This window comes from Cygnus atratus, chromosome Z (genome assembly GCF_013377495.2).
Source record: "Cygnus atratus isolate AKBS03 ecotype Queensland, Australia chromosome Z, CAtr_DNAZoo_HiC_assembly, whole genome shotgun sequence".
Taxonomy (NCBI): Eukaryota; Metazoa; Chordata; class Aves; order Anseriformes; family Anatidae; genus Cygnus; species Cygnus atratus.
The window spans coordinates 192,208-294,320 of NC_066396.1; the positions used below are offsets into that span (position 1 = coordinate 192,208).

The 102,113-nt window shown below is 40.3% G+C and overlaps 2 protein-coding genes across 5 annotated transcripts; one reads left to right on the forward strand and one right to left on the reverse strand.

Annotated features, from left to right (window-relative positions):
* Window positions 1–2,049: 2,049 nt before the first annotated feature.
* On the reverse strand, window positions 2,050–30,442 carry MALT1 (MALT1 paracaspase). Of its 3 annotated transcripts, none has more exons than XM_035560055.2 (17): window positions 30,241–30,442; window positions 28,840–29,006; window positions 25,667–25,788; window positions 24,681–24,831; window positions 23,463–23,641; window positions 22,777–22,873; window positions 22,005–22,037; window positions 20,095–20,121; window positions 18,967–18,999; window positions 16,803–17,006; window positions 10,392–10,569; window positions 8,946–9,020; window positions 7,737–7,864; window positions 6,309–6,458; window positions 5,577–5,734; window positions 4,681–4,806; window positions 2,050–3,198 (listed from the first exon to the last, which is right to left on the reverse strand). In XM_035560055.2, the coding sequence occupies exons 1-17, from the start codon at window positions 30,399–30,401 to the stop codon at window positions 2,737–2,739; spliced, it is 2,451 nt and encodes an 816-aa protein (XP_035415948.1). In that variant the 5' UTR covers window positions 30,402–30,442; the 3' UTR covers window positions 2,050–2,736. The 3 variants fall into 3 exon arrangements, with proteins under 3 accessions (XP_035415948.1, XP_035415947.1, XP_035415949.1); XM_035560054.2 differs by having other exon boundaries at window positions 22,005–22,187; window positions 30,241–30,434; XM_035560056.2 differs by lacking the exon at window positions 22,005–22,037.
* Window positions 30,441–79,468, forward strand: ALPK2 (alpha kinase 2). Of its 2 annotated transcripts, XM_035560051.2 has the most exons (12): window positions 30,441–31,408; window positions 32,469–32,523; window positions 42,218–43,909; window positions 45,668–48,554; window positions 51,129–51,276; window positions 52,737–52,864; window positions 52,950–52,985; window positions 57,627–57,901; window positions 58,025–58,113; window positions 61,651–61,868; window positions 65,549–65,597; window positions 72,681–79,468. In XM_035560051.2, exons 3-12 carry the CDS (start codon window positions 42,488–42,490, stop codon window positions 72,913–72,915), a joined length of 5,487 nt encoding a protein of 1,828 aa, XP_035415944.1. In that variant the 5' UTR covers window positions 30,441–31,408; window positions 32,469–32,523; window positions 42,218–42,487; the 3' UTR covers window positions 72,916–79,468. The 2 variants fall into 2 exon arrangements, with proteins under 2 accessions (XP_035415944.1, XP_035415946.1); XM_035560053.2 differs by lacking the exon at window positions 61,651–61,868 and having other exon boundaries at window positions 30,640–31,408; window positions 72,681–72,821.
* The last annotated feature ends 22,645 nt before the right edge of the window (window positions 79,469–102,113 follow it).

Consider the following 102,113-nt stretch of genomic DNA (forward strand, 5'->3'; position numbering starts at 1 on the left):
ATCTCAATCCTCAATAAATAGGTCACTATTTAATACCCTCCAAAAGAGGCATCAGAAACTCAAGCTCATTTGCAGATTACCTCAAGCATGGTTGTCATTTTGGAAATAACTACATTAATTTCCGCATACATATATCCACTTTTCAGTGCAAATGAATTTGAAGATCAGCAGATCTAGTTAACAACGCTGTCAGTACTCCAAACAGAGACGTGTTAGGAGCAAGCAGAGCCCTCCCTCAGCATCCAGCCAACATGCCAGAGGATCACACCAGAAGGCACTGTTCTCAACTGAGGATTTAAGCTGGTTTGTCCATCACATCAATGAGAACAAAATTTTCAACTTTGTTTTGCTACCTACTTAATTTTTCTAAAGTAAAGTATTACTTCATGATGAGGGTCCTAATTAAAGCAATACTGCCTATCAGTGTTATCAAGGCAGGAGAGACTGCTGCCTGTATCTGAAACCTCTCTTTAACGATAATTACCTCAAACCCTCATATTTTCATGCTTTCAAAGTATGAAGTCTTTTAAAAACCTAAAAAAACCCCATCAAAACCTTTTAAAAAACAACAACAACAAAAAACTTTAAAAAACATCAATTTTCTCACAGTCTTCCCCAAATACACATAGGCAGGTAACATATTTCAAGGTATTCTAAAACAAAACATTAAAAAAAAAAAGTGTTGTTTTGATCAAACTATTCAACCTGAATAAGCAAAACAGTTCAGTAAGCAAATCTGTCCTTTCCTGGACACAGATCAAAAGAATCTGTGTTATCTAAAAAGATAACAGCTAGTCCAGACTAGTTCCATCTGTTCTTTTTGGTCAACGAAGTAATAAAGCACCATATGGAAGTAGCTCATTTGCCTTTTAGTACAGGATCACCTGCCTTCTGAAGGTGCCTATGCCTCTGCATTGCTTAGGAAAATTATGGGCTTTAAAAGCTGAAGGCCCTGGAAGCCTAGCTTGCTTTTGGCGTCTAGTCCATGGAGAGATTAACTCCACCTTTAAGCTCCAAAGCAAATGCACACACATAGAGGCTGCAGGGAAATAGGCAACATCTCGGGCCCTGACTTGAAGCCAGTGGCTCTCACCTTCTGCAGACTGCATTTGAAGTAGCTTTACATGTTTTATGTTTGTGTATGCTGGAGTCGTTAACTTGGATTCTCATAGTTACTGGTTAGACTTTTCCTTTAACCTTTTTATTTGAAAGAATATGAATTCATTTGGCCCAGGAAACATTTGAGTAGTTCTTTGGTTGTTTGTTCTTTTAAAATCACCACAAGAAAAACAACGGCTGATATCCAGAAGCATCATCCCTCTATTTCAGCCTGAAGAACCTCAAAGTTTTCACTCATCTTGCCCATTCACTTTCAGCCTTCAGCACATCTTACTGCAGGACTACCTATACAATACTTTGTTTACGATGAACAGGTACTTTTCTCCCTCACATTTCCATTTAGTGTTCTTCCAGAACAGAAAAAGTCCACCTTTCCAGCGACTAGCTCAGTAAAAATCTTGTGTGTGATATGAGACAAAAATTATCCTGAGAACAATCCACCACAGTAAGAATCTGATTTTGCTCCCTCTGATTATTTGTAAGCTAGTACTCTCTCTCTCAAAGCGATGTTAGTTTATTAGCTCAGTTCCTCTTCCCATCCTCACCTTTTGCTTTCCTTGCACAGCTCAGCATCTGACAGTTTCTGCCAAACACTGGCAGAAACGTACATGCAAAATGCAGTAAATGCTGATTATTAGCTAGATCCAAAGGACAGGAATGTCAATGATTGATTCTAATACATACATGAGGAAAAGAAACTGGAGTCTTCGAGGAGACATTCTTAACACTGCATATTAAATCACCACATCTTCACTTCTGTAAAAGCTCCCCCTTTGTTCAGTTCATTTACTTCAGGTGTCACCTCATATACTCAAAAGCAAGTTGTTACAATGTATTAACACACAAAACTTTATTCTAATGCAGTATGTAAAAAGAAATCCTTGGATACTAGACAACTGAAAGGTGGAAGAGAGAAAAATATTACTTATCATTTGGGGGGGGCTAATGGATTTTCTAAAAATCACATTAAATCATAGAGAACATGGAAATTCATTTTCCTGCTTAAGTCTGTCAACATTTTTCCCACTAACAGCTAGGCATGGGTTGTTTCTTTTTTTTTTTTTTTTTTTCCCGTACAGGATGAGCAGCTTCTCTCTAAAAAACAGAGTATTTATGAAGCATATATTTACAGCAAATCTTATAACTCCAGAAGGTACTGGAGGAGAAGCAGCTGGGAAGTTCCAAGGCTCTACTATCAAGAGAAACTCTGACATGATAACCAGGATTATATGTATTCTGCATCTGAAATAGGAAGTTTCCTGCCAGAGATGCATGGTTGCCTGTGTTCATTAGTTGCCTGACAGCCAGATCATGGAATATGAAACTGAGTTTTTTTTTTTTTTTTTTTTGCATGTATCAAGCTTCTAATAGTAGGACAAAAAACAAAAATCATGCCTTTTCATTCCTAAATCTATCAGTCCAGTTTTGTTTCCTTAGATCTGAGAAGTTTTCCCTGAGAGCAATATGAACCAACACACATCAAATCCTCATTCCCAATACCACCTCTAAACTCCCAGTCCCTTTGGCTCAAAGTCCCCAAAATCCAGAAGATGGATAGGCAGTGTGGAAAGTCCCCTATCCAAAGAAGATACCTGGTCTATTCAGAAGACATCACAGCTACTGTTGCTTAGAGAACCTGAGGCTGTCAGAAAGGAGGAATTCCAGTTCAGCAGTATCATCTGTAGTCTCTACTGGCACATTACTTTTTTGTGCAGGGGATGAGTAATTCTGTACTTCATGTCTTGAAGCTAATATTCTTGAAGTCCCATTGCAAGAACATGCCTCCGGTTGTCTAATGCTGTCTGAGCAAGTATGGTTTCCGTGGTAAACGCCTGGGCAGGAATTTGGTTGGCAGTGACTAGGGAAGTAGTATTTAGTTGCCACTGGACTTGATTCTACTTGATTATGAAAAGGATTATTAGTCACACAACAGGTCTGGAGACAGTTATTTTTGAATCCATGATGGAGGCCTAATTTAGCAATAAGGGGCTTTCCAACATTAACTTCCTTTCTTTCATCCATTGTATCTTCTATTCCTGGATATTCATAGTGCAAACAAACCGTGAAGATCAAGTGTTCCTACAAAACAGAACAGAGGGGGGGGGGGAAATTATACTTCTTTAAATATGCCAAATAGGAAACATTTCAAGAAGCATAATCTACTAATGGAGGAGACCAATCTATTTTAGGAGCTAAAGCCACATATTAGTCAAGACTTAACCACATTAGCTACATGCATGCTGCTTGAAAGGTGGAGGTTCTCGACTGATGTGTTAATATTCTTAAGAACTCTATGGGACTGCAAAAAAGGAATCTACTCATCATAAAGCTTTTCCTGCAAACTCTGCTTCCATCCACGGAAACTATCAGATATATTCAGAGGCCTCTTACCCTAATATACTTTTCTTAGTCTTTTTAAGACTATTTTCCCCATTTTCCTCTTTGACCCACATGAAGGACACTAGCTGCTTCTATTACGCACATCATTCTCATAGTTCTTTGGACTAATTGCCATATTATGAAGTAGTCATACTTCATGCTAATTCAAGGTTCAGTTTCCCTCTACTGCTTCAAATTCCACTTAAAATTTAGGTAAACCAGATCAGATGTCCCTGCACATGACATGCAAACAGGATTTCTCAATGATAACCAGGATTATATGTATTCTGCATCTGAAATAGGAAGTTTCCTGCCAGAGATGCATGCTTGCCTGCCCTCATTAGTTGCCTGATGGCAACTAATCTGGATGCCCAAGATATGTTGCAGGCCAGAAAGTTTTATTTTCTGTTGTTGCAGGGAAACATGACAACAAAAAACCTCCCCTGTTGCCCACTCCCCCGAACATTTTAGAGAACGGAGTAAAATTAAACTTTGTCCCATTTACTGGCTAAGGATACCTCAGAACTTTACCGAAGACCTCCTCATCTGGTTAATACTTGCTCACCTGATAGTCCTTATTTCTAGAAGCATTTTTATTACAACACCTGCCAAAAGCATTTAAGAAAAGATCCCTAGCCATGTCCAGATGAGATGTTCATAACACAAAGATATAAAAGATAAACTTAATAGTGCCACAGTATGCTGAAGTGAGAACCTTTCAAAAACCTCATCCAAGAGCACAACTTGGAATGGAAATACATAACGTTTTTATCTCCTTCTAATAACTGTAAGATGCAGCTCTGTTTCAGGTCACACTCTTACTGTACTACAAGGCATAGGAACATTTCCACAACGTGCACAAGATGATGTTCACAGAAATAATCATCTTGTCAAAGCTCAGTAGAAGCCTAGAAAATACAAAGTGCCTTGCACAATGGCATCGGGATTGCATATGCATTGATTCTCTGGCTTTTATTTTACAGCTAAAGAACTAGTCACTAAGTGTTGCTGTTAGTCATTTTCCCTTCTAAGTAACTGGAATTTAAATCTGGTATGTTGCGTATGTCTCCAGAACCTGTTACCTACCATGCAAACAATACACAGCCAACTCAGTAGAACTGCAAAGCAACATGATTAATCTATGCTATCTGAACAAACTTGTGAGGAACAATTTATATTAACCTTTAGTTTTTGCAGTGAACTTAGCCTGGTGTAGAGACAGTGTTTGGGAAGGTCCTTTGATACTAAATAGCTTCCAGTTTCCTCGGGAGTTCCTTTATTGGCCTCTTTAGGATCCACATCCAGGTCCTATTGCAAGAAAGAAATGAGAACTCAGCTGAAGGTACAGAAACTGTAGATCATAAAACAGGAGCATTTATTTTTATAAAGTCAGCATTTGCTTCTTAAAAGGAAAGAAAACACCCATCCTGGATTACTTGCAAAAGCTGCTGAAACCACTATTAGTCACAGGCAGAAGAGGTTATTTGTTTAGGTTACCTTCTTCTGCTGACGATTCCTTTGAAATCTGCTGAAGTACAGTACCATAACAGCAATTTTGTGGGCTACACAGACACGTCTTTATGCACGTTAACTGAAATAATTTCTTCACAAAGCATCAAAAGTGTCCTGTTTATTAAACATCAGAAAAGGTTTCCTGCACCTAAGGAACTTCCAGTTTTACTCTTATCCTTCACCTTACTGCACTGAGCTGAGTAACATCAATGGAACCAGAAAGATCACCCAGGTGTAAAGAAAACACTAAATTCTAAGAAACCTTGTACTGCAAGGTAGACATGCTGTAGGCCCAAAAAGGAGCTATTGACATTTAACTCATTTAATTAAATATGACTACCTAATATTATAATGACAATAAAAAGGCAACTTTGAAAAAGATGACCACATATGAAAATACATAAAAATGTGTCACTGTATATGTACAGAGACAGTCATGTAAGCACCTGGTTTCAATATTTTAGATTCACTTTATTACAAAAGGTGCAGTTTGACATGGACAGACCTGACAGTTTTCAACTTCAGTGGAGGAAGATCACACCGAGACACCTACGGGAAGCACTTACAAGTGCGAAGTCTGTAACGTAGGCTCTGCAAACTACTATTTCAGGTGGCTTCTTTACTATTCGTGTGTAGATTATCATGACATTGGAAAACTCGGCTGCAAACCCCAACTGAATCTGAACACCACATTTGAATTCGAGATACATACTTTCTGGAAGCTCTGCAAGTAAATAACACATCATTACATTCTAAATAAAAATACGTATTTTCTATTATTACTCTTTGGGAATATTACAAACTTTTAGAAGATACAGACCTTTTCCTTGTGTACTCCCTCTACCTATCGCTTACATATCTTCTTTCCAATCTTCCAATTCCAAGGGTTCTTTCAAATCACCATGCAACTAGCAAGGCAACATCTAATGCTACTAATATATAGAATACTGACCCAAGAATATGTTTACGTATCTGTAATTGAATCAGTAAGGTTAATACAGTATCCTATATTCAAGAGACACAGAGATAGCTTTATAATAAACTTTGAATGTGACAGCACAATAAATTTCAGGTTCACAACACAAACATTTCTAACATCTGAACACATTAATGAAAATCAAGATACGAACTTGAATTTCTTCGATTTCTATTCAGAATTATGGCTTATGGACTAGAGATTATAAAGGATGTACATCCTCTTATTTTTGAGGGAACTATTTTAGTTCAAGTGATGTAACATCCTAATATGACATTCCCACCATTCAAGTAGTATCACCTAAAGGTAGATCACACCATACCATGAGCTTTAGCCCACTGTAGGTTCCGTGCCATAGACTCTGCAGAAGATATGGTTTGTTGAATGGGATCAGTTAATGCCCTTTTCTCAGACAAACTGCTGCGGATCTCCAAAGCTTGCTTGCCTTTGGTAAGGTGACACTTGCCCATATCTAAAAACAAGATGCATAGTTTCTCTCAAGATCATTGCTGCTGAAATTCTAAATAAATTGACTATACCACTGCTACATTGCATAGCTGCTATGGTTATGACAGTATGAACACTTTGATACCAACTTGTAGTTTCAGAAGTATTCCTTTCAGTTATTTATTCATAAGATGTTGTGGATTAACCCTGGTAGATGGCTAAGCACCACACAACTGCTTGCTTACTCCCTCACCCACTTGCAATGGGACAAAGGGAGAAGGAAAGGAAGCATAAAAGCAAGAAAGCTTGAGATAAAAATTAAAACATGTTTAATAAGGGAAGGAGAAGTGGAAAGAGGAAAAAAAAAGAAGCGATACAAAGGCACTCAATCACCACCACCACCCCTGCGTAGACCAATGCCCAGCCAGTTCCCAAGCAAAAGATAGCTAACTTTCCTAAACCTCTTCCTCTCTCTTATTGCTGAGCGTGACTGTATACGGTATGGAATATCTCTTTGGTTAGCTCAGGTCATCTGCCTGGTTGTGTCCCCTCCCCACCTCTTGCGCACCCCCAAACCTATTCACTGTGGGGCAGAGTCAGGAACAGAGAAGGCCTTGATGCTGTGCAAGCACTGTTCATCATTTACATACAGCACTTTTAATGTGAACAATCCTCTGTAACATTTCCAAGTATCACCAGTGTACCACTGTACTCACTAACACCCAGTATCTGGTAATGCTCATATCAGTTGTCTCATTGCCTGACATGATTTTTCCTCATGCTACCAAACGCACACACACAAGCTGACTGAAACAACCAGTGCAGACACACTTCTTTTGAACAGCTGGAACTCTCAAGCAGTGGGAGCACTATGTGCTGCGTTTGTATTTTGTTTAGTGCAGTCCTCAGATCTTTTAGAGGCTGCCAGTTCTATGTCTTAACACAGGACTTATCTGCCTTCTATATTATCTCCCTCCTCACTCTCCTGTTTACTTGTTGGGAGAAGGACTTCCACTCCAAATTCCAACAGAAGCTGCCATCATGCTCTCCCCTGTGAAATCAGTCTTTGCACTCTGAGTTCAAGCATGAGATAACGTCACACATCATGATATCTACAGCATGGGACATTAACATGACAGTATAGACTAAGCAGCAAGAGACAACATCTGGAGAAGCACAGGGAAAATGGGTGCAGGCGAAGCTAAAGCAGGGTAACATTCGCCATGAGAAGAATGACAGTTAAGCAAAGAAGTTTTAGTAAGACAGGCTGAGAAGACAGCTAGTGTAGTAAGCTGCAATTCACCTTCTGCAACCTCATCAAGCAGTACAGTAATCTTCTTGTCTTCTAACAGACGCTCCTTCAAGAACTTCATGAAAATTCCATTGGCCAGCCCTGACTGCTGAATCTCAAAAGCTTCTGCTCCCTGACACCTACGAGAGATAACCAGTGACAAGGGGAAAAAAAACAAAAACAAAACAAAAACAAAAAAACCACAACACACTGCAACAGCTGTGTGACTAAGATCAACATGAAGACAAAAGGAGTAACATTTGGGAATGGGAGAAAGAAGCCCTTATACAGCAGGTTTAAGGTCAACCTGCTCTTCATTTGCAAGCAACTAATCTGGGGAAGATTTCACTTACAACCAAGCCATAGACCAGAGGCAATATCAGCTGTTTATGTGAGAGGCTTGAATCACTCATGGAAGACTTCACTAAAGCTCTTGACTATTTCTGTTCAATAGGTATTGCACATGACTTGAAAACTAATAGCGAGAGGTTATACAGATATCTGCAAAGTAATCTCTTCAAGCAATTTCATTTGCAGGTGTAACTACGTATTATACCTAGATGAATCAAAAAAGCAGGGACAGTGTATACGCCACTCTTCCAAAAACTGATTAATTTATCTAATATATACGTATACATTTTTTAATATAAATTTAACTTGCATTTGCAGAGGAGACAAAACTGCAGAGGGTACAGCAGGTAGGTTAAAGTTAATCAGTCCCTCAACAGTACTTGACTTCCTGTACAAGTACACAGAATGGTAAGTACCATTAGGAACACACAAGACATAACTCCCACTTCCCCATCAGCACAAAGATTATGGGTTTGAGGGTAAAATTTGCTTTTTCATTCTGTGTGCTTTTAAAATCTCTAATAAGTAGTATTCAGATAATTGTAGCATTCCTACAAGTAGCCATTAAAAATAATCGGAAACATTGTCCAGCAGTTTCTGATTTGCTGAACGCGGTTCTCTCACTGGCATTCCCTTATACCTGAATGGGAACATTAAATACCAGGAATATATATATGGATATCCGTAATCAGTAGACCACGGAATCATTCAAAGAATGAAGTCAAAAAGCTAGTCTGAGGATACAGATGCCAATACAAGTTATCAGTCCCTTAACACAGTTGGTATTTTCTGTAAAAGATTAGCTACAAAATCCCAGTGATATCTTCTGGCTTCAAAATATCCGTAGCACAGCAGGAGAAGCTTCCTTACGTGGCATATCCAAAAACAATGTTGGCTGTAACCTTCAGAGCATCTAAGATAAGTATAGTATCATCATATTCATTTCTGCAATAAACAAAAGAATTAAAAGAATATTTTGAGAACTAATAATAGTAACCAACTCCATAGTTGTTCAAAATATCAAACCAGCATAGTTTAGAAACATTATTTTCTCCCACAGTTTTAGAGTCAATCCTCCTAGCTCCTAGCTAGTCAATCCTTCTAGACAAAAATCAGCACCATCAACACTCTTCATGAAGACAATTCAAAGAAACAGTCAAATATCACATGTTAACTAGATGAGGGAATGATGTATTAACCAATACATTGTTAGTTTGGCTAAAATCTCTGCAAAAATGTCTTATAACCAGCCACTTTAGGTTATAACAAAAACTATATTAATTCTGTCTTTCAAAACATGATGGTGTCTCCACAGTTAAAATGAAGCTCATGTAGCTAATTGCACAGCAGATTGTGAACCTGAATTGGGTCACTGGCATTTCATTAGCAGTGAAGTTTAAAGACTCCACGAACATTAAAGCACTAGCAATCTTCCATTATGAAAAATTCCATAGAGACCAGTTTTCAGAGATGCTGACTGAAAAGCTAATTTCAAGTGTAAGTTTAATAGGACATAGTATTCTCTGAACATGTAAAGAAAACAGCACTTCATTTAGAAAAATTTGATGAACCAGTTGATTTTTAATTTCTAAATAAAGATACAACATCCCCAGCATAAAAGCAGTCCACCAAATTCATGCCTCTTAAGAGTTCTAAAATAACTACTTCACTTGAGCCCTTCTGTCAAATTAACATGCCTTTGATCATATGGATTCTCCTTCCTTCCTGTAATGATAAAGATGGTTAACGATGCAACGGGAAAAGGGTCATTCTTCTTCTTTAAGATGCCTAATTTCACTTTTATCTAGTAACACTGATGCTTTATAATTTTTAAACAACAACCAAAAAAAGGGAAGAAATAGATGTCATTCAAATCAAGAGGCAAGCATCTGCACATAGAAATGGAAAGTCTAGTCCCCAGCTTCATATATCCATCCAAGGCCAAAGACAAAATAAGCCTATGAATAAATTCTATTGACTTTAAAAAGGCTCAGGTGCAGGCTGTAGATTTTCAGAACCAGGAACGTTCAAGAACAGTGTATACTCAGCCCAGATTAAAGATTTCTCCTAAGCTTAAAGTCCAGCTTTCCCTCAAGATCCTTTGCTATTTTCCCAAAGCAACTGTTCAATTTCATTCATTCATTTTAAAAGTAGGCTGCATTTTAATCTCTTACTGCAGTGAATAAACTGAACTTCACAGCTGGTTCCTGAAACGACTATCATTATACTCTCTCCCCCTCTATCACGAACCAGAAACACCCCTCAAACATTTAACAACACTTCTCACTATTCATGAACTATTAGATTAGATTATACCTTTTCCGACACATATCCAACAGGAATACGTTGAGCCCCGTCTCTTTTTCCTGCATTAATTTGAGGATGTTTTGTACACACAGACAGTTTGCAGATCGGTAGGGATTTGGAGCATCAATAGGAACCATGAAACTGTTTCCATAGTTTTCGTAGCCATGGCCAGCATAGTACAACAAACCTGAGAGATCAAACAGATTTAACTGAAAACACAGCTCAAGAGTACACTGGAACATTCCCATCAATTTTAACATGTTAAAAAACCTCATGCACACTATGCGTCTGCGGGAGATTAAGATCCTTCAAGCTACTCCAAGTAGGTTTTTTGGTATCAATATGCCTTTGTTAAAACAGGAAGGAAGAGGAGGAGGAAAAAAAAAGTAACATCAACTTCACAATGCGCAGAGAAGGGAAAAAAAAACAATTTTCAACTCATGAAACAGAATCAAATATTTATATCAATCACACAAATGAAGACAGCTAAATACTCTTAAAGAGCTTTAAGTAGAGTTATGACCTCTAACAGAAACAATCTGTTATCTACTATATATAACTCACAGATATAAGCAAGGAACCATGCCAACTGTAAAACAGCTTCTCCACATGTGCAACTACAAAGCTTTGTGTAGCTAAGAGTCAGTGCAGATTTTACAGACAGAAAAGATAACCCTGAACAGTTTGGTTGGATTTTTTTTTTCTTTTTTGTAGAAGGAAGAAATTGTCACCTTGAAAACTATTCTCTTTTCTTTTTAAACTTACTATTATCATTGGCAATTCTTAAAATTAGCTTAACAAGAAAAAAAGAAATATCTGTTTTACACTATGGCAGCATTTTTCAATTTTATTTTTTTTAGATTTATAGGGGAAAAAAATATTATTCAGTGGTTATGCTTGATAGGATCCCAGAGCACATTTGTATTACCAAACTACCAACAACTCATTTTTATTTGATGACATCTATACCTCTTTACAGTTGCATGAACCCATAACTCCTGTGCATCTGCTAAACAACGAATTTCTTACCTAGACACAACAAATTATCCTCCAATCATCTTCATGTGTCAATACGTAAGGCTACAGTAGTTTTGAAGATTTAAAATCTTCAAAAAGCACACAACAACTTTATATAAAGAAAATAAATCATGTAATTAAAAAAGCTCTTTGTAATTCTGAAAAGGGAACTACAATCTATAACTTAGATTTAATTCATATATGAATTAAAACATGAAACATTAAGGTCACATCAATTTCCAGTAAAATTAGACTATCTTGGAATTAATGTCTTCTTCTGCCAAAACATGCAGTTGCCAGAAGCTTGTATGATTCAATTACATTTTCCTGTTGTCTGTTCCCAGTGCTGTTTTTGCTTATCAACAAGTTTCATTTTTTAAGAGGAGTTTTTATTTATCTATACAAAGCAGTCCATGGGTCAGATATTCAATTAGTACATAGCACAGAAACTGAATCAAAGTCAGCAGAGACATGACAATTTATGCTAACTGTAGACATGGTCTTGTTATGCCTTTATTCTCACTAAAAGCAGCTGTGAAATTTGTATCACAATAAAACTTGAATATTTACTAAAAACAAGCCTCGCCCTAACATACTAAAAGATCATTATTCAATTCAGCTTGCGTAGGTAGGCATGCTACATGCTCTCCCGTTTCGTTACTGATAGCTACAGCAACTGAAAATACTTCTCTTGCACAGCCCTGCATGTCCTGTAAAGGAATACCAAGATATAACTATATCCCTTCAAACTAAGCCTTGCGTTTTCTTTTACTTGTAAGTTCTCAAGTCATTAGCACCTATGCCAAGACCTTGCTAACTGCTCCATTCAATCAGCAGTGCTCAATTTCTTTTTATGGGAAACTTGCATAGTCAAGATAAGCAGCAAGCAAGTGCATACAAGGTAAACTCCAGGACTTAAGGCTTCACTGCAAGAGCTTAATGGCTATTCTCCTTCCAGAGTCTTGGAAAATGACCTTTTAATTAAATCAAACTGTTATAAATGTCTAAAGGGCACAGAATTTTAAATGTGTGATTAAAACATTAGTTTCAAACAAGTTAAAAATGAAGCGGCACTGTCAATGATCTCGTGTCACCCCTAAGTGAAAGGGACTCCTAAATTTCTTTTCCACAGAGTTTGCATCTGGACCTAAATGGAGGATGTATTTGAGATTATATATCTGAGCATACGTTAGGTAAGTAATTGGACTGACTGAAGGAAACCAGTGTCTTAAATTTAAGAACATACCAGTGAACCTTGCAAAAACTGAAAACAATTATGTTAAATCAAGAAAAAAATTGCAGAAAAAACACAAAGGTAACATCTTTGAAATACTTTGATTTAAGTTTTTCAAGCCCACATTAATCAGTTGGAGCTATGTTAAAACAGAACATTTACTTACGTTCCCATTGCCTTCTCATTGGATTGTTTTGTTTCCTAACAATGAAGTTAACAACTTCCTTTCTTTAATTAAAAAATCAATTAGAAAGGAATAGTGGATATGGACTATTGGAATATATTACACATGAAGCAATAAAATCCTAACAGTACCATTCCCCACAGCTAAAGTTACCTTTTTCCAACATGTCCCACAGATTACACTAAATGAGGGCAAATCAAAGTTCGCTGTCAGATGGCTTCCTAACAGGACATGCCACCACTTTGAATGCAGACAATAAGTAACAATAGACATATGCACCTGTCCATCCGAAACAAGGAAATAATTGCTGAAGGTCTATGGAAACCCAGCACCAGATCTGCCCAACTCAATCAATGGCACATGGACTTGGCTCACCTCACGGAAGCAGTGGCCAAGATGCCTGTACCATACAGCACCAACCCAGTCACTGCTCTAGCTGGTGACCTCCAGCTTTCCTCAGATTTTTCCCTGCTGCCACTGGAGTTTGCACTGCAGCAGTCACGGCTCCATTCTCACGGGGCCCTATGCTAAGAATACCATGTTGTCTTTACAATAACAGAGAGAGAAAAAAATTGATGCCAACTTGAAGTTTTTACTCCATGTGACTACAAGCACCCTGAGGGCTGTTTCCTTCTTGTCAGATTGGTGAGGCTCTTGTAGCACACTCCGAATGGCAGCTGCAAATAAGCACCCGTCAACCTGCAAAAAAGCTCCAGAGCAAAGACAAGCATCCAGAGCTACAAAATACCTGGATAAAGCACCACAGATTCATGCCATTTCCATTCTCAGTTTTGGGACAGCTGTCCTTGACACCATTTGTGCAGGAGGAATTTTTTGTTGTTACAGAGCACTCAGAACACAAAGTCAAGCAAGCAAAAGTGCCTTGATCTTCATCCTACCGTAACATGAACTGAATACACAGAGATGCATGCTGTCTTTTTGCAGTAGAAAAAGTATTGGAAAGGGCAGGAATACGATTTATCAGAGCGTTTTCTCAATGAATAGGAATATTTCAGAAATAACTATGTTTCTTTTTTTTTTTTTTCTTCCATTGAGTAGATAACTGCAGCGTGGTTTTTGTTGATAAGTACCTTCAACAGTTAATCTGTTGAGCTCAAGATCAGAAATAAACCTCTGCATACCCAGAGTAAGCAAACATGTTTGGAGGGCCTCATTAGACACTTCGGCACAACAATTTTAAGTAGGCTCAAGTTTCTCACAGACGTCAGCGTTTAAGTGATATCAGCAGCTTTTTTTTTTTTTTTTTTAAAGAAAAAAGCTGAACTACTATTAGTCTTTAAAACATATGGGTTTATGCTTTTGTCCTTTGTAGGATAGAATACTAATTGCACATTACATTTAATACAACATAAACTAAGACATTAGAGGAGACCATCATCATCATGTTGTGTACTAGTCTTGCTCTTAAGGAACAATATCTGAAATGCCACTTTCCTGGCAGTAAGCAGCAATTACCCAATGTCATATTAGGCATCACGAGTATGTGTAACAAGGACTGAGCACGAGTATCTGCTATGCTTCTGTTTGGAGCTATGCCCACTAAAAATGCAATAAATCATCATCTATTTGTGCCCTGACAGCATCTTTTATATGCTTTAAGACATTAGTAGACACTATCCGGAAAGAACAAAGCGATCACAAAGTAGTTATTGTCAAACACTACTGAAAGAACACTCTGCTTTTCTTTCAGAAATATCAACTTGCTGGGAAAATATAACTGCCAAAACATGGCTTTTAAGAGCTTTCATATGTTGCTGGTGAGAAACTTGTTAATGCCTTTCAGTACTTTATTTTCTAAATTCTTGTCAACAATTACAGAAAAAAAAATGAGAAGGTGCAAGAATCTAAAAGCTCACTCAAATGCATGAGCACATCTATTCCCCAGAGTACAAAATGAGAAAACAGCTACCAGAAAGTCTACTAAACTTTACTGCCATAATTAGTCTCCATATCACACGAGTTTTGGCTCCGATGTAAATGCCCAAATGTCAGATCATCCAGTTCTGCACAGAGCATCGGGTAACACACCATTTAAAAAGTCATACTAAGAAATAACTTGACCTTGTGTTACAAAAAAGAATTGAACAATGTTTTCTTGACTGGATATTACTATAAAAAGTTCTGCAATTTGAACAGTACAATTGGATGAGCTTTCTGATCTCTGTTCTAAAGGATTTCTACAGTCATTTATGCAAACAGCATTTAGAAAAAATGACAAAGGTAGGGGCAGTCAGCAGCAAACTCCTCAGAGCCCACCAAAACATTTTTTTTTTCCAATCCAAGTTGGGTCATTCTAGGCCTTTTCCACCTAAGGCATTAAGGTTTTTTGCTGAGTGGATCAATTCCATCACATCCCAGCCTGCACAGCCACCGGTTCCACCCTTGTGCTTTTTCTCTCAGTCAGGCTTATTCATAAATTCTTTGTCTTGCCTAATCATATAAGAATCAGTGCAGACCAGCAGTAACAACACGTATCAGGCTTGATTGGTTAGTCTTCATCCCAGAAGAAGGCAACTCCTATGCAATATGTAGAGGACAGCTTAAAATTATTATTATGTTACAGGTATCTTATAAATAAATGTGACTCCAATTAACAAGAACACAGGGAAAAAAAAAGAGGTGTTAAACACACACCTTTCAGTATGCTTAATTTGTACTCCTGTAACTTAAACCAATACTGATAAGATGTTGCAGAACAATTATTAAAGTGATGGTGCAATTTAGAGGGCTGTTGCCTGCTTAAGCAGTGTAACTGTGTATTAAGTTTCCCACATAATGTGCACAAAAAGGCTGAGTTTTACACTCTGCATTCAGACTGTCCACAAAGCTGTGAAACAATAGCTGTATCTGAGTTTGGAGTAGAAATTCAGGTTTGCAGAAATTTTTCACTCCCTCTTAAGGACTTTATGAAAAACTCTGTGCTTGCCAGGCCAGTGTCATGACAGCTGAAAGAAACCTGCAATCCAAAAAATAAGGATTTCTACTTAACCTGAAAATTTGGTAGAAAGAGAAGAGAACAAAACATGATTCCACCCCCACCCCCCCGACTCCCAACACATCTGGTATCAGAGTGCAGCTTACTGTCAAGGCAGAGAAAAGCACACCTCTTCCTCTGTTCTTTAAAGATCTGGTGAGCAAGGACTAAGAGAGCATAGCAGCCCCTCCCAAAGAGCTCCAGAAGGATGGAAGTCCAGAAGGAAAGAGCAGTCTGTAGACAGCCAGTAGAAAGACAGAGGATGAACAGAAAGGTCCCAGTCCCACGAGCAAGTTCAGAACATACTGCATGCTGTACTTCTGGCTGTTCCCCACTTCCTCAGCAGAAGTGCAAACTAGGAGTCTGAACACACCAAGGGACTGGTCAACCTTAACCAAAACAGTAACTTGCAGGCACAGGAAAGGGAGAAGGAGGACAGAGAAGGTGTTTAAGACGAAGGTATTTAAAAGGTCTCTTAAGAGCAGCACGGTCTGCTGTTCAAGACTACATGTAGTCTTGCATACTGCAGTTATACATTTTTGACTACTCTGCTACGAGCTCTTAGCTGTAACACAGTAATACAGAAGACACAACAGACCGTTCTTGCTCTTGCTTATAAGATTAGCAGAAACGTGCATTTTCTGCAGAGTACGTTGTCAAATACACTACACAGATGCAGCGGCTGTTGGCAAACAAACACACTGATAGTATTGAACACAGAAGTACACTGCAGTTTTAGGTGTGGTTAAAGAAAAAAGTTCAAAGATTTTATCTGTTCCAATAATAAAGTAACATTAATGCTTTTAAACCAAAGTCAAAGGATATGCTGGTGGCTGTGTTTAACTTTTCCCACTCTACATACATGCTATTTGCAATGAAGTTTGTTTTATTGTCACATACAGGGAACTGGTAGAGGTAGATACAAGATGTTTGTGTGTTTCACATGTCACGATACTGACCTACTTCAGAAGGGATCCCATATGTTCTTACCATATACTCCTCTGTCGAGGAGAAGCAGAAATTCATCCACGGCATTTCGCATCTCAGACTCAGTAAGATCCAGCAAAGAAACAACTTTGAAATCCATCTGTCTTAGCAAGTTGGTCAATTCATAGACATCCACCATCGGAGCCTTGAGTCGGGGGTGATTCCAGTAGTTCATATTTCCAATTAAGAGAGCTACTTTGTCTGTTGCTGCAAAGACAAAGGAAAAACAAAACCGCAGCATATTTGTTGTATTCCCTGGATTCAATACCTTAAATTTAATTTATTCCAAAGCAACAATAGTATCCAACATCACTTCAGGCACAATATTTGCAAGTCATTCTGTATCAACTATACAGCTCAACTCAATTCTCATTCAAAGAACAAAGAAACATTTCAGCATGTTCTGACAGTCAACATATCTGAAACGTGAGGCATCTAAGACTGGATAATTTATCAAGAAGTGAGTCACTAAGGCTATATGTCATTTCTTTAACTTTTCCTGAAAGCACAATTACTGAATTCCTCCATACAGAAGGAAATTTAATAAACATGAAAATTCTTATGGCAAGTTGCTAAAGCTAAGCCGGTTATACTCCACCACTCCCACCCCCCCGCCAGCATTATGACAACTGAAAGGAACCTGCAGATTCAAAAAATCTTGTGCTTCTTAAAAATAAAACAAAACAAAAAAAAAAAAACACCACACACAAAAGACCACTTTCATATCTCCAACTCCTACATTCACATCTTGCTAAAACATGGTATGTTTTAAGTAGAAGCTTTTACTTAACAGAAAACTTTATTTAGGTCAGAAGTGAAAAGTCGTTTTTTTTCTGTTTGTTAAGGTTTCTTTGGTTGCTAAACAAAAGGTCCCTTTTTGTTGGGCCTCTTCTTCTGTTGCTGTAGTTAAAAACTGAGAGAAGAGTAATTTACAAAACTGGGAGGGAAGTCTAATGATGTTCTTATAGCCAGAGACAGATTCATGCTGATTTTAATACAGCCAGAAGTATTTCTGTCCCAAGTAAACAGAGCAGCTATGAAACTAAAGAAAAAAAATTTACATTGACAGAAGTGCTTCAGAGACAGGTAGTCTCATTTTTATCCAAAAATTGTACGCCAAGGTACAGAAAGGCATTTATTCAAAGCAAGGCACTTCTCCTCTGGTTTATTTGTTACTTCTCCTCTCCAAAAGGAATTATTGTCCTACTGCTCCGGTTGCAAATAGGATCATATGACTGCCCCAAATCTGCTTCAGAGTCAGTAACCCCACATACCCAGGAGGCAGCCTCTGTCCATAGCCTCAGCATCTAACATTTCAATTCCTTTAGCAAGATTCCCAACTCACTTTTAACATTCTTGCAGCTGAAAAACCTTCAAAGTCTTGAACAGCGTGGACTATTTTAACGGCAGAGAAAGATGTATAGTGACAGTAGAAGACTGATGTTGAAAAATACTTTTAAAAGTGTGAGTTTGCTATACAATTTAGAAAAGATGAGCCAGAACTGCACTTATACTCCCCCTCATGCTGATGAGCCTGAGAGAGGTAAGATTTTGACATAGTCTGGCAGCCCTTCCACCTGGTTTGGCACTGACAAAGACAACACGCCTGACCACAGTCAAGTCTATGATGCAAAGTTAAGAACGTGATTAAAAAAACCTCACCAACTGTTCTTCAAAACACATATCCCATCCATCTACCTCAGCGAGCTGCAGCTCAGGATCAACACCTCCATGCACTGTGCACAGTTGAAGCTGAGCTTGCGGGCACAACATACTCTCTTAGTAGACAACTGTCTTTAGCAGACAACACCAATCCCTTTTCTCACCTCACCCTAATGCCACGATCTCCAACCGCTGAAGTATTCAAAATAATGGTGTAACACACTTGTTAAGGTCACAGCCAGAGGAATTTGTAACAGTAAACTGAAACAGACAAGAAGTCGCAGACACTCCACCAAGTCACTAAAAATACTGGTGCCCTCACCACAGCTTACTAGTCAAAGGGCAACCAAACATTATAAAGAGCTATAGAAATGCAGGCGTCTCCCTCCCTGCAGTTATTTCACAAGTTATTTCATAAGCAATGGCAGAAAAAGCAAAACTCAGAAGTATTTCTTATCTAGGAGATAATGTTGCAAGTGTTCATTACATCTGCAAAACTACTTACCAAAAGGTCTGTCATTTGATTGTTCTTGTAGGTCTGCATGAAATCAATTCCAAGAACAGATCATCAGTAAGTACAGTCATAGTTGTCAGCATCAGAAAATGAACTGCACGTTCCATACAGCAACAGTCTACTAGTAAGGCTTTAATAACTTAATTTCTTCACTGGTTTTAAGAAAATAAAAGTGCTTTTTTGTTGTTATTTACCTGATTTCTTTGACCTCCTCCCAGCAAACATACCCCAGTAGGATATGAATAGCTAGTCCTATTTATTAAGAAATATTAGAAACTTGTGGTATTATTTTGAATTTTACAAACTGCATGTCAGCATTTTCAGTAATGTCTGAAACAGTTCATATTCTCCAAATGAAATGCAGATATGTAAGATGGAGATAGTACCAGAGATGACAATTGGATATGTGAAAAATCTTTTATTTTGTACTTCACAAAGGGATGGTAAAGTCAATGCCCTGCAAAGCCTAACCCTGGATAACATGTCACGACAACATTACTGAACTATCTTTGAGTGACTAAGCCTTGGCAGAAGTAAACGTATCTTTGATGTCTAACCCAGGAAATTATGACTTCTGTGATTTGATATTTTAGGAACACTATCAGACATAATCCCTGATAGGGTATTATTTAGACTTTTGTTTCTATAATAAATACCATACAGGCTTCAAGTCACATTAGCTCACTCCAACATGAATTTATGAAATATACCAACTCAATCTATCATTGGTGACAGCCAGACATCTTATACTTCATTCACTGTAATCATCTTAAAAAGCAGCAACATAGTAAAACTTAGAGCCCAACAAAGCCACAGACAAGAAAACAAAACACGATTTCTTCTGCATTTACATAACAAACATGTATGCAGTATAAAAGAGCAGCTTTGTGTGATTTTTAAAAGATAATAGCAACTCTGTGGTTCATTGCATATCTTCAAGTTCGTTTATTGGGACCAGAAAGTGGTACTGCCCTTAACATGATACCTGTCACTAATAAATCCCCAGTTATAAACACATCCAAATAATATAAACCAAATATTGTAACCGAGCTAGGCTTCAGTGAATTGTAACATGAAATGAAGATGTGAAATTAAAGCTTTTCAAAACATAGCACTTACCTGTTTTTTGAAGATCACTTAGATCTTCTGTGGAGAAAAGCACCAATAAAATTCATAGTTTAAACAAGATGCTAAAAATACATATTCTATTAATACATATATAATTAATATATCTATGTCATGCCATTATTAATTAAAGTCAAAAACTAGAAAACAAGCTATCTTTCTAAAATATTTTTGGCTTTGTATTTTTGTAAATCTAACTTATGTTTATTGCACATGCACAGAAGAGAAAATCCTGCATCAAAATACTAGAATCATAGAATCATACTAAGGTATACTAGACACAATATTACAATATAGCTGAAAACAGAGGTAGAAACGTACTATGCCTCAGGCCCACAGGCATGCGAGCAGCTTGAATGAATAAGGGACAAGACATCAGAATCTGCCATGCGAAAAATAGATGTTTTAAGGACTGCTTAAAAAGCAACATCCTGAGCAAGAAGTCTTACTTCGTAAGGCCATGTATATTTAGAAGGATATAATTTTCAGATATATTTTTCAAACACTCTAAACTATCAGAGGTTTCACCTATCTATTTTCAGAATACTGGAAATTATGAAAAAGAAAAATCATTTATACGAAGCACCAGAGGTCTCTTGGAACAGGCCTGCTCCACACAGCGGAGCACTAGGCAGATCTTTCAAGCCCCAAAAGCAGACTCAAATATCCACATGGGAAACTCTAGTTAACTAAAGTGAAACTAGCATGTGTTTTAATGCAGCTTAGTAGCAGAACAACCTTAGAATCACACAATGGTTTGGGTTGGAAGGGACCTTAAGGATCATCTAATTCCAATCCCTCTGCCACGGGTAGGGACACCTCCCACTAGATCGGGTTGCACAAAGCTCCATCCAACCTGGCCTTCAAACTTGCATCCAATCAAACTGTAATTTGAGTGCAGACCCCAGCAGTTAATACAGTGGTTATCTTCTTCTTCAAAGGTTTGTTGAATTACAGACAACTAGTAGGCTTCTGCACAGTGCTCCATCATGTAACGTAGACACCTCTTCAAGCCAGAAAGGATGTTAAGGCTCAAAGAGATGTCACAGAAGCTATGCTGTGGAAGTGGCTGACACTGAAATTTGTGTTACTCGTACGTTCTAGTACGCAACACCCTCACAATGTCAAACCTTTAACAAAGGAGCTAAAGGGGAACATCAGCTCCAGTTAAAGATTGAACAAGAAATGTTGCACAGCAGCTTAATTCCAAGAAAAAGAGTAAAGAGATGTTTATAGTGCCTTGCAAAACAAATGCATTTATTTCCTTCACTGCTGGTAGACCAACTTGGGGCAGGGCAGGGGGGCTTCTGTAAGCAGCCTTAAATCTTTATGTATAATACCCTGCCGTGTAAATTTTACAGACTTTAAGAGTCTCAGTAATTAATTGATGGCATCAACATAAAGGTCACAATACAACTTTTCCCATGGTAGCAATGCAAAGGAGAAAAGAAATCAACCTAATAAGGCTGCTGGCAACACCTCTTGCAGACACAGACCTGACAGTGGAACCAGCTCTATTCAGCTCTTTAAGGTCATCCAGGTCCATAAACATACCAAGTTTTTCTTGCAAGGATGTTGCTTCCTGGAGCCCAGCTAAAGAGATCTCAACATCTTTGTGTTTTAATAGAAATTATAAGTGCAGGGCACAAAAATAGTACAAAAATAAAAAAAATAAATATTGCAGAAGAAAGCTTGCTTTTTTTTCCCCCCCCATAAGCTTTAGATCATGCTATCGAGGCAAAGAAGAGAGAAGCACATGCAGAAGGAATGTTACATCACACATCAGTGTTTTAAAGCACACTGAAGCTCTTAACCCACATATACTTTTCAGCAATGCACTTAGTAATACATCATCCCAATCATTAATCTTTAAAAATTGATTGACAACTAAAGAGTTACTTTACCTTCTGTGCACTCCACTGCCATAGATTTCCTTCCTTGTGTTTTAAGCGGGGGGGAAATTGGAAGACAATTGCTCTCAGTTATGAGAGTTAGCACACAAAATGGAAGAAAAAGGTCACTGCCAAGCTCCTCTGTAATCTGGCTCATTTTACAGCAGTATAAATCTTTCAGCACTGACTGTGATACTGTATAGTAATTATTACTAAAATTCAGGAGTATTAGAATGGTCTTAGGATAGGAAAGAACTTTTCATATGAATTATGCAATAGTAGTCCCAGACAAATCTAGAAGCTATATAAACAGATCTCCTCTTTAGTTTACTGCAAATACATGCACACCCCTAAACAGTGTTATATCCATTTATTCCACTTGCTGTGAATAATCTCACCTGCCCTGATTGCTAAAGAGCTCAGTGTAACACAGTTCAAATCACTAACAAGATGTTAATGAAATCGAGGTTTAAACTGTTGTCAAAAACAAGAATATAAAGAAAACAGCTCACCATCTGTTGATAAGCTACGCTCATACTAGCAATGCCAAAAAGTGGTAGCATTTCTATGCTAGCTACCTTAAAAACCCAAAGCACTTTATAACTTACAGAACTTTAAAATTGCCTTTGCTGTCAGCAAGCAACACTATTTTAACAAACGGATAAACTAAAAATATAGAAGATTATGTGCTTGGCTTAATACTAGAAGTCTGAAAAGCAAGTTCTAGTGATAGCGAAGAAATTGATAAATCAGCTGACCTCTATCAAACTGAAAAACTCCTTACCTACAACAACTTCTATCTTCTTGCTGTCTTGGTCTTCCTGGTCATTGAACACGTGACACCAATATGTTCCCCCATGTTCCATGTCCACACAAGTTACCTACGTGAGCACAATCACAGTCATCCTGCCAGGCCCCAGAAGAATATCTTTATCAGTTTCATTTAAGCCCCCACATAAGAAACAGTAAAAATTAAAAGCAAAACCTAAACAAATCCACAATTTTCTGATACCCTCATTCTACAGTAAGCTGAACAGCATGCCTTCTAGAAATGCTTTCAAGAATTGAAGAAAGAGTGCAAATCCACTTTACAGGCCTGAGATGCTTTAAGCATTAAATGTAACAGATCTTACAAATCACAGAGCTTTGCAGTCTGGGATAGAAATACAAGCTTTCACTTTTACTGGTACTTAATCTTTGTTATGTCAATAAAGATCTCTGATCCAAAATACACTGTAGCTGTCCACCCCATGACTACCACCTGAAACATGTTCAGGATTACAATTTTGCACCCTGGAGCCTCAGAGCCATATTGGCATTTGAGTAACAAAACAGGATAGCTACTTAGAAACTGTATTTGCATAAAAGGTTATCAAGGCTATGAAGAAGTTATTTTCTTCAAGGAAGCTTTATGTAATAAGCTAAAGGTGGTTACATATTAATCCCCAAGAGCACTCTGCAGTAACTTACCATGTAGACATTTTTGCTCCCATTTGCCAAGGGAAATCCATTTCTGAACCACTGATATTGAGGAATTGGGTTTCCAACAGCTCTGCATTCTAATACCAAAGCATCTCCCACTGTCAAGTTTTGTGGCTGAGGCTGAATACAAATGCATATCTTCTTTTCAGGCAAACTAATTAAGCTCCCTTCAAAAAAAACAAAGACAACAATGAAAGGAAAGAGTCTTTTCTATTCATCAGTGTGCTTATCTTGTTTGCTTGGAGTGCAGTTAACCCCTCATTCCATTTCCACAGAATCTAGGTTTTCTTATGTGTCCAGGCTTTAAGCATACAAGTATTATGAGCTTCTGTGTAAGGTAAGACTTTTTTCTAGTGGCCAGGAAAGCACTGAAACTCATTAAGTTCTTCTTTACCCAGTATCTTTATTCTCAGACTGGCAGCAAACAGATAGGTGGTGGACAAAAATTCCTGATTATCAGACCAGAACCCATAGGACAAACATGCATAAAAGACTGTGTCTGTGCTCAGGTTAAAAAAAAAAAAAAAAAGTTAAAAAGTACAAGAATCCTTTAGGAATTCAAGGGATTCCAAGACACTGTTTTCCATCTATTCTTATCAGCTATTCATAGAATCATAGAATGGCTTGGGTTGGAAGGGGCCTTAAAGATCACCCAGTTCCAACCCCCCCGCCATAGGCAGGGACGCTACCCACTAGATCAGGTTGGCCAAGGTCCCATCCAGCCTGGCCCTGAACACCTCCGTGGATGGGGCATCCACAGCTCCTCTGGGCAACCTGTTCCAGTGCCTCACTACCCTTACAGTGAGGAATTTCTTCCTAATGTCTAATCTAAAACTATCCTCTATTAGTTTAAGATGATTCCCCTTTATCCTATCATTAGCTACCCAGTAAAGAGTCCTTCTCCATCCTTTTTGTAAGGCTCCTTGAAGTACTGAAAGGCTGTTATTGTGGAACTTTGTTTCTCTTCTGCTTTTGTAGCCAGTACAAGAGCACAATAATTGAGTATCACCCTTTTAATCATCCTTCTCTCATGTCTGCATAAGACAGCGATGGGGACCCGAGTTTCTCTAAGAAGCAGGAAGGCAGACTTTCAGAAGACCATGTTCGTCCAATAAACGCTCACTCAAACTCTAGAGAAAAACAGACTTCAGCTTCAAGGTACAATCCACACAGAGATGTCCCACTATAAAAGCTTCTGCCACTCACCATGAGATGCACCCTGGAGATCGCAAACTTCTAGTCGTGCCCACTGACTGAACACAAATGAAGATTCACTGTTCACTCGACAGATGTAGAAGCCAGCATCGTTTACTTTCACTGGATTCAAAACCAGTTCTGGAGAATTACCATAGGGAACCTGAATCACACATGAACCAAGAAATACTTGGATTTGATTGATTTAAGCTAAACTAGGATCAAACATTAGAATATTTATTCAGCAACTCCTCAATATTAGAATATTTATTAACAGCAGCCTCAATTCCCATACTTGCTTAAAAATTTTGGATGAGAAACTCTTGCTCTACACACTTAGTAGCTTAGAGAGGGACTTTCTTCTAGGCATTGTTCATGTGCATCTATTTAAGAGGCTTCTGAGCTTTTAAGCTGGTTAAATAACTCTTCCTGAAATTATTTATTTTGTAGGAAGATAATCAGGACAAGAAATATGGGCATAAGTGCTGCTGTTCAAACTCCAGAGATACTGGCTCACATACACTCCGGTATTTTACCCAAGTCTGTGACACCACTGAGTTCAGGCCTTCAATTGCTCAGTCTTTGGAACCAGTTTCCATCTGTCTAAAACCAATGGTGACTGACATTTATTCCACTGCAGTGGTTTCTCCTCAGGGTGTGAAATTTCTTGGTAGGCTGAGACACAACTAAACTTACAGTTTTCAAGATTAGTCTCCAAGGATGAAGAAGTGCTCTGAATTCACTGAACCGCCTTACTGTATTAACACATTGATAAGGTCATTATAGCATTTATTCAACTTCTATTTTTATTAGTAGATGAAGCAAACATCTCCCCTTATAATTAAGAGTAACAGCCTTCAAAAAATTTTGGAGAGAAATTCCCATCTAACACCAGGAATATCATAAACTAGTTTATGTAGTCATTAGCTATTCTTTTCACCAAATTTTATATACATACATATGTGTGTATATATATATAATTTTTTTTTCTCTATTACCTCTTTTTCCTGTTTGAACCACTGGTAATGTACAAATGGGTGTCCTGTTGCCCAACAACACAGCTTGACAATCTGGCCAGAGAGCACTGCTTGAGAGTCTGGCTGTACAACAATCTTTATACCTTTAAAAAAGAATTTAGACATAGGAAAGTGATTAAGAAATACAATTCAACCATTTAAATTTGCGCTTAAATTATCTTCCAAGCAAAGAAAGTTTCTGCCATTAATTATACTTAAAAGTAATCTGGTTTTACTGTGTATATACACAGTTTCATTTAGTTAATTCTAAGACATTCAAAATTGTCTTCCATTACACAAAATCCACACTTGAATCAATCAGCACTCTATGGAATTTTATCAAAGATTTACAGGAGATGACTGACGTTTTAATTTCAGGAAACTTCCATTACCTCTTGCTCTCTACTCACTACAGCAAACAGTATGTCCAATGGCATCACGGTTTCCTTCTGGGAGGGGTATTCCCACAATACACCTTATGGAGTTTGCTCACACCAAATGATTTATTTGAGTTGTTGAACTTCAGAAATGAGACAAGGCACAGCCTGAGGGAGTGTTCAAAATAGTAAAACCTAGTTTAACTGCAACATACTGAATTTTTCAGGTATTGCTCATGCAACTTATTAGCCAACGTTAGTTTCCTTAATGGCTTTTGCTCCTGTAGAGCACAGGGCTGGGGCTTTCTTTTTACTAGGCTGCAAGGTAAAATTTTCCACTTCAGACTTTAAGTGCCAGGAAATAGTGTGAGTGAAATTCTGACACCAGTCCGATATGATCCAGTTGTTTTCTTAACCTAGACCATTCCAGAGATCTAATTACAGTACAACCCCCAAAACAGATCCGCTGTTACAACCAAGGTCACGGGAAGAAGAAGAGGGGGGGGGAAAAAAAGTCATCTGCAGAACAGAAAGTTTAACCTTAAGGTGCTGACAAAGAATATATGCACCTCCGGCCAAGGTGTTCAGCAATGTTGAGTTGATAAGGCAAAAAGATCACTAGATTGAAGTATTATTTGCTATGGATGGCAAACGCATGTAACAAACCCAGTGGGACCACAAGCAACAGTACATGCTAACGACTAGATGCTACAACACTGGTTACAGAAAAAGCACAGAAACAGTGAATGGCGCAGAGGCACTTCATTACCTTTTCATTATTCTCTGAAATTAACAATCAGATACAAAATAGGTATTCATATTAAATATTTCATTTTGATTAGAGTCGGTCTATTTCCCTGTATTGGGAGAAAGTAGGTTCCTTATTACTGTTTAAAGGAACACACTTTGCAGAAGCTGAAAGCACAGTTTGGTACAGAAGCAGCATCCCAGACTGGTGGGGGAATAATTTTAGAGAGTAACGTAAACTAAACAGAAGCTGCAAGCAAAAATAGCTGCGAAGAGATGGCAAACAGCCCAGTACAAGGCTCAAGATTTTAATTTGCTCCAAGCCTTCTTACTACACTCTACCAGGAGTTTTCTTTTTGTCTGCTTCCCCTCCCAACTCCCCGCTTGTGTTCAACAGCTTAGTCACGCATGGGGACTTTTTCCTAACAGAGAATGCTTGAGGAAAGAAACTGTAATGATTTGATCAACAGGCTGAAACTTGAGCAGAAACACATGCGGTCAGACCGAAACAGAGATTCTATGACATATGGAAATCACAGGGTCTTTGTCTAGCAGGGAAGCAGGCTATGTTAGCTTCCTCCATATAGAATCTTATTCTAAAATAGTTGAGCACACAGGGGGCTACTCCAAACTAGCTACAGGACTTGAAAACTCCTCATCTATCTTTCTGTAAAACATTTTCCCTCTAGAGCTTAGCTCCAGAGATGGATACTTCAGTTTTTCATTTAATACTTCCTCTGCTGTTTGTCTGAGTTAAAGGGAGCATTTTAAGTAGTTTTGAGCATCACAATCACCTAATATTAAACAAGACAGGTAGGATGTTTATAATGTCAATTTAAAGGGCTTTGCACTTTCCAAAAACTTCCACTTTTTTTTAATCTCTCCTGATTTGCATCACTAACATCTCTTAAGAAAGTAGCTGAGAAAAGCAAGTCATCTGAAAGATCAGTATCTTGTACTCCTTAGAGTTATTACAAACAAGTTCTAAGAAAACTGATTCATAATGTCTTCAGTTTTGGTTATTTTCCTGTCATTCATTCAGCATTATATAGCTACTTCCTGCAAGCATTACAGAATTTAATGGGTTAAAAAACAAAACATCTGGCTTAATTTTCTGAATGATTACAAAGATACACCAACACTTCTTTGTTCATTCAACAAACCATGGTGCTCCTAGTACAGTAAATATCAGCCACCTTAACTGAATGAAACGGCTGCAAAGCATTGTTATTACTAGTTAACCCGAAAAATTCCACTGTTGTCTTGATAGTAGTTCTAAGTCCATGGCTTCTGTTCTCATGCTGTCCAAAGAAAAGAAGGACAGCTATCCGTATGGCAAAGAGCTTGCTAGCCTCATTCCCACTCCCCACTTTCATGAGGGGCTTTTGTAACTTCCTAGTAGACCGAATTTTACCACATCCTGAAGGACTATACTTGTACTCTACAAGAAGCACTTGGTCTACATGGTCTTACCCATGCATGCCCTTGCATTGTCCACCCTTCTAGAATTTTTGAAAAGAAGCAAGCTGAATGTGTTAGCAGAAAATAATCTAGTTCCCTGCTAGGTTAGCCTTTCTGCCAAATTAGCTAGTTGGAATGGATCCAATATGCAACAGAACTGGTGCTAATTGAACAGTTCCCTTTCAATCAGGGTAAGCTATGAACTGAAGTTCACAAAACCTGTAGCCTGAACAGATGGCTGGCAACGCTACTTGCCTTTCTAACTCAACCACTGCAGTTCTATAAGCATCTCCCAAAGGCCCAGTTTAATACAGTTAATACAGTTTAATACAAGTTAGCAGAGCAAATGACAGCACCTGTCACATCGATGCAGCCAAGTCCAAGCTTACAACAAGACTGCATTAAGCCTGCTTACCTACTTAGCCTACTTTCAGTCTCAGAATCATATAAATGATACCAGTTACTAGAATTCAAACACTAACAATGTTTTTATTTACTGTAGAAAATGAATACTTCAGTGTTTCCAGTGGAAAACGCCTAGTTTCACTGAAAGCACAAACCAGAACTGACCTGAATAGCTGAGACACTGGAGAGCCTCTGTATGCTCCAGGGCCTGCAGGAACTCCACCAGTTCCACCACTGTGCAACCCCTATCACCCAGCAGCTTCAGGAGACTCCAGCTTGGACTTCCTTCCGGCTCCAGGACTTTGAGGGAACATTGTTCTAAATCGAGAGGGCTACAAAATAATAAGACAAAGGCATGGCTTAGACCTTCTTAATACTCTTTCTCAAAAAGGAGCTAGATTAAGAAAAATCAGTTTGAGACCAAAAAGAAAAAAAAAAAGATGGGAAAATCGTAGCTGATTTGGGCTTTTTTGCAGTATTTCCTTCAGGTTTTAGGAGTCCAGAGGTTATATGGCGGCACTTCCACAGACAGAAGTTAGTGAGCTGTATGCTGTAAAACAAGAGATGTTTGTACCTAACAATTCTGACCAAACATATTGAGAAACCTTCTAATTTTTGATTTTCAAAGTCTCAGCAGAAAAACAAGTACAGCACCTTTCATTTTCATGTGCCTAATTCAGAAGCAGTAAAAACTGAGTCAGACTCTAACTTGAAAGTCCAGGAAGACTTAGATCTGCAGAGTAGCTGTTAAAACAAGCGACCGCTGCAGCTTCACTGCTGCACACACGGCTACGGCTACAGCTGACAGCTCCAATAAATCTATCTCCAGCTATAAACTTTCATGCTTTTAAACTTCAGTTTTACGACTTCATGTGCTTTCATTCACAGCAGATTGAAACAACACAGATGATAAGGGAATTAGTAATTATGGAAAGGGAATGCAAGTTTATGTATTACCGCTAAAAAGATTCATCAACATTTCCTTCATTCAATCACAGTGCCACGCAAACCTGGAGGCAGGACACTTTCCCTCATCAAGAAGAACCTCACTGTATTTCGCTGGGTAACACAGGCAAAGAAACGCAGCACCAGGCCTCTCGAGGGAGTCGTGCTGTTGGTCTCGGGTTGTTCCCCTGTATTAACAAATAATCGCCCCAGGGAAAGGATACGACTTCACAGCGCACGTTCAGCGCTGCGCTTGAAACGCCTTTCTTTTATTTTCCCTTTGAGATACTACCCTCTAAACGAAACCTGGAAAGGCACTGAAAGCGAAACGACCAGGAAGCGATGCGGCGAACGTGACCCAGGCAGGAAGCGCCGCCGCTGAATGCCCCCAGCCAAAGGAGCCGCGCTGCAGGCAGCAGCCGCCGCACACCTGCGGCGGGGGCGCAGGGCGGGAGGCCCCCGGCGCCTGCCTGCTGCCGGGGCTTGCGTCGCGCTGCCGCCCTGCCCCGCGAGGCTCGCCCAGGCGCCGGGCAGCAGGGCGAGCCCCGCCCGCTTCGCCTCCTCGCCAGCGGCCCCGGCCCCCGCCCGCGCTCGGCCCCCCGCAGCGGGCAGCGCCCTCACCTCAGGCGGACCCTGCCGCGGCTCCCCGCTCGCTGCGCCAGGTCCCGCCAGCCCTTGCCGGGCGCCGCCCGGTCCAGCAGCTCGCTGAGCCGCCGCAGCACTGGCTCGGCCAGGCGGCTGAGGGGAAGGGACCCCGGCGGGCTCCGCGGCGGCTCCGACATCGCCCCGCTGCTGCCTCTGCCGGGGCGGTGCTCCCGCCCGGAAGGACGCGCCCAGCGCAGCCGCACGGCCCCGGCCGGCCCGCGCCGGCCCACGCCGCCGGCGTCGTCGCGGTGCTGCCCGGCACCGTCCCGCTACTGCCGGGCCCCGCCGCCAGCCTCGCCGCGGCCCCCCGCAGGGGGACGCCTGTCCCGGCCGCGGTTCGCTGCCGGCGGCGCGAGGGAACTGGGCGGGCTTTGGCGTCCCGTTGCGAGGCCGAGCGATGCTGCTGCCAAAAGCCACCGCGTGCAGCCGGGAGGGCCGTGGTCGGCCGGGGAGCAGCTCCCCTGTGGAGGGAGCGCGGTCGGGCAGGGCGGTGGAACAGGCAAAAGCGGGGTACCCGCTGGTAGCAGGGAGAAGGCGTTTAACCCGGCCGCAGGCGCTCCCCGCCTCACGCCCCGTCCCCGGGTGCCTGAGTCCCGGCGGGGGCAGGAGCTGAGGAGAGGCCCCCGAGCGCCTGCTCCAGGGCTGTGAGGCGAGCGCGGCCACTGTGTGAGGCGGATTCGCATCTTCCCGGAGCTACAGGTTGCTCAAAGTGGGCTGAAAGTGTCTTAGAAATTACTCATACTACCGTTTTTAATCAGTGACCGAGCATTCAGGTGTGACCGCCCATACTTCTGCAGCGTTTTCTTGTGTAGCTGCAAGCCTACCTTGATGTCCCTGTGCGCAAACTGGAGGCCGGTGGCTGCAGTGGCGCAACGTGGAGACCAAATTAATAAGCTTGCTGTTCAGTAGCTGGTTGTCTCGTGCCTGGCACTAGTCAGAACTGCACAAAGACGCACACCTGCCTGCAGAGCTGGTAACAGCACAGCATCTCCCCTTGGCTTCTGTGGGGTCCAGCATCTCTGAAAAACAAGCTATTTATTTAGACCTGAATCTGCGAGGAGCGGCTTCTTCAAGCACCATTAATCAGTAACGTATTCCTCCCAAGCTATGTGCAAAACCAGTCTGCATGGCAGCATGGATACAGGTAAGACAGCGCCTTTGGCTTCCTGATGACATGCGTGTACCCACAGTTGTGTATGATACCAGGCTGGTGTCTTTCACCCACCTTGGGCTGTGGACTGTGCTTGTTGGACACCCCACAGTGTCAAACGGTCAAATTAGATCATGTTATACATGGCTTCAAATCCTGGTCTCTCATTCCTTTGGGGATTATTTTGGCTATTAAGCTATTGTATGAATCATAGATATCCCTGCTGCTCTGTTTGTTGCTGAACACACTTGTTTTTTTAGCCTGTGGCCTAGGTCTCGGGAACATCGGGTATCTGAAGTATTTAGCACCTTAGTTTCTGATAGCGAGCATTTTAGCTGCACCTTCTGCAAAACAAGAAAAAAAATGGCACTAAACTGGCTTTTCAGCCTTTTCTGAACTCCTTGAGCTGAGGGCACTTTGGGTAATTCAGACAAGTTCCTTGGGTGAGAATTGGCTTCTTGGGTAGCAGGCATGGGAATACTTTTTCGGGATTCATTTAGATATGTGTTTGATAATCATTGCCTTTGAGAAATATGAATTGTTAGGTGGTTTCTTGTGTGTAGCAATTGTTAAAAGTTCACTGTTCACCTTTGGTTTCCTCAGTCTACTTGTTAGGAAGAGTTGTGCAGATTTTCTCAGTGTTTGGCAGAATTTTTTGCGTTTTTAATTTCAAGCAACTCAGAAATTCCAGCCGTGCCTAGCAAAGCAGTTAAGCACGCTAAAGCATGTGCTTTAAAAGTGAGCCCAGTGCCTTATTATGAAAACCTAAGGCCAACACTTCCTCTCTCTTAAGGCCACGAGGAAATGCCCGTGAACATCTATGGAAGTAGGATCTACCCTCTCATCACTGCCAGCTCTCTCGCTCTCGCCCTCTCTGGCTGAGGTTTTCCTAGGCAGAGCCATCTGCTGTGTGTAATGAAATAGTCTCTCTTGGAAGACAAACTGCTGTGATCAGACTCACTATACTAAGGTCACGCTAACAAAACAACACTGAAGAGCTTCTCAGCTTTGAAGCAAAATGCATAAACTAAATGTCTTCTCTCTTGTAATGCAGAGTCAAACAGCAGGCCTGGTCCACAACTAGAACTTAAAGAGTGAGCACATTAAGGGTAAGTGCACATGTTTATGGTTTGAGAGGTCAAATTGTTTACAGTTTTAAAATGACTTGGCTACTTATTTCTCCTACGTTCAAATAGAAAAAATATCGTAGAAAATAGAAAAGTGATCATAAAAGATAAATAAATGAAGAAGAGCCAGTTACTTTATTCTTAGTGCATGACATGAATATAGTGATTTACACTGTTTATGTAACAGTTAGTATGATTTGTTATTTGCTTATTGTAAAGCAGCTCTTGATAGATTCTAGATGTTTAGATTCTGCTAAATATTTCTGAAATTACAGTCTGGTAATATTTCTACAAAGTTTGAGCAAGACAAACAAAATTGCAAAAGCCGCACAAAAGCAAACTTTCTTCTACAAGGAATGTGTAAGTGACAATAGGTGTCCAGAAATATACATTTTATTCTTTCCAAATGTTTATTACATGGCCTAGTACTCATTAGTTTAAAATTTCTTCCGTTCCTCCAAAAAATCTGGTCACTTGGTAGCATGAAGATGGTTATCGGGCATGAATTGCTCATGCGACACTGTCAGATGCTTGACAAACGTTAAAAATAGATTAAGACAGATCAGTGTTAAGAGTTGTGCTATGATTGCTTATTTTAATTACTCTATATTAAGCTCTTCGTTAGAGCTATGCAGAACGGTCACTTATTCTTCTTAGGTTTAGCCAATGAATTATAGCTGTGGTGTTTCCTTTATACTATGTCGCTGTTTACAATAGGTAGTGCACTAGTGTAAGAAATTTTCAAAATGTCTCCTATGTAAGAAGTTGAAGAAGCACGGCATGTTTGCCAAGGTCACATTTTCCAGACATCTGCTTTTTGCACAGCCCAAACTTCACTGGTTTTTCTCTTATCCAAACCTTGTTAATACAACAGATACACAATAATTGGATTAGATAATACAGTGTTTTGCTAGTTTGGTTTCTGACATTGTAGGCATTTTGACAAGTTTGCTGCTCTAAATGTTTGATCTGATCACAGTGTCTTGAAGTATTTGTAAAAGAATAATATGATTATAGTTATTATTTGTATTCTAGCATTAGAGATTCTGGTCAGAACTGAGTCAGAATTTCATTACTGTGAGCTACAGAAATGCACAGAAAGCGCAGTCGTTGGGAATCATTGTGTGCATGGGTTCTCGCTACTCTTACCCCATCAAATATTAGACTCTGCAGTAAGCAAAGTGCTGTATAAATATTTAACCATACTAATGTGAGTAGAGTTAGCAGAGTTATAACTGAATTTTAGAATTTCAGTTTTTGTTGCCTCAGAGATTTTAACTTTTAAAAAGTAACAACATTGAAGAATGGGTGCATGATCACAACCTTTTTGGAAAGGAACACAACTTTTTTGGGAAGTGTTTTTACAGCTGTCTGGCACAATCACTTTGGAAAGCTTGTGTAGACAAGGAGTAGAGAAAAGCGGATCAGAAATTTCAGGTGGAATTTGATTCCATCAGTACTGATGGATGTGCTGAAAAATTGCCTCACAGAAACATGCAAACATTGATGAAACTTTTGAAAGAAAACTTTTAATAAAAGCTTTGACTTATGTTAAAGGAAAAGTTTTTAAAGAGCATGTGAAAATAAGCATTTAAGTAGGGTAAAACATGCATGGCAACCTTTTTGGAAAAGAAAGTTATATCTTTCCAATCGTAAATACAAATATCTTGTATGAATTTCCATTCAGGGAATATAATAACTCATTTAAAAGATTTAAATTGGAATTTGTCTGTGTTTATAGTAGGTGTTTTGTTTAACAGGAAAAGTCTGTTTTGTTTCATTTTGTCTTGTGAGCAGAAACGTGCTAAACTTGGAGACCTTACTACAAAGTGAAAAATCTCTGAGAGTTGGCCTGGAAGAGAGAGGAAAAATGCATGTATTCCCAAACATAAAATCCTGTTAGGCTGGGAACAGAGCGTGCATGGAATTTTGGGTAGTAGAGGAATGTTGTAGTTGTGCAAACTGTATGCGGGCTCTGTGCAACAGAGTTAAGACATATTTGAGAAATGTTTCCGGGGAGAAGGTGAAGTGAGTTAGCATTAACCTTGGAACATGGCTGCATTTAAGCAGCAGGCTTAGATTTCACAGGTGACTGGGTGGCAGGTTGTGTACCATACGCACGGTGCCATAGTAGTGGAAAGGACATGTAAGGTTATTTGAGTTATTCGCCTATGAGGTCTTTGTGTCTCTGCAAACCAAGAGTCACAGTGATAAAATTGCAAGCAATCCAAGAGTCAGGGTCGTAAAAACTCAAGCTTTGTTAGCAGTGATATCTCATTTTACTCTGCTTTTGCTACTGCAAGTTATTTGCTATTGCAAGCTACTGCAGTAACCATTCAAGTTACTCTTCCAGTTCTTAACCCTGGAAGTAAGTGTTCAAGACCAGGTTGGATGAGGCTCTGGCAGCCTGATCTAGTGGGTGGCAGATCGGAGTGCTGGGAAGATGTGCCTAGTCCCACTGTATGGTGGGAAAACCCCTCCTAGGTTTTTCTTGGGATTATGTTTTTAGTGGAGGTTCCTTACCACTCTTATTCTTGCCTGTTCTGCTTTTGCTGCTGTCTCTCACTTTAATCAATATAATATTTATAAAATCATGGTGCCCACGCCAACTAGATTTCTTATTGGAACTGCATAGTACGCAACCATTTCTATTCATCAGAAAGGAAGGTTTTGTGGCTGTTTGTTTTGGTTTGGAGTTCTGTCATGTTCATCTTACCTGAGGTCTGGTTATGTCAGCCACCTTTCGTTGTGGCTAAGCTACCTGTCAGCATCTCTAAAAGGGGATATATGCGTCAGTATATAGTGTGCCCCGGCAAGAGGAGAAGGAGCTGTTGGTACATCTAAAGTTTATCTGGATAGTCTAGGGGATTGTATTTGATTTTTCAAACGAGCAAGTCCAGTTCCCAAACTTTAGCCTATAGAGTAGAGCTAATACTAGGAAACTCTGCTGGCATTTGGAGAATTTGTTGTTTCAGACAACACTGAGGTGTCTCAAAGTATCTCACTCAGGATGAACAGTGAAGCAGATAAAAAACGTTCCACTGACTTTCTAAATATGGTCTGTCGGATACGGAAGTGTTAACAGAGCAGGCAAGCAGACCCATGTACCTATATCCTCCTCATATACACATACGTATATAGGAGAAAGATTATACTTCCTGTTTATTCAAGTCTCTCTCCAAGCTCATTTGAAGTGGTGTAGTTCTGTTTTCCTATCACAGTGATGACATTTAGCACAACTATCTCTTTCTAGCTGTAAGCTCCTACCAAAATAGCCAAACGAAACCAAAAATCAACAGTGAGAACAAAGTAAAGAGCTTAATTCTGATGTTGGAGAAGCTCCCTCTGCCTCATGGAGACAGATTCTAGTTCATAACTAGTTCCCATATGTCCTGTCACTCCTGGTTTTAAAACATACTTCTTTTATCAGGTCTATCTGATTTAAATTAGTCTTTGTTACATAAAGAGAAATAAGAACATCCAACAGTCTGTGGGGGCTAATGTGCTCCAATCTCCATGCTCTGCAGGAGGTTTTGAACCAGAACCCACAATGGAATTAACTTCACCAGGAAAATCTTTTATCTGTGGTCAGTTTGGCACGCTTTTATCGTTATACCCCAGTTTCTGTAAAACATGCAAATCTGAACAGCTGCTTTGAAGCCAGGAGAATTTCCTGTGGGGCAGAGGTTAAGTATCTGCTTTGGGACCTTGGCCTAAAACCAAGTTTCTCAGAAGAGCGACTGTAGAATGACCTGCTGCCTGCCTGCCTGCCTTTTTTGATTTTCAATTGATAATAAACTGCTGACGTATATACTGGCACTTTGCATCTACTCTAATTGTTATTAGAAAAATAACTGTAATTCAAATACAATTAAGTACATATACAAAAAAAGCTGCAAACCTTTGGATCAACCCTTTGAACCAAGTGGTACGATTACCATCAAGATGAAACCTGTTTACTCAGTTTTGCAAATTGAACTTTTGTCCCAGAGACAGACTGTGTGATAAGTCATATTTTCATTTGAGAGAGAATATAAATGTAGTTAGCTAAATGTAATATAATTACACTTGGATATACCCAAATAAATATAATAATAGAAATAACGCTCAGTTATGGTTCAGCTCAGCAATGGCTTTGTGCGCTGCCTAAGTACATCTTTATTATATACAATATAAAAGGACTTTGTCCATGACATTTTATGTAACGTTCATGTGTTACTTAATTCTGCATTCAAATTCATTTCATCAAATTTTAGTAGAAACTGTATGAAATGAATTTTTTCGCACATTGTGACAGTCACCATTTTTTGTCTATTGTTTGTGTCCTCAGGAGAAAGATCTTTCATACAGTTTTAGGTGATGAACTGAGAATCATTCAAGAGTTTTGTTTTGGAACTCTGATACCAACATCTGATACACGCAGGGAGAAATCACATTGTGCCTTGATTCCTTGTCTGTAAAATTGAAAACCCCAAACTTCTCTGCTTCTCTCTTCAATTTGTGTGTGGTTCTCTTGTACTTTTGTAGGAGCAATCTGAATGTGACTGCGTTGTTTTGCACCAGGAGGTGCTGGTTCGTTACGATTTCTGAAAGAAACACGTGCATGCTGTGTGAAGCATCGCTTAGAATGCCACTTGCAGGGGTGCCCTATAAAAAGAGAGCAGTAGAGAGAATCTCATGTCCCTTCAGAAGCTGGGTTCCCCGCACGGCGTGGGAGGGCGTGGGCCTCCAGTCAGGGTGCAGTGTGCCACCCAGTCTCCATCCTGGAACACTATGTGGGGCGTTCGTGCTTCTGTGATGTGTGCGTAAAGCAGAGCAACTCCATTCATCGCTGAGATGGCCACACAGAACTAAAAAAAAAAAAAGGGTAGTGACAGAGTGAACGAGAAGTGGGAAGCTGGGAATTTCAGAGGTTTGTTGAGAAGCTGTGCAAAAGTCTTCCCTTGAAAGCTGCACAGGAAGTCTCTAAGAGCACAAATCTGCTCTGAACTGCACTGCCTGAATTGCTGGATGGATTCTGATGTGTGAGAGAGTGAGCAGTTTGTCTGTCAGCAAGCAGTGTGCAAGCACTGCAGCAGGACTTCAGAAATTCATGAGCTCTGGCTTGAAAAGCATGTCGTTTACAAAAATAGAATTAGATATGCCTCTTTTGATTTGTCTTTTGATTTTAGTGCATTTATGGTTCGTGTTTTCAAGGTTTCTCCTTTATAGTGGTGGCCAGTGGGATAGTGATTCTTTTTTTTCTGGAAAATGAAAACTATGATGTTCATATTTTTGGTCAATGTACAGAACCTTCAAAAATATGTTTGGGATTTTTGATTCAGAGAATTAAGGGGGGAGACTAATGGTTTAGTCGTGTAAACTTAGACGTGGTCTAAGGAAGTTACAAGCACAGATTACTTATGGAGCTATCCATTTCTCTTGAGTTTTCAGGTGTCGCAGACCTGGTGTCAGCTTGGTAGAGGGAAGCCAAAATACTGGCAGCAAGATCTCTCTTAACGTGAGACGCAGGAGGGTTATCCGTTCTGTTCCTACATGTGCTGAGCTCAGATAATGTCTGTGTGGGCCGGTGCAGGTTCTCCTCTGCCACCCTGGTGTGCTGGTGTGGGCGTAAAGCCGGGCACGGGCAGAATGCACGTGGCCGGGCGGGGGCATTGGTGCTCTCACGTGGAGGTTTTCAGCGTGCCCAGGCAATGCTCCAGTTGTCAAAGCATGTTTACATCTATTACATCTACAAGATTTAGGCCTAGGTGAGGTGCCCCTTGTGCCAGGCAGTATGCGGATGCACAGCGTGGTCCCTGACCCAAAAAGCTGGCGCCTTGATGATAAGGGAAGAGACAATACGTGGGCGCGGGCGGACAGGTCTGCCCAACGAGGGCAGCAGCAAGTGCATCTGAGCGATAGGAGGGTCGAGTCTGGGGGTGGGCTGAGCAGGACTGTGCAGGGAACAGAGATTGCATGATGAAAAGGTAGAAAAAACTTCAGAGAGGTATTAAAGGGATTTTTTTCCATTGGCTTTGGAGGAAATGAACAGGAAGACAAAAAGTCCCTCCTAAAACACATAAGCTTTCTGTAGGAATACCTTCCGTGAGTGTAAAACTGCTTACAGAGGAAGATTACCATTTTTGTAATAACTAAATAAAGTAGAAAAATATGATGCAAGAGAGGAAATTAACTGCCATTTTTTAAGTTTAACCAGATTTATATATTTTTGTCAGTTAAAAAAACGTTGCCAACATTAGGATTAAGACCACAGTTTCTTATGAAATCAATAGAAGCAAGTTTGGGTCCAAAATAACCTCCAAAAATGGCAGTTATTAAAAAATTAAAGATAATTTCATCTTTTTCGTCGTTCCTTTCATCTTAAAATGTAATTTTCCAAAAATATTTTAGTTGCATTGTTAGAGCTTTCCACCAATCTACATTTGCCCTAACTCATACCCAGGCACAGTTCTCAAGCTGCTGTGCTCGTGCTGCTGCTTCCTCTTCCCTTGCCCTCGGTTCCCGGGGCACTACGCTCAGGCAGCGTTGTGACCCTGGTGAAGAGGAGCCCACCAAACACGTCTTTCCTGGGGTCTCAGCTGTTGGAGCTGTCAGGGAGAGGCAGGTTCTCTGTGCTGGCTTGGCCCCTTTGTTGTCTGTGTCATTTTTATGCGAGATTGTGAGTGGCTGTAGGACGCTACGTAAGGCACGATATGTGTGCAGTGGAGATGGACCTGTAATGGATGGAGGGAGGGGAAAGGGAAAGCCAACATGTCCAGGGATAGCCAGTGATCTACAACAGGTGGAAAATACGTTCGCAGCTCATCGGAGAACCAACACAGGACCCTTCTTTCCATTTTCTGCTCAGACCTGGTGGTGTTGGTTTCTCCTCCTGTGATGAGCAAGCACCTGACTCAGCAAGTAGCATCACTGGTGTCCAGAGCAAGACTTGAGACAAGCAGCCAGAACACCTTACACCTTTAGATTCTCTCGTCTTCAACTGAACGTTCAAAGCCCGGTTTATTAGTATTTGAGCTCATTTTCGGGTTATTTGCCAATAGCTGATGGTAAATTGTCATGATCTCCAGTTCATTTTTCCTTGGTGAATTCCTTTACATATTTTCTGTGACAAATTTTCTTGAGGAGCCAGGAGGGTGATGTAGTACCAATCTTTTTCCTGTTTCTATCTAAATTCAGTAATTGACATTATGGTTATATCTCATATCTTCTATTTTCTCTCCAAAATTTTAAAAAATAACCATGTTTCCATCTTAGGTGGAAAAACATCATTTATGGTGATTTTCCTCATGCAACATTATTTTGCTTTAATTTCCATTGTTGGATCTGACAAAATGCACAGCAATCTAATCTAATTTTCATATCAAGAAATCTGACAGCTCTTTTCCCCTTGATGTCAAAATGCAGCTGAACTAAGAAAATGATAGCTGTGTAGTACAACTGCTTTGGTAAAGAGTATTCATGAGTTGGTCTGCATTAAGAATTGTTGCCAAGGCTCTTTGCAGCTGGGAAAATTACCACACTTTTAAAATAACTTATACTCTCCAAAAAAGAGGACAGAGGCATCTGGTCTTCTGAAAAGAAAAGATGAAAGCAGATTTGAAAGAAAGCAACAGGGAACATTAGGCAAATGCATATTTAAGAGGCGATGCGTGAATGCTGGGGGTTAATTCCATGGCACAGTAATCAAATGGATGAGGGAAAAATTAATCTCTACTGCTCCATTTTTTCCTGTTAAATATTTATATTTCTTAGAGCTGAAATGGAAAGCAAAACGTGATCATCGATCTGAAAGGCTGAAGATAATGGGATTCGATGCCTTTTTTCTCCAGGCTCTTGTTGCACACGCGGTCCAGATTGATGTTCAAAGCCCTGCATGAAGCACAAGTGTAGAGTATTGGCCCAGGGCCCAGTCAACAGGTGTCCACATTATTTAAAACCAGCACAACATACACGATTTGTCCTCTTCTTGTCCTCTGTGGCAGGGAAGCCCTTATTACGATGGATTTTGAACTAGACTTCTTCTCAGGCTCTGAGGTGGCAGTGTGAGGAAGCCTGCACTCCGGCTTCCTGCCGCCTTCCTCCTGCGGGGATCACCCGAGCCCGTCCACGTGGCAGCAGCGCTGTGTGCAGCAGCGCACCTTTCCCCCGCCAGCTCTCAAGCTCAGAGCATTGCGAGCCAAGGCACTGTGACCAGGCTGACCCGCACAGCTTTCAGGTGGTTTTGTCACCGTCTGTGCCTTCTGGCAACTCCCTGGCTACACCTCCGAGCTGACAATACACCTTTGTGGCACATCAGGCTTGCTGTTCAGGCCATCCTCTCCTGTTGGTCTTCACTTCCTTGTATACTGGACCTTTGCCAGTTTATTCCAAGGCTAAATTGCCAAACATGTTTCCTTTCTGCTACCTCCTCCCACTCCTCCTTCTCCAACCAGTATTCAGGCTGTACCAGAAGGCATGTACACGCGTGTATATGGCACACATATATGTAGTATGCTGGCAGAGGGTGGTGCTCTGTTTCTCTCACCTGCCGTTGTTCCTCCACACTCCTTTGTGTGTGTGGAGACAAACTGTTCATCACACAACCTAATGTTGCCCCTTCTGCTATCCCTCCCTTCAACCTTTTTCTTGTCCAGCCTTTCCCCTCCCAGGTAAGCCTGTGAAAAAGGTGTCCGTGACAGGGAATGCATGAAGGAAATGAAAATATACCCAGCTGCTTTGTGCTGTTTGCATGAGAGGCAGGCAGATTCCAAGCAAGCCTTGCAAACACCTCGCTGTTTGGCCATCGAGCTCTAATCTAGCTCCCCACATGTTTTCTTACTGACTGTGATCAGTGTCAGCAGTGAGCTGTGACACAAAGCTGGGTGCTGACAGGTCCAGTGGCTGCTCTGCTTGTGGCCCTGCATGGAGCAGATGGCGCCTCAGAGCGCTTGAAAGGGCGTCAGGAAGGGCCACAGCCAGCGCAGGAGGTCTCACAGCCAGGACAGAGACTGAGAAGGGTCCCCATGGGAGAAGCAGGGGAGGAAAGAGAGAATGAACAGAGGTGTCTCTACATAGCGTCATCAGATTAGCGGGCTGGCAAGAAAGGTTTTCCTGCTGTTCTTCATGTCATACCAGTTTTATGAGTTATTTTTCAGAGTGTTTAGTTTGGCATCCTTTGTGAGATCGAATGCTTTTCTCTGATGAGGGAATCCCTGGACTGTGGAAAAGTTCATAGATTAGCAGGGATACTCTGTAGTGAAGAATCAGCCAGAGTGATTTTTTTTTTTTATGTCCCTGTGATGCCAATGTGACTATGAGAATACCTGGTAGCTGTAGGAGTCATGCACATGTGAGTATTTGCATTGGTCTGTATATTTCTGTTAGCAGTTAGAAACACCTAAGTGACGTGCACTAAAGCATATTTTGTGCTGCTGCTGGGTGTACGTGCAGGCATGCTTAGGAATTTGTCTTCCTAGCACAAATCACTTTGGACAGCTACAATATCTTTCCCGAAGTGGTTCTGCATAGATAACTGGATTATAGTTCCTGCTGTTAATGTTTGATCTTGATTTTTAGATCATTATGTTTCCTTTTTTGGAAATGCTTGAAACTGTGTGGTGGTTTACCATCTGTTAGAAAATATGTATACCCATTTTCAAAATCATGTTAAACTTCAGATTTCTTTTATTTGCAGGTGCACACAGCAAGATGCTGCACTTCATTGGACAGTATCTGGAAACTGGCAGCTAGAATGGCCTGCTATTCAACCCTTGTTGAGAGGGAATCTCACACAAAAATCGGAACTTTCTCAGAATCGGTTGCTGACCTAAATGACAGTGGGAAGCTTCAGAGTAAAATGAGCAGAATGAGGAACATTTTTTACAATACTAGAGTTACTCTTAAGAGGGTGACCCCATGTTAATTTCAACAAATTTTGACTCACCAAAAGTCAGTGTTTCATTGCATGAGAAGCTCAAAAGTATCCTTCCCATGTGAGAAATCCCACAGATGCTTGCCTAACATGGAAGACAACATGGATGCAAAAAATGTATTCGAAACACAGGAAAATATGTGCTGCCTTAGGGGTGTATCAGAGAATGGTGATGACCTAATTAATTTTAATAGTATGGTCTGTGTCACTGCTGGAGAAGCAGAGAAATACTGCATCAGACAGGTGCATTCCCACCCTACAGATCTAATCACTGATCACACAGACAATTGTTGCCTTAAAGTGGAAGACTCTGTTTCTTGTCCACCTCCAGCTGAAGTCCAGGCACGTGAAAAGACTGGGTTCAGTAGACCTCTAACCATGAATGCTCTGTTGAGTGAGCAGGCAGATACTCCCATAGTAAATCAAAATTATTTTACAAAAGATGATTCTGAAAATTCTGGCGGCATTTTGGAGGCTTATCCAAGCGTAAGTGATGATTTTTCTGATCATGTCCTAGAGTATTTTGAATGTTCAGATGTGCTGACAGCACATGAAAATGAAATCTGGGAAAAAAAATTACAGTTTTTATTAGAAAGTGGTGATGAAGATGATTTAAAACTGAGTAAGGATTGTGATGGGTGTGCTTACTTCCTCAGTGAAATGCCGTGTCTGTTCCGAGTGTCAGATAACACTACGCCTATGGATACTACCATTGGCTTCTGTGGTCATCACTCAAAATTCAAAGGAGTAAATGTAAGGAGAGACCCCTCTACGTACAGCCAGTCAACTTTGCAGACAGAGATGACTCTAACTGTTGGACAACACCGAGATAAAACTACCAGTGTGAAAGACGAAGAGAAGGGTAAAGTGCCTGTCGCATCTGCTGTCATTGAAAATGAGTGTCTCCGAACTGAAGAAGAAAATAATGGAATTGGCCAGACAGATTTCTCAACCAACAAACCTCAGAACATGGATAATGTACATGGAAAGGCGGACTCCTCTACAGGTGGCATAGGTACTGCTTTGACAAATCAGGCTTCAGAGACAATGACAGAAAACAAGGTAGACGAGAACTTGCTGGGTGAAAGCTCATTGCTGCTAGAAGAGGGGAGAAGAAATTCATCAGAGGAAAATGCAAGGCATTCTGTCTCTACCTTAACTGAAACTCTAACAAGAAACCTTTTAAAGTTGCTAAACCCTATAGAGCTCTGCAGATATGTCGGTAATATAGGGCAATCTTTTCAGGCTGCTGCAGAGGTGAGGGAATCCAGTGCTTCGTTTCCCAGTCAGGAAGGAGGCCTTTCAGCACAAATTTGTGAGGAGACAGAAAGCTTGCAAATGCAGGCTGGTTTGTGTCATACAGAAGAGGCGGATAAAGACTGTCGTTGGGAACAGAAAAAGACTTGGGGCCTGTCTGAGCAAAATCAGGTGCCAGATGACAACGTCTCACCCAGGGTAAGTAAAATGCTTATCATTTAACAGAAAGAGTGGTTTGACTGATTTTGTTCATGTTTGTCACAAAATAATGCAAATTTAAATTACTTTGAAAGACACTATTCATGAACTTCTGAATGACAGCTACGTCTGGGAAGGAAATCTGGTTTTGAAAAAGGCCCAGATAAACCATAAGCTGTTCTAATTATAGAGTGAGACTGATAATAGTAAGAGGCACTAATGGGACTCTGGACAGCTGGATAGGGAAATCTGATATTTAGGCTATTGCACAGGTCTTATCAAAGCAATGTTTCTTTCAACTCAGAAGGATTCTCACTTCCCTGTTGTGAGCAGAGAACATTTCGATTTACTTTCTTTTCAGTTCATGCTCAAAGAACAAAATTGTGTCCAGTTATGGAGCTGGAAATTTAAAACAAATAAACAGAACTTTGCTCTGAATTCTATCAAGGGGAGAATTTAATCCAGAGAATTAATGTTACAGAAGCGTATGGACCTTTTCTTTTTAAAAGTAAATCAATGAAAGATTTAGATATTACGTGGAAATTTAAAGAGCAATTACAAGTCAAAACCCCAAATTGATACTCTCCAAGTCCTTAAATATTTTATGCTGTTGGGTAGGAAATTGACCAGGGAAATCAGTACAGATGTACTGACTGATATGATGCCCCACCAGTTTTCATAACCAGGAGAATTGGATCATACTTTTTATTTCACATAGTAAAGTCTGAAGATATATATTTATGAGTATTAAATCATGAATAATCTTATTATCACCCACTTTGCTGATTTTAAAGTGCACAGCCAAGTGCACAGAAAAATAGTTATGACAAATAAGCACAAGCTTTTTCCACATGCTCTACTTCATCTGTATTCTTTAAGCAAAAATCTCTCCCAGTTCTGAATCATAGATTGACTTTAATCTGACCACTGGGGTGTCTTAAGCAATGAAAAATCACTGATTTCTTCTGCCTGAAAAGCATCCATAAGTTTCTCTGTTTTTATGGTACATAAAATTCCAATCACATTTTAGCAGCATTTAATGTTCTTATGATGGAGAATAGCCCCCTATTGGAATTAACCTATTGAGATTTTCTTGACAATGTGTGTTGCCATGGTTTGCATGAGGCATTTTTTCATTTTTTTCCACTTGCGGTGCAATCATTTAAATCCCAGAACCCTACTAGCACAGAGGAGCTGTTACGTTACTGTAAGTGCCGTGGCCAGGTTTCAGATTGGCGAGTTCAGATTAGACTCCTGCTACCCGCAGCCAATAGGTATTAGTTCTTTGAGCATCCATGACCAAAACTCTGTATTAGTTAAAAATTAAGTAGGAAAGAAATATCTGCGTACAGAAAAGGGCTAGAGAGGAGCAGAAGCCAAAACCTGTGTTTTAGACAGTCCTTGGGCACAGGATAACTCTGTCAAGTGGTTAGCATACTCTTGTTCTGCGTATTACATTCATACCATGTGCCACAGATCCAACAGGCGAGTCTGGCAGGCTAGACTTGTAATTTGTACAAGTTTAAATACAGAACTATGATTTCTTCTTTCTGTCAGGGTAGGGTGATAGCTACAAACTAGAAACCTCAGATGTTGACAAATACTTAAAAAAAAAAAACTAACCAAACAACAACAACAAAAAACCCAAACAACAAAAAACCCTTTCATTTCAATTTAGGACTACAGTTCAGGCCTGTGTCAAGCAGCAGTCCCATTTTTTAGTTCTATCACATTTCTCTTTTTTTCTTTTTTTTGTAGAATCAAGGTGCCAGTCTTAAAATCTCTATCCAAAATTGTGATAGAGAATGTATGGAGCCTGAAATAGCAAAGGAAGGCATCCTCATGACTTGCCAGAATGCAGGAACCATCCATTCAGCTTCAGAATGTACTGAAAAGCCATTACAAGCGAAAAATGGAAGTTCACAAACCTATTCGCAACACCGTGCTCCTTATGATAAGAGAGAAAGTTGTCACCAACGAGTCTCCTGGGAACAAGGGAAGGATATTAGTAGTAATGGCAACAAATCAAAGAAAGACATTTCAGCTTTTCGTTTATGGGACGCAGACTCTGTTCCTGATAAACAAGAAAGTTTATGTGCTGTTCTCTCTTCTGCAAAGCTATGTGATGAGCCAAAGGAGGGAGGGCAAAGGTATGGTTTTGATTCGCATGACGGCAAGGACAGAGATACTCTCTGCAGTGTATCATGTGATGAATCTCTGTTTGAAGCTAATCCCAAGTCAGTTCTGGAATCTGGAGAACCTGGGTGCAAAGGAGATGCCGATTTATCTGCAGTGCATGACAAGCTCTGGAAACTTCTTCATGAGGATGACTCAGACTATCAAATCCCATTTGAAAACTGGGGAATCACAAGTTTAGAGGTAAGGCTGGCAGATACCAAAGTCACAGAACCGAACTCTGTGCAAGAGACCTGTTCTGATCATCCTTTACCCCCAAATTTCACAGAACAGCAGGAACCTATTACACAGCCACCTATTAGACAAAGAACAGAGAAAGAAGGCTGCAGTGTCTCTAATGTCCTACTGAAAACAGATGAAGCATGTAACAGTGCATCCATAGAAAACGTTTCTCTTACACAAGTGGTAGAAGCAGATGGTTTATGTATCAGTTCTAGCACTGGAAATAAAACAGAAACGGCATCCACTTGTATTTCAGAGAACAGTATCTTCAATACAGAGGAGTGCTTGGAGCAGAAGGCAAATCAAACATTAATTGTCAATAATGGAGCCGTTCAAACAACTGTTTCTCGGGAAGGAAAGCTTACCGTTGATAACACTTTCCAAATATGTGATACAGATTCTCAAAGATTAAAAAATGCTCAGAGTAGTAACTTAGCATGCGATAAAGAAAACCCAGCTTGCATGTCAGATAAGTCACACTGGACAACTGGACAATTACCTCATACTGAGTGGAACATATCCTTGATAAATGAGACTATGACTGAGACCACAGATGAAGATGCTGGTGAAGACTGTCATTTTAAAGACCGTTACCCAGCAAGAAAAAAAATGGCATATTTCCCTGAGGAGAAAGTGATTTTCCCCAGTAATTCCTCTGTTGAAAATGCCCATCAGTTTACACATGAAAAACACTCTTCTGTTAACATCATACATAGAAGTTATGAAGATAATTTACAAGAAAAAAGAAATCACTCCGAGTTGAATGCACAAAGTGGCACTAATTGTAGCAGTTATCATCCTTCAAAAAATTATGACTCTCAAGATTTTCAAGTTGTTTCTAATACACAGAAATACAGTTACCCAATGAAATTGCCTAATTTAATTAAGACTCCTGAAACCATAACGTGTAAGAATCTACCCCAAAATGTACACCAACTGACAGAATTAGAAAAACAAGAAGTGATATTCATTCCCTCATCTGAGAATCCCCTTTTAACAGATTTTTTTGTAAAAGTGCCCAAATATGAACCAAGTAAACCAGGAAAAGAACAGAGAGACATTTTCATAGGTGATGAACAAAGGGTTGAAACATCCTGTGACTCTGGAGTTAGGCATGTTTCAGAGAGTCAGCCTGCAGTTTCCCCTCATAACGTGTCTGAACATTTATTTTTTGCTGACAACACTTTTAAGTTTGACGAAGAGTTAAAAACAGATTCTTTGAAAAGTCACACGTATGCCTCTGGGAACGTAACGTCAGGATCAGTTAGTACCCCGCTGCCTAGAAAGGTTCAGAATGAGTACTGCACAGTAGCAAAGGAAGATTGTGGAGACATCGGTAATCAGATGGGTCTCCAGCAACAGACTGTAAGAGAAACATCACCATTCATACCTGTAAGCCAGTCAGAGGGCTCTCTTAACAGTGTAGCAGCAATGGGGTGTTCTGGCACAGGAAGTCATGTACAAACAAAATGCACACAAACTGCTGTCAAAGGAGATGAAAAATTGACTAAGTTGGAAGCTTTCTGCGAAGCAGTGCAGGATCAGATCCATAGGGTACCTGAAGAAAATAAGGAGGAAGCAGTCTTGCGTGGAAATAAACAAAAGATTCAAAGAACTACTGAATACAACCTAGATGCTGCTAAAATGAAGTCTCCTTTGCACGTTTTAATTAGCTCCAAGGCTCAGAGGCGGATTAGGAATAGTATCACTAAGCTGTCCTCTCCTGACTTGATCACTTCCAGCAAGCCATCTGAGGTTGATTGTTCAATTAAGTCTACTGAGCATAATAAAGACGAAGAAGTCACGACTTCAGAGACTGCAGTAAGTGCTTTAGTTAACTTGCCAGCAGTTGATTCAGGGGACGTCTCTCTTCAAAGGCAGCCACCCTACAGTAGGATGCAGCCACACTCCTTAGCATTGACCACATATGATCCGTTCTCAGTCAGCATGGAAAGGCCAGAAAATCAAGAAGGGTCAAAGTCCTGCCAGACATCACCAACTGTTGCTGAGTCTGAGCCCATCAAATGTAAACACACAGCAAAGAGTGAGAATTTAGCTACTGGAGCAAAGAAGAAATTACCATCAGCAACACTGTCAAAGAAACCCCGACTGGAGGAGAGTGGAGATGTCAGCAAGGATCCTAGCTGTGTTAAAAGTGAGGCAAACGTGATTCTTAAAGAAAATAGAGAAGAGCAAAGGAAACTAATTTCAAAAAAGGATAGCAAAGGTAAGAGAAAACTGATTGTCATTTCTGTCCTTTCCCATCCTTCTGACTCCAGTAGGAAGTTCAAATTCGTTAAACCCACTGCAAGCCTCCCTCAGTTGAAATCTTAGCAAAGGTGTCCTGCCCTCACAGATGTTATTTAGATGTTATTTACAGTTCTGTGAACTTAATAACTACCGCTATCCTCATGCCACAGAGCTGATACCTCCCTAGCATCCTTTTCCCTGCTGACAAATATATTTACTATTTTTTTATCCTTTTTGAAAAGCCTACTTTTTATTTGTCTCTTCAAGTCAGTTTTTAGGGCTGTGTAGCAGGATAGTCGCACCTAACTGCACACAACACAGCTGCTGCAAGCCCAGTCCTAGCACGTCATTTTGTTCCGGCAGGGCGGTGTTCCCAGTAATGCTCCCACACTGCGGCTCCCAAATGCAATTACTCTCTCTTGGTTACCAAATGGTTTTATTGCTAGCAAAGTATTATTGTTACTTGCAGGGTGCCGCTGATAAACATAATGTTTTGCAGTCCTGCCTGATGACTGATGGCTGGTTCTGTATGCCTTTTCACTACTATTGGTCAGAAATGACACTGATGAAATTAGCATTATTAAACTGACATAAGAAGCATATAATTCAGATGAGAATTGGGTTGCTTGTCAGAGTCTCCAGGAGATCGCTAACGGATAAAATGCAGACAGGAGTAGTAGCAGCGTAACAGCTCGACAGATGAGGTGTTCGTGGTTTCTATGGATACTTTGCAAGAGCCAAGATCTTATGTTCACCTTCTGACATTGTCTTTTGTGTTCACATCATGAAATAATTTTGAAGATAAGAGCAAGACTGAATAGTGACTAAAGGTAGGCTAAACAGCTCTGAATCTCTTCAGAGATTCTAATTACAGTGAAGTCTGGTCAGAGTTCAGTTTTCCAATCACATAGAAAAAAAAAAACAACTTTATTCAAAAATGTGTCCTTTGCAAGCATGTTTGTCTACAAGAAATGACTGTGAAAGGGAATAATGGGAGACGAGCTATACTGAGCAAGAAAAAGAACTGGACACAGTGAGAATTTGCTATAGCGAGGTCTGCTATACACCTACAGGTCCACCAATGATAACTGAGAGCAGAGCTAAATTGGAAATTACCAGAGAACCAAATGTGTGGGAGAAGGAGAGACACATTTCTTCAAAGTGGAACAAGCAAACTGCAACTACCGAGAAAAGACGGACCTTTTCCATGTATCTGAGCCTAAACCTGAAAAATGTTGTCCATGTTCAGGCTGAATTTTGTTCTCCTGCTTCTACTCTGCTGCATTCTAGACTGAAGGGAATGTATGTTTGTATTTTAGAGAGTTTGCACGGACCTCCCCCAGCATTATGGGGAGGTTGCCGTGGTTAGTCTGGTATACACTCAGAGTGTGCTCCTGTGTATTTTTTCACCTCCAGGAGGAAGGGCTTTGTGGCTGGGGCAGGAAAACTGGAGCCTTTAGTTCTATTTCCAGTACTGTCGCATACTCGGTGCCGTTTCAGCCCTGATTCAGCAGGATTCTTAGGCCTAAGGACTTAAGTGGCTGCAAGTCAAACATAGCAACGAATTCCAGGTGCCTGACCCTTTGGGTCGGATTTAGCATTCCTTAGGCATTAGGTGGGGAAAGTTAGACCGCTGGCATGGGACCAGGGAGGAGGTGTGTCATGCCAGCTCACTCAGAAGAGACTGGAGCGAGCCAGCAAACAGCTTTAGCAGAGAGCCAGGTTATTGGGACCTTCCTGGACTGGGCAGGGTGCTCTCTTTCTGGAACCTGAATAATTCTTCGATTTTCTCTGCACAGCAGTCAATGTTTAGTAAAAGAACCGTGTCCTGGGGCTGGAAAAGTAGGGACTTGCTTTAGAAGCAGGAAATTAATTCTTTGAAGAGGGAAGTAAAGGCCACTGCAGTTACCAAATGCCATGTCATTGCTAGAGCAAGTATTTAACCAGAGTGTGGGTTCCTCCTTCCAGCTGTGTTTTAAAAGAAAGGAAGCCATCACTGCATCTTGCAAAACACCTGATCCTGGCAGTGTGCATTAGGCGTGCTCCAAGAACACCTCAGAGCCTGAGCATCTCCCAGGACTTGGAGTCATTTCTCTCAAAGGCTGTGATTAGCTAAAAAAATGCACCGCTTACCAGGATTCAGTTAATATGAACTCTGATCATGTAACCTTACGGTATGCAGTACCCTTTTGGTGTCTCTTTTTTAGCATCAAAGCCAGCTGATTCTTCAGTCAGAGAGCATGTGGTCGTAGTAAGAAATGATGTTATTCTGATGTATTTTCAGACTAGAAATTCCCTTTGGTCCTATTCCATAAATTCAGAATGTCTTTGCATTGAAAACATTTCCATTGACTGGGCAGGGCATTGAATCAGTCTTCTAAAACCTCCATATTGTAAAACCTTGGTTTCTGCATCAGAAAAAAAATGTAATTATTTATCAGTAATGTCAGATTCATATGAACAATATCTGCAAAATGTTCTGGGATTCCTTTAAACTGCCAAAACATTGTAATTATCTTCTAATCCTAAACTGTGGCTCTTCTGTTTCAAGCTCCCAAGCTGCTGAAGAGAATCCAAGCAGAGTTGTTCCCTGACTGCTCTGGAAATGTTAAGCTGTGCTGCCAGTTTGGAGACATTCATGGGGACTCTATCATTACATGGACTAAAGACTCCAAGTTACTAGCTCGACTGCAGAGAAAGTGAGTGAATGTTTCTGATGGGCTGCTAGTTTCTGAATAGCTGTTGAGAAAATACTAAATGTGCCAGTGATTCACTCTTTAGTGTAACAATATTAGTATGATAGGTGCAAAAAATAAGTTAAAATAGGAGAATTAAGAACTATTTTTTCACCCAGAGCATTAGTATTTGTTACAGTTTGCATTCCATCACCTGCAATTCCTCTCAGCCCATTCATAACCAGTCTCATCCAACTTTCAAGTACAGTAAAAGATCATCTGAAGTTTCAACCTCAACACCCAGGCCAAATGATATAAACACGCCTGGTTAATACGTGGCAGGCTGTCTGTCCTTGTGTGGTGGTAGTGAATTGCTGAAACAACTAACATGCAATGTAGAGCTTGGTGTGATCACTCCTTTGAACTTTATATTCCGTATCAAATGGAGCTTGAAGCCGGTTGGACTAAGAAATGGAGTTGCATTTAAGGAAAAATGATCTCTTCCCTCTGCCCAGACTCTGAGTGACTAGAGGCAGGGCAATGAGAAGGCTGGAAAACAAAAGCTTCCTAAGGCATTTATCAGGATCTTGTCCAGCTTCTCCTAAAACAACATTTTTATGGAACAAGTTATTTTCTTCCATTACAGTAATAACCTTCTTACAAAATAGCTCTTAACTTAATTTTTGAAGCACTATAAACAAATTTTAACATTATCCAAAACAAAGAAAAAAAGATGTTTCCGTCAGAAGGCATGATTTTGCAAAAATCAAAAATATTTATAGGAAGGCATCTGCCAAGATGCTATTTTAAGTTGAGAGGAAACATTGAACGAATTGGTTAGACTACTATATTATTCGGATTCTTGTTTTAACTACACTGATTCTGATTATTGTATTACCATATTGGTAATGGATATTACCATATCAATTGTTTTATTATTACATAATATTATCTGCTAAGTAATGTTGCAGTGTTTCAACAAAGAAACAGTACATTGATAACAAATGAATTGGTTTTGTGGTGATAAGTAAAGTACGCGGTAACAAAATATTTGAATTTTCACTTCATGGGATAACATGCCGTTGCTAAGTGTTTCCAGATATACCCATGCAGAGTTTTTCCAAATATTTTAAGTATCAACAAGAAGACACCCGTTATATCTTCTTGGAGATATACCCTATCTTACCATCATACCTTATATATTTGCCATGGCATGAATGGGAATATTAGAATGCCTTTTGGTGTGATTCAATTCTTTTTATCTGGACTAAGTTGAAGTATTTTTCTCTCAGAATATAGTAGGATCAGCTATTGTGAAACACTTAATAGGATGAATGGTTCTAAATGGGGTGAAATGAAATATTTTATCTACTTGCAACATATTTGAATCAGTCTTGGCAGTGACAGGCAGAAATTCCAGGGACAGATACATGGAAATATCTTTTAGAGGTATTAATGTGGAAAATTAACATATTCTGTTCCAGTGCCCAGGATGACTCTCCTGTCTCTTTGGCGATAGCTAAAGCCAGTAACAAAGACCAAGGAATGTATTATTGCTGCTTGAATAATATATATGGAAAGGTAACTGCGGAGTTTAATCTGACTTCTGAAGGTAAATCCTAGTTTATAACTTGAATTAATAATGACAATGGTAGTTTCCATTCATACTTTTTGAAAATCTCTTTGTTTCTTTGTAGTCTTGGAACATCTTTCAAGTTTTCAGAATTTTGAAGGTAAGTACACACGTCTGGTTAATTGTGTGCTTAAATCTTTGTTCCTTCTTATTTTCAAATAGAACAAAAGGTGGAAAAATATAACCAAAATAATTAGCAGTATTTTCACCCAAGGTGTGTACCTTCTGATTTGGTGGTACAAACCGTTTTCAAATCTTCTTTTTACCACCCAGTTAAACTGGGTTTACAGTTGCTTAACATTATCAGAAAGTTACTAAGAAGCTGCACTGTCTTTGTGAATTTGACCCAAGATAAGGTAGTCTGAGCTCTAAGGAGCACTTCTGAACCCTCTTAATAAGAAAATGAACAGATATACATAAACAGTTACAATGAACTGTGTTTGGTTAGCAAATGGCTAGACTGTAGTAGTGCAATCAGTTTCAGTTGAGTCACCTAACTTGTACTAAATCATAATTCTTGTTTTTATCTCTTGTCCATTTATAGGATCATAACATAATACAGGTTGGAAGGGACCCCAGGGGGTCATCTTGTGCTCAAAGTAGGGTTAACTATGGGGTGAGACCAAGTGGCTTAAGGCTTTATACAACAAGATCTTGAAAACTTCTAGGGATGGAGACTGCACGGTATCTCTGTGCCACTGCTTGACTGTTCTTGTGAAAAAGTTTCTTCTTACATCCAAACTGAACATCTCTTGTTTCAATTTACATCAGTTGTCTGTCATCCCCTCACTGTGCACCATTGTGCAGAGCTTCATGCCATCTTCTTGATAAACTTCGTAGTTTTATGCACCAGCTGCTGTTAGGTTCCCTGGAGCCTTCTCTTTTCCAGGCTGAGCAAGCCGCATTCCCTCAGACTCTCTTCACGTGCCAGGTGCTCCGGGCCCATCATCATCTTGGTGGCCCACCGCTGAAAGTGGTTCAGTTGGTTGAATGTCTTTACTGTACTGGGGGCCCCAAACTAGATGCGGTGTTCCAGATATGGTCTAATGAGGGCTGAGTAGAAGAGGATAATCACTTCTCTTGATCTGCTGGCTGTCTTACTGTTGACACAGCTCTGGTGCAATTGGCCTTTGCTGCCAGGGTGCACTGGTGGCTCATGTTCATTTGTGTCCCTAAGACTCCCAGCAGTGCCCTTTCAGCAGAGCTGTTCCCCAGCCAGGCTGCGCTGTTGCAAGAGGCTTTTCCTTCCCAGGTGCAGGACTTTCCATTTGCCCTAGTGGAATTTCATGAGGTTCCTGTTGGCCCAATCCTCCAGCCTATGCAGGTTCCCCTGAGCGACAGCCCTGCACTAGAGCATGTTGTCTGTTCCCCCAGTTTGATGTCACCTACAACTCTTATGAGCAACCACTCCATTGCTTCTTCCAGGTCATTGGCAAAGATGTTAAAAGAGGACAAGGTGAAGATCCGACCCCTGTGGTACTCCGCTTGTTACATTAACCACTGCTTCCTGAGCCTGATGATCTCACCGGTTTTCTACTCATATACTTATTCACTTGTCTAAACTGGATACAAGAATATTGTGAGACAGCTTCAAAAGCCTTGCTAACGTCAAGTTAAATGACAGCCACTCCTCTTCACGTCTCAACAGATCCAGTCATTTTATAACAGAAGGGAATGACTGCCTGATGGTTGGTCTGGCAGGATTTAACCCTTATCTTCCTCCTTCTCCTTCATGGTTCATAAATATATTCCAAGACGATTCACTCTGTGTTTTTTCCAGGGACTGAAGTGAGGCCGACCAGCCTGTAGTTCTCTACATTGTTCTTTTGGCCTTTTTTGAGGATGAGTGCAATGCTTGCTTTCCTCATTAGGGACCTCTCCTGACATCCATGACTTTTCAAATATTCAGGGGGTGGTCTTGAATGGACATCAGCCCGTTCCATCAACACGTGTATGCAGCCTGCCTGGTCTAATCCCTGACGTGATCCTCACACACTGGTGGTGGTTCTCTTCCTTGAACGCTTTCACTAAGCAGAGAGCTCTGAGAGACCTGGCTGAGAATTCCAGCTCTATTTATGTCTCTGAATTACCCATCCCATTCAGTAATACACCTTCAATTTACTTTTTCTGCCTTTTGTTACTAATGTAGCAGTTGCGGCTCTTTCCGTTGCCCTTGGTTATTCCTCAGAAGTGTCAACTACAGGTGCTGTTGAATGTGACACTGGCAGCTCAAGGGCTAGCAGAAACAGTTTTGCAATACAGTTTTTCAGACAGTCCCATGGCCTTGCAATGAAGTCCATGCATTCACAACAGCTGGCACTGCACATTTAATACCTTGCATTTATCACTGTGTGCTCAACACACAGTTGGATGCAGCATTTCAGCAGCTGCTGCATTTTCAGCTAGCTCTGAACACACAGGCCTTTTTCTCTGTCTACGTGAGGTGCATTATGCTTACACAAAATTCTTGTTTCAGGGGAGACAAACAATTTAAGGAATATTTTGTTTGTTTGAGATATTCATGTCCTGACATAATGCCTTAGTGATTTCCAAATCACACAACAAATTCATCACAATATAAATTCTAGTACAGGTTGAGAGAGGCCATACAGTTTGATTTCCACCCATACTGATTGTTCTGGGGAATGGTGTGAATGCAGCTAGTTACAACTCAGGCTTGAATTCTCTTGAGGATTAAGGGCATTTATGAAGGTACAGGGCACGCACTGTGCAAATTGGAAAGTCTGTGCCTCATACTATCCAGGTGAAAGTTCATTAGAAAACTGAGGAATACTCAAAATTCAGACCTGTGATTGGATTTTTAGTTTCTTTAAATCACAGAGAAGCTGAGCTCTGGGCTTCAGCTGTAGTACCTCACCCCTTTTAGATTTCAAGCTGAAAGGCAGTGACCAGAACACCTCAAAGATTTCACTGGCCTACAGACTACGAGAGACATTTTGACAGTTACTCTGTCAGAAACTGTGGGAATCCCTCAAGCTGTTGAATCAACACTGTGTTTTTGCTACTTATTTTTTTCCTTTTTGTAGTCAACTCTGCTATATCATCAAAGATAAAAATCTGCTTGAATTCGTGGGAGATTCATTGGTGAAATACCTTCATGTAGGGTAGAATGGTTTGTACAGGGGGGTGGAGTGCACACCATGACAGACTACTGATTTGAACTTGAGTGACTGTGTAACTTCCCACTAATTTGATGCACTAGCACTTCGCACGCAGCAAACGGTGAAACAGCATTGCATCACAGTACACAGAGACATAGACACAGTGCAAAGAAAGCTGCTTTGGCAGAAAAAACTTGCTACTTGTGTTTGAACACATGGTCTTTGCAAGTCACCTGCTGTGTAACTTTACTCCAAGAGACAGACAGGCATTAAGATTTGGAATGCTTTACCCATATGTTATCTTGTGTTTAATCACACTTGGCATATGTCTTGCTGTGCTGCAGCTAAAGATAGACAGTGCATTGCAAATTGGTTTATTTGAACCAATACCTGAACACACTGTATGAGTCAGGTTGTTCATTCAGCCAATTGATTCTTTTTCTTGAAGAATAAAATTAAACATCTAGTTCCTTGTTAAAATAAAGAAAGGTGTTCTCACATAGCAGTACTGTATAACTTCTGATCAACAGAGAATTGTAGGTGGAGTTAAGGAGCTTTCTGGTTTATGTTCTCTGTGGTACTATTGAAGTCCATGGTTAGGAATAAAACAAGTATTATTGTACCAATTTCTCTTGAATATAAAGATCACTCAAATACAAAGATCACTCAAATCAATTACTCTCTGAACGACATTGACGTGGTCATCTGTAGAAATTTTAGAAATAGAAAGAATAGAAATCTTATTCAAAATCATGTAAGAAATAAAAATCTTGTTTTCTTCTGCCTTTGCTAATGAACTTGTTTTTAATTTGGTGCTTGGTGTGCCAGATTGTAGAGAAATAAATAGTTCAGCATGCTAGTCTTCAGCACTGGAGCTTCTGTAGAGAATGTGGTTGGTACTAGGAGAGGCAAGTTTTCGTTATGGTCATACCAGAGAATGTCTGAGACCTCTTTCAGCTGAATGCCTGTACGAACAGGTTGACAAAATCTCTCCCTGAAAAGGTTCCAAGCTGAAAGTTAAGACAAGCTCTGGCTGTATTAGCAAAAGCCTTTTTTTTTTTTTTTTTTTTTCCTCTGGCTTTCCTGAAAAGAAAAGGAAGGCTAGCTTCAGAAGAATGTGCTTGGAACACAGTGGGCACAGAACTGTGTTCTAGTTTTAAATTCATGTCTACATACACTGCTGCACATTAACTTTATTATGGTCCCTGTCTTCCCAAAAAAGCAGAGTTGGAAGGATCTCAGTATTCTCTCAATGTCTCTTTAGTTCTCAGCCAGCTTGACTTACTTCACATTCATTTGAAGCTCCAGTTTACAACTACCCTTATAGTTTTTAAATACTTGTGATATTTTCCTCTAATTTTTGTGCTACTTTCTGTATTCTCGCCTTATGAAACTAAGCTACCCCCTTTCTCCGTGCTAGCTTTAGACAATAGAGGCAACAAACTATGTTTAGAGGAGCGATGTCCCAGCTTCATGTTAGCACAAGTGAGGACATGCATTCTGCTTCCATACGGCCTACTCTTTAATCCTCTATGGAGAGATGCATTCATCCTCCCATGTCCACCCCTTTCCCTGTGACTGCAGAAAGATGTGTAGAACAAAGTGGCATTGTGTTTTAGGTGTGGAAGAAATTGAATTCATGCAGCTCATGTTCAGAGAAGATTTCATCAGTGACAGTTATTTTGGTGGAAACCTGCATGGAATAATAGCTACAGAAGAATTTCACTTTGGTGAAGGCATGCATCGGAAAGCTTTCCGAAGTAAAGTGATGCAAGGCCTGGTACCAGTGTTCAGCCCTGGCCATCCCTGCGTTCTCAAAGTGCACAATGCTATCACATATGGGACCAAGAGTAAGGATGATCTAGTTCAAAAGAACTATAAACTAGCTCTGCAGGTAAGGTTCCTCAGTCCTTTGCAAGCAAGAATTGTGGGGAAAAGCTGTCTTGGAAATATTCAAACAGCTCACCTATTAAATGTTTTGAATAATATTCCATATGGATATCTCTTTGTAATATAGGAATGCTATGTCCAAAACACTGCAAGAGAGTATGCGAAGATATATGCAGCTGAAGCCGAACCTTTGGAAGGCTTTGGAGAAGTACCAGAGTGAGTACCATGCATACACACACACATGCGTATGTGTGCCACACAGTCCTGTGCCACACTTGTGCACCAATTGCTGGGAATGATTTCTAAAGAAGAAAGAGGAGTCCTGTGAACGTTTGGAGTCATGACTCAGTAAATAATACTGTGTATCCAGGTGGTATGAGAGATTCCCTTTCCTTTAGAAAAAAGATAATAAGGAGTAGAGGCAGTAAGTAGCAGAGATCTAGGAGTAAAAGGCCTGTTTATATTATAAATTTAGAGGAAATTAGTCATGCTGGTGGAGAATATAATACTATTAGTATCATCTAGTAACAGCAGTAGGGAATGTCAGACCTTCCAACTTTCCATTAAAAATGAAATCTTGAGAGAAATCGTGATCACTCTGTAGTTGGTATGAAGTTACTTGTTTGACAAGTTTTCTATGTAAAATGAGGCTTGTCATGGAGTCATAGAATGGTCTGGGTTGGAAGGGACCTCTAAAGATCATTTATCTCCAATCCCCGTGCTGAGGGCAGGGACACCTCCCACTAGATCAAGTTGCCCAAAGCCCCATCCAGCCTGGCCTTGAACACTTCTGGGGATGGGGCACCCACAGCCGCTCTGGGCAAACTGTGCCAGTGCCTCACCACCCTCATAGTAAAAAATTTCTTCCTTATATCTGATCTAAATCTACCCTCTTCTAGTTAAGCCAGAAAAGCTCAACTCTGATTCTAGATTTTCCCACAGAATGGTCTATTTCATATCAGAAGTTTTCCATTTCCCAAATATGTGTACAGAATCATCTCTGCCCCTGAAGCTGGGAGATGACACCTTGCAGCTTTGGCAATAGAACTTTTTCAAAGGATTTGCTGTTCCAGTGTCAAGCTACTGTGTAGAGTTGAAACTGCAGTGGATGGTTGACATTCCATCTGTCTTGTTTCAAGGATAAGACCTACATGCTTGACAGCAGGCTAGATGATACAAGATCTGTTAAGCTGCAATGATTTACTGAAAAAAAAAAATAGAGCTGCGTTCTCAACAATGTCCATAAAAAAATCAAGTCAATTGGCTTGAGGATCCTATCCACAGACAGTTAAATAAAACATTTTAATGCCCTGACTCAAACTGCAAAAAGCTAAGCCTTTGCTAATCAGATATAGTGTGCAGTTTTTATACTGCAGCTTATTTTCCCATCTTTTCTAAGTAGGATAATTTATATCCATGCTATTCACAGTGGCAGCCATTTCATGCGGCACCAAAAGGGAAGAGGAAGGCTGGACCAATTCCGTTTGGATACTTTGTGTGCAGTGTGCATGCTTGGCATGACTGTTTTATTTTCTTTGCAGCTCTTAGGTAAAACTGTCAGTGTGATGATACTGGGTTTGTGAGGGAAAAAAGCAGACCAGAGCAAAAAATGAAGCTGTTACGTAAGCATTATAAAGGAAGCTATATTCTTAGAACTGTGTTTCCTAGGGTTTTTCAGTGAGTATTTTTGTAATTATATGATAACATTTGAGCAGAAACCTTGTGGCTGTAACTGCTTCTACACAAAGGTTTCTCAAAAAAAAAAGTAATTTCAGCACTACTTAAAATGCAACCTTTTTGGCATTAGAAATAGTGATGGAGATGGCAGTGAAATCTTTAAGCGAAAATATTTGTTCAGGTCAGCCTCTTTTCTGGAAATGTATTGTTCCTGGTTAAATTTCTTTTTTAGAGATTTCTCTAGGTGTGGGATATAACATCTAATTTTAATACGAGAGAGAGAGCATGCACTGTACAAAAACTAGAAGTCTGGTATAAATAGCAAGCACACAGAAGGTTAGATCTGGTTGCTTTATTCTAAATAATTGGCTGGAAGACAGCAGCTAGGAGAGAAAAGAGATGATGTGCACATACATGTTTTGGCTTGCTTTTTGATTTCAAAATTTCGAGGCGTGATTCCTTTCTTCTAGCCTGTCCTTGTCAGAGCAAACTTGTATTTAAAGGAGCATTTTATAAGGGAAATAGAGCAAGAGAAAAGTCATCTGCATTCTCCAGGGTTGGCTTTAAAGCTACAGCCTTAGCCTATCTATGCACATTTGACTATAAAAGTGGGAAAAGGATAGAGAAAGCACTGCCCTATAATGAGCAGCGGGCTGGCAGCTAGACACTTATAAAGAGACAGGAGGGAGAGAGAAAGGGATTCTGTGGTCTTAAGATTACTTATGATACTTGCACAGTGGAGTTCTGCTAACACTTCTATTAACCCCTGACCCATTTCTTTTCCTTTAGTCTGGCTTTCAGAAAGCAAGCTACTAGAAACCTGTTTCATGTAAAACTGGTCACAGTCATTTCCCCCATCTGTTCTGAGATAATGGCAGGAACTTGTGTGAGCTAGTTGATAAAATACGGTGATGTTTTGTGACGAACTCCAGCTGAATGGCTTTCCAAAACTACCTCAAAGCAGTATTAAATTCCACTCTAATATACACTGATGACACTTTCTTGCATGCTTCTAAGGTTTTAGTTTTGGAGATTTATAGTGTAATATTAGAATGCTGCCTAGTGAAAATGCTGAGTTATCCCAGTGTAAGCACAAGCAGAAGTAGTCTATCTGTGAGGTAAGGTACCACACTGCTTCTCCAGATAGGAGGAGCTCTGGCAACCAAGAAGTTCATGTTGCCAGTGAAACAGATACTTCCTTCCAGCCTATTGTCTTTCTCACTTTATATTCAGTCTTTCTCTCTGGGAAGACCCTGAAACTCCAAGCAACATTTTATTTGATATTTTGGTATGGTGCATCTTTAGATATAAATGGACCTAGCTTGGATTTGTCTTTCTGGCTAAACTAGCTTGATTTCTAGGTTAGTAAAATTAGACAAATTTTGTGAAGTTTACAATTTCCTGAAAACTTCATACAGAACTAGCTGAAGTTTTCTGGCCTAAATCCAAACTTTGCCAAAGCCTCAAAATCCTAAGATTCTAGATTTCCAGAGGTGCTGATTTGCCTTGTGAATCTGATGATCTCTCCAGAACCTTCCTCGTTTCTTCTTACTGTTTGGTAAAGTAGTTGCTGTTATTTTCATTATCATTAATATTTGCTATTTTTGAATATGTCAGGTTTTAGAAATCTCCTGTCAGAAATCTTCCAGTTATGCAGGACTTGGGCAAAGGTCTTTCTGGAGTGGATCAATTTTGCAGGTGCTTAATTAACACCTCGGGAAGACTGAGTAATATATCAGTCAGACTGAGCAGCTAAAGTATGATACACCAAAATGAGGATACACCTTTTATTCTGTACAGCTTAGATTTTTGTGTGTAGTAGGACAGCATTAGAAAGTATGCTTCTGAAAAAGTTTATTTCTGAGTAAATAATACAAAGAAATAAGCACATAGAGCGCAGTGTGATTATGCTCTAAAACTACCTAGAAAATCTGAATCGTATCCAGATCAGCTGGTTTGGTTTAGACTTGGTTGCTGTTCATTTACTCTCTGAGATCACTGGCTAATTTGTCTATTTCTTACTCTTTCCTTGCCAGAGCTCAGTCTGTTTTATTATTTTTCACCCTTTCATTTCAGGATCATTCCTATTTTTCTTGTTCATCGCCCTGCTAATAACATCCCCTATGCAACAGTGGAGGAGGAGCTGATTGGGGAATTTGTGAAATACTCTGTCAGGGATGGCAAGGAAGTCAATTTCCTGAGGAGAGACTCAGAGGCTGGCCAGAAGTGCTGCACCTTCCAGCACTGGGTGTATGAGAAAACCAATGGGAGCTTGCTTGTCACTGACCTGCAAGGTGAGTTGTCTGAGAGAGAACAGTAAAATGGCTGTACTCATTGTCAGACCCCACAGCTTCAGGGCTTCCAGGGACTTACTTCTGAGCAATGTTATTCTTGGCATTCTGTGGCCTATTGACAATGCTGAATGTGCTCCTCCTATATCCTTGTAATGGGCAGTCTCCAGTTGGGGGCAGTACCCTGGACCACAACTGATAATATGGTTAGGGCATCTTTGCACGTAGGTGTGCATACTGCAAACTGGTTTTGCTTGGGAGATTTTAGACTACACTACAGGGTTGCCTTACGCAGGCTGTATGCAGAAGCAGTATTCCTGTGTTCGTGTGGTTCATCTTGTGTCCAATCTGACAAATCTGCTTTCTGCTACCCAGAGTGTATTTATGGCTTGAGACTGTTAGTTTGGCAACTCTGGATCATGTTTCATGGAGCTGTGTATGCCTCTCTCACTCTCTCCCATCAATAGATGTCCAGTACTCTTAAATCCCATGCCTTGTTAATCCCATAGATGATATATTATTCACCCCTCACCCCGGGAGCTCCAGGAGTTTGTGTCTCTCAACCTTTTGGTTTGGCCTTCTTGGGTGATCTTACCAGGAATTCGGGAGCCTTCCAAGTGCACTAGAGAGCAGTCCGCAGCATAGGGCTAAATTGTTAACGTACATCACAACCCGATCTGGGAACAGCATGTGCTGTGCAATAGATGTCTTGTGTGTGAACTGGAGTGCTTTTATCTATAGGCATTGTTATAAGCTTTTGCAGAAACAGTAGCATACCAAAAGTGAAAAGGAAGTGAATGTTTGGAGCATGAAAATCCTAAGTATGTTCTCTAGCAGCATGAGCAAAAGAGATACAACCTGACTCTTGTTGAACATTGTCAAAAGTTACAGCGATCGCACAGTAAAATACTATCGAGGCTGTTGTATTCATAATGTATCTAAATAAGACTTAAGTCATGCATCAGACTGGCATTTATCCTCTGCAAGAAGGTGAATTTTACCTATAATAGTTTAATGCATTTCATCTGCTTTGTTTTTGGTAAGATTAACCAGTTTCTGTAGTGCAATTTTAATGATTTTAGCACTCTCTTTTTTTTTCCTTTTTTTTTTTTTTGGAGATCTTCCCAGCCTCTGGGGCTCTACCTCTTCCTTCACCAGCTGTGCTTCCCTCTTTCACATTCCTTTCCACCTTCTTATGGACAAAATCCTATGGGACTCATCACATTTCAGCTGTGTAATTCCTGTGAACAACAGGAAGGACCCACTTAAATGTAAGGGCTACATCTAAGATGCATTTAGTCCCTCCTGACTGCAGGCAGGGATTATGAAGAAAATGAGGGTGACAGAGCGCTGGAACAGGCTGCCCAGAGAGGTTGTGGAGTCTCCTTCTCTGGGGATATTCAAAACCTGCCTGGATGCCATCCTGTGCAAAGTGCTCTAGGTGATCCTGCTTGGCAGGGAGGTTGGACTAGATGATCTTCAGAGGTCCCTTCTAACCTCAACCATTCTGTGATTCCGTGATGAAAAAGTTTTAAGTGCCATAACTTCCCACAGCCCTTGTCATCCTTGTTTGTGCTTTATTGAAGAAGTAGTGTGCCACTCTGATTCTCTCTCCATCAGCATGTTACTGTTTGAGCCATTTAGCAGCAAGAAGTTGGGAGCAATGCTCAATCTGAATCTGTTATGCAAACAAGAATGTCTCATAACTGGAATTTTCAGTGAATGTTTATGTGATGTCTGTCACAGTAAAGATATAGGGCTGTGTGTGGACTCAGAGGCATCACAGCAATACAACTACATAATAACTCTACAAGATTAGTTTCATGAAAACCATCCCTCAAGATTAAAAACAAACTGCTATGCAAAACTTTTTATAATTCTTCAAATTGCAGTTTAAGCTACTATAGTGCCAGAGGAGGCAGACAAATTATTAAATGGGGACATCAGATGTATTTTCACTGAAGTCTTTTTCAGTATCATTTAGGCACTGAGACTTACTCTTTGCAAGTGCCTTTGGCAAAGTAAACAGAGAAGTAATACAAGTGTAGATTTTTCAGACAGTTGAAATAGCATGTGCTCTTTTTATAAAGAATCTCATGCAGGTCAGAGTGAAAAATATGAGAGAGAGAAAGAATATTTACTTTTCTAGCCTGTTTTGAGTGCACTGTATTTATATGTGTGTGTGCTACCCTAGGGAACAGAAAGAAATGCATGAATTCCCTACTGTGGTAGCAGCAGCAAACATGTATTGGCCTATGCAGTAATATGACATTTATCTAGTCAGCAGAGAAAGGGAATTTTTACCCAGCTTATATTGTTGTAAGAAAATAGTTTGGAAAAGGGAAAAATAAATCTTACACTCTTAATGGGAGAGTTGTCCTTCCACATGTCTTTTCAGTAAATCAGAACACTCAATTTAAGTCATCTGGCTTATTATCTCACCTCCCAGACATTAATGAAATGCCTTGTGGTTTAAAGATTTCAGTTTTTAATAACATCCTACTCGTTCACTTTTTGTTATATTTAAATACGTATCAACTGCTCCACATTTGGGTCCTGGCTGGGTTTGAAAAAGCAGATTCCTTCCAAAAAAGAACGGTGACGAAGTGCACTCCTCACATACACTAAATGCAGCCCTTATGCTCCTCTTGGTGTGACTCCCTCTCCCTGCTCATATGCTGGGCCTGTATCCAACACAATATGCATATGTATATTTGAAACAGAGAAAGGCAGATGCTGGCTAAAGAAATATGGAATCTTAAAAAACTACCCATATTGTTTAACATGAGAAAGCAGGAATCAGCAATATCTAAACGAGGCCCCTGAAATAATTAAAAGGGAGAAGAAAAAACAACATCCTAGCCTGAGGGAAGGAAAATGACAGAAATGGTATCTGAACCTGTACAATGATTGTTGCCACAAAAAGACAACATACCTGCTGCTGCTGAAGAGAAACAACCTTCCTCTATGGTCATCCTGTCATTTGAATATTTGGCTGCATTTTTCAGGCATACCAGTTGAGATTTGTGAGAGTGTTCTCCAAGGAAAATGGTCTTGAGACCATTGTTTTCCTGTACAGACAAAATGCATACTACAGAACTGTTTTTTGCCTATAAAGAAGTAAACAAAGGGACAGGATGAAAAAAAAAAATTGGAAACACTGAAGTAGAAAGGGATTTGGGCTTTCTCATCCAAAAAGTAAAAACAAGGTTGACTGACCAGGTTGATTAGCAAAGCAAATGTGAAATTCTTACTGATAAACATTGTGGTGCAAGTTTGCAAAGCACCAAAAACATAAACCTGTAAATAAATAGAGGCATCTCATGGCAGGTGCTTAAGTGAAGATTTTAAATCTTCCTTAAAATGCAGTCATGAGTTGTGTATCCCCCCCCCGCCAGTGACTATCCAGACAGGAAATAAGTTATGCTCTCTTTGTCACTTTGCTATCTGTAAATTACTGTAATGAGTTTGACTTCTAGGAATTCCTAGTGATACAGAGCACAAACATCCTGGTTCTAATTGGGGTACTTTAAAATGTTCAAAAAATGGTGACAAACAGTTAAAATGAAAAAAAAATGAATCAGGAAATAATACTTAAAGCTTCTATATATGGCTTTTTTGAATTTGAAAATATTGCAGAAATTCTAATGTAACACAAACTCTGTTTACTTGATGTCTTGTAGGTGTAGGAATGAAGTTAACTGATGTTGGCATAGCAACACTGGCCAAAGGGTGAGTGAAAAATTGCTTCTCTACAGCGTGGTTTTGCTTTATGCATCCAACTCCTCACGGTGTAAATATTTTGCGGGAGGGTCCATTGGAAATTTATTCTTGCTTTGACTTTGGAAGAAAGCAATACGCATCAGATTCTTTTAAACTCCTCTTTTTGTTTATGTTTACAGGAACCCTTCTATAAGGGAAACACATCTGTTTTGTTTAAAGGGATGGATCTACATTGTAGATTGGGCTTTGCTTTTGCTTTATGCCTCTTAAAATAGGCTTATTTGCAGGGTTTCTCAAGAATGAAATCAAGGTCTCAGGTGACTTACAAACAGGCTACTTAATATGTCAGCTGGAGGAAGGTAGGGCTGAAAAAGCAGGGCCAATACTGGCTCCAGCCTGGGGTACAGTGAAAGACCTGTTGTTGTTTGTGCTGTCCAGAGCTTCTGACCACAGAGGAAATGTTTCTGATTCCAGCATGCTGTTGGAGCCAGAGCTCGAGCCGAGCTTGCACTCTCTAGCACCTGCCCCAGCCAGTGCAAATACAAGTGCTTATACATACCTAGCCCTACTACTAGATCCTGCTGCCAGTAGCTCAGGTGACCCTTTTGCCCGTTCTCTGTTCCACTGGAAGAAGAGAGAAAATCTGCCACTGTGGGATCTAGAGGAGTTACCCTTTTTGCAAGGAAATTAAAGGGATGGTGCAGGGACTACGTGAGGGAACAAAGCTAAAATCCCTCTTGCAGCCAGCAAAAGTGCCAATGCTTTAGAATATGTATTTCCAAAACAAGCTTTTACAGAGGCTCTGTTTTCAACTTAGAACTCTCTGAGTTAGTTTTTCTGCCTATAGCAAAGCAGAACAGAATATCCTGAGCTGCAAGGGACCCAAAAGGATTATCGAGTCCATAGTAGGCAGTGACCATTAACTTTTCTTGAGCTTGTGTTCTTGTCAGATGCATGGGTGGAAGGAAGATGTCTATTCAGCTTTGTATAGACCGCTTATCTGATATAAAGAGGAAGTGTGTTAAGAGATTTTCTGGTATGTCTTGCCCTTCTCTCTCAAAGGCAATAATTCTGAGCTATAACAAAAGATCTTTTTGTAATACTTAAGGAGGTCCATTTCCTAGTAGTTTTGTAATAGCTTCAGATCTTTTGGGAAGATTTAAGCATAGGTGTAAAGATGTAGGCCATTAATGTTCTAACTTTCTTTCACTTCTCTTAAATTTCTGTTAATTAAAGCTTCTGATCATATCACAGATAAACAGAGCCACTGACAGAAATAGGCAGTGAAGGCAGCCATCCGAATCAGCTGTCTGCTGGAAAGGGAAAGGGGTTGTGGGGACGGGGCAGCAAAATAGCCATAGTCCTACTGTAGCCCACTTTATCTGTACTATTGCCTGAAATGCTGGCCAGTGGCAGCTCTTTCCTGTACAGAGGGAAGAATCTAGATGCAGCATTTACCACTGTGGGGAGGGATGGTCACCACCATCTATCCCATCTCTTGTATTGCAACAAGAGTACCGTGACCCCACAGGTTTGCCTGTTTCCCAAATCTCCCTCTTGGGAGAAACAAAGATAAAGAGTATGAAAAGCACTCTGGTTAATATTTTTTTATTCAGAGGCTTACCTCTTACCTTAAATATGCTATCTTGTTTTCCCCAATAGTATCATGTTGCAGTGAGATCCAGAGATTTAACGCATACTGTAGTGATGTACTTTGTGTTAGCAGTTCGAAGTTATCCTGGAACATGCAGTGATTCAACCCTTTAGTCATAATGGCTACAGAATTTTTCACCGGGAAAAGGTACTCCTTCCAGTATGGTTTTCTGTAAGCACATTCTTTCTCCAATGACTATATGTTATTCTTCCCCCAACACGCACACACTTGGCTGTGTTGTATTGTCACCATTCTGTTTCCTGGCATCCTACACAGCTTTCTGGGTAAATGCGTGTGACAGGTGCTTTAAATTCTTATTCTTTCTTGAGAAACTGATAGAAGAAAACAGATTCGATCACATGTACTCAGTCCTGATACTGAAATGGAACTTGTCTATACACGCATGGTATGGGAGAAAATCCCTCACAACATCTTTTAGATTAAAAATTTGACCACAGAATATGCTGGGAAAATCCTTAACATTTGCAGGCTGTCATCCCTTCAAAACTTACATTGGTTTACTCTTTTAGCTGTAGATCCAAAGTGAAGTCAGTTGAAATATCATTTGAAATGAAATTGCATCATTCTGTTGTAAAACAAAGAAGTCATAAAAATTTTATTAGGGCAACACTGTTCTCTGGAATCAGGAGATTTATAGAAAGGCTTCAGTTGATGTCATCCAGTTCACTATGGGCAATTACTCATATAAAAACACGTATTGGACTAAGGAAGAGGAAGGTGAATTGAGAAAACAAATATACAATGCAAGCTGTAGTAAGGATCATCTCAGTCATATACAAGGGAATTCCCTTCATGTACAACCTCTTAAAAATATTGATTATTGCTTTGTTTGACATATAGCTAATGATATTGCTACAAGACAAAAAATAATTTCTGGTTCTGTATCTTTCTTTCATGCTCCTTTCCCACAAAAAACACCGCTGCATTAATAATCTGCCGTTTGATTTTTAATTCAATGAACCTGGATGGAAAAAACAAGTACAGAGAATTCATCTGTAGTACAGGTTATTGCTACCTTTGGTAGTGTACAATCATGCTAGTGAGAGATTTTATCTTACGTGTCGGGGAGAACATACATAGTCATACTTAACCAGAACTTATAGTGCAATTCTGTTATGTTTTTAACAGTATTGTTAGAGAAGACACAAAGCTGACTTTTAGTTGCTATTGCCTATACAAATCCCCATCAACCACTCCTTGCAGAGGTTATGACCTCACTGATCACAGTTAGGTCCTCCAGTTCTCTAAGCATATACTGATTACACCAAGGCAAAACAAAAATATGCTTGGGAAATGCTTCTGTGATCCTTGATGAACGTAAACAAAATCGTATTGTTTCTTCTTGGGATGAAAATTAAATACAATTCTAATTTCACTCTAAAATTAAACTCGTGATCCAGGGAAAAAAGAAACTGAAAAAAAATCGCCCCCCTTCCCGCCTCTGTGCTCATAGTGTAATCAAGCTGACAAATAATCTAATGTCATGATACAAACTGTTATTGATGGCTTTGCAAAAGCAAATATGGCAACTGTCATGAATTATTCATGGTCATTATTTTTCCCCCAGTGCTTCTTGTAAACCAAGCATAATAAACAGCGTATATTAAAATTTCATACCTATATTCAGCATTGCTCATTGCCATTAATTTTTTATTTTTTATTTTTTGGTTCAGACTCATATTCCAGGTCTGAACAAACATTTCAGAATGAATACTTATGTATCCTTTGTCTTCATCTTTCTCTTCTTTCATGTGGAGAGGTTGATGTTTTCAACAATTAACATCCTTCAACGTAATTCTGATCTTTTATCCTTTCTGTGGCTGTTTTGCCAGTGAATAGGAAAGCAAAAGAACTGACAAGCAAAATGTAGTTTGTCCAGTGCAGTGAAGTAGCTGCAATACAGTTTCTGTCAATAGAAGGTGAAGCCTAACTAGAATCAGGAAAGCCTGGAAAGTATTTTTTTGAAGTAGCCACTGGGGTGCACCAGAGTCAGGAAATGCTCCTTTAAATAAGATATTTAGTACATTCTTTGAACATATACAAAAATAGTACAACCTGGTGAGTGGCTTTTAAGTGTGGGCAGTGAACCAGTTTAGCAGCTGTGCAAATTGTCCAGGTATTTATCCAAGAATGGTGAACAAAAAGATGAAGGAAACAAACAGTGACCCACAGTCATGATGATGAACAGGAGTGCTGTTTGCCAGGAGTGGATCTGAAAATCTGTCTGGTTTCAAGACAGTGATGGGTTTGGCTTGACCCAACATGGCAATGACAGGCACTGGGGAGTTTAAGCCTGGAGACAAATTCAGCAGTCAGCCTTCACATTTAAGGAGAATTTGGTCTGGGCCGGACCCCAGTTGCATGCTTTGAGAGCTGGAATTCTGTCTGTGTTTTGTTCACCAGTCATCCGGTCAGTGAATTAAGAGAGAAAGTTGTGTAAAAGAGGAGACCTATTTTTCATGGCTCAAAATAGTCAGTAGGCTGGTGTTACTGAATGCAGAACACATGAGAGCAATATGGACCATGCAATTTAGAAGACATTCACTAATGCAGACCTTCTCCCTATTACACATACCAGAAGCTGTAACAGCACAGAATGGTTTGAATTAAGCTCACAAGTTCTGCCAAATTACAACAGGGCTGTGTTCATTATGCCTGTACAGAAAAATGATGCAGTCTGGAAGCATTCAGGGAGGGCTGTGTGGAATCAGTGACTAACAAGCAGCAAACAGCTGGGAGATCTCAGATGCAAAGCTTTGGTCTCACATCTCTAGATTAGTTTCCTATGGCCCACTCTAAGAACTGGAGCTGTTTGCATGCTGCAGAGCCAAGCTAGGCTCAGTCATGCCTCTTGGCTTCCAAAATGGACAGAAGGTGTTACCTAGGCCCCATCTGTAGCCACAAGATCAAATGCAAATCTGTTATTCTAAGAGAAGGGAAATGAAGATGACTATTTAGGAGTAAAGCTAGTGAAATGATATTTTTAATATAAATGTTCTGTCCCTTGTTCACAAGATATTTATGTTCTTACCTCTTTTACCAAAAATATTGGTAATATTTGTTGAATTCTAAAGCTAAAGTTAGTTAGAGCATTCAGTTGCTCATTTAAAGTGTCTCTTATAATATTGTATGAGCAAAAGCTACCGTTACTGCTCTTTGTCTAGACATTCCTTCAAAGACATAGAGGAAGTGACAAATACTAAATACAGATGGGAAAGCAATTTGGACAGACCTTTATTTATTTAATGAGAAGAGCGGGATATTTTTGCTCAATTTTTTCATGTCAAGATTATTTCCACAAATAAATGAATATTTTCAGAATTTTATAGCACTTGAGCTTTCTGTGAGGGAGAAAACCCCATGAAGAGATTTCCTTTAGCTGCAATAAAATGGCCACCAAAGAAAAACAAATGAGAACAAGACAGTGTGTGGTGCAGCCACAAATTAGAATAACCATTATCCACTGCAGCGAAACTTCTTATTGAACTGCTAGCCCTGAAGATCCTTTATCATTAATATTTCTGCCAGCTCAGCAGAAAACGCCTACACAAACTGCAGGAGAAGTGAAGGCTCTCACTCAGTCTTGCAGCAGAAATGGAGAACTTCAGATACCAGAGTAGGCAGATGCTACCCAAAGGCTGCACAGAGCTCCTTATCTGCTCAGATAGGTAATTGGCAGCTGCATCTGTGTTACACATGCTGCTGCAGCATCCAGCAGTGACACACCATGACTGTGCAAGGTGTTGTAACAACAGCTGCTTGAATTATTTGTTGCCACTGGTACTCACTGGAAAGATCCAATGGTTCATTGAATATTCATGGCAAATTAATCAGAATACTTCAGTCTAAGTTATTGCCATTTGCTGGCAGCTTGTTGCTCTGTTCTGAGTAGTTTCTGGAGTCACCATCAATGCTTGATAAGATTTTCTTCCTAAGCACAGTCAGGTTTGTCTGAGAAAATTATGTTCTGCTGATGGCTGTAGTAAAGGAGCTCCAGTATAAGGTCTGAAGTCTATTACTTCCCCAGAGAAGCAAGAGAACACTTCCTTCTCTTACTGAGCCTCCAGTATAGTCTTAGAGTCATAGAGTGGTTTGGGCTGGAAGGGACCTCAAAGACCAGCTAGGTCCAAGCCTCCTGCTGTGGGCAGGGACACCCCCCACTAGATCAGGTTGCTCAAAGCCTCTTCCAGCCTGGCCTTGGGCACTTCCAGGGATGGGGCATCAGGCAGCACTTCTGTGCTGGGCAGCTGTGGAGACAGATATCATCCCCCCCTTTTTTATAAGGAATTTCATTATATTTTCATCACTGGCACCATTCTTTTTTAGGAGAAAATTTGACAAAATGTGTTGCAATAAAGATGTTTATCCATCTAAAAGAGTTTGAATGTCTCAGAGCAATGGTATTTTCTTTAACACTGTGCAATCTGCATGAGAAAATAAGTTCTCTGGAATGCTGTGCAGGGATCATGTGGTGTTAATTTCAGTGCTAAATCTTTTTGTTTGTTTTGTGCAGTGATAACTCACAATATACATCTGTGGACTTTGTATGTCCAGTGAACCAAGAGAATAGGGTAGAAGATGAGCTTATTAAGATTACCAGACAAGAAGAGCACCCTGGTGTTTCTCCTCCCTTTTCTGCCCTGTCAATCTGGCCAAAAATGACTCCTTCAAAAAGCAGGTGCAGCTTTTAAAAAGCTGCTGCAGCCTTTGAAATGCTGATACAGCTTAAAAAGCAGGTACCAGAAGGAAAGACAGCAACCAGAAGAGGGAAGTATGTGCTCTGTCTACTCCCTGGCTTTTCTAGCCTGCTGAAGAAGGGAGAGGTAGCAATGGGAGATAGTTGGTGGCTTGAGAACTGTGAAGGCTGGATGAGGCTGCTTTCTTGAGGAATCCTCCTTACATCCTTCTTCCCCAAGAGGCTTGGCTTCGTGAGGTCTTGTAGTCAAATCCTGAGTGAGGGAAGAGCATAGCAGAGAAGTTATTTACATGCTTGGATGAAAACAGCCTCCAGTTCTGACAACACCTCCTGCTGCAACCTTGTCTCTTCCTGGTAGTCAAAAAACACTGTTTATACAGAATGATGTATGATGGATTTCATTTGTATATTGCCAAGGAAAAGTTAGCCAGCAGACAATTATGTTACTAATGAAATAAAATGAAAAAGAATAGCCAGGCAGAGCAAAGCCCTTTCAGCCCTTTTCCGTCCTCTGTCACTGCTTATTACCTGGTTTCTTTCACATCTTAATGGCTCACTTTGCATATCTGTGGAAGAGTTAGTGCTTCTCAAAACAGCATGGGTGGAAGAGACTTGCTTAATATTGTCAAATTGCTTTTGAGTCAGTCATACTCTGCCTCCCCTGTGCTGAAAATTAATCTTGAAATCCCATTTGGCTTTGTTTTTTTCTTTGTTGCTACAGATACAAAGGTTTTAAAGGCAACTGCTCGATTTCCTTCATTGAGCAGTTCAGAGCCCTCCACCAGTGCAATAAGTACTGTGAGATGCTGGGGCTGAAATCTCTCCGATCCACTCATCAAAAACAGAGGAAACCAACATCCACGAAAAGCAAAACTCTACCAAACTCACCGACTATTAAGAAAACAGTGCCCAAGAAAGCAAGAGAACCTAGAGACTTCATATCTTCGGAGCATTAAGTAGCACTGTCCCATCTTGTGAAAACTTCTCTTGAGGACATGTAATAGCGATAGGCACCAAGGCTCTGATGGGAGGATAATGTTGGTCTTTTACTAATGACGTTATTTTGAAGTCATCCTGATGCTGATGCCAGCAGCAAAAATGGAGCTGATTCTATGGCATAGGTACCTGAGATTTAACAATAGGGCAAGGTTTTGAAGATAAATTAAGCCATCTGCCTGGATTGTCTTACAACCCTTCTATGTATCGGTATCTGTATGCTTTGAGTCATGGCCTCGGAGTGCACTGTGGGTTGCTGGAGAACATCTTCCTTTCTGTGTGTCTGTGCCTGTGAGACTGTGGGTTCAGCTGCAGCGTAAACAGCAAAATATTTAAGATGCCACTTAGTAAAAGTTTTGCACAGTATTGTTGTTCAGGCTGCTCTGGAAAAGTTGTTTTCTCTCCCAAATCTTTGCATGTTGTAGTACTGCTGTATTCCTATTCTGATAATATTTTTTTCTACCTATATGTCTTTCAATACAAGACAGTCATTCACGATTGGACATTTGTGCCTTCTGTCCCACATAAAGATAGCTAGGATCTTTAAGTTTCTCACAAAGCGATGTCATCGACTTAAAAATGGACAATGTGTGATTCTCCGTAGAACTCCTTGCTTCCCAGAAAAGCTTCTTTGACTCTACAGTTAACCCTGTGGCACAGTCCTTTTGCACTTGCACCAATCATCCTATTGTAAGATAGAGGTCTGAAGTCTGCATGTTGCCAAACAGCTAGCATCTGGAATAAGCCATTGCAGATGGAGAGTATTTCAATACCTTGAAACATTTTCAACTCAAATAAGTACAAGGGCTTTTATGTGAGAGTTGTTTCTGAAGGAACATGAAAGGTACCTTGGGCCAGCATGTGACTATTAAGGAGTCACGATATATCCAGAATGCCTGGACAGGGCCAGAACTGGAAAAAGATACTGTGCTCCGTTATATGGAAGTGTAGCTTATGTGGAGATTTGCAGTCAAAGGAGGGAACTATGCATGGACTGCAGCAAGTTTACTGGGCATCATCAGTTGAAAACCCAACCTGCAGTGCCTACACTTACAACACAAACAGTACAAACACCAAACGTTGTCAGACTTCTTATCCCTGTGTGACTACCAAATAACAGCGGTGCTGGGAACCCATTACCTGTATGGAAGCCTGCAGTGCAAGAGTCCCATCAGTGCTGAGGAAGACAAAAGTGTTTTCAAACTAGTTCTACTTTGTATTGATAAGCAGTGGGTGCCAAATAAGAAAAACTGGTGGGGAATAGTTGACGCTAGGAGAAGAAACTTACCTGGCTACTGTTTAGATGTAAACATTTAGACTTGTCATCCTGTGCTCCCCTTACAATTAATGAAGGTCTTGTCAATACAATTTAGAGCAAGGTACAGGCCACCTGAAAAAAAAACACCTAAAATAGGTGTAAAATGTGAAAATAGGTGTAAAATGTGTAAAAAAAATGCCTATTCCTCTCCATTCAGAGTAAAGGAAGCAGAGACTGTCAGGCAAACATCTGCATTTTAAACTCCCAGTGTTACATGGGATGGAGTTCTTCAGGGCTGTTATGAAACATTTGAGTTTCTATTCATTTTCTGTTAACTTAGGCGGAGGAGACCAGCTACAAAACAGCACTGCAGAAATTTGAGTGGTATTGTAGTAAAATGTGAAACAAAGTGTGTGGAAGACTATTTGAAAGATGAGTTTTTACATAGAAAATGCAAAAGAAAGGTGGAAACTTAGGAGAGAGTGACTGAAGTCTGGGACAAAACACTGAGAATAAAACCTTGGCAAAACAATTTCATTGTGCTGAGGAAGGGGATTCATTCATTTCAAAAGAAAAGTGAATGACAACGCTGTGCTGCTGTAGAGAATCTGAAGTATCACGAGGAACTGGAGGTAGAAGAGGGTACAGAGCAGAAGTTCTGAAGGAGTTACCAAGCACAGCAGGCAGAAGGGGAGATGGCTCAGATGAGGCAGATGGTCTTATTGGCACCGGCTGTCCTGTGGGGAAGAGATGTTCCCAGGGAAGTCCCATTGCTCTGGCTTCTCCGTTGGTCAGACCAGGACCCAGCCTGAGTTTACCCACCTCTCTCTCTCAGCTGGAAGGAAGTCGGTGCCTGTGAGGGAATGAGACAGCGTATGGCCAGAGTGCACCTAGCGATGAGGATAGCAGCAAGCCACTTTCCACTGCCATCTGACAGCAATCAGTGCATCACTTATTTGCATCTGGAATTCTGCACTGTGATCCTGATTGCTTCTTGCAGTTCTGGCTAGCTCTGGTAGGGAAGAGAAACTGCTAGGGATGGGGCATACCAGGAGCCCTGCTGTGTTCCAGCTGGAACCACTGGGTCAGCCAGGGGCATGCATGTCAGTGCCAGGCAGTTAGCATGAAGCTAGAGACACCCAGCTTGGGGGACCACGCTTTTAGGCCAGCTCTTTCACTGGGTAGCCTACATAGGTTAAACCCTTCCCCTTCTGTCATGGTGGGAGAGGTTCTGAGCAAGAGCTTTGCTCCAGACAACTTTCCATCACTGAGGAGTACCAAAGTGGGAAGGAGGGTCTTCCACAAGGCTTTCCAGTTCTTCTGTATCCATACATGTCAATAGCGTGCTGGACAGTGTAACCCACCCAGTTTAGGAGGCTGCTTGCATATCAGAGCCAGGGAACACTGTAAGAAGCCTGCATAAAACCATAAGAGAGGCCTGACCTAGCTGTGGAACTTGAATTCCCCGATGCCCTCCTGTAAATGGAAAAGGCTCACTCAAGGATTATTGCCTCATCCAGATGCTGTGTGCACATGTGCATGCATATGTTTGCAGGCCACCCTTACTTTACCTGCAGTACCCTTGTCTGTCTTTCATGTAGGAGCTGAGTAGTAGTTCCCTAGCTTTCTAAAGTAGCCAGCTCATGCTTGTTCATCTTTGGGAAGGAAGTTTGCTCCCCTTTCCCCTCTGAAGCGTTCTGCTTCCTGATATTCCTGGTATCTAAGAGAAAGTAAGAGAAAGGGCATTGAGAAACCAACCTCCCATTGCAGCCTCAGAGAATTAGTTTTGTTGATATTTTATGCCTGCCTAAAAACATCACCATGCTGCATTTACCTGGCGTGTTCACTACTGATGAGACCCCACCTGGAGCACTGTGGACAGCTCTGGGGGCCCAGCAAAAGAAGGACATGGACATACTAGAGTGAGTCCAGAGGAGGCCACAAGGGGCTGGAGCACCTCTCCTACACAGACAGGCTGAGGGAGCTGGGGGTGTTCAGCCTGGAGAAGAGAAGGCTCCGGAAAGACCTCATTGCAACCTTTCAGTGCCTAAAGGACACCTACAAGAAAGCAGGAGAGGGACTCTGTCAGGGAGTGTCATGATAGCACAAGGAGTAATGGTTTTCAACTACAAAAGGGTGGATTTAGATTAGATATTCAGAAGAAATTCTTTACTCTGAGGGTGGGGAGGCACTGAAGCAGGTTGCACCATCCCTGAAAGCATTTAAGGCCAGGTTGGATGGGGCTTTGAGCAGCCTGTGGCAAGGGGGGTGGAATTAGATCCTTATGGTCCCTTCTGGCCCAAACCATTCTATAGGAAAACCTAGAAATACACTGTTTGAGAGCACTCATTTTTTTTTGTAATAGAACAAAAGCTTCAGTTATAATAATGTGCATGATCCTGTTAAAATTCAGTCATTACCCTTGAGTTCAGCTACATGTGCAATTACAGTGAAATAATTATACATTAATAGCTACCAAAAGTAGAAAATACTTAAATGATTATCTCAGTTTAAAGCCATCTCAACAAGTTTTAAAACCTTGCTCTATCATGGTACTCACAGATCATTGCTCTTCAGCATATCCAGAGGAAGTAGAGAGTTGAGTCTTTGCCTTTTATTTGTTCCCTTGCTGCCCTGTCCTGTTTCACACTTGCTCAGCTGTCTGTTGTTCAGCCCACCTGTGTCTCATTTGTCTGACAGGTGGGAAGTGTGTGGCAGCAATACCTTGTATTTGCAGGTCCCTCAAAAACATCCCCAATTCCTGACTGACACTTCTGGATCACAACATGAAGAGTTTAAAATTTAGATAGTCTGATAGTGATACTGAGAGAACTCCAGTGTGCACATTGGAAACAGATGGGAAATAGTGATTAACAGACCAGTTGTCTGGCTGTCGCTAAATTTTCACATCAGATTTTTGAAAAGAAAAGGGAAAAAAAAGACTTTAAAAAGACTTTATTAATATTTGCTGTCCTTTTTAGACTGATAATTAGGCACTCTATTCACTTTAGTCTTGCTGTTACAGAACATACATATATATCTGGTACCAGGGAGTAGCTGAAAATGCTATTTGAAAAAGAATGAAAGCTGAGTGCATGTGATCTCAACTTTGTACAAAGGTCTGGGCCATGAAACCGGACTGGGAGGACAAGGTTTGGTCCTATTAATGTCAGTTGACTTCAGTGGCACAGGAAAGGTTGACCTTGTAGAACTATGGTTTTACCTTGGTGTACCTGTGTTACTAATATGCATCAGCTGGCTGTCTGCAAAATGACAAGCAGAGAAGTCATAGCTGGCAATAGGGTAAACGGCATTCGCATTGGGCTCTAGATTTAATGGCCCATTGAGATGAACGGGAGAAAGAGCTATCTGTTTTACAGACAGTGTTTTAATCTGAGCCAAATTCTGGTTTTTGTCTTTTACATAATGAAACCAAAGCACTGTCTGTAAGCAAATCAAATGAATTTGTATTCCAGTCCCAGCAGATCTTAAACAGCAATCCTACCCACAAGGACAAAGTTGTTGGGTATAGAAAACAGTCAGCCTGGTCCTAAAATATGGGGAGATATGTCTGGAGTCTTTTCTGTAAGACTGGAGATTTGAGAAACTTTTAACCAAAATGACAGTAACATTTTTTAATCTGTGCAGGAAGATAGGTCCTTGCCATAAAAGTTACATTATTCTTCATTCCAAGTTTCAAAATTAAAAAAGCCAGACTGCTAAGTTTCAGGATTTGAATCTATGAATAGCTAGTCTTGGATGAATAAATCATTGCAGCACTTTGCTAAGTAATCCTAGCCCTTATGCACACACTAGCTTTACAGATTGCTTGGCCTTAGGCCTCCACAATTTTTGAAGGCAGTAGGTTCATTTCAAATGCTGTGCCTCTAATGTTTATCCACTTGAAGTAGATGCAAAATAGAGGACACCATTAGAAAAAAGTATGTTTCCCAGTCGATTCCTTATAAACCAAATAGTAAGAAAAAATCACATGCAATTCTTACTGGGGGAACTTTTCAAAATAACTCCTGCAGCTTAACCTCACGTAACCTAACAGTGAACTGCAGAAATACATCTTCGTTATATCTTCATTTCTTTTTTTTTTTCTTGCTTTCCTCTTAAGGAAACTTCAGTGTATCTAATACTCGTGTGGGTGTTGTAAAGGTCACGTCACTCTATAATAAAAGCCTCAATAAATAACTTTTTGAGTTTTGAGAGCACAGTAGTAATAATAGGGAGAGAGGATTAATCTGTGCTGCTGTCTCCTGGCACAGAGCACTAGGGGAAGGTAGGAACTGTTTGCACACATGGATGTTTGACCAAATATTTTAAATGGATTTCCTTAGTAATATTACAAGTGGAACCTAGAGAGCCTGTACTGCCATTCCACCAGTGAAGTATCAGCAGTGGTGATAGATGTTTTGCATCTCTAAAAGAATGAATGATGTGGAATAAGCTGTGGTGACACTGCAAATTGTAGAACTAGTCCAAAATGAAACACCTAATCTCCTGCTCTTTCTGTTGATATAATACAGATATTGTGCTCAGGTAAGCAGCACATATGTTCACTGAGTAGGAAGAAAGAAAGAGCATAAGATGTTCTTCAAATAAGAAAAATTGCTGTACCAGTAATCAGGGGAAGGGCAAGCAATACTGGTACAAGCTTCCTAGGCAGCAGGCATAATGAGGGAGGGGAGGGATTTTCCTCTTTTTTCTTTGATTTAATAAGTCTTGGACAGCAGAATGCTGGCTTTGGGAGCCTTTCTGTTGCTGCTGGATTCTGGCTATGTTGATGGATGACTGAAGTGGCTTGTTTTGCAACAGTGGCAGAACAATGTCCCTTGTTAGTTTTAATGCTTATTGGTCTTACAGATGCCTTGTGCATCTAAATTTGTGCCAAAAAAAAAAAATTCCCCAAAAGTTAGTGATGCTATTGCATGTGCCAGCAAGAAAGTGATCAAATCTATGAATGTGGAAATGAAAACAGTTAAGTCTTTTCTTCCACCAAAGTGGACTTCAGCAGCAGTCTAGTGTTCAAGACGGACCACCATGACCTGTTGTTAGGGGCATTCAGTAGACAAGCTTCAGGATTCAGCGACTTCAGGATTCAACAAGACTTTCCAACCAAGTGAAGCTTTCCCTTCCATGCCTGTCCATGAGAGCCAAAGGGTGCAAGCATGTCATATCAGCTCTTGAAGCCAGCTCTTTCCTGATGTGGCCAGTTTTACAGAAACAGGAGATGCTTCAGGGGATACTTCCTTTTTAAATCTTCCACCTGTCTTTCCACTTTCAAATAACTCAGAAAAATATGTTTTTCTTTTAGATACTAGCAGGACTGGGTACGCATTTTTTTGCTATAGCTACCAAGTAACACAGTTCCTACTAGGGGCTACTGCAAGCCCCTGAAGCAATTTTTTTCTGGGCCTTTGTAATGTTATCCAGCTGACTAATCAGCATAAGCACATGGCTGCTCAGGGCACTGAACCAGCTGAGGAAAGTGCATGGTGGATGGGTTCCAGGTGCAGATCCATTTTTGCTCATGGATTTGCATGTGAGTGCAGCTGTGCTGCCTCCAGGGGTAAGTGATATCTGAAATCAGTACAGCTGTACTACTGAGTTAAACCTTACGCAGCTGAACAGGATTTGTGCAGTGTCACAGCTAGTGCTGCTGCACCGTGGTCCTAGAACTTGTGGCACTGCTGGGTGTGACACTACAAAAGTGGTTTTGAAGGAATTACCTTGGCTCCAGCATAGCTGATGCTAGACCAGGGTTAACAACATCTTTGTATTCATTGGGTGTCTACATGGTGTTCTCACTTGTGTTCTTGGCCTTACCTCTCAGCTTGAGCTGTCCCTCAATAAAGGTAATAAAGTCTCCTTCGTATGGTACTGACCTAGCTTGGGTCTGAATCCTCACCTTCCTTTTCTACCTTTGAAGCACCTTGCTCCTTATGCTTCATGTCTTCTGTGCTCCTCTTTCCACCATCTCACTCCCGCTTCTCCTTCATATTCTCTATCATTGAGTTTGCTCCTTCCCTTTCCTTGTCACTGTGCCTGATGTTTATTTTGGATTGGAAAGGGGAAAAAAAGCAACTCATCATAAATGGCTGTCAGCCCATCTGGGATGATCTGTGTTTCTGGAATGCAGGATATGGGGAACTGCAAGCTGAAACGACATTGGTAAGATCCAGAAGGCTAAAGGTGACAATGTCTGCACTGTGTTTGTCTCTAGCCTTGTCGCTCTGTAGTACCTGTACCATCAGGACTGTTCCAGAACAGAAGAGCTGTCTGTGCAGTCATTCCTGCATCTGGCTAATAGTAAAGTATACTCCATGCACACAGGTGTGGGCCATCCCTGGTTTAAACTTCTCATTTTTGCCTAGTGTGTAACCACTTTGAAGCTACTAAACAACAGGCTTTGTATCTAGGCATGTATTTTTTACTGCCTCAGAAACCCAGTCTTGAAGACAGGACTGATCTGCTGACAAGATCACCCTAATTAAATTAGGCTACAAAGGAATTTTTTACACATTTTTATACGTTCTGGAGTATATATTTTTATTTAAAAAAGTAAATGTTAACATCCTTGAAATACCTAGAAATGTACTGGACAAAACACTAAATAATACTCTGTATGGAAGAGCTCAGGAGATACTGTCCATCTATACTGTCCTATGATTTAAATCACAAGAAACTTGACTTTTAAATTACCCTTGTTTCTTCATTTTTATCCTACAGTCTTCCTTCTCCCTGTAGGCAGTAAGCTTTATATTCTTCCTTATGCAAGAGTGTTCCTGCACTGGTTAGTCCGGAGGCCACAGGATTACTCTCCATTCAGATATCTTTTATTGCTCTATCAGGTACCTGCAGGTTTCCAGAACAGATGGAAACAAAAGAAAAGGGAGAGTACAAAGAGCAGTTAGGATATATATAAGGTGTAGGAAAACTGCTCTGTGTGTTCCTCTGTGAAGACCAGAGGTTGTTATATCGTTTGAGGTGCTGAGAATTCTTTTTTACAAAAATCTGGACTAGAACTGAATTTTACTATACAATATTGTAGTTATTCTGATAGTTTTCAGCAGTATGCATATGCTACTGACTATTGCACAGCAATAACTCATGGAAGAAAATGAGGTTTAGAGAATAAAATTAACTTACTGAGCATGTTCTGTTGGGAAAAAACTGTAATGAAATTGGTTGCAAATGGAAACACTGTATAATATATGAAGGATAAATATATCTTCCAACAGCACTCTACACATCACTGAAATACAGCCATAGGAAGCTTCCTATTCATTATGTATGCCTGGTTATTTAACAATTGAAATTTGGAACATGCTGATGAACCATGAACATGCTGAATTACGGTTACCACTCTCTTTGCAAATCAGAAAACAATATTCTGTGAGCCTAAATCTTGGATTATTCAATGGAATTTAGGCCCCCTGTTACATTGTTTGTTCCTGGCTTTCATTAATCCCTTTGAAAGTTCCCACAGTCGATTCTTACTCTTCACAAAAGTTTTCAGGAGAACTTCTGTGAGGAGATTGTGTCCCTTCCCAAAAGAGCAGGTTCAGAACATAAAATGGTGGACTTGAGCATAGTGCTGAAATTGTATATATAGTTGTGATATGGAAGGGAACAAAGCTGCAAGCATTTGAAACATGAATAAATGTTGTTTCCAGTTAGGTGTAATAGCTTTTTATCAAATTTTTGAAAGGTGTTCTGTTTGAAAACTGTTACAAGCATCTCAGCCAATTAATGTTTGAAACCGGTATGTTTTAACTGGATGCCAAAATAAGAGCCAGGGTTTGACTACATCAGGTAATTGGCTTCAGTACTCTATTGTCATGGTCAATCCAACAGGAAAATGAAAATCCCAAGCCAGCCTTGTTTTTCAGAGGTAGAGTAATTACAGCTGCATCGACTGCAATGAAATCCACTTTCCCAACACTGGTGTTATGATTCCTTCAGAATTCTATGATTCTGTGATTCAGATGATTCTTGTGCGCTTTACAGTGTGAATCTGGAAATGCACATAGAGTTACGTATTTCCCACGTATTATTGTGGGTTTACTTGTAAAAGGAGTCACCCTGGCATGTGGAAAGCTTATTTATTCCACAGCACAGTAGAATGTATTGCTACAGTTCACATACTTTTCTGAATTGATGTCCGATCTACCAGTAGCTATTTAGTGTGATAATGGCGTTTGATAGATTGGACACAAACACCATTGTCACACTCCACAGCTCTCCTAGTAGATTGTTAGTTCATGGAAGAAGTAATATGCACACATGCAGACTTCAGCATGGAGACTTCAAAGATCTGCAAAACACAGAGAAAAGACCATCAGTATGCATACTTAATGTGTGGCACACCAGGGTTCTCACCAAGGAAGTGGGAGATAGGATTCAGCATTTTCGTCTCAGCTAGCTGTGGACATCTGAAAGCTAAGTAGCTTTAAATGTGCCTTTATAGGCAAAGGAAATGGACAGGCACTTTTAGAAAGTCATCAGCGCTGTCCTAAGAGACAAATTTATGGAGAGAGGGATGAAGCATTCTCTGCAAGGACTTTCACCTTTCTCTTATTGATGGAGAGAACTCAGAATGTGCCTGACTTCTATAGATATATGTTAGATTAGAGTCATGATGCTGAAGACTATATTTGTTTTCCATATACTTTTTGATAGCGTTTTAGAACCAGCCTACTTAGACAGCAAGTTGGTCTTCTCCTCCAACTGTTTCATTCAGTGCAAGTTCTTCTGTGACACTTCACATCCAACAGTGAATTAAGCGGTGTAACTAAGGTACACGATTATTGTTTCTTCTTCATGGTTTTTTGTGTTTGTTGTTGTTTGACAAGACAGAGTACATTTCTGTGTTTAACCTGCAAGTCTAGTAACTTTTCTGCACATCCTCAGTAAGTAATTAAAAAAAAAAAAAAAGAAAACAAAACTGTAAAAGATTCTATTCATGAGGAGTGGTCTAAGAGCATACAAAAAGTTACTGAGTATCACCTTATGCACAGTGATTTCTTAAACCATGGGTATTCAGTTGGATGTTATGATCACATCTGAATACTGCAAAGCAGCAGAGAAAATAGAGAAGAAGGAACCCAGAGGAGGGAGGACATTAGAGTTAGAAACCAGAGCTTAGGTATCCTGTGCAGATAGAAGGTAGCTTTGTGAAAGTGCAAGCCAGCTAGTGAACGTTCATTAATAGCAATAACAAAATAAATTACTAACTGATAACAGTAATGAAGCCTACTAACTTCAAGAAAAAGGAGAACTACAGAGTGTAAGTCCTGTATTCCTCTAGAATTGTATTAAAAAATATCTTTCAGGGAGAGCAGAGTACATTAAATATTAATTTTCAGTTTTTCAAGAATTTGGTAAGATTTCATATGTGCTTAGTTCAGCAGTGGTTTCTTGTGGCTACAGAAAGCTTGAACTTTCTAACTCAGAAAAGAATGCTGTATGGACTGGTTAGAAGCACCCTTCTGACATGTTCCTGAGAGGGGAAGGAGTTGTCTTTTTGTGCTGGGAGAAGAGAACAGAACATGTTAGTATAATGCTTTTAAAGCATCCATCTAATTTTTTATGCTTATTAAATGCATTCACATTTTTATGTATTTTATGTATTTGGGAGTATTTGCTGCCCATATATAAGAAAGCTACACCTTCTTATAGTCTTCTGGATCTGATAGCATTTTATCAATAGAAAATGTTAAGCATCATTCAATGGGTAGACTTCTCAGATCCTCAGAACTCCTCCCATGGGTTTAGCCTTTCTGTCAATCTCATTTTTTTTAATCTTTCCTAATTCACTCCCCTGATGATGTGTCATTCTCACACAGTAACAGCCTTAGCACCTCTGCTTTATTCCCAGTCTGCTGTCAGCACTCCCATCGTACATTCCAGCTGAGAAACAAAAGGGAGAGGCATAAATCTCTATCATCAGCTGTTTGTAAAATATAAACCTTTGACAGAACTGAGGCATATCAGCTGAGTATGGTACAGGTGTGGAGGGAAATCACAGTTCTGTACTTGTTCAGGCCAAGTGGTCATTACTTTAAGTATCAACTTTAAGGAGAGGCATTCCCTAGCTTGAATCAGGGCATGATGCAATTTGTGAGAAGCAGAGGTTTGCGTGCCCCAAAATAGGAGACTGTGTATGGGCAACTGCCACTAGGTCAGCTGAAGCACTGGAGGTAGAGGGAGTAGGACATGGCTCTCTGCAGGAAAAGCTCCAGCACAGAAATTTGCTCTCCAGGTGACACACGGATTGAGGGCTACTGCAGAAACAGCAGCCCTGGCTTGAGAAAGTGGAATGAACTGCAACAGAAAATGTTTAAGGATAAGGGCCTAGGGCTTCCAAATATTGATTTTTATACGTAGATCATCAGGTAGGGAAATCCAGCTCACTGTAGTCCACAGCAATCTAAAGTTACAGTGTCAGCAGAGTGGAGACACTAACTCACAAACTAGCTGGCTGCCTACATATATTGCATAAAACTGAACCACCAGCATACTTTGCACAGTGTAACAAAAGCATTTTTTGCAATCCTTACCTTTTGATGCAACTTTATCTCTTTTATGGAAACTTTTTTGTAAATGTCATGTAGTTCAACTTGTGTTGATCAGTTGGTGCAGACTCATTGGAGCTCTGAACCAGTAAAACTACTGATTTACAAGTACATGTAATCAAACCTCAGAGTAAGTGTGACTTGGCAGCCTGAGCTGAGTTCTGAGTGGCCCTTGGCTGGTAAATAGCAGAGAAATGAACTGTCACTAGCTGCTTACCATGTCATATTGTTTTGTGTTTTGAACATGATTATTACAAATGCTCTGTCATTCCCGCCTTTATCAAAGAAGCAAGCCTATAAATGCTTGGGCAGGGCTGAAACTTTTCCAAATGCTTTTTATCTTTGACTGACTTTGTGTTTTGAGTCTGCATGTGCTGTGGGGAAATGCATACGCAGAGTGGTTGGGCAGATTTGCAGATCCACAGACAGGTCAGGCCACTGTGAAATCACAGCTATGAAGGAGTCACCTCCAAAAGAAGGAAAGGGTATGCAGCACATCCTGTGCATCAAAATGGCAGTGAATTTTTTGAATTAATGACAGGACACACAGTTACATCCAGAACACATTATGTCTAGTCAGGATGTGGCTTGCTGAGGTCCAGAGACTATTTTTAATAAATGTGTCTATGCTTTAGCTGGTGATAATTAGAAATCAATGCCAAATAGACACAAATGCATTGCTTTATAACTCATCATGATATTAGTGGTTTCCCCCTTTACCTTTCCCCATACACATTTTACTTGGCATTATATCTGCATCAGAGAAGAAAGGTTAAACAAGATCCTACTCTAAGTTCGCTAAGGTAAAGTTGGACAGTCACTGGCATATACAGTGCCAAGAGCAGCAGCAGGGCACTGGCAGATGTGCCTCTATGCTTTCCTGTGAAATGTTTATGTCAGTAGATAGCCAGACAACTACAAGCAGGCAGTTTTATAGTTCCACAACTACATGGAAGCTGCCAGCAATTCAGCAGGAGTATTTCCATGAACAAAAGGTAATGAAAGAAAGAAATGGCCACCAGCTTTTAGTACTGCAACTCAAAACAACAGATTAGTACAGGGAGGAAACAAAAAATAATCAGCACAGAAAAAGAAAAATCTACTTTTTGCTTTTCTTCTGCTAGATGTTCATATAAAAAATATTACTAGAATGTTCCAGATGAGAAGATCATGGTGAAGAACAAAAGAATTTTTCAAGAAGTATCTGAATATAGATCACAAAAATTGTCCTTTTTATATGTTCAGACTTGGAAGCATTCCTGTAACCCTGGTGAGGCCTAGGCATGCTTACAACCAAGTTTATTTTTTCCTAAAGCTACGTAATCTCTTTAATAGAAAGTGCAGGCTGAGATCACTATGTACAAGACATTAAATCCTGTTAAATTACACAAGCCACGGGCATTTGCAGACATTTTGATATGCTGAAGTGCTTATTATTCAAAACTCATTTATGCTATTTAATTTTTGTTAGTACATGTTAGCATTTCCTTTTCTTTATGTGAAGCAAGCACAGGAAAGCACTTACCATCTCACACGACTAGCAAATGATCCCATGGTGTGTCGTTAGGATGTGTCAGAACTGAGATTCTGCTGTATGACATTTTGATGACTATCACTGTATTCGGATCGTTGGAGATCTTGGTTTTCTTTTGAGTCACAGCAGTGGTCAGCTTTTGAAAGCCTCTGTTTCCAGTGGTCACCTTTGCCTTGCCCTTTATGGGATCCTGAGGTTTTAAAGTAAACAATTCATTCTCTTTCTGATAAGACATATTAAAATATTGATCTGGGGGTGGGAGATGGCCCTCACTGCACAGAGCCAGAGTCACCTTCAGTCAAACAGATTGAAGAACAGGGGAAAAAAATCCTTGACAGCTCCATTTTCTCTCCCTTCAGAGATGACATATGTGGGTAGGGAAAAATACATTTTTTTTTCAGCTGCCTATTCTGCTTAACCCCAAGATGAAGTGTTTACTAGGTCTTCATATTAATTGCTTACTTGTAGCAAGAGTGAATTTATCAGTTCTTTAGATCACAGCTCTAATCTTAACATTCACTGCTGGACCTTACCAATCTATTTATTTATTTATTTTGATTTACTGCCTTTTTGTGCAGGAATTTTCATAACTCTGCAAGAGTCCATTACATTTTTAATTAGTTTCATTTTCCAACTCACCTATGAGATTGGGGAAAAGTCTCACTTCAGTTAAGCCTATCTGAACACTAATGGCAAAAATGCTGCCTAATCACAGTGTAGTTCCAGTCTCAGATACACTAATAACATAATAATGGCAGCAGACATGAATAAAAGAGAAAGGTGCGTAACTGTGCTTTTTGTGCAATAAAGGAGCTATATTTAGAGCAGTCATATCACTGCATTTATAGTTCAATAATAGTTTTTTTTTTTTGCCTTATGAAAACCTGCAGAATCATTATTAGGGATATAATGACACATTTTTTCTAAACATAGTTGTAAATGCAATGTCACTGTGCCATTTCCAGTTTTGTTAAAGATTTTAATTAACACAAAGCACAAATGATTAATGCTAACAGGTGACATTTAGTAGGGAAGTGGAGAATGAAATGAGATGAAAAGAAAAAAGCACATGCCTGAGTGTTGGCTTTAATACTCTGTGCTATATGATAGAGTATTGAAGAAAGTTACTGAAATTAAGAATTTTGTAAGAACACAATCCTAGTCACTTACTTGTAGGTTAAAAGCACCTGTAATCTGTGCTGCTTAACTTCAGGTGTTCTATGAGAAAGGAAAACCATGGCTACCTGCCAAGCTCAGCTGGCTGTGCAGCTACTTGCATGCACTGATATCGTCTCATTTTTTATCCTTAAAAAGACATGAACTTGAAGTCCCTGTGATTAGAGCTTTTTGATGGTGCTCTCAGCCTTTGTGTTACCTTCTGCCTTTGGCCTGTTCAGGAAACGTGGTGATGCAGGGACTGCTTTTCATTTGGTGCTGATAGTGCTTGTTTTCAGTGAGAAGTGTCTCAGCTGGGACATGTACGTGCACACAGCATAAAGAAGATGGAATTAATAGTAGAAGCAGCAGCATTAGTAGCAGGTCATAGTCCGCTTATAGTACTAGAACAAGTCTAGGGAAAAAACTTACTGAAAAATTACCTGTACAATTATACCAGAGTTCTGGGTGCAAACAACACAATGTGTTCTGAAAATATGGAGATACATCTACAGCAGGTATCTAGCAATAAACTTATTAACAAAAAGAGGACAAAACATCTCAAAAATAAAAAAAAGTCATCCTGTTCTTCAAAAATAACGGAGAAAAACTAAAATGCGCTACGTTTCTGTGCACAAAAGAAACACCACTTACTCAGTGTTTTGGGGGATATGTTTCTGAATAAAAGCTCTTTTCTTCAAAATGGCAATCTGCAGTTGTAAATGAAATACACGTGAAGCCACAGGTGAGAGTCTGAAACAGCATTGCAACATTCATTACTGTTGCAGACTGGTTTTGGTCCAATTCTGTGAAATCAAATGCCAAATTATTTGGAAATTCTGGAAAAAGAAAAAAAAAAAAGAATTGGTTTGTTTAAATGTCAGTACAGGTGACACAAGGACAAATAATGCAATACACACTGCACATTCATCCAAGAGCTAAATTCTTCTCTTGAAAAAACGTACGTATGACCCCAAGCAAAATTACCTAACTTTGAAGTTCAACCTAACTTTGAAGTTGGCACTGCTCAGAGCAGAGAAGTGCTCCCTGTGACCTCCAAAGGTCCTTTCCAACCTAAAGAATTCTGTGATTGTCTGACTCCATTTTATGTGCACTGCTCCTGTTAACTAAGGTGTCACTGTACAAACACTGAAATTTGGCCCATGGAAGAGTTCTTTCCTATCATTTTTCTTATATGTAACATGGAGGATATAAAGTGTGAAATAGAAATCTGAGGAATGAGGCATTTTCTATGTGGAAAGAATGAAAGAACAACTGCAAAATTGTGGGAATGATAACTTACCACAGAAGTAAAAACAGGACTTTGCATTCTGGGAAGTTTTTCACAATGGGATGAAGGAGATGGGCAACTGTACCCTCAGTTGAGATTCTGGTCTGAAAAATGTGATTCTGTAAAATGTAGAGATTTAAAGGGAAATTACTGAGGCACCAGTCCAAGGAGACTCCCATCCTGCAGTCCTGTGAAACAGATATTTAAACATTTTCTTTTACTTTGTTTACCTAGATTACCAGCCTCAGAACTTAACTGTTGTACTAATGGCCATTCACATATGAGAATTTGAGCCATACCCTTATGGCTTTAATCAGCCTCTATCTTTAATGAGCATACAGTGAATGCTTATAGAATTAAACTGATCTGGGGTTGGCTGTTTTATCTATAGAAAATTTTACAATCCCCCAGCTGTGGGCTTTCAGACTAATCTTGGTCAAAGTTTTAGGCCACATTTTATGGAAAAAACTGACACGTATCTAATGATGTATATGAATTTGTCCCTTTGCTATGACATAGTAATTTCTGTAAAGCTATGCTGATTTTTGTCAGTTTAGGGTATGACCAGTACATTTGTGAGACGAAATTGCTACAGGAATTACTGGGCTGGAAGTGGGCAAAATTACTATTTGTTTATCTTTTTATTACAAATTCCTACAATATTCCAGAGGCAACATCCTTCACGAATATTAAAGGAATCACATTTTCCTGGCACTAATACTACAATATAATAGGCAAAGGTAAGGTGTATATAGCACTAGGACAACTTAGATCACAGCAGTGAAAATTTTGTGACCCTCGTTAGTCAACGGCTAGGGGTTAAAGATTACCTATGCTGGTCATTCTGACTACTAGATAGGGAAAGATTAACTTAAAGCATTATGAAGTAGAGCAAAGGTATTTAACCTGGAAAACATGATCTCTCCTGATTACTTCTGGGGCTCAGTAAACGAAATTGATTTGAGTTTCCCAATCATCAAACTCATTACATCAGTTCTAGATCATCCTGGCATTCCTCACGACAGTTCACCATCTGACAGATCAGACACAAAGAATTCAGGTTGAGGATTATCTTCAGGTTAAATAAAATGGTACAAAGTCCAACTAACAATGTGCCATCCATGAAATTTGTGTGTTCCCCCAGCAAAACAGCTGTGGATAGAATTTAAGTAATTTGTTGTAAGCACATGGATAACACAGAAAACCTGTGTTCACTTACCCTAAACCTAGGGGCAACTCCTCACCCACCAAGAAGACTACTCCCTCAGAAAACATTGTTACTTTCTCCTTAGCTTTAAGTCTTTTGCTGAGGTCAGCGATACTGCTTCCACTAGTCTGAGAAATTAATTACCAATCAATTAATTACCAATCAGACAATCAGATATTATCAAAGACACAGAACTTCATTTTTCCTGCCAACCACTTCTGCAACCTATGCATTTCAGGCAAAGCATTAGCCCTATAAATCATCAGTCACAGCAGATCAAATTATTTAGTAATGGATGTTTACAAAGAATGTGAGATAAGTTTTTTGTAACCTCCCTTCCTTCCTAGGTGCTACCAGGAGGTCTGTAGACCTCCTCCTCTACATACAGCCAGCTGTAAGCACTGAGTGGTAATGGCTCTACAATTGCTATGCCCCTACATTGTACAAACTGTTACTCTGAATTTGGGTCAGTGAGTATCAGTTCCCTATGCTGCTGAATGATTTATTCTGGTCTGCCAGTCATTAAACACATAAAACTTAGTAGAACAAGTGGCTCTGTGATCAGAGAGATTTGTACCAACGCTTCTCTCTTGCCACAATTTCAACTCTTCCCGTACTGTGGTAGATACTGACATGTTACACACACGGAGTGCAGAAAGTGTGATCTTTGAACAGTAGGCATGGGCTAATCATTTCAAGACTAGAGCTCTAAATCATTTTGGAGTCTGAATCCCAGTAGTGTTATTATCTTCAGAATTTGCCGCAATAAGTCAAATCTTTGCTCAGTAGTGGCCAATGCCACCTACCTCAGAAAAGAGAAGAAAACAAAACAAGTTAGCACTTGTTCCACAGAGGAAAAGGCCTTAACATCTTACTAACTTTTGCTCCTGTGTGTTCAGTGTCATTGTATCTGTGTGATACTTTTACACCCAGCAGAGAAATGATTCAGAATTTTACCTGCAGGCTTTACCCCCCACTCTCACGCCTGAGAGGGAAAATAGCATGGGTGGGACCCTCGGAGGCAGCAGAACCTTCCGGAAGGCGCCCTCCCGGCACAGGGCCTGCAGCCGGAGGGAGGACAGTGGCTGCGGTCTGCAGGGAGGAGATGCATGTTTTCTCCCTATGTTTTCTGCTCCCTTCGGAGCCATCTCACTGCAGCTGTCTTTGGCCTGCTGGGACCTGCTTGCAGAGGACATGGTGAGTGTCGGTGGCCTGCGAGGCAGAGGTCTGCAGCCTGGCGGGGCTGTGGCTTGCCGGCCCAGCCAGCTGAACCCAGAATGTCCCTTTCTGGAAGGAAAGGTCTGACTACCCATGGGAGGGAAAAGCATCCCACAGGGGAATTCAGCTATGGTTGTCTGCACCAGAGCAGATAATGAAAATGTTGTAGAGAGTAGGAGTAGGCTGGAAAGGGTGCCTGGCACCTTTTGCTTGCTATAATCGGTTCTAATTAATCATTGCTTTAACTTTTCTGTGAGTGGTGAAGTTAATTCTGGATATGAGTAGTCACAATGTGCTTTGCCTCTGTCTCCCACTGTACTTCAGATGAAGCATTTCAGCTAGTACAGCTCAGCATAGGCTTTGGCATGCTTTTTATTATTTTTGTCTTTTGATAAAAATTGTAGACTCAGAAATTGGTTGAAAAATCATGACACTGTTTTCATAATTCTGTGTTGAAAATTTAATCCGTCCTTCTGCTACCAATTTGAACTTGTTCTGGACAAATTGTGACTGGAAAAAGAACTCCCTAGAATTGACCTATATACCAGGAGTGCATTGAGCCAAGAAGTAGCCAAGTTAAGGGTACTTAAATGGCGCTTAGCAGGGCTTTTTCCCCTCTTCGTTATTCCTCTACATCTGTTATAAGAAGCAAAAATAACGTGGCTGTAATATCAGTGTTTTGGAGACAAAAAGCGGGGACAAAATCAAAAAATGTTAGTTGTTATCTCATATGACATTGCAGACATTTCACTTGCTAAATGTAATCTTTACATAGATCTCATGTTTAGTCTTCTCAGGTAGTAGTGTTCCTTAGTTGACTAACTCACTGTCCTAAGCAGCATGAAGTTGAATTTCATGTGGCTGTTCTAGTCCTGGATGCTATAGCTCTGCTGAACTGAGATACTTGTCACAAAACCTTGATTTCAAGGCCACAGAAAAAGAATCTGCTGTTTCTTTTTCTAGTCTGTCTGAGTAGTCATGTTTCTGTCAACAAAGAGTGTGTGTAGGGGAATGGTATAGGCATCTTGAGCACAGCTGTCCCTATTTGCTCCGATTAATGCAGGTGGCTAGAGTCAGGCATCATAATTTCTCTTTATGTGTTGAAAGACATTTCTACAGGGAAAAGAGAACAAGGACTAAAGCAGGGAGAAAAAGCAGCTGCTTCTGTGAAAAGAGATCTTTCTCTCTTTCAAACAGAAAATATTGATATATTGGTAATTGGAGAATGCTATGGAAGGGATATTGTTTCAGGAAGCAGAAGCTGGTTTTCAGTTTGAAGCCTGAATGGCGTCCTTTAACTTGGCCAGTGAGATCTATGCAGTTTGCGTGTTGCGGATAACTTTGCACACAGAAACAACAGGTGAGTAAAACATGGATCTTGAGCTCAAATTAAAATGAAGTGTTAGCAATTCTAGGCAACTTTGAGAACTGCAACATCAATTAACAAAAACATTGGAAGAGGAATTGTTAATGTTCTGGCTGCAGAAGCAGGGTTTAGGAGTTATACTATTGTTGAGACAAAGAGAAGATGAGTAAGTCTTCAGTAAAAGTGGCTGCGATGGTGGCTCGGGAACCTTTCTAGAGACTTCTGAATCCTTGGATTCAAAGCGGATAGGTCTTCAGAACAGTCTCTGTTAAATTGTAGAAGCTTACCTATGCACTGGGTATTAAATTTACTGGATAGTAATGGCACTAGAATTATTGCAACTGCTCATCTGGACTGGCTTGGCTGGAGTAAGTTTCCAATTGACAATTAATGACAATTAAAGCAGGAAAGATTTGTTCTAGATTTCTAATCTTTGGGTGTAATGTGGTCACTCTGAGGTGTTAATATTCAGCAATTAAAACTGCAGGAGTTATTGTTCCCTTGGCATATATCAGATTTTACTTTTTTTTTTTTTTTTTTTTAAATAGAATGCATATCTGTAGATGGTAGAAAATCAGCTGGATTTGAAGTAAATCACCAGTAAACTTATATCTACCCCCCCTCCCCCAGTCTCTATGCCTGGGAATTGACTTAAAATTTCTGAGGGTGGAAAAATAAGGAGGTTTGTGGTTAACAGAATGAGAGGTGATCTTATGTTCAGATGGCCTGGGTAGGTGTGATAACCTGGGTCTATGCCACATACGCAGTTTCTGTGTTGTGTATTGGAGGAAGGCTTTCTGGGCAAGACTGTTCAGGACAGAGTAACACAAACTTTTTCATATCAGCTCCTGGAAATCTCTGCATTTGCAGTCTACTAACTGAGGAGTGCGGCACAGAGTTCCCCAAAACACTTGTCTGAGGTGTAATTCCAAAATCAGTGTTGATCAATGAGGGTCAGGTGTTCATGTCCTAGCAATGTGTTGGGTAAAGTGCTTGAATTCCAAAAGTGAAGCTACATCATTTCCAAAGACATATGAATGAAATGCTGGAAAACTTACTTAGGGGAAACTGATCTGTCCCGGGTTTAACAAGGGCAGATTCCACCGGTATCAGGCTCCCAAGAAATGACGACTCTTTCCTACCCCATAGACCATGCTTAACTAATGTTCACCTCAGGGGCTTGTTACCCTGCAACAGATGGTAGCACACGTAAATGCTTTTTGGTATCTTACAGAAATCTGGTGTAGCGTACCATAACTTTGGAGTCTAAGAAACAACCTTTTTAAAAGTTGTTTTTTAATATTGAATGTTAACAGGCATGCTTTTGATGGTGTTTGAGAACATCCTATCCTGTACCTTGCCGGGAAATGTTTGCCATGAAAAAGGAAACATACAGTATTGCGGTCCTTCCTCGTGTATATTCATATACTCTGTTGGCCTGTGTGCAAATGTAGGCTTGTTTTTGAAAGGAAGAACTCAGTGTAAAATGAGAAGAGTTTCTCACTGCCTCCTCAGTACTTGGGGGGTGGGGGTAAATGGCTGAGTGTATGACCTCTTAAAGACACCTGGCAGTTTTGATGTTAATAGGACTTAAGTGCAAATAATGGGAATTGGCTGCCTCTAATCACATAGCAATTCAGATGACCAGAACTTTAAATTTATTGCAGTGGCCACAGTAGTTTCTCAGGTTATACATCATTGTGCTCAGAATGCATTTAAAAGGCAAATGAATTTGAAACATCTTCCTTTTTTCTGTGCTTCTCTCCTTACTATCTCATTGCTTTGGTATTAGTGTTAGAAAAGGAAATGAATTTGACCAGCAAACTAAAACCCCAATGTGGGGGAGTGGGGAGGAAAATTTCCAAGGTCAGTTTGCAACAGATGGCTACTTGAAATATTTATATCTTGAAACAAAAATATTTTTATTTGGAAATGCAACTGAGATGTTTCAGTAATTTTTTTTTGTAACAGGATTAGCCTGTAATAGTGCATATAGGGACTATACTTCATAGCCCCCATAATGCAATATGACATTCCCCTTTTGGAGAATCACTGATAACTTGTTGTTTCTCAGAAAAAAAAAAAACACACATATCTAAGCTACAATTTTTTTTAAGTCATGCAAACTTATTGAAATATATGTTTAGTCTCAGAGGAGTTGTCCGGAGCTGAAGAATTTTGAATTTTCTGGCTTTTATTTTTAAAAGCTTAAAGTTTCTACTGGCAATAAAATAAAACATCACTTTCCACGTTTGTTGTTTTTCTGTTGTATTGGAAATCAATTCAACATGTTAAATTGCTGTTTCGGTAATATAAGTAGATTAAACTCTTTTCCTATGTAGAAGATAGGCTTGAGTTTATATAAAGACCAAGTAAAAATTAGTTATTTTCTTGCTGAAGTGAAGGGTCTTAAACTATGCAATTTGTAGTCATTTCAACACTTTCCTTTCTTGGCTTATTCAGGGATTCAGAAATTATATATATTATATACTATATATATATATATATATATATAGTATATATATACTATTTTTTTAACCTGTAAGCAGAATATATTCTTAACTTTTTATTTGCAGGATAAATTCTGTATGAAATGAAATTGCAACTCACCTGCTGTTCCTAGAATACTCTTCAAAACCTGTTTTTCTTCTGAGGAAATTTATTATGACTGGAAGAAAACAAAACAAAACAAAAAAACCCACCACATATACAAAGCTTAGTCTTTATCCCCAGTGGAGAGTGGGTTATTTTCTCCTGACTTTAGCTGATGTTTTTTTCAGCTTACTTTCAAACAATATCCTACTGCAGCTATCTGTGAAACTGCGTGCTGAGTATGGCAGTGTACAAAGGTGGCATTTGTATCCACTCTGCCAAAACAACAGGCTCTATGTGCTGCTCTGGGGTCAGAATAGACCCTTTCTGTGGAGTTTGTTAAAGATTACTCAGTCTGAAATGTATCAAGAGCAAGTCTTCTCTTTGATTTGATTGTTACTGTGGGTATTATTTCTCCAGGACTTGTCAGCTCTGGTCTGCTGTTTACGCTTGTGATAGGACTTAATTTTTCATGGTGGCATTTGGCAATGTCTGTTTGCTAGAAAAAATATTGCAGCTTCAACACCTGCGAGTAGTTTCAGTCGCTAGGAGTGTGCTCTCCTGTTACAGCTGTTAGGCTGCTCAGTTTTGTGAGCACAGTGCCGTTCTTGGAGTGAAAGAGCTTGTAACTGCAGTGCTCCGACTCTCTCGGCAGACTGACGGCATGCTAAATTGAGGTATGCTTTAATAAGACACGGTCACTGATGCAGGGAGAAACATGTATTTTAATGTCGTGAAATATGGCTTCTGGTGGGGAAAATGTGCATGCGTTTCCAGTGTCACTGGTGAATTAAGCTACGATATTCTTACTGATAGCTTGTTTGAGCCATTTCACATACATGAACTTGAGAACGTTAAATATTAATCATTCTTATCAGCCATCTGTAAGCAGTAAGTCAGAGCCTGTTTTAACTTCAGGTAAATGAACAAACGAACTGGGGCGAATCGTGAAACTAAGTGATATACGTAGCAAGATTCAGTTTGTTTCACAACTCCTAAATGCTTGTGGAACATAAAGTTCCATTTTAATTTAGGATTGGTGAGTAACTCAGCCAGACACAAGTAAAAGGTGTGTGCGCAAGCTACGTTGGTTGTGTATTATAATATATATTAAGTGAAAGTAAGGGAAAAAATGGGATGGATTGTGTGTTAATGTGATCTCGAGAATACAAGCTGTGTCCAGAACTGCACTGAAAAATCCAAGCAGGATTAGTTATCTGTCTTCTAACTGTGTCTGATTTCTTCATAAAGAAGCAATGTGAAAATAGCCTTGCCCTATCAGCTTATAAGACTACTGAAGAGTAGCTGCAACAGTAAGATCCTAAGATCTTGGTTTAATTCAGGTAGCGAGGGATGACAGGAGGTCTCTGGTAACCTCCTGCTCAAAGCAGGGTTAGCTGTAGGGTCAGACCAAGCTGGTCAGGGCTTTGTCCAGTTGGGTCTTGAAATCCTCCCCAGGTAGAGACTGCACAACTCAGCTTGACCAGATGCGATCTGGTGGATCAGCTGTGCAAGTACCAGGTACTGAGCAAGGTAACAGCAGCTGAAACAGCTGCTCTTTGGCCTGAAGCTTCCCACGGGAAATCTGTAACGCAGCTGCCTGTTTTTGGACCTACACACAGAATATAAGTTTTTTCTTTCAAGTGTTTTTATGCCAAAACATTTCAGAGGTGCTGCGTTGTTGGAACAGCAACCTACTGAAATCAGGGGAGCTTCCTACGGAGTGGGGCAGGTGCAGAGAGCTCTCTTCTGGAAGTCACGGCTGGCGGCTGAAGGGGCTGGGTGAGCAGCACGTGCACGTGCTCTTCCACAGGCTTCTCGCTTTGGGGCCGGTAGCACTGGCCGATGTGTTCTCACTCGGAGGGTGGTGAGGCACTGGAACAGGCTGCCCAGGGAGGTTTGGATGCCCCATCCCTGGAGGCATTCAAGGCCAGGCTGGATGGGGCTCTGGGCAGCCTGCTCTAGTGGTTGGCAACCCTGCCCAGAGCAGGGGGGTTGAAACTAGGTGATCTTTAAGGTCCTTTTCAACCCAGGCCATGCTATGATTCTGCTGCTTGCTGATTGAATGGAAACAGAACATCTGAAGTGCTGCATGGAACAGTGAAAATGAGAGTTTCTTCCATATGGATTTTATAGTTCCAGTAAAAGGCAAACAAGAACTTGATGAGGGAGCACAAGGAAACAGTGGGAGTTTCATTCTTTAAATATGCTAGTAGCTAATCTGCCATAGCATGTTGTGGGGTTTTAGTGTTTTTTGTTTTTGTTTTTCTGTTTTCTTCCTCTGTGTGTGTGGTTGTTGTTGGTGGCTTTTTTGTTTGCTTGTTTTGGGGGCAGTTCACGCTGCTGGATCGGGGACTTGTGTGGGGAGCTGCAGGCGGTCGACATGGCTTCGGTTGTGACAGGCACCGGTGAATGTTCGGGGGAAAGCCCTGGGGTAGCGCTTCTGGTAGAGTTCTTGCTGGCTGCCGTGGGGCCAGAATTTCAACCACTGCATAGAATCACAGGTTTGGGCTGGAAGGGACCTTAAAGAAGAAAAGGGCAGGGACGCTTCCCACCAGACCAGGTGGCTCGAAGCCTGTCTGAACTGTTCCAGGGATGGGACATCTGTTCTGCCACAATTTTCTGCCACAACAGACAGTTATTGTATGGTTTAAAGGATTTTACTGAGAAGTGTGAAGATGAGAGCCTCTCTCTGTTAGAAGGAGCATGTGGTTACAGTATCTATTGGTGTCCACAGGTTCATGGGAACTGCCTGAAGCACCTCAATCCCACACAGAAAGATTTTTTCAAATACAGTTTTTCCTGAAGCACATCATTTGGCAAAATACTCAAGTGGAAATTTGAAACCTAAACAAGTTTCTATTTCATTTCTAACTGCATTTTTATTTAATTCTTGAAAGCTGACATGAACGTTGTGATTTGAATTAAAATGAAAAATGTTTCTTTTCAAGTGTTATTTAGAAGTACTATACTTCTCTTTTTATTTCATTGGCATGAAGGTGTGTTTTTAAGTCCAGCTTTCGGATATGGTTGTGAACATGAGGGTAACAGAGAATATTGAGCACAGACCAGTGAAAGGTACTATGTATTGTTTGAGTTCTCTAGTCCAGCACCTATTGATAGAACGCTAATTGGAAAGGATGAGTATTGGATTATGTCCTTAGTTTTTAATGAAAATTGGTATTTCTGTTTCTTTATTTCAGCTATTTTTAAGAACAAAATTTTCCATGTGTTTCATGCATAACCTTTATAACAAGTTCATTTGGTCTATTAAAACCAGTGATGTGACAATTCGGATTTCAAGACTTGAGGGTGGGCGTTGGTTTATTTATTTTTTATTTATAATTTTGCTAGCTATAGCTCCGGAGAAATCATCACTTGGGTGATGGTGCCCTAACTCAGGTTAGAGCAAAAGATTATCAGAGAAACATAGATTTGCTGATTCTTTCTTTCACAACCTAATAACCTGATTCTTCTCTTTTGTTACATAAACACCATTGTATGCTTTATGAATGCTCAGACTACTTGGAGATAAAATATTGTCTCATCTTTCACTTGATCTACTTCAAATCTGTGAGTCTTGGAGCCTGACTTGCTGATTATTGAGCTAAACTTCTTTTTTTGTTGGTGGTGTTGTTTATTAATAGCTTTTGGGAACACAAAAGAGACGTAAGCTGCACTGAAATGGTTTCTGAGCAATATACTTATAGGCAAGAGTGTTTCTTTAGCCATAACAGCTGCTTAGTACTTGCTGTCCCCACCTCAGTTGCTGTAATAAGCTGAAACCTCGAAATGGGATGATACACGTGGAACTCAAGGTAGCTCCGTGTCTGCTTGAACTTCTGCTGAGAGATTGCCCTTGTCCAGGTATGTTAAGTGTGTAAGATACACCAGCATATTAAGAATCCATTTTCTGGGTATTGTATTCTTGCACATGCCAAGTAGCACCTGATTTCATGATTATCCCAACAAAGCTGGTGGGGTTCCTGAGGATCTTTTTGTGGAAAAATCAGAGCTGTGATTTTGGATTTCATTGATCGTGCTGATTACTTACTTGTTTCTAGTCAATCTAAAACCGTAACAGCGGGGGGGGAAGGCGATCCACTTTGCTTCTAGGAACGAGTGTACCTAGTCTGAGATGTCTGACAGTATAATAAATTGCAGAAGTTTGGCGGTGAGGGATAAAGTGATGCTGGGAAGGAGTTGGAATGCTTTCTGCTCTTGTAAAGAAAAAAACCATGCACCTCAAATCTAAAGGATGCCCTGGCATATAGGGAAGGGAAACTTGCTTGATACTTTTTTTTTTTTTGATTTGCAATCAAAAGTTTTTTTGATTTTAACAAACTTTTCGAAAACTGAGGCTGACATGAGACGAAGGGGAAAGTCTTCATATAACAAAATGTCAACCTATCGGAGAGGAAGCAAAATGGGGAGTGGAGACAGTTGTCGTCAGTTCAGTCTCTGGAGTTCCTCAAAGGTACACAGGAAGCTTTCAGTAGGTTCTAGGATATCATTGCAGGATGCAACAGGATTTTACTGATTCCCCGGTTTGAGGTTCTTGGGTGTTTTTAGCCCCACCAACAGAGATCAGTAACTAGGACAAACAAGCTACTCAGCGGATGACCAGGTGGGCTGACTGACTGGTCATTGGACTCCTGTCCTTCACTGTATGGACAGATCGGCTCAAACAAAGATATTTAAACAGATGCCTATGGCACAGATAAGAGGTGGTAAGGATATATGTGTGTGTATATGCACTGGCCTTAGAAGAAAAAAAAAAAGACATTTTTTTCTTACTGACCATCTGACACGAAAACATGACTACAGTTACTTTAGCAGAATAATTTGAAGTTTCTGTGACAGCCAAATGAGTCTGAGTTTTCTCTGTCAAATGTCACTCATGCTGATGTTGTTGCTAGATATTGTTTGTCACTCATGCTGATGTTGCTAGATATTGTTAAGATTTAAAGTGCTGGATTTTCTAAGGATTTTCTGGGTTTTCTAAGGTAACTCTCATTTGTGCTTGCAGTAGGCATAAAGACCTGACTTGCTCTGAATACTGTATTTGCTTTCCTTCTAAGTGCAGCTTGATGTGAACTGCTGCTTATTCTAGCAATCCTGCAAGTTCTTTTTCTTTTTTTTTTTTTTTTTTAAAGCTCCTTATATAGCCTCATTTCTTTTTCTGGGGGACAGATGTGTGGATCTGTACCAGAAACACTTGTGTATGAGTCGCTGTAGATTGAACTAGCACTGGATACAAAATGTAAGAAACTCTCACTTCCTCAACTGCAGTGAATATATCACAAATACCCTCTGAAGTGCTCTTAATTGCTTCCATCTATTCTTTTTCTTTCCAGTGAGGTTAGATATTAGTGATAGACTTTGTCTTGGTACTGTGGACAAAGGGACAGGAGCAGGCATGCAGTGTCTTCAGACTTCCGATGTGGGCTAAAAGAAGCTCAGGAGTGGTCGTGGCGCTGTTTCTTCATCTCTTCCTTTTCTTGTAGAGCCAAGTGAGAGCTGTGGAAGTATAAGGTAATATTAAGAAAATGCATTTTTGGAATGAAGTTGGAGGGAATGTTCCCATCAGTATTGCTCAGAGCAAAGTCTGGCTCTGTGCTTACAACTGCAGGGGATGGAAAGTCATGTTTTTATCACCAGAAGTAAGAAAATACTAAGCTACATTTGCTGATGCTGTTGGAAGACTGTTTTTGCCACATAACAAATTTTCTCTTTCTGGGGTTCTTGTCAGTTGTTCTTTATGCCAGTACGCTGCCAAGCTGTAGCTAGCAGCAGCTACTGCACAGCACCTCTGTGCCTCTTGTAGTGCATGTTCTGGTGCAGTGGAACTGCCTGCATAGAGACTGAAAATGCAAGACAGCACTTGTCAAATCCAGGTCTCTGAGGAACGCTTTGATTTGCGTTAGGCCACTTTCCTGTAATGGAGCAGTACCTGCCTCTTTCATGGACTAATCCTCACCAAATACTGGGTGACTGGCAAACTCTTCTCGTTGCTCTTTAGGGATGGTACAGTTGTTACAGATAAAAGGCAGAAAGGAGCAAAAGGAAGATGTTTCCCAACTCACCGTCAAATAGTCAAGTCTGTTATAAAAGAGGAAAAAAACCATTATTTAGGCTGCATGCATTTTTTTTAAATGTAGAGGCACAGTTGAGAAATACAGTCTGAGATGTGTATGTTGTAACAAGTCGTTGAGATAACAAAATGTTACCGTGATTTCTATTTAAATCATTATTAAATAATCACAGTGAACTATCTGCATGTTTGAGTAGGAATCAGAGCTGTTTAAAACTTGGTAATATTCTTAACAGCTGTTTTTCGCAGAAATAAAGCACTGGGCCATAAGAAGTGACTGAGATGGTAGAAGACAGAAAGGGTTGTTAGTGGTCAGAACAGGTAACACTCAGCTCTGCTCCAGATGGACTGCAGAGGAAGGAGATCACTAGGTTAGCACCAGCTATTAATCCCTAGCTGCTTCAGAGTGTTTTTTTCATTTTTCTTTGTGTAAAGAAACCCTTAAAACCTAAGGGTACGTTCTGCATTAGCATACCGAAATAGTGAGAAGTACAGCAGAGAAGCATCTGTCCACTGCATGCAACTAATATTTGCCAGGTATTGATCTAGTGTCCAGCACTGTTATTCTTTAACTTTAGCCCAAGGTTCAGAGTTTTGCCTTTTGTTTAAAAACTGATTTCAAAGGGAGGTCGTGTCCTCTAGCTAATCCAGACGTGATAGAGGTCTGTGGAATAGAAACAGAGTTTACTGCAACCTGGAGGAAAGCTCAGAAGCCTGTACAGAACCCCCTATGGCACTGAGATGTGTACGCATCCACCCACACTGCAGTACGTAGTGAGCCTGAAAAAGTGAAAAAATGGGGCAAATAATTAGTCCAAATTAGCAGAAAAGCAGAAGCCCCAGGTTTTTCCCAGCTG

Excerpts from the sequence above, each read along its gene's own strand:
- MALT1 (XM_035560054.2), bottom strand. The coding sequence starts at position 30,401 with ATGTCGGAGCCGCCGCGGAGCCCGCCGGGGTCCCTTCCCCTCAGCCGC. Across the intron at positions 29,007-30,240 it reads CGCGGCAGGGTCCGCCTGAG|CCCTCTCGATTTAGAACAAT; the intron begins GTGAGGGCGCTG and ends ATTATTTTGTAG. Across the intron at positions 17,007-18,966 it reads ATCAAATGACAGACCTTTTG|CAACAGACAAAGTAGCTCTC; the intron begins GTAAGTAGTTTT and ends TTGTCTTTGCAG.
- ALPK2 (XM_035560051.2), top strand. The coding sequence starts at position 42,488 with ATGAGAAGCTCAAAAGTATCCTTCCCATGTGAGAAATCCCACAGATGC. Across the intron at positions 52,865-52,949 it reads GTTTAATCTGACTTCTGAAG|TCTTGGAACATCTTTCAAGT; the intron begins GTAAATCCTAGT and ends GTTTCTTTGTAG. Across the intron at positions 61,869-65,548 it reads GCTTGTCACTGACCTGCAAG|GTGTAGGAATGAAGTTAACT; the intron begins GTGAGTTGTCTG and ends GATGTCTTGTAG.